Genomic DNA, 144179 nt, shown 5'->3' with positions numbered 1-144179 from the left:
TCTTTATAAATCTTCATTCTTTTATCGATTGATACATCTTCCACCTGTTGTCAAGTTAGTAACTTATTCTTTTTCTTGTACCTGTGCAACATATTGAGCATTTAATATATTGAAGGCATTGCTATGACCTCACAAATGCTAACATTAATATTTAACATCAGATAGTTAGCGGAAGAAATGCTAAGCACAGCATGATCACATGTATATATATATATATATAGCCATCAAATATATATGTATATACATATATACCCATCAAATTTAAATCAAGATCAAAATTATATATATATACACATATATATGTATATATGTATATGTATACACAATTAGACACATATATACACATATATGTATATATATATGGGGAAGAGGAGCTAGTCTCTGCATGATGAAAAATAATGCATATCAAAACAAATGCTCCTGTTTGCAAAGAATATTCAGGAACATAATTGTGTAGGCTCTAGAAAAAAATAAACCAAACTGCCAGTAAGTATGGTAGAAAGAAGAAAGGAAGAAATGAATTTGAAGAATACTACATCTAAAATTAAACTGCTAAGGGGTGCCTGAATGGCTCAGTTGGTTAAGTATCCCCCTTTGGCTCAGGTCATGATCTCACAGTTTGTGGGTTCGAGCCCCTCATCGGGCTCTGTGCTGACAGTTCGGAGCCTGGAGCCTGCTTCGGATTCTGTGTCTCCCTCTCTCTCTGCCCCTCTCCCCCCTCTCAAAAGTAAAAAAACATTAAAATTTTTTTTAATTAAACGGCTAAAACATCTTTAGTATTCTTTGTCGTAATGTTAAGAGAATTTGCTTCCTGCAGTCTAATACCTAATAGAACTTATAAGAAATTTGATAGGTAAGAATGATTTTAAAAACTAACTATGAAATTTAGGAATGATAGTAGTATGGTATCAGTGTAGACTAGTACAATCCCTCTGAAAAGGATTTTGGTACTCTGTATAAAAAACTCAAGACTCATTTTATTAGATGAGCCAGAAAGTTTGCTTCTTAGCATAAGGCTATAATTCAAAAGGAGGCAAAAACTGATGTATAAAGATGGTCATTTTAGCATTAGCAAGATATTCAATATCAGCATTATCTGTGCAGGCTGAAATTTGCAAACAATGCAGGTATCCATCCCCAAAACAGCAGATGGATAAAATGTGGGGGGTGCATGCCACGGAATATTATGTAACCATTAGAAACAGCACATGAGAAATACACCTGGCAATCATAATTGGCTCTCAGAAATATAGGGCTTCATGAAAAAGTTAGAAATAGATTGCGATGTAAATAAAAGGGCACTTACATAAATTAAAGGTCACGATAATATAAGAATAGATGGTAATACACGGCAATAGAAAGCCTATTCTACAAGAATGCATAAAACAGGGCGCCTGGGTGGCTCAGTCCGCTGGCCCCTACTTCGAGTTCAAGCCCCGCGTCAGGCTTTGTCTGACAGCTCAGAGCCTGGAGCCTGCTTCAGATTCTCTGTGTGTGTGTCTCTCTCTGCCCCTCCCCCACTTGCACTCTCTATCTGTCTCTCAAAAATGAATAAACGTTACAAAAAATAAAACAATGCGTAAAACAGACAAAAACAACGTTTTACACAGATTAAGAATAAATGCCAGTGGGTTGGGGAAAGTCCTGGAAGTGGGAGGTGGGGAAAGGAAATAACCAACCAGAAAACACAGCCAGGCATTGCCTGAACAATATAATGCACTAGAACTGGGGATTATGTTACCTCAAGTCTCTACTCTTGAGTAGAACATGTAGTTTTCTGAATGACTTGGGAAAAAGGCATAATACCAAATGGTTTACACAGTGAGATCAGCTATATGAAATGGCCAGTATCGAAAAAGGGCTCTGAACCGTGAACAGTGGTTGACAAAAAAATCGCAATTAATCTTTATTTGCCTTCCATATTGACAAATGCTCCTACCTACCAGCTCCAAAGAGCTCATTCACAGTGCTTATGATTTCAGCATCAGTTAAGACGGCTGTTTCAGTGGTAGCACAGTCATTGTGGCATGCGTTAACCAGGGCATCGGCAATGGCTTGGATGTCGTCCTGAGGGGTCAAACCTTAGCATGATTATTTATCTCCAACTACATTCCACATCACCCATGAAGGGTGATAGCACCACAGAACTTGAATGAACCTAATTAGCTTAGGAATATAAGGAATATAAGTACATCATTTTAAGCCTGCAACCAATTTTGCTGGTCAACGGTAGCACTCAATCTTGAGAGTATAAAATAGAAAAGTTACCAAACTCCATTTTCTCCTGGAAGCGTATTTCAGTCATTACAAAAAACAAAACAGGGGTGCCTGGGTGGCTCAGTCGGTTAGGCATCCGACTTCAGCTCAGGTCATGATCTCGCGGTGTGTGAGTTCGAGCCCAGCGTCGAGCTCTGTGCTGACAGCTCGGAGCCTGGAGCCTGCTTCAGATTCTGTGTCTCCCTCTCTCTCTGCCCCTCCCCCACTTGTGCTCTCTCTCTCTCTCTCAAAAATAAATAAAAACATTTAAAAAGTTTTTTAAAAAGTACTACGTTTGGAAGCACACTTATAAAAATTAGAGGTTAACTTACTTCAGAGAAATTGCTAGACAATGAATTATAATAAGAGATTTTCAAATCTATTTGTTGTAAGGAGTTAACTGTTATCACCATACAGAAAGACATGGGGCTAAAGCCTATTAGGGAATAAGAGAAAAATGTATGAACTTAAGAAATTCATTTACTTACTGTACCTGATCTAGAATTCCGGCTGGTACCTTGAAACAGATTGTTTTCTGGTTATTTCTTTTTTCTGTCTCTTCTTTTCACTGGAGGGGACTTTATTCTTCACACTTCTTCATTTACTCAATTATCTGCCTTTTCATGTTTTTTTTTTTCCCCTGATGCCCTCATCTTCGCAAATCGGACCCTGAGAACTAGGATTCTTTCTAATGCATATGTATTTTAAGAGATGTCTTACTCTTGTGTGGACCATCAGATTGGGCCAACAAAGATTTCACTGGCTCATAAGGAAGATCCACTTCTGCCTGTATTACAATCTCAAAATTTGTTTGTATACAGTCAGGGAACTCAAGTAGTGTTTAAGAGTAAATTGGAAGCTTCCTGTTGAATAATCTTTGTGACTATTTAAATCACCTTCTGAAATAATATGCTGATAACTTTATATCTGAGACCTCATAGTTTCAGATGTAAAATGGGAGAAACTAAATCATTAGTTCATTTCTCCAAGGAATTCATCTCCATTGTTGGTCATCATTTATCAGCCAATTATAGAGTCACAATTCAAGTCTCCGCCTTATACACCCAACTGGGAAAATTTTCTGAGTTCTCAAAGAATTCAGAGCTCTTCTTAGGGTCCCTACATGAGAACCAAGTAATACTCCCCTGTGATCTCACTGACCAAACCTCACATTTACTCCTAGTTTGGGTAAGGTTCACTTTAGAAAAATTATATCGGAAGAACCAAGGAAGAATACATACAACTTTCTGGGTACTCAGTGTATCTCACCATTATCATTTACTTTTCACCAAAACCCTCATCCTGGCATGAATTTAAATCCTTACATTATCATATGTAATAAGATGATCATGTGGCACAATAGACTGATTCAGGGCCTGATAAACCTCCTGAGGTGCATTTATAATTCATAGTGGAAGGTAATGGAAACGTACGAAACCAGCAGGATTAACTTCACTGCAGATCTTGAGTAAGTGATCGTTTTATCTATTCTAAGAAACTCCTCATCACATCACTGCTGTCACATCTCCTGCCAAAGCAAAGGGCACGGAGAACATTGGCCTCCGCACGTGTGATAACACTTCTGGGGGCAAAGCTGCCATTCTTGGAAGTCAACTCTGCAAAGACTTTTACCAGCTCAGAAACTTCTTGATGACCTGATCCTCGGATAAGCAAAGACAGTGGAGGACTTTTTTTTTTTTTCTGTTTTAGTAAAAGTTCAGAAAGCATTAGGGGCAACTTTCTAATAAAGCCTCCAACTCTCTCCATAATTGAAAATGAAAGACTCTGTCTTTCTGCCAGCAAAGAACATGCATGCATGTTGGGTTGGTCTGCAAAACACGGTCCAGCCTTGAGGTAGTGCTTGCCTCACCATTTTCATCCCATTCACTACCAGGACAGGCACCAGGCCAAGTCTGATGAGAAACACATCTCCATATTTCTTTCTCATTTCCATGAATGTAAAGTAAAGATAGTTTCCATACTGCAGAAGATTCCCTATGATGGGAAAGGACCATGATCCATGAGGAGACACCTGCTTTCTCCCCTTGCTCCCTGGTGCTCTTACAAAAACAAAACCATTGCCAAAGTTATGGTACAAGTAGCCACCTCCCCAGGAGTGATTGCCATGTCACTTGGATATCATTTTCAGAAAGAAAGCACTAAAGAGTTAAGAGCATAAACCTAAGTTTTTCTATCCTAAGCAAAGACTAAGTAGTCTTTCTTTCTTGAAACATTTAAAGGAAGAGTACAGACTCTTTGTAGTTCATTGAAAGACATTCTTAACTGATGCACTAAGAGAGCAAAATCAAATTCTTGTAAAATATGCTACGTCTTTGTCCCTCTTCTCACCACCAGCCTGAACCTTTCCATGTCAGTCACTGACATGATAGAAGAAGAGGACGATTCAATGTACAAGGCAGTGCGGTCATTGGGAACGGGATGGAGACTATAGAAGCTGACTCATTGACTGGGGGACCTTTGTGTTGGCACTTAACCTAAGGGTGTCTCAGTTTTCTCATCTAAGTATCCCGCAGAATTAGTCATACTTTCTTTGAACAACCATTTACTGAACCTCTCCCACTCCAGGTCAGGCACTAAAAATATAAAACCAAATTTCATTAGATCAACAAAAATAAAATGATAAAGTGGAAAGTGATATCGAGAATTTCATAAAGAGCGATCTGTCATCATTTGAGAACCAAATTAAATTATTATTAAAATGTACTTGGTGAATTATAAGCCATGTAGTGAATATCTAATTGGTTGTTAGATAGCCCATCCTTGGACTTCCCAGCCTGCTTGTAAAGGTACTTTTCTGAAGCTTTCTTTCTGCTCCGTGACCTGCCACATAGACAAGGGTGATTGATCCAAGGATGGGCTACTGACCCAAGATGAACTTTCCTTAGGAATTTGGAACTGAGACTGTGAATGATCACCCTCTCTTTGGGCAGCTAGATCTATAAACTTCAAGTCCAAAGATAAGATTTGGGGACCTTTCACCCACTGGGAGGCTTTGAGAAACTGGTGAAAGCAGGTCTGAAAAATTAAAAACACGAATGGCCTCATGACCTTGCATCCACTGCCTGCCTCTAGTACCTTCATAAGATCTTGTCCTTGGGTCCAATTCTTTCCTGCTTAAACAGCTAGGATTGATTTCTGTTATTTGCCACCAAGAGAGTCCTAACAAAAGAAAAGTTTCATACACATGCAGAATATTGTTTTAATGTTTATTTATTTTTGAGAGAGAGACAGAGAGAGGCACAGAGTGTGAGGAGGGGAAGGGCAGAGAGAGAGGGAAACACAGAAGCTGAAGCAGGCTCCAGGCTCTGAGCTGTCAGCACAGCACCGGAAGCGGGGCTCGAACCCACAAACCACCAAATCATGACCTGAGCCGAAGTTGGATGCTTAACTGACTGAGCCACTCAGGCGTCCCAACATGCAGAATATTTTTATTGGCTAATTAGCTATTGCATTTTATGGTAATTAGAGAATACAAACCCCCTTTCCCTGAAAAGAAAGCAGTGAAACTGTTCACACTTCTCAAATTACTGAGACAAGTAACACCGATGGGCAGTATACTCACTGACCAGTGTTAATATCCATTTCTCTTCGATTTTTGAATAAGCCAGCACTTGATTTCTTCTTTTTAAAAAAAAAATTTTTTAACATTTATCCATTTTTTGATAGTGAGAGAGACAGAGCATGAGTGGGGGAGGGGCAGAGAGAGAGGGAGACACAGAATCCGAAGCAGGCTCCAGGCTCTGAGCTGTCAGCACAGAGTCCAACGCGGGGCTCAAACTCACGGATTGTGAGATCATGACCTGAGCTGAAGACAGACGCTCAACCGATTGAGCAACCCAGGAGCGCTTCAACTTATTTTTTTTATTTTTTTAATAAGTTTTATGTATTTATTTTGAGAGAGAGAGAGAGCATGAGCAGGGCAGGGGCAGAGAAAGGGAGAGACAGACTCTCAAGCAGGCTCCATGCTGTCAGTGTGGAGCCCAGTGTGGGGCTCGAACTCACAAACTGTGAGATCGTGACCTGAGCTGAAATCAAGAATCCTATGCTTAACTGACTGAGCCATCCAGGCGTCACAAGATCAGCTTCTTTTTTAATGGGGGTGGAGGTGAGGGAACAAGAACCCAAATACGCGTTTAAACTAAGAAGAGAAAACTGAGTCCCTAATCAATGCAACAGCTACAATTTGCAAAACTCCCCTTTTGTCTCCATTCAGAAAGAATGCAGTGAGATCTTCATTGTGTTTCTGCTTTGCAACGGGCTGATTTTGCAAAACCTCTCCTGTTTCTACAACCATTTATTGTCCTTTTCCCTGTGACAGGTCCGGAACTAAGTACTAAACGCGCACTGTCTTTTCCAATTCGTACCTCTGGGAGGTAATGTATCATCTTGCTACAGAGAGGCTTGGAGAGGTAGAGTCACTTTTCCCATTTATTCCCCATTTTTTTTTAGTTTAACAGTGAATCACTGATTACCTCTAGCACTTGCTTTTTTTACGAATGCAATTTCTTACCTTGACAATTTTCAGCAGCATTTCCAAAGTAGACTCCTAAATGGTGAGAAGTGGTTGTGCCTGGAAGAATGTTGGACCCTCAGAAAGATGACTGTTTCTTCACTCTTTCTTCCCTTATGGATCTGTGAATCTCATGTTAAATTATGATCTCTCTTGGCCTCAGTTTTCTCATCTGTAAAATGGTCCCTTCGGACTGGAAGGCTTCCAAGGCCAGCTCCAACCTTCAGCAAGCAAAGCTAGAAGGGAAGAGGGAGCAGAAGTTCAGGTGTGATGCATGGGGTTAACTGCCCAGCAATGTTATGTTGCCGGTTTCCAGGGCAGTTAACAGTTCATTGAAAAATGTAAGTAACTGTTCCGTGATCACCCTGAATTCTTTTTCAGCTTGGGCCCTTCTAGTTTCTTTTATCAAGTCCTCTTTAGCAGTTTACCAAGCCCAGACACGTTGCCAACTTTCCCTGCAACTTTCTTGGAAAGCTCTGAAGGCACATTCTGTTCCTATTGTTTTGGGGTGAACTAGGGACGAGGACAGGGGATGTGAAGCCTCCTAAAGCTGGGCTACTGCACCATCAAACGTTCAAGGTGAACTCTACCTCCTTAGAGAAGAGCCCTCCCTCAGGAGCTGTTAAACCCTAGCAATGTCCACGTCCCATGCATCTTGGGGTGGATGCATTCCAAAAAGCTCTTCAAGATGACTAAAGGACATTCTAGGTTGAGGACCTCTTTTAGGGGAAAACAACCCGCTAAGGAGATCAACAAATCCATTCAGCCAAATTACAGTAGTTTCGAAGGCTCACCTATGCCCGGAAATCTTGCCCATCAGTGTGAGGAATCTGGCAGAGGAATCAAAAGACAGAGAAGGTTTTGAGGAAAACCCGGTGTATCCTAGGAAACAGGAACACTCTGGTCACAGCAGTAACACCAGGCCTTGGGAAAGGCTGGGGGAGAACATTCTAGGAAGAGAGAGTGAGGGGTGGACCTGTGTGGAGAGGGGTCCAGAGCTGGATTAGGGCATTTGAGAGCTGGAGGGAGGGAGGGTTGGGAAGGCCTCTGCAGGCAGACTTGGGCCTCGGAAGCCTGGAAAGTTCAGTGAGTGATGGGAGAGGGGCCACATCTGGAACAATGGGTTCTGGTAAGAGGGTAGGATAGAAATTAATCTCGGAAAAAAGTAGGGCAGGACAGGGAGAATGGAAAGACTAATAATCATTTTTAAGTTGCTGGTGACGAGCAGGGTAGGTTGAAAGACTTGTAGCAGAAAGGCAAGGGGCGGGGAGGAAGAAAGAGGAGGGAACAGAAGCATTGCTTTGCTGTGAGGTTCTGGAAATCAGGAGAATGTGCCATCGTGAGGGTGGGAAGATGAATGAAATAAAAAATCCAGGAAATGTAGGTTCTCTTTCTCAGGTGGGTTGGGAAGGCTCTTGGAAGTCTTTACCAACCAGACACATTTGTATTTCCACAACGAGAACGGTTAATTTATGAGTATGATATTCGTAAGTTTGGTTGGAGAAAATATTCCTGTGTTAAGGCATTTTTCCCGAACCTGGATAAAGACCAGTTTTTCTACCTAAAGGCTGCTTTTTCTACCTGTGACAAGGTAAACAATCTGTGGTTTAGGGACATCTTTCTGCCAAGATGTCTGCAACTTAATACATAATAGAGTTTTTTTTTTTTTTAAGCTTTGCAATTTTGGGCTAAGTAAATATTAGAAGTTTCAAGGTCACTTATTTTTGAGGTCAGTTTTTTAATGTTTATTTATTTTTGAGAAAGAGAGAGAGAAAGAGTGAGTGGGGGAGAGGCAGAAAGAGAGAAGGAGACACAGAATCCGAAGCAGGCTCCGAGCTCTGAGCTGTCAGCACAGAGCTCGACGTGGGGCTCGATATCACAAATCATGAGATCACGACCTGAGGCGAAGTCAGACGCTCAACCAACTGAGTCACCTCAGGTGACCCTCAAGGTCAGCTTTTAACAAAAAGTCCAAGAATGGTCATTGGTAGCCAGTACTTTCTCACATAGGGAAGAAAGCAAGCCCCCAAATTGAATGCTAAACCTGACATATTCCCTCAAGAGTATCTTTCAGGCTCTGAGTTACATATTGACATTCACAAAATATTAGAGATTTCTAAATATCTAAACTCTAAAAGTCATATACTAAATAACTGGACAAGGGCAAACAAACCATACGAATTTTCTGACCTTCCTGCAGAAGCTGTATTAATTGGATTTTAATCATCTCATACTTAGCTACTGAAAAAACAAAGCAAAATATTTTTGCTCCTAATGTTTCTCTGTGAAGTATCTTCTCTAATATAATTAACCCCACATTGGATTAATGTATAGATATTATGTAGTCGTATCAAATTCCTTGTGCAAGTACCCATATTATAGACAACTGAAAATAGTTGCTTGACAATGTGTTAATTGAAAGGTTTGCTAGGAGAAGATAATGACAATCACCTTATATTGCCATTAGTTGAGAGGGAAATCCATCCCAAAGCAATAATTGTGGCAGTTAATGTTCCTTGTGAGCTTCCAAAAAAAATAGATATTTTAAAGATCTTTTTGTATTATTTCAGTTATTTCTTATAACCAAGATCAGACGGAACTGCTATTTTTTCTCTGTTCGACAGATGATGAATGCTGAGGCACAGAGAAGCTACAAACTTTGCTCAAGGTAACAGCGTGCAAGTGGTGGAAAAGAGATTTGAACCCAACTAGTATAGCTCTAGCGTTTGTGCCCCTACCTCTGATTATACCACCTTATCCTGGAGAAATCTACAGCTGAAATCTGACGCTTCTACAGCTAACGACATCAACCTTTACCGATATGACTTCCTAATGCAAGAGGAAACCACTTAGGATACTAGGGCTTCTCCTCCAAATTAGGCTGTAGGATATCAGATCCACCCTTGCCCTAAATGGCCATGGGTTGTGTGTTAGTTTCCTGGGAATGCTGTCACAAATTTCCACACATGTGATGGTTTACAGCAACAGATATTTATTAACTCGTAGTCTGGAGGCCACGTGTCTGAAATCAATGTGTTAGTAGGACTTGGCTCCTCCTAAAGGCTGTAAGAGGGAATTTCACTTTGCCTCGTCCAGCTTCTGGTGGCTCCAGGTACTCCTTGGTTTATAGCTGCATCACTCCAATCTCTGCCTCTGTCTTTGCATGGCCCTGTTTTTCTCAGTTTCTCCTCTGTGTGTCTCTTACAAGGACACTTGTCATTGGATTTAGGGCTCAGGTGAATAACCAGAGTGATCTCAACCTGAGATCCTTAATGACATTTACAAAGATCGTTTTTCCAAATGACGTCACATTCACAAGTTCTAGGGTATGGACATATCTCTGTGAAGGCCACTAGTCAACCCACCACAGATGCGATATCACAATCATTACCGTTGCCCCACGATCAAAGAATTGTAATCAGGCCATTCAGATTCTATTTATTTTTATTATGTTCCCTATGAGAAGCAGCTTAGCAGAGTCTCTGAATCTGTATTTCTGGGGTTCAAATACAAGCTCTGTTATCTCATGGGCTCATAAATGTGAACACTTAAAAAATCTCTCTCTACCTCAGTAGCCCTTATCAGTAAAATGAGGACTTAAAACAGTACTTCCCTTAGAGGTTTGTCAAAAGAATAAAAAGTATTTAATAGCTGCAAAACACTTAATACTTGGGACGCAGTCATCATTCAGAAAACAGTAGCTTCTATTCACAGAAAAGGAATGCTATACCCTTAGGGATTACGAGGAGGGGGCGGGCGCTTCATGGAAATGGTGATATTTGACATAAATTTAAAGCATAAATGGGAAGAGATGCTAAGCAGAGAAAAACATTTGAAAAAGTAGAGATAATTAACAGAACTTGGCATGGTTAAGAAATGAAGTGAGATATAAAATGGTGGAAGGTAAGCCTAGAACCTGGCTTCCTAAGCCAGAACCTCCAAATGATTCCTAAATCTTTAATCTCTCATACCCCACAACTAGTGGCCTGGCCTTACAAATTTGGCCACCTATATATTTCTCACTGTCCTGGCATCTTTATTCCCAATTGCCATTAACTAGATCTGGTCCCTTTTAATCTTTTGTCAACTATTTTTTAATGTTTATTTATTTTTGAGAGACAGAGAGAGAGAGCACGAACCAGGGGAGGAGCAGCGAGAGAGGGAGACACAGAATCTGAAGCAGGCTCCAGGCTCCGAGTTGTCAGCATGGAGCCCGATGCAGGGCTCGAACTCAGGGACTGTGAGGTCATGACCGGAGCGAAAGTCGGATGCTCAACCGATCGAGCCACCCAGGTGCCCCAATCCTTGTCAACTATTATGACAGCTTTCTATATTAGCCAAGACCGCAGTTAGCAGCCAGTACAACAACAGGAACTTTAGAATGGCTTAAATAAAGAGGATTTATATTTCTGATATAACAAGTTGCCTCAAGGTAAGTGGCTGCTTCCACTGGTTCAACAACTCCATGAGAGTTGGGGTGATATCTCTACCACTCTGGTCTTTTTCTTTTGGTTGCTATAAGGCTACTGCAGCTGTAGCCATCACATCCATATCCAAAACGACAAGGAGAACCACCATGTCAGCCACACCTGTACAATTCTAACATTTAAGAAACAGTAAGTTTCCCAGAAACCACAAGCAGACATCTGCTTAAGTCTCATTACTATAAGAGAAGCTGAGACGGTAAATATTTGGCTCTCCATAATTTCACTGCGCAGAAAAGAAGGCTCAGCTGTAAAAAAGGAGAGCAGGCTGGATATCGGCTGGGATATCCAGCTGTAAAAAAGGAGAGCAGGCTGGGAGTATAATTCACATGGTCTGCCAGTCCTCACGAGGAGTGGTCTTGTCTCCAGTCTCTCCCCAGCCAGGTCCCACTCCAATGGTCCAATCAGCTTCCAGATAGATGAATGTGATCGTATTATTTCCTTAACTTCCAGTCGGCCTGCAGAGTGCGTGCCCTTCAATACCACCTGTGACTTCGTCTGTCTTTCCAGTGTCATCTTTTGCTGTTTACTCCCTTACGTTTCGTGTTACGTCTGCTTTCTCTTTGTCTGTTAGGATTTTGTCTAGAAGATAGGAGAGGCTCGACACCTGTGTGTGGTGTGAATGAGAGAATTCTTCACACATCCAAAGGTTTACCCCTGTCTCTCCAGTTTTTACCATTTCCTTGGCCTGGTACGTCCTTAAGCTCCACATTGTGGACCTGAAAAATGCCACTTTAATCTTCAGGGCTCACTTGATTCTGTGAGACCTGCTCTGGCTTGCTCTCTTTTCTCTTTCTTGGTTGTTGCAGTGGCTACCATATCACCCAGATCTGCTCTTCGGGGTCAACACACACATCTCAGCAGTCACTGGGGAATTTCTGCGGATGATAGCTCTCCAGACGATTTTGCCCTCGGTTTCAGGAAATCCCCTAACTCTGGGCTTCCCTCTCTTCCAGGAGGCTGCAGCTAGCGACTGACTGATGTCGAGAAACAGACACCCTACTGCTTTGACTCGCTCAGGACAGCTGCAAAGTCTCATTCCTACTCCATCACTCCCAGGAGGATCCACTGAGACGTTGATTCAGCTGCACATACATTATGATTCAAGTTCCTCTTCTGCCCGAATCTGTTTTTCCTCCCTTCCTTGCAAATGTACCTTCTGGCAATTCTCCTCAGCAAGACTTCTATGTAGAAATTTCCATTCAGAATCTTTCCAGGGAAGCCAATCGAAAGCCACTACGTGGGAATTTGTGACAAATAGCATATCATCTTTTGGTCAGTCCTGGCCATGTAGGGATATTTAGCAGTTTTATAAACTGACTGTTTCCTAAAGTCAGCTCTGCTGGGCAGGTCTGGACTCCTACCATCCCAGGAGGATTACGCATCTCGCATTCAAAGTTTAAAATAGGAAGATATTTTCTAGAGAAAGTGACGTTTAAAAACTTCCCTAAAAAACTAGAAACTTTATTTAAGGCTTCTTTTTTTGTCTTATCAAAATTACAATCATAAAAGCCACAATCCTACAGGCACAAATGTCTGTATCGATACAGAAGACTTACATTACTTTTTAACATTGTCCCTCTATCTGATCACACCTTCGTGCACCCAAGCCCACCCCATGGCCACCATGCACGTAAATACCCTCCTACATACACACAAGCAGTGTTCTTTTTTTTTTTTTAATTTTTTTTTTCAACGTTTTATTTATTTTTGGGACAGAGAGAGACAGAGCATGAACAGGGGAGGGGCAGAGAGAGAGGGAGACACAGAATCGGAAACAGGCTCCAGGCTCTGAGCCATCAGCCCAGAGCCTGACGCGGGGCTCGAACTCACGGACCGCGAGATCGTGACCTGGCTGAAGTCGGACGCTTAACCGACTGCGCCACCCAGGTGCCCCCACACAAGCAGTATTCTTGACAGTGAGTATGAGGTATCCAAGAAGTCTCAAATATAGGCCACCTACATTGGCACTTTCTCAGAAAAGTAGCTTAAATCTCTTTTCTAGGTGTGCATATAATATAGAATAAAATTGACTTGCTACCCATTTTGATAAATGCAATGGAATTTGGTGGATACACTAAAGGTAACCATCTGTGGATGAAATATAGCAGATGGTGCCTGCCTGAGTTTCTTTGCTCCTGCCACGATCCAACCGTTTCCTTGCTGGTAAGAAATAGCACAGGAAATGATGAAAAATTAACTTCATGATAACCATTTGAGGGTTACCAGATATAGGATAAAGAAGCAGTAAAATACGAGCTCTACACTTCTATTTTGATACCCAGTCCAGACTCCTTGGAATGACACCTTCTTAGAGAGACGGGCATGGGATATTAGTAGTGCCGAAACCTGGTATTTCAATCTGAGTCCGCGATCAGAAGCTAAGGATTCTGCAGATCATTTTATCAGCCAACAATCCCTCTTAGAGTCTGAGATGCCCTAGTTGAGCACGTATTTGCAGCCTGTTGGTAGATCACTGGACGCCTAGCGGGGACCTCTGAGGCCAGTTGATGGCTGTGGCTCACAAAGGCAGTTGTAGTTGGTGCCTGTGTTAGACAACCGAGTGTCATCAGCAAAAAAGAACCGTGTAGCCTTAGGAGAGCCTCGTTTTGTTCACTAAAACCCAATACCGATTCAATAAGATACCACAGGAAAATACAAAAGTGGGCTTATATATCACTTATTACAAGTATTTGAGTATAAAGTTTGGTGAAGCAGTCAAAGCAGCTAATAACGCATTTCTACTTTTCTAACAGAGTGACTTCTGGTTGCATACTGTGACATCGCGCTACAATCCTTGGACCCAGACAGCCAACTTCTTTGGATTTGTCATAAAGAGATAATCAGCCAAGGACTTAAAATGTGTGCACAAAGATGCTAATCACAACATGATGACAGGGAAAATTCTGAAATCACCTAAATTTCCTTCAGTATAACATTCCATATGAGGACTACTTTGCATCCCTAGAAGGTATAGTAGTAACTCAATATTTATAACCATGGAAGAGGTCTACGCCATATTGCTTAGTACAAAACTGGACACCACAACACATGCACTAGGAAGAAATTATCTCTATAAAATTATACATACACAACCAAGCACACACACATATTCACAAAGACATGGTATCTGGAAGCATATTCTTACCTGTTCCTAAAGGAATTGGAGAAAATATTTACTTCTTCATACTTCGCTGCATTGATCAAACTTGTTTACAGCGTGTGTATGTCATTCTGTTAATTTCAAAATGTCAAAATCTACTTTTGGTTTGTTAATAATGTTTTTACACGTCACCCTTTCTAATCTGTATGTCCATTTCTGTACTTACTCTACTTATTTACTTGTTTTTGCCTGTTATACTCCTATTTGCGTTATTCTGATTGCTAATGATACAATCCTCAACATTACTCGAAGATACCAAGTTGGTGGGTTGCAAACCTTCCCAGAAAACGGGGCTGATACACGTAGCATGAACCCTGACATGGCCAGCTAGCTACTCTGACATGACCTCCCAGCAGCAGGGAGGAAAGTGGATCCCTTGTCTTTGAGGGCATAAGGCCTGGCGGGGAACGCGCAAACGTAATCAAGGAGTTGTCCAGTTATGCACAGGTGGGAGACATGCTGACATCAAAAAGAAATAAAAGATTTCTAATGTCAAAGGCTAGAGAAGAGGGAATAGAGCATGGTCCTAGCTGAGTAACTCACCTGTCCTTTCTGAACCTACATTTCTTTTTTTTTTTTTTTAATTTTTTTAAACGTTTATTCGTTATTGAGAGATAGAGAGAGACAGAGCATGAGCAGGGGAGGGAGAGAGAGAGGGGGAGACATAGAATCCAAAGCAGGCTCCAGGCTCTGAGCTGTCAGCACAGAGCCTGACGCGGGGCTCAAATTCCCAAACCGTGAGATCATGACCTGAGCCGAAGTCGGACGCTCAGCCGACTGAGCCACCCAGGCGCCCATGAACCTACATTTCTTTTCTCATATACAGTTTGCTATGGTAATTAGAAGAGTGTGTGTCACGTGCCTGGTTTATAGTAAGCTTCTAACTGATGATAGCTGTGATTGCTATTATGAGTAATACTGTGACTACTCTCACAGTGTTGCCATGAAGAAATGCAGTATTGAAAATCACATGCTGAGGGGCAACTGGGTGGCTCAGTCAGTTAAGCGTCAGACTCTTATTGGCTCAGTTCATGACCTCACGGTTCCTGGGTTCGAGCCCCGCATCAGGCTCTGTGCTGACAGCATGGAGCCTGCTTGGGATTCTCTCTCTCCCAATCTCTCTTCCCCTTCCCCACTCATAATCTCTCTCCCTCTCTCTCTCTTTCTCTCTCTCTCTCTCTCACTCTCTCAAAATAAATAAATAACTTTTTAAAAAAGAAAGAAAATCATGTGTTGAATTTTATCATGCATCCATTTAAAACGGATAATTTATAGAAAGGAGAAAGGAGGGTTCTTATCCCACAACACAAGAAACTTTTCTTTTCTTAAAAACATCAAGTATTACCAAATTTCTACACTTCTTTACTCATAATGATTCACCCTGAAAGGAAGAACTTCTTCTTCTATATTTCACTAGAATGTAATAAAATATAAATTTTAATTTAACAGCACCTACTTCATTCCTAGAAAATCCAATTTTCTGTGCAGGAATTGAACAATTAATTTTGCCCTCAGATAGACAACGCTTGGTCTGTGGGATATTCTGCACCCACACTGTGGGATAAACTTTTTCCTTGGTCTCAATTTCCACAAAGCACAAGCAGTTGCCTTCAAACACTGCAGAATACTTTTCATTCTGATACATTTCATATTACCAGGGTAAGAAATTACATATAAAAATTGCACACGTTGAAAATGAAGGCTGCCCTAATGAGTTTCTTTTTAATTTCTCATTTCAGACTTGACAAATAAATTGCAATCACACATATTGGCCTGTGATGTTGTTTATTAGCCTAATATATCCTATATCTAACATGTGGTACCATGGCAAAGAAATAAAATCAATCAGCTAGTAAGTTTTCATCATCACAGCAATATCCAATATGAAGCTGTTCACATCAGATAAACTTTAGAATCTGATAGTCAAAACTCCAGAATACAGATATTAACATACAATGATCTCTCAGGTAGTTTAGAAATGTGACTTTCTGGTTAATTTAGTACTTTGATTAAATGTATGGGAGAAGCTAATTAACTATATGGGACTCACTAATGGGAGAAAATACTTGCAAATCACATGCCTGACAAGGAATTAATATCCAGAATATATTAAAAAAAGTCTACAACTCAACAAAAACAACAATCCAAGAGAAAAAGAAGGACAAAGGACTTGGATAGACCTTTCTCCAAAGAAGACACACAAATGGCCAAAAAGCACGAGAGACATCCTCAACAGCATTAATTGTCAGAGACATGAAAATCAAAACAACAATATGGTATCACTTCACACCCGTTAGGGCTGCTGTTACAAGAGCAGAACAAAAAATCCCAGGAAATGACACGTGTGGTCAAGGTTGTGGGGAAATTGGAACTTCCTGTGCATCACTGGTGGGAATATGAAACAGCGCCAGCAGCTGTGGAGGACAGAATAGCAGTTCCTAAAGAAATTGAGCATATGATTGAAAGACGTTCCTTGACCAAACAATAATTAGTCTCCTCTGAACCTTCTCTCTCTTTTTACTATTAAATTAAAAACATTAATTCTGGTGTTGTTGACATACAATGTTATGTTCGTTTCAGCAATATAGTGATTCAACAAGTCTGTACATTACACAGCACTCACAGTGATACCTGTGCTCTTGATCCCCTGCACCTGTTTCACCCATCCCCCCACACCCCCCTCTGGTAACTGTCAGCTTGTTCTCTGTATTAAGACTCTGTGTTCTGGTTTGTCTCCTTTTTCTTTTGTTCCTTTGTTTTGCTTCTCATGAAATTCGACTTTGAGTGAAATCATGGGATATTTGTCTCTGACTTACTTCGCTTAGCGTTACACCCTCTAGCTTTGCAACATGTTGTTGCAAATGGTAAGATTTCATTCTTTTTGTGGATGAATAATATTCCATCCACATTCTTTATCTAGTCATCCATCCATGGACACTTGGGTCGATTCCACAATTTGTCTGCGATAAATAGTACTGCAATGAAACATAGGGGTGCAGATATCATTCCGAATGATGTGTTTTCATACTCTTTGGGTAAATAAATCCCTCGTAGTGGAATTACTGGTTCGTATGATAGGTTTCTTTTTAGTTTTTGAAGAACCTCCACGCTGTTTTTGAAAGTAGCTGCACCAGTATGCATTTCCATAAACAGTGCACAAATGTTCTTCACATCTTCTCTGAACCTTCTTTTTGACCGGGCCTTGTCCTCAGCCCTGTCTTCATTTAGCATAGTACACTTGTAGCAAGAATCCTGCTAACTCAGCTAAGACAGAATCTTTTACCCTTGATATCTGTTAAAGTTCTTCATCCCACTCCGTTGGTAACTGGTCACCATGGTCAGTCTTCAACAAGAGTCCTAAGTCAATTTAGCATGAATTCCCCTACCCTTGATGTGTTTTTCCATCCACTGACCCTCTCAATCTGCTCAATGGCCATAAATCTCTATCTGTCCTTGATGTGTTCCGAGTTGAACCCTATCTCTCTCCCCTATTGTGACAGTCTTGACCCCTCCTGCAATAATCCTGAATAAAGTCTTTCTTACAGGCCTAACAAGTGCCAGGATAATTTTATCTTTAACATGATCCAAAAATTCACTTCTGGGTTTATACCCAAATAACCAAAAGTGGGTATTTGTACAGATATCTGTAACTCATGTTCATAGCAGTATTATTCTCACTATACACCAAAACATGGAAGCAACTCAAGTTTCCACTGGTGGGCAAATGGGTAAACAAGATATGATATATACATGTAATGGAATATTACTCCGCCTTGAAAAAGAAGAAAATTCTAATTTCTATGCCACAATATGAATGAATGTTGAAGACATTATACTAAGTGAAATAAGCCAGCCACAAAAAGACAAATAGTGCCTAGTTTCACTTATACGAGGTGACTGGAGACGTCAGATTTGTAGAGATGAAAAGTAGAATGATGGTTTCCAGGGGGCTGGGGGATGGGGAAAATGAGGAGTTATTATTTGCTGAATATGCATAGTTTATAAAAATTAGTTTCAGTTTGGCAAAATCAGAAAGTTCTGGAGAAGCATAGTTGTGAAGATTGAACAACAATGTGGAATGTACTTAATACCGCTGAAGTGTATGCTTGGAAATGGTTAAAGTGGTAAACTTTATGTTATATGTATTTTACCACAATAAAAAAAAGCACCGTGATTGACATTCTCAAGTGAAAAAAATAGTTCTTGACACACTGGGCTTCTTTTTCAGTTCATAGTATCATAATACAGTTTCCACTTGTTTATTATGTGTTTCTCATTCAGCTTATACCACGGTATGATTTTAAAAAAAAAAAACTTGTAAAAAACATAAACCAAAAAACCAAGAAAACCAAAACAGGCGCATAAATACAGAAAACAAAATGGCGGTTGCCGCAGGGAATGGGGGAGGGGGGATGGAGAAAATAGGTGAAGGGGATGAGAGGTACAAATTTCCAGTTAGAAAATAAATTAGGAATAAAAAGTGCAGCATAGGGAATATACTCAAGACTGTAACAAATGAAGAGTGACAGATGGTAGCTACATTGATCCTAGTGAGCATTTCGTAATACATAAAATTGTTGAATCACTATGTTGTATATCTGAAACTAATATAAGATTATACGTTATCTATACTTCAGTTAAGGAAAATGTGGTCTAGATTTTCTTCCAAGTATCCCCTCTTACTGATTAAAATTCTTTTTTTAGTTTAAGCCTTTATTTTTGTATTCTTGCTAAAACATTTCAGAACTAGTTAGCTGGCATTCTTTTTTTTTACCCTTTATTTTAAAATTGCAGTGATTGAATACTTGAAATTTTCTTAAATAAATATAAAAGCTGCTCTTTCTTTGTAAAGATAATTTTAAAGAGTACTTGACCCACCAGAGTAATTAGTATGACTGTATTAATAGGTCTGGATTTGACCTGAGACCTGATTTGACTGGATTTACTTCAGGGAACAAACCCATTTAAAGGGTTGAAAACAAACTCAAGAAGATATCTCAGCCGTTTGTTCTAAGAAGGACTCACCCATTCGCAGAAGGTGGCTCTTTATTATTCTATATTCACTTTTCTAAGACTTTGATTCAAAAGAATCTATTCTACTTCTTAATAATACTATTCCTGGCTCAAATTGCCTGTGTTTAACAATAGGCTCTTTATAAAATGTATTCCCTCTTTTTCTTCCTACTTAGGAAAGAATATAGTCTGTTTCTATAATGTGTGTGTCTGAAAGAGAAATGTGCCCCTATCTGTCAGGGGAATCGTGCCAGTTTAAAGAGGAAGACAGTTTATTCAATTTGTCATTTCCCCTGGTACATTAATGTCTTCAAGTAAGTGGGACAAAATGTCTCTCAAAGAGAGAAATTATCCCTAAGGGGGGAATAAACTTATATCTTACAAGAGCCTTTCTTGGTGGCTGTTTGAGTGGCCATGCTTTCTACACATTAAGCTATTTGGTGAACAGAGAAGAATCTCCAAAAAATATTTACTCTCATTGTTTAAAACTATACAGTGGCTTGCTTAAGACGTCTATGACCTAAATCAATTTCTTAAAAACATTTTGTTTAAACCCCTCTCTTTTAAAAATCGAGATTGTCTTCAGTTCACCTCCCTGGGGAGGAATCCTGAGCTGAAAGGACAAGGCTGCAAATGGTGGAATGACCAGTGAACATTTAATTGTGCGGACATCTTATTAGGATTTTAATTATTTTCATTTGTGCTCTGCTTACAAATATATTTTCGGTGATCTGTTTCTAACCCTGGTTTTTGAGTAATCCTGTAGTTATTTACTTTAGCTGTTAGAGTTCTTCCTTCCATTGGTGATGATTCTAATTCCTTTCCTACTTGATACAATTTGCCTAAACAAGATGTAGATTATCTAATTTACTCACCATTATATGCTGAGTTCCTACCCCATAGTATGAGCTCTATAAGCATCTGTTAAATACATAAATGGATGAGTGCAGACCCACTAGCAAGAGTGATCCTACCTTCCACTGTACGATGACCTTCCCAAATCATCCCTCCCTACCAAATTATTTACTCTGATCCTCACGGGACCAAAAGCATCCTTGACTGAGACTGTAAGAGATAAAGGAAACAGAAGAACCTCTTCTTGGTTGAGATTATAGTAGACCTGGGTGCCAATTATATCTGGCTAGGAAAAGTGTTTTGTTTGGTCCACACATTTCAATCAATGTCCTATATTTAGGTATTAGAAATTCTCACATAAAAGCTCAGCTTGTCTTAGAAGATCATAAGATCTGGCAACACTAGGTTCAGAGTTGGCTGGACCTGGAGTGGCTGACTGATTTGAGTGGGTCGTGTGTGTGTCTTTTCTTCTTGCTAGTCTTCCCTACCGGGTTGTGAGTCCCCCAGAGTCATCCTAGCATGTTTTCTTTATAGCTGGGACTCAGCAGCCATGTGCAGAAGAATGCATAAATTATCAATGGGCCACAGACAGTCCTTAAGGTCAATTTCGAGGAGGTTTGAAATAGTTATAAGGGTTAGTCCTCTGCTCTCTTCCTCACTGCATCCAAGCCCATGGCTTATCCAAGCCTATGGCTTAACTACCATGTCTACCTTAAAGCTGGGTTGAAAAGCTTAGCCTGCCTCCTGGACCGTAACTGGAAATCTCTAACTGTCCCTTAGCAACTCGGACTATGTCAAGAGCTTAACACATTGTCTAGTCAGAAAGTACTTTCCGGTTGACCACCCAGTTTTCTGTAACTCTTGCCATTAGCCTCCCATCCGCATAACCTTGACATCTCAGCAAGTGTAGGTTCCTCCTCTCCTGACAGGCACATTCCATGAGTTGCCAGGTCTCGTTCATTCCTCAAAATAGTGAATGTCTCTTTTCTCCTTCCTTCCTCTCTTGGAGGTCACGTTTTGTTATCTTGATAAACACTTAATTGCTCTTCTTGACTCAAGTCTCTTGACTTCCAATATAGATTTATTCATAATGCCAACAAATATTTGTCAAATGTTCACCACTCTCTTAGGAGTTAAGGGTTGAGCAGTGAGCAAAAGTGAGTCTCTACCCTTATGCAATGTGTAGCCAGCAAATGCACGAACACATACATAATCATACAATGCCAAAGGGTAATAAATTATGTAAAGAAAAGCAGAGTAAGAGAATCGGTAGTGATGCAACACAGAGGCACAACTTTTTAAAAACAATAATTCTTTTTTTTTTTTTCAACGTTTATTTATTTTTGGGACAGAGAGAGACAGAGCATGAACGGGCGAGGGGCAGAGAGAGAGGGAGACACAGAATCGGAAACAGGCTCCAGGCTCTGAGCCATCAACCCAGAGCCTGACGCGGGGCTCGAACTCACGGACCGCGAGATCGTGACCTGGCTGAAGTCGGACGCTTAACCGACTGCGCCACCCAGGCGCCCCTAAAAACAATAATTCTTTTAATGTTTACATTCCTATGCAATTAAAGGGAACTTATCGCATATAGCTGCCAGATTAAACTGCGTTTTTCTCTTGGTGACGCTGAGTCTATACCTGAGACAGAATCATCACTTGAAGAGTCCGCTTGAAATGTGCCTTTATGTTCGCCTGCAAAGCAGTATGTCACAGTAATCCAAGCCCATCCTGTAGCATTTTGTGTCTGGGATGAAATGCTTTGCTCCATCAGGAGGTAGCTTTCTACACCTACTACAAGGGGGAGCAAGTCTTCTCCGGGACTTAAGACCGTAATTCCATTCCACACTTGCCGCCCAAATAGTTTAGCTCCTCCATACTCGGTTCCCATGAATTTTTCTATTCTTGGTTTTTTGTTTTTGTTTTCTTTTAATCTCCTGCATGTCTTTCCCACAACAAAAGGGAAATTCCTTCTTCACCTTATGTATAGCACCTTAGAGTTTGCTTGACTCTATTCCTCTAGCCACTATTTCTACCGGATTCTTAATTCTCTGTTTTTAAAGATCTGGATATCTAAAATGGCACCAGCGCTTGTGGAGAATATTTATTGGTGCCAATAACAATTCAAGGGGAAACCGGAAATGGCCTTTCAGTCAGCAGCTTACGTGGACGGCAGGTAACATATTTTTGTCCCTCAGTTTACCTGAATTATCAAATGCAGTTAGGTGTTGGATACTTGCCAAATAGGAAAAGTTCTTTACTAAAACTGGGGTTTCCAATACTGTACGTATATACAGGCTGGCAGGAAGATTAGAAACAATCTGAACTCAAAATTTCCAGTTGGCCAATAAAGGCGTTAAATCACAGAGTGTCAGATGATGTTGGTGGTTCAGGAACTCGTTTATGTGCATTGTTCTTCCCATGAGGCCATGCCACCTCTCTTGGGATCAAGAGGCAAAATCTGAACTAAACTAGTTTTCTCACAAGTCTTGCAATATTCTGCTGATAATCATTATAAAAATGTTGCTTTGAGTTCTGAATACTTCAACACATCTTATACCCACACATAGTACTATCTATGTTAATTGAAGTAGGTCTATCTGTGCTGATATGAGATGCAGACTGAGTGAAGGAAGCAAGTCAAACAATAATAATGAAGACAATGGAAATAAGAGTAATACCCCACAAGGATGACTTCTGTTTATATAAAGAAAACCGTGTATGTCAACGCACGGATAGTATTCTGGAAGTATGTACAGTCAAAACTGCTCACCGTGATATTCTAGACAGGAAAGAAAAAGGAGGAGGTGAAATGCCTTCCAAGGAGGCTTTCAACTTACACTGTGCTTACTTCCATACTGTTTTGCATGCTTCCATGAGGTTTTGCAACAAACATGCATGACTTCTGAATTTATGACCCTTTAAGAGGCAAAAAATCAAAACCATAAAAGGAAACACCACAGGAACATTATTAGGGGAAGAAAATGGTACTTTTATGAAAGGCCCTTGAACTTGATGAAAAAACAAAGACATCTGTTATTTTCCCACTGAAAATACAGTCAGTGACTAACCAGCACAATAATAAGAACTCAAGATACAGGCCTAGTGGTGACTTATAGTGAATCGAATTATGACTAACAAAGAATGGACTTTTTTTGCAGAGGGGTTAAAAAATTCTCACGAGCTACGTCTGTGTACGTCCACTACACGGATTCTACTATTCACCACAGTGGATATCCAGAAGAGATAAAGACATCTAGGCTTTTTTACTGCTCAAAGTTCAGGCTCAGAGGTGTTTCACCCTCCAATACTTGGCCTAAAATAATGGCCAAACCCTGGGAAGTTACTACTAGGAAGCTTTCTATAAACTTCTGACTAGTGTCTTCTTATGTCCACTAATCCCCTGTTAGCTTTGCTTATAAAAATGTAATTATATTAATGAGTTTCTTTTATCTAAATTGAGCTCTATAGTTTCTCCTTTCCTAAAATTAGAACATAAGAAATACTTTTGAACCCTTTATATATTTCATGTCCTTTATGTAATATTCATATGTTTCATTAAAGGAACATTTATCCCACTCCTCTCCTGACTCCTCACATTGCCATAAGGAAAATGGTATTCAGTCTCAACCTCCAACTTAGAAAGGTATTAAAATAATACTTCTTGCTTTTAAAGAATGCACTCTTTTTTAATTTTTTTTTTTTTTTATTTTGGAAGAGAGAGAGAGAATGCATGAAAACAGGAGAGGGGCAGAGAGAGGGGGAGAGAGAGAATCCCATGCAAGCTCTGTGCTGTCAGTGGGGAGCCTGGTATGAGCCCAAGAACTACGAGATCGTCACCTGAGCTGAAATCAAGAGTTGGACACTTAACCGACTGAGCCACCCAGGCGCTCCTAAAATAAACATTTCTAATCCCTTTCTCTCCCTGGCCATTTCTCCCTTGGCTGAAGGAATGGCTTATCTCATTGGTGAGTTCAGTGAGAATCTGGCCTTCTTCAGTGCCAGGTTTCTCCACTGGCTGAGATGTTTCGTGTTGAAGTTCTTGTCCATGAATGGCCTTGCACCTCGTCTATTGTTCTTTTTCTCTTGGATCGTTCTGTTCTCGAGTGGAACATGCTTTCATTCTGCTGCCCTTCAGTGCCCACTTGTCTGCCATTCTCTACTTTCTCCACCTTAGATTGGGGGGGTCAAATCCTAACGAAAGGAAGACCCACAATGTACCCAAATCCAGTATTATCAGAATAATCCTGATTCTGGACTTTGATCCTCATTTATCTCCTTGGGTTATCTCTAAGTTGTTTATGACCCATAGGAAGAGATGTGTGTGTACTTGGTAAGCTCGAGAACTACATATCCAAGTGTCTAATGTGTATTTTCTCTTGGGGCATCTCAAAATAACCTAAAAAAGTTGGCACACTCAAAGCTAACTCATAATTTTCTCCCTTGGGTGAAAATAAATTAGGAAAATAGTAAGTCCCTTTTGGGTATCCTCTGTCATAGCAAATGACATTAGCTTATTTCTAGTTGTACAAGCCAGAAACCAGAAGTCTTCCCTAACCTCTTTCTTCTTTGTTTCACATATCCAATGCATTACACTTCTCTCCATCTCTGTCCCCTCCACCTTATTCTAAAACACCCTCATCCTTCACCTGAATTACTGCCATTGCCTCATAATTGGTCTGCCCATATGTTCTCTGGTCTCTGTTCAATGAGCTCACCATGTTATGGCCAGCAGCATCTTTTCCATGCCATCGATGGCATTTTATTTCTCTTTTCATAGACAAAACTCCTGGCATGGAAAGCAGTAGGAGTGAGCAAACTTTTCCCTCTAAGGGGCTAGATAATAATGTTTTAAGTTTTCTGGGCTATAATTTCTTTGTTATAACTTTTCAACAGTTATGGTAATGATCAAACAACTATGGACAATATGCAAACAGATAGGCGGCTGTAGTCCAATAAGAGTTTACATATAAATCCAAGTGATGGGCTGAGTTTGACTCATAGGCTATCGTTTGCCAACCCCTGCCCTAGAATATTCTGCATATCACAACCTTATTTACCTCTCTGCCACCACCAATGCCACTCCAATTCACTTCCTTCATGCTTTTATTTTATTATTTTTTTAAATGTTTATTTAAGAGAGAGAAAGAGAACGTGTGAACGCGTGAGCAGGGGAGGGGCAGAGAGAAAGGGAGAGACAGAATCTCAAGCAGGGATTGGTAGCACAGAGCCAGATGCGAGGCTTGAACTCACGAACTGTGACATCACGACCTGAGCCGTGATCAAGAGTCTGATGCTTAACCAACTGAGCCACCCAGGCACCCCAGGAATAGTGTCTTTCTTTTGTTTATCATCGCATCCCCTGGCCCTAATGCCTACTACATAGTTGGCACCGTCTGAATTCTTGTTGACTGACTGAACACATGAATGAATCATGGGTGAATTGTCCCCACTCCACCACTAGCAGCCTCCAACGTCCTGTTGTAACCCGTGCCTCTATTCTCTAGCCTTCTCTTCATAAAGTGTTTCTAGTGATGTTTCTCTCTCCCTCTTTCCATATCAATCTCCCTTTTCCTGCATCGTTGGAGGACTTTCTATTGCTGTGAATATACCTCCATGTCCTTCGCACACGTCTGTCTTCTCTGGTGAGTGTTCTACCTTTGGCTCCCAGATACTCATGCCACAGATTGGTCGAATCTCTCCAGCCTCCTGGAACACATTTGTAGTAGAACACGGTTGCTTTTATTCATGTGTTGCAATGCGAGAGAACGTGCACAATGAAAAGCCATAGGAACATCTCAGTAGAAGGGTGGTAAAGAAGGACGTAGAAGATTGGGGGAAATGTTTGGTAATTTGAAGGTAGAGCTCAAGGAAGCAGGGCTTTTGCTCTGGATTGGTTGCTGCTAGCAAGAAGTGAGAATAATTCTTTGATCGGCGGGCTTCTTACTTATTTTCTAGGAGGTAGGGAAGAATGCGGCACAGCTAATGCTGAGATTGGTGAAAAGACAGTGGCAGTGATATTAGCCAGATCAGGTATCTTGGGTCTTTTTAATCATTTGGACAACTGTTTCTCTTTTTATGTACTCAAGACATGATTACAAAAGGTCCTTGTTTTTGCTTTGATCCAGGAAGGTTACAGAATAGCCTTGTTTTGTTTTGTTATTCTCTGAACTTGTTTATGTTCAGTAGAATACCATGGCCTACCTGTGAGTGGCAGGCCTGATCCCTGTAGCACGAAGGTCTTAGCATAGTGGCAGCTCCTCATTTTCAGGGTTGCTGTTCTTTTCCTCAGAAGGGGTCCTCTCAGGGAAGAGTGGGTGCCCATGAAGGATGCCCAAACACACAAAGCTTCTCTGTGCTCAGTTCTGTGTCTGGTGGTCTGGATCCAGGCAGGCTAACCTTGGCCAACATGTAATAGAATTTCAAGGGTGAATACTTTTGTTTGTCGTTTTTCATTTTGTCCTAGTTAAAAAGTCACATTAAGTTATGAAGTTAGATAGATAAAATTCCCCACTTCTTGAAAACCGCATGGCATTCTTTGGCCTGTGCTCACTAGTATCACACAGATAAGATAAATACAACAGCCCTCAATAATCTCCCCCAGCATATAATTAAAAAAAAAATATCTTGGATTGCCTGCGTGACTCAGTCATTTGAGGGTCAGACTCTTGGTTCCAGCTCAGATCATGGTCCCAGGATCATGGGATCAAGCCCCGCATTGGCTCTGTGCTGAGTGTGGAGCCTGCTTAAGATTCTCTCTCTCTCCCTCTCTCTCTCTCTCTCTCTCTCTCTCTCTCTCTCTCTCTCTCTCTCTCTCTCTCTCTCATTCTTCCTCTGCCCCCTCCACACTCTCACTCTATATAAAAAAAAAATCTCTTGGGTAATTTTGCCAAGATCATCTGTACGTTATTGACTGAGAAGGCAAACAACTGAATTTTGGAAAAGTGCCAATCTGCTAGCACCGATTAATGACTGTAGCCGCTGCCCACAGGTATGGCATGTCCAAAGGATTTATGAGAGGTCACGTGTAAGGCAGAGCCTGAGGACTGTAGTAAGGAAGGGTCTGCATTCTGGAGGCAGAATCATATTACTATTAAATAGTCCATTGACACAAGAGTTACATAAACTTGAGGCACCTGGGTGCTCAGTCAGTTGAGCATCGGACTTTGGCTTGGGTCATGACCTCAGGGTTTGTGAGTTCAAGCCCCACATCTGGTTCACTGCTGTCAGCCTGTGAGCTCAGAGACTGCTTCAGCTCCTCTGTCCCCCTGTCTTTGCCCCTCCTTTGTTCACATTCTCCCAAACATAAATAAATATATTTGTAAAAAGTTACATAAACATGCATCGGGAGGTAGAAAGGAAAAGCACCTCATTTACCCAAATCCCCCTGGAATCAGTAAAGCATGAGTTCTGGAAGTCTCTGTTCAGTACGTATTTTTGAGAGGAGACTTGATCCTATTTGAGTCTATGCAAAGTAAGTCACTGGTCACCAGGACAATACTGAAGCCATTAGACTTCGCTTCTTGGCTGGAGGAGGTGGTGTTGAATGTGAAAAAAAAAAAAACTTTGTGACTTTCAAGTACCACACACATATAGTGAATGCATATTAACATTATTATTTATCATTTAGTTGCATAAAGTAACCTACAAGTGTGTAAATATTAGCATGTGCATGATTATCTGGAAGAAACATTGGAAATATGGTTCCTGGGGCACCTGGGTCTGGCTTCAACTCAAGTCATGATCTCATGGCTCGTGAGTTTGAGCCCCACATCGAGCTCTCTGCTGTCAGTGCGGAACTCACTTCGGTTTCTGTCTCCCCCTCTCCCTGCCCCTCCCCAGCCCTTGCTTTCTGTCTCAAAAAAAAAAAAAATACATTAAAAAACTAAAAAAACTACATGGGTCCTGAGAGAAAACTACTCAGAAATAAAAGGATTTAAAATGAGACCTCAGGAATATATGGCATCTCTAGCATTCACACTACTTTTAATTCTTTATCTGTCCTTAACAAGGTCCCTATCCCATCCCCCCCATATTCACCACTTTTCTTGAGTTCTAATATTTTCTTTTTTTTAGCAAATATGCTGACCCTGAATTTCACACACTAAAATCACCAGGGATGATTACTCAACTCACCTACAATAAACAGGTCTGCAACCAGAGATATACGCCCTCTCTTGGTGAGGAGTCCCTTCTGTCCACGGTAAATGCTTCTAGTGTGTTACAAATTCTTCATCTCCCCACCTCCTCAAGGGACCTTTTTCATAAATCCTCCCTCTCTCTCTTGCTGTCTCTCTCTCTCTCTCTCTCTCTCTCTCTCTCACACACACACACACACACACACACTTCACTGTTTCCTCCTGTCTATAAGCTGTTTTATTTCAACACACAATATGATCAAGTCTCTCTTATTACAAAGAAATGCCTTCCAAGAGCCATAGTTTTAAGAGCCATATTTTTATTACTTATTCTCCATTTGGGAAACAAGATGTAGAGATATCTTGTCTCCCTAACAAAAAAAAAATATTTTCAACAGTTACCTAAACTCATTGCCTCTCCCGTTTAAATACCCATTTACTCATCCACCCACTGGCATTTTTCTCCTCTACCAATTATTCCTTGGACGCCATTTTGACCCAGATCACCATTTATGTGTAGGTTACAATTGCATAGCAAATTACTCCAAAACTCAGTGGTTTAAAACAAGAATAACTTATTATCTCCTTTGGTTTCCGTTTGTCAGGAAGTTGGTCAGGACTGAATGGTCACAGCCTATCTCTGCTCCATGATGTTTGGAACGCTCAAGGCTGAGGGTTGGAATCATTGGAAGACTTGTTCATGCACATGTCTGGAGGTTGATGATGCCTGTGAGTGAGATTTTAGCTGGGACTCTTCACTGGAACCCTTACGTGTGGCCTTTCCCTTCTTCATAACATAGTGGCTGGGTTCCAAAGGCAAGCACCCTGAGAGAGAGAGAGCCCAGTGGAAACTTTATGACCAGGCTTTGGAAGTCACATAGCAACACTTGGTCCATTGGACAGACAGCCACAGATTCCCTCTCAGACTCACTTGTATCACCCTGTTTCTTGCATGTATCTCTGTCTTAACACAACATGGGAATAGGAACTTCCATTAAATTGAGTTCAAGGGGAAATACAAACAAATTTGCAACGTAGCTAAAAAACAATAATAATCAAATGAAAATAAGAATTAAATTAAAAATGATAACCAAGACATTCTATACCAGCATCTATGAGATGCAGTTAAGACAGTGCTTAGATGAAAATTTCATTGACCTTAAAGAAAAGCTAATTCCAATGGTATTAAACTGTGTCAGACCTTAGAAAAGTAAGGAAAATTTTCAAGTTTGTTTTGTGAAACAAGAATAACAATGATTTTCAAAATTTTATCTTTAATGGGTAAAAGAAGCCTATTTATATGTTATTATAATTGATATATTTAGTCTGAGTTCTATCCTTGTATATTACGTAGCCTGTGGACCTATCTATATATGATCTGTACTCTTTGCTCAGTTTTGAAAGTTCTTTAGATATTTTCTTATATTTTCTCATTTTCTTATATTTTCTAGTCTTCAGGTCTCACTTCAAACGTCACCTTCCCAGAAAGGGCTTGTCTAACTTGGCTGAGACCTTCCACGCCACCACTCTGTTTTCCACTCCTCTTTAAGTTTCTTCATATCATAATCAGTACTTGAAGTTAACTCACTGGTTTATTACCTTAATACTGGTAGTTAAAAATTATGCCTGAATGTTATTTGAAACTGTATGTTTTTTTTTTATTTTAACTTGTACTCTTTCTAGTAATGTCTCACTCATTTTAAGCATTTAGTAAGTTTGTTACCGCTGGATTGAACGAGTGAGAACTATAACCTTATGTAAAATGTGAAATATAAATGGTGATGCTGATGATGAGAGCTAATATTTGTGGAACATTTACTATAATGCCAGGCACTGTTCTAAGACTTGAATGTTTAACTCATTTATTCCTTACAATAATCCTCTGATAGGTACCATTGATACTCTCCCACTTTACAGATGAGAAAACTGAGGCACAGAGTGGGTATGTAACTTTCCCAAAGTCACAGAGCTCGTAAAGACTTGCTGAAGGTTAAGTAAGAAGTTACAAAGACTATAACTGTATTTCAGATGGGAACTATGTGTAAAATAATGTCATCCTAAAAGTGGAAGGATTGTACTCATAATATTTTATCTTGTCACTATTGTGTCCTATGTATAATTCTTTTTTTTTTTTTTTTTAATTTTTTTTTTCAACGTTTATTTATTTTTGGGACAGAGAGAGACAGAGCATGAACGGGGAAGGGGCAGAGAGAGAGGGAGACACAGAATCGGAAACAGGCTCCAGGCTCTGAGCCATCAGCCCAGAGCCCGACGCGGGGCTCGAACTCACGCACCGCGAGATCGTGACCTGGCTGAAGTCGGACGCTTAACCGACTGCGCCACCCAGGCGCCCCATCCTATGTATAATTCTTATCCTTTTACTGCCTTTTAAGTTTTGAAAGCAAGCACTTTAAAAGTACCCATAGATCATAGAAGGATGCTAAATTAACAGTGGCAAAAAAAGTGGCTTCTATTTACACAGCACTTTCTACGTGCCAAGCACTGTTCTTAGTGCTCTAAATATATTACTTCTTTTCATTCTTACGATAGTAGCTGATGCTGTTATTTGCATTTTATACATGAGACACTGAAGCACAAAGAAACTTAGTGACTTTCCTAAAGCCACTGGGTTTGTAAATGGCAAAGCCAGAATTTGAACACAGTCAGTCTGGTTCACAGTCAGTGCTTACAGGTATTATGTTCGATTACTCAGTAAATGCTTATGGGTGATTAAAGAATCTCAGAAGATATATATTTCATTACAGGATAATATAATTTAAGGCATGATTTATTCATATACTTATCTATCCAAGTTCCAGGTTTATACTCTTGGATAAAGAGAGAACACAATCTAGGTTTTAGTGAATCATACTGGGTGAATTAAGAAGTACATTTAAGAAATACTTGATTCTCAGAGTCTATAATTTCTCTTGGGAACACAATGATTATTAATTAAGGTAAATTTTTTGAGAATCACAGCCGTGTTTTATACTTCTTCAATAATGTTCTTTAAATGGTCTCCTCAAGATGCAATATATATTGCATATTAGTAAAAAATACCCATGGATTTATAGAAGCATTCCGATATTTAAAGGCATAGTTGCCCAAACAAACTTTCCAAACCAGGAATGACTATTTTATCAAAAAACAGGTGATGATGCCTCTTCAGACATAACCTTCTCTAGAAAAATATAATTTATTTTATTTTCTACAGAGTATTAATTCCATATCTCAAAAGAAAAGAAAACAAGATGTGATTAAGTGCAAATTTCAAGACGAAACTTGGAATCTTCCTCATATTCTTGACTACAACTTATCACGAAACAAAAGTAATTATTTTCCAAAGGAAAATAAACAAGTGTTAACAATAGCAACTACGATTATAAACCACTGTTGAACTGAGTATGTGCATGGAGCCTTAAGAGCTATCTTTAGATCCCGGTTTGTAGATGAATCCATTCACAACAAGATAAAATACATCACAGCCACCGGAATACATATTTCATTGTTTAAGACTTTCTGAATCATCAAGCGGACCTACTAATGAGGCATTGGTATAACATGAGGACACGAATTACTGCTTCTTTAAATTAAAAAAAAAAAAGACTAGTTTTTTTATCCAAAGAAATAAATTTGTACAGTATCTTATATACATTTCTGGCATAGAAATATACAGTAATCACAGAATATAAAAGAAAGGAGATATCAAAAACTGCCACTACAGGGGGGAAAAGGACATTTTGTAAGGATAAAAAGGGTTAGAGAGAGTTAAAAACTGGAAGGAAATTAACCATTGAATGATAAGCATGCAGAAGGATTTTTCCCTCTTCTTACGTGTTCTTTGTGTTTCCATATCACGTGTTCTTTGTGTTTCCGTATCTTCGAGAATCAGCTGCAATTACATTTAAATCTTTAAAGTGTTACAAACTTCTGCTACAAAAATAATAAAGGGAATAATGATTTATTTGAAGGATTAGCAACTGAAAATAGTAAATACATCTCCTGTATGGCCTGACAACTGTAACTTTTATAATTTCAAGGTTAGTAGTTAGTTTAGCATTAAATAGCAGTGATCAGCTTAGCACCTCAGGAACATTAATAATAAATTTATAGTGCCTTTATTGAAACATTTCTATAAAATTTAAAAAATATGTATCAACTCATATCTCCAACGGTACACTAAAGAATCACCAGAGTGTGGCGTCATCTATAATGTGACCTACCAATGAAAACTAAGAGTAACAGGTCATAAAAACTCACCTCATCTATATAAGCAATGTACATACCCCTGCTTATTATAACTATCCCAAATAACATAACTTATTCACGTTAACAGTTATAGATATTGTAACAAAAGAAAGATCATTAGCATCAGAGGGACCCACCTTCTCAAAGACTAAAACCCCCATGTATTGTCCACTCTAACCGAACTTAGCTAAATATTTTTGGTGAGTGACAGAGCTTCTCTAGCTGGGTTTAAATCCAATCACAGATTTCCAGGCCAGCAATTATAGGTTCTGTCATCTTCACGCAAGGACAGCTAGAAAATGTACATGCATCTCAGAAAAAAATATAAATCAATGCATATATGTAAATATCATTACCCATGCTGGGCTTCTCATTCTTGCCAGAGTTTTATGCCAGCGAAGAGAACTTTCTTCTAGGTCGTTTATCTTCACCAATCCTTCTTCTTAATCTCACAGGAAATCAAGGCTTACTTTTCTTTGGTCCTTAAATAAGCATAGCTCTTCATAGGTGAGGAAGAACCCCAACTAACAATTTTGAATCATTTCCTGAAAATGCTCGGAAGTTTCACTTGACCAAACTCACGCTATAGAAAATGACAAATCCTTATCTTCAACAAACTCCATTTCAAAGCAGTTTGAGGGAGAGGGGAGACAAACAAACAGCCAAAAACAAACAAAAAAAAAATTACAGGTGGAACCAATGGTGGGGCAGGAAGCAAAAGAGATCATTTGAATTTAAATGGAGCACTTCCAGGAACTAGAGCACGGTCATGCTTTTCCGTGTTCTTCTTGTCCTTCAGTCTGATAAGGAGATCCAGACAAGACTCCCACTTCCCAGCTAGTCAGCTGTAGTCATGCGCTTCTGTCCTCTGAATACGAGAATGGTTTCCTAGCCTCTGCATACAGAGGTGATCTGCTTTCATTGTGAAAACCTTCACAGGATGCCAGAGAGTAGATGTTAGATCCTTGATTGTATCTGATTTGGGGACCAGTGAATGGAGGCATAAAGGTTTGCATTGCAAGAGAAAGACAAAACCGCCTGAAAACAATTTCATCCTCACTGGGGACTTCTTTTGGGGGCTTCCTACAAACTCCTCCGGAAATAGCTGACGCTGATTCACTTGCTTTGGGGACACACTTTATCATGGCCAAATTTTTTATGGCACTTGATTGTGAGATCTAAGATAAGTGATGTTGCTTGGCAACACAACAGCCCCCACCTAGACCTTTTCATTTTGACTTACCTAAATTCAAATTTTAAACTTTCAGAAAGAGCACAGATGGTTTTAAGAGTTAGCATTTAATATTTGCAAGGAGAAAAGTGTTCAATTCTAATTTATTCTCCTAGCACAAGAAATTCTAAGTTTTTGTGCTAAGCAATTCCATTTATATCCATGTGAGATGTCTTGCCATTTCCCTCAGTCTCCACCCCAGCTGTTCTCATCACTACCCACACTCAAAAAAAATTTCTCTCTCTATGCGTTTGTGGTCTTAATTTCTTCTCTAGAAATGAATGTGCGGTAATCCAAGTAATGCCTCAGCCTAATATCATATCATGATTGGTAAAAAAGAAAGGGAGAGATGAAAGGAAAGAAGGAAGGAAGGGAGGGAGGGAGAGAGGAAGGAAGGAAGGGAGGAACGAAAGAAGGAAGGATGGATGGAAGGAAGGAAGTGAGTTTGCATTTGAACTGCCATTAAAGAAATTGCTTTACTACATGCGACAAATATGACTTTCTTTTTTTTAATACATTTTATTTTTAAGTAACCTGTACACCCAATATGGGGCTCGAACTCACAACCTTGAGACTAAGAGTTGCTCATGCCACCAACTGAGCCAGCCAGGCACCTTTCAAAGAGACTTATATACAGAGTAAATATTGTTAAGATTCAAACAAAATGTAAGAAGAGTGAGTGAACATTTCTCCAAAATTTAACTAGTCAATAAATATTTGTAAAGAATTTAAAAGATATTTATCAAAATATAACTTGGGGCACCTGGGTGGCTCAGTCAGTTAAGCATCTGACTTCGGCTCAGGTCATGATCTTACAGTTGGTGAGTTTGAGCCTCACATGGGGCTCTGTGCTGACAACTCAGACCCTGGAGCTTGCTTCTGATTCTGTGTCTCCCTCTCTGTCTGTCCCCACCTCCCCTTCCCCGCCTCTCTCTCTCTCTCTCTCTCTCAAAAAATACATAAACATCAAAATATAACTTATTAAAACAAATTATTTATACATCCAGACATGAGCAAATGATTTATAATAGCATATACAATAGAGAGATATACTCAATATCCTATGTGGATAATAACATTAATGTTGTGGATTATTTATTTATTTAAAGTTTACCTATTTATTTTGAGAGACAGAGAGACAGTGTGAGCAGGAGAGGGGCAGAGAGAGGGGGAGAGAAGGAGAATCCCAAGCAGGTTCCGCACTTGTCAGCACGGAGCCTGATGCAGGGCTCGAACCCACGAACCGGGAGATCATGACCTGAGCTGAAATCAAGTCAGATGCTTAACCGACGGAGACACCCAAGCGCCCCAATGTTGTGGCTGTTTTAACGAGAAAGATGGTAACAGCGTATTGGATTATTAAGTTAAAAGTTGGTTTCAAAATTTGCATGTGGTACATGATCCTATTGTTTTGCAAATATAAAGATGTGTGTACATGTGTAATAAGGGGAGTACCCTATTTTTTTTAATTTTTTTTTACGGTTTATTTATTTTTGAGACAGAGACAGAGCATGAATGGGGGAGGGTCAGAGAGAGGGAGACACAGAATCCTAAACAGGCTCCAGGCTCCAGGCTCCAAGCTGTCAGTACAGAGCCTGACACGGGGCTCGAACTCATGGACCGCGAGATCATGACCTGAGCCGAAGTCGGCCGCTCAACCGACTGAGCCACCCAGGCGCCCCAAGGAGTACCCTATTTTTTAAAATGGTACGATGATGGGTGATTTTTATGTTTCTCAAATTTTCTCCATAGATACCTAATACCTTTAAAAGGCACATAAGCCAACTCAAGTTGTTTATACTTGTGTGGTGGACAAAGTTGATGATCAATTTCATACTGTGTCATTACTGTGCTGGCCGCAAAGCTAGGGTATGTCATCTCCAATCACACTCTTCTATGTGCTGCTTTGTGATGCTGAGGCTGTGAGGCTGTAAATAATCTTTCTCTTTTCCAGCAGGTTTCTTGTTATATTTGGCCATTAAGGGCACGTGACTGGAAGGCAAGAACGAGAGGAAGAGACATGTTTTCCATTTCCTTGTTTCTGTGGATGTCATCCCATTGACGACCTGTCACTGCAGCAGCAGCAACAATTTATGTCACTCCCCAGCCTCTTCCTGCACACCCAGAACATCCCTTTGGTAGAGCCAGCATAAAGTGGTCATTGTCCTCTCCCAGTTCCTACCACCATTTACCAAGTCACCTCTAAACACGCCATGTTTGAGTGGAGACCGGAGAAAGTTCTGCAGCCAGTTCAGGCCTCAGGGCAAGCTGCTTCTCCGCTTGCAGACCCCCAGCTGTACGTTCAAAGAGTCTAAGTGTGGACAGAGCTGCCCCTTGGGAGTCTCCGGCAAGCCCCGACAGGAGGATCACAGTACAGAACTTTGGGGTGTGGGAGCAAGTCTAGGTTCCCCTTAACATACTCTTTTCTTCTTTTGAGGAACAGTCCTGGAGTGATTTTGGATTCTTGTGGAGACTGAACTCCTAACCACAGGACATCAAAATGACCACATGTCCTGAACTGTCCCTCACAAACTGTGTATTATATGACCCATCACGTGGGAAGATTGGGCAAGTGATTAATCATCAAGTGGATGTGCTTTGAAGAGATGTACCCACTACATCTACCCACACTCAAAAAAAATTCTCAAAAAATTTCTCAAAAAAATGAGAAGGTGTTGCGATGCCTTCATCTGTCCTTCAGTGTCCTTCTCTGACACCTATTCCTGCTTCATTTCTCTTAACTTACCCATGGTCACAAGAGAAATAACTGTCAAATCTGGATTCGAACCCAGATCGAACTGACCCAAACGTCCATTAACCAATGACTTGATAAAGTGTGATATACCCATACAATGGAATATTAGCTGGCAATAAAAAAGAATGAAGTATTCATACATGCTACAACATGGATGAACCTTGAAATCATTATGCGAAAGAAGCTAGACAAAAAAGGCAACATAGTGTATGATTCCCTTTATATGAAATGCCTACGGTTAATAGGTACATCTAGACAGACAGAAGATGGATTAGTGGTTGCCAAGGGCTTGGTGGGGCAGGGAATGGGGGCTGACCGCTAATGAGTATGGGATTTCTTTTTGGACTCTTGGAAATCTTCCAGTATCAGAGGGTAGCGATGCTGGAGCAAATGCAAATATGCTGAAAACCACTGAATCACATACTGTAAAAGGATGGATTTTATAGTATGTAAATTTTATCCCAAGAAAACGGTTCTGAAAACTGTAATTAAAACCAAATAATGAAACATGGAGATGAATAGCTTCATTAGTTTTTACTCTAGGAAAATGATGATTTTTATCTTTGTTCACCAGACTAAAATAATTTCAGAGAATGGTTTTCTGCATTTGGGGAGTAAACCGCTATTCTGTGTTACGTGTGTATATATTTTCCCCAAAAGGCTTTCAGGCAGAGAGCACTTTAATTTTCCAAGGTGTTGCTATATTGATCTTTGAGATCTTGCAAAGTATTTGTGATGCTGTGCTAAAAAATACAGCAGGAGGGCGAAAGTACGAATAGCTAATATAAAACAAATGCCCAGCTTCACTAAGAGTGAAGTTCATTCATAATGTAAATGAATTGAACACAAGGCCATCACCTCTCCCCCTCAGACTGGCCAACATTGGAGTGAGTGGTAACAAGTGAGGAAGAAAACTCTCCTGCATTACTGATGGAAGTATAGTCATAGCTTTGGAGGAGAACATTCTGACAGTATATACTAAAATTCGTAATCCGTATATCTTTTCATGCAGTAATCCCACTCATTACATTCTAGCCCATTGAAATAAAAGTATCAGGGGGCACCTGAGTGGCTCAGTCAGTTGAGCGTCTGACTTCGGCTCAGGTCATGATCTCAGCTTGTGGGTTCGAGCCCTGCATTGGGCTCTGTGCTGACAGCTTGGAGCCTGGAGTCTGCTTCGGATTCTCTGTCTCCTTCTCTGTCTGTCCCTCCCCGGCTTACACTCAGTCTCTCTCTCTCTCTCTCTCAAAAATAAATAAACACTAAAAATTTTTTTAAAACAGAAATCAAAGTATCAGTGCATACGGGTATAATAACAAAGATGTATTTGACACCTTTGGAAACAAGTGAATGTCTACCATTTGGGGAGTTTAATATACTGTATGGTGATAATTTCATATAATATTTCTTAACCATCAAAAAGAATGAGCTAGATCTCTATATATTTCCCTGGAGACATATTCATGATGAAAGGGACAAGAGCAAGATGCAGAGAAATCTGCACAACATTTCATTTGTGTCAAACAAAGTAGCAAAATGTGTTTTATGTGTGCCCTGTGTACATGTATCTATATATGATTCTATGTGCATGGAAAAGAGTGTAGAAAGACATATACCAGATAGGATAATTTTTTGTTATCTGTTGCTGCTTTGGTGAGTGATACTCATGACTGAGACTCCAGCCTTACAGTGGTTTCTCAAGATCTGGGGAAGGGAGGAAGGATGGCTTTCTTTCAGAGTTACATGCAGCTGAGGCTGTTGGAGCGTTGCAGGTATCGCCTGGATACAAGAGAAATTTTTACCTGCTATCATTTCCTTACCTGAGTGGTGAACACTGTGTCTGTCCTTGAGAAGTAACGAATTGGATTTTCTGGGTATGCGTTCTATTAGTTGATCTGCCCCTAACTATTAATAAGATTTTTCGGGGCGCCTGGGTGGCACAGTCGGTTAAGCGTCCGACTTCAGCCAGGTCACGATCTCGCGGTCCGTGAGTTCGAGCCCCGCGTCAGGCTCTGGGCTGATGGCTCAGAGCCTGGAGCCTGTTTCCGATTCTGTGTCTCCCTCTCTCTCTGCCCCTCCCCCGTTCACGCTCTGTCTCTCTCTGTCTCAAAAATAAATAAACGTTGAAAAAAAAAATTTTTTAAAAAAATAAGATTTTTCAACGTGCAAATAAAATGTAGATAACAAAAGGAGTGAAAATTTCCATTTTGTTATAGAAATTACATTCCAAAACTTATTCTAAGTCAAGTTAAACCACTTTTATTAAAGGTCTTCCAGCAAGATAAATTTAAAGATAAATATCCTATAAAGATAAAGTTCATTATGTATTTCCGATAGAGTGCTTTCTACTCTTCAATTTATTGTAGAATGTTCACATAAATACTCTCCTTTGCTACTTGCTAATTCTCATTGAGCGGAAAATATAATGTGATCAATTAAATATCCATGGCTGGCGATGAACCCATGAGAAAATCCACCTTTTCATATCTTTTATACATACATCACTAGTTTCAATGCGTGAAAAAAGAGAGCTGTGTTGTATGTTAAAAAAAAAAAATTAATTGCCCCAATTCTAAAACTGTATTGTTAAAACAGTGTGATATGTGTGAGGTCTTTTTTTCTATGCATTGACTATTTTAAATTAACAACGTATTTTGCCCCAAGTATTTTGCTAGCCACTGAAAATTCAAGGGCGAGCCAAGTATCTTTCCCATTTCCCTAGATCTTGGATTCAGTTGGAGCATTGCTCATATAAACAAAGAACAGTGGTAAAATGTGATGCAGTGGCCACAATACAAGCAAATAAAAATGTTCACTTCATTTATAACTTTCCATTTTTCCACTGCCTCTTAACATAATAAAGTGCAATGGTATGTATGCTTTGATATGCTGATGTGTCTTTAACCACCAAATAAAATGTTACTATTGATCATTTTGAGAAAAGGGAGTTTATAAACATGGTGTGAGCTAAATGAATTGCCTGCTAATTCTAAATATGAGGGTTTTAAAGTGGAGAAAAACATACATGGAATCACAGGTATATATTAGATCTAATAAGGTGATTAAAATTAGATATATTTCATAGTATGTTTAAGAATACATAAATGTTTTTCGATTAGAAAAGCTGTTTTAAAATACTGTCAGATTTTCCTCTCCTTTCCTCACTCCTCTTATTTCTCCATTTGCTCAGTGTCGGAAATACAGTGTTAAAGCGTGTCCGGTGTTAAAATAAAATTTAAAAAAAAGAAAGGAAGGAAGGAAGAACAACAACAATAACAAAAAGGGAAAGCGAAGAAAAGTCAGAAACACAACGTTCACAGAATGCATATTTAACCAAATCTGGGAGATCAAGTCAGACCGCGCTTGGTAAATACTCTTTGGAGACAGTAATACTCAAAGCTTGTGTTTGCTGCTGTGCTTGGAGTTTGCTTTGCGTGGGATCTAAGACACCAGATGACCAGTAATCTCACTTGCCCTTTCTTTTTCTCCTCTCTGCGGGCTCTGCACACACCTCATTTCCCCCGCAGCCTCGCCTGCCCCTGGCCATCTCCCAGCTCCCTTGCTCTCCTACAGATGTCTGAGATGGTTAGGATTCGGCTGGTCACACCTTAGCCTGTCAGGACCCGGCGCCTCCTATTCCAAGCATTGGTTCATCGCTTCATTTCCTCTCCAAAGGGCCCGGGGACAAGTCGGCCTTGTTAGAGGCCAGTCTCAGGGAGCCCAAGGCGGCGGCCGTTTCCCATTTGGTTACCTGTCATCTCCCCTTATGCTTTGGCAGTCTGAGACACCTACCTCGACCCCAGGGAGGGCCACGCCAGGGAGGGCCAGCCGTGGGCCACACCATTTCACGCAAGGCCTTTTGGATTTAACCTGCAAAGGTCAGCACTGATGGCCGCATACGGGTAGGCACAAAATCGTGGTAAATTATTCTTAAGTTTTAGTTTGGCTTAACTCAACTTCTGAGGGGAACTCCGAGGCGCCTGAGCTTTGGAAGTTTAACACACGTGACCGGTTTTCACAACAACCTTGGGAGACAGGCGGGTAAATAGGTCTTCCCGTTCCATGGCATTCCCTTCACAATCCATCCGTGTATTCACTCAACAAACTTCTTTGTCAAGACTCAGAGTACTCTGTATCTGGCACTGTTCTTGGAGTGGAGCTAGAGAGAGTAATAAAGTACTGTTTTATGGGAGAGCCATATAAATTAGGCAGATATGGCGCAGAGTAAATGTAACAGATCAGCAAAGAAGAACAAAGGAGAGCGTATCCGATAAAGTAAGATAAGTGGCTGCACGCAAGGCCCACGTGTTCCAAGAAGGTAGTGCCCGAGTGAAGCATGAAGAAGAGTTTACCAGGAAAACAAAACACCCTGACATATTCCGCCCCAATTCTGGCTACACTCCCCTAAAACCCTATGGGGTTCTCATTAATATTATTGCCTCTGCAGGGGTTTGAATCCAGGTTTAATGCAGTTAGGAATGAGGCAACGTTGGTTAGCAAATAACTGGAAAAAATGGGACAAGGCAAACTCATGCTGTCTGACTCATATTTAATGATTTTTTTTTCATGAAACAATATTATTTCCTCAGGAGGGGCTACTTCTGATTTGAAGAAAGCATTGATAGTAGAGAAGAAGTGAATTATAAAATGGAGATAATTTAATGTCCTTAAGAAGCCAGAGAACAAAAATAAGTATGAGAATTTTTCTGAAATATTCCCAATATTCTAACTCCACCATACAAAATAAGTGGACAAGAGTCCATTTATTTGTTAAACTAGGCTTATTATGCAGTAAATGTTTTGTAGTTTTTGCAAAGTATAGGCTACCACTCAAACTTCACTAAACAAGAAGAGAGTTTAATTTATAGTTAAATTCCATACTGAAGAACTTTCCTTTCTTTTTGGGGGGCGGGGGGGGGGGATCATCAGAGACCTTAAAAACATACTCCTACCCAGCCAAAGAGGATGTTTTAAAATCAACAATTAGGGGAAGTAAAACAAGTAAAAGAATACAAATGCATTCCTCTTGTAGACTTTCCTGGAAAGACAGCAGGAGCTACCTCACAAAAGATCACTAAGAAAAATTACCAAATGGAAAACCGGGAGACTAGAAATGTCTGCTCTGACAAAGTTTGTGGTGTAGTCCCGGACACTTTGAGTCATCAGGGTGAGGCCTTCTCTTTCCTTTTGTATAATGGAGAAACAGTCATGATGGTGTTCCAATATATAAGGTTTTGGTAGACAAATAATACATGGGAAATAAATTGAAACATAAAATACTATGCATAAGGTACTAAAAAAGAATGCTTTTATTTATTATTACAAATCAAGTATTTTGTGTATATTAATAAAGAAGAATATTTATAAGAGCAGCTATTCCAGAGAACGAGTTGATATAGATAAACACCTTAGGAAAACCCTAGGTCTTCTCATGGGCAGATTATAACAATTCCTGTTGTGTTGCCTATAGTTTATTTTACTTTATTTTATTTAAAAAAAATTTTTTTAATGTTTATTTATTTTTGAGAGAGAGAGAGACAGAGACAGAGCGCAAGAGGGAGAAGGAACAAAGAAAGAGAGGCACAGAATCTGAAGCAGGCTCCAGGCTCTGAGCTGTCAGCACAGAACCCGACGTGGGGCTCGAACCCACGGACCGTGAGATCATGACCTGAACTGAAGTCGGACGCTTAACCGACAGAGACACCCAGGCACCCCGCCTGTAGTTTATTTTAAATACTTCAACACAGATAGTATGAGAGATAGGTAGGCTAACTCAACTATAGTCTTCATACTAGAGTAGATTATTAGCACTTGAAGTATTCTAGTTAGGATAACTAGAAATCATTTCAAAGTTGCTAATCATGGTTGTATTGTTTCCAATAATAATGGCCTCTAATATCCCCATCTCCACCTGCAACAGGACAGAAGAGATGCCTGAAACACTTTTTTCCATGGTAAAAATGATATGAGAACCTGGTGAGCCAGGCCCGTCATGTTCTTCAAAGCAGTGCTCTAGTCCTAGGAGTCCTATTCCTTCCCATGGCACATGGGCACGACAGAAACCACACCTCATCCCCGCTAGATGACTAGATGGTTCTCAAGATTTGCCAGATGGGCCTCCCTCCAGAGAAGCATTCATGCAAGTCCTGGTGGACAACTGAGGACAACTGAGGATAATCCACATAGTCTGGGGGATAGGTTGTTGGAACTTTTTGTCCCTTGTTGGTGATAAATCTGTGGTGTGGACTCGTACCTGAGACTTGCTTCTGTAATAACATCCCACTTGGTACCTGGGAGAGGGAACCACAACTAATCACCACCTCAAGTGTGAGGAGACAGGGAGAGAAGGACAGGAACTAGAAGCCAATAAAAAGAGCGGAACAATTGAGAATGGGCAAATTGGCTTAAGCCACTTTACCAAAACTCTCTTTTTAGTATTATTTAGAATATCAATCCAAACTTTTCTTACAAATGTAGCAAACACCTACCTACTATAAATAGCAGACTTATGGAAGAGACTATTACTTTGTATGCCGCCATGTAAGTTCTTCTTTGAAAGTCTTCCAGGAATATATTTCTTGAAAATAGTGTTTCTTCTGAGAAACTAGTGTGACTCCATCTTTTTTTAATGTTTATTTAATTTTGAGAGAGAGACAGAGCATGAGAGAGGGAGGGCCAGAGAGAGAGGGAGACACAGAATCCGAAGCAGGCTCCAGGCTCTGAACAGTCAGCACAGATCCCGATGCGGGGCTCAAACACACAAACCATGAGATCATGACCCGACCTGAGCTGAAGTTGGACGCTTAACTGACTGAGCCACCCAGGTGCCCCTGATTCTATCTTTTTAAAATAATGATAGTCATATAGCCTATTTTATCTCCCTTTTTTCTCTAGTTTACTGAAAATTTTAAGTCTGATACTTCATTATATGTCCTTTGGGTTTAATTTTAGTCTTCCCCCTTGATATGGTTTTGCTTTTTTAAATTTGAGTCAAATTGTTCTGTATTTTATTATTACACTGGGGTGTTATTTTATTTTTTATCTTACATTCTTCCTATTGCATGGATTTGAATTACAAACATATACTTACAAGTGAACTTATCATACGATATGGATTTCAAACAACATGACTTATATAGGAGAGTCTTGCAGCATGAAAAAGATGACCTTTCTCTACAAGCCTATTTTCTCTCTCTCTCTCTCTCTCTCTCTCTCTCTCTCTCTCTCTTTCTCTTTTTAATTCCAGTTGGTCAAAATATAATATCGTATTATTTTCAGGTGTGTAATATAGTCATTCAAGGATTCCATACGTCACCCGGTGCTCATCACTCCTTAATCCCCATCACCTCCGCTCTGGTAACCATCAGTTTGTTCTCTATAGAGAAGAGTCTGCTTCTTGGTTTCTCTCTCTCTCTCTCTCTCTCTCTCTCTCTATCTCTTTCTCTCTCCCTCTTTTTTCCCCTTTGTTCATTTGTTTTGTTTTCTAAATTGCACATATGAATGAAATCAGATGGTATTTGTCTTTCTTTGACTTATTTCACTCAGCATAAAATTCTCTAGCTCCATCCATGTCATTGGAAATGGCAAGATTTCATTCTTTTTTATGGCTGAATAGTATTCCATTGTGGATATACACCACATCTTCTTTATCGGTTCATCTATAATTAGACATTGGGCTGCTCCATATCTTGACTATTGGAAGTAATGCTACTATAAACATCCCTTTGAATTAGTGTTTTCATATTCTTTGGGTAAACACCCAGTAATGTAATTGTTGGATCATAGGGTAGTTCTATTTTTTAGCTTTTTGAGAAAACCCCATACTGTTTTCCACAGTGGCTGTACCAGTTTGCATTCCCAACCACAGTGCAGGGGGGTTCCTTTTTCTCCACCTCCTTGCCAAAACCTGTTGGTCTTACATTATTGATTTTAGCTAATGTTAATACGTGTGAGGTGATATCTTGTAGCTTAGATTTGTAAGTGATAATGAACATCTTTTCCTGTGTTGGTTAGTGACCTATTTGTCTTCCAACCCTATTTTTTCGGAGTAAACAATTGAGAATTCAGAGAAATTAATGAGCATTAGAAGCAACAGTATGAAAGTAAATTTTCAGAGTTGTAAACCATGAAAAAATAGAAAGTGTGTGCATTTTCAATAAGAAATTTCATCAATGTGTATCTATAATTAATAAATGGTTTCCTCAAACAATATTAGAATAAATGTTCTCAGTGTACGTCTTTTACAAATGTCTTTAATGTATGCTGTCATACCCAGTCTTTCTAATTTGAAAGTTTGCTTAAGCAAGTTTTTAAATCAATAATATTTTTTTAAATCATTAGAGGGTTTTTCTATCACCATCACTTCCACCCTTCCCACCCCCCAAGCTAATGAAAAATATGGAATCAAGTCCAAGAAGTGCAAAAGAAGGTTTAATGCCATTTTGAAATATGGGCTATTCTCCTTCAAGTGCTGAAATCTCTCCTTGCAGAAAGTCAGGAACTTGCATTCAAATGGGTTGAAGCCACTGCTCAGGTTAGCACTCACCTCTAACATCTTTGAAGTAGTTAGTGGCCCAATTTGTCCCCTTAACGTTTATTTCCTTTGTACCCAATGTCTTTGAGGTTTACCATTAGGATTAATTTCCTAATCTTCATGTTGTAGTAGTAATCTCTCTCATCAGTCTAATTTGAGTTAATTAGAATCTGTAGTTAGTTCTCAACCTGTGTTATAGTCGAACAACTGAAAAGACAGGCACAGACATAATTATTCTGTTTTATTGTCTGGAGGAGACAGAAAGCCAGTGGGGCTTCCTTATTAGGTTAATATCTACCTGACATCAAAATGTTTCAGTGATACAAATAGCAATGGAGACACTGGGCATTCCACACCCTGTCTCTTGTGGCCTTGCCCTACCCCTTACAATCCAATTAATGCAAAGGTGATGGGAGAAGAGAAATGTTGTACATGTCAAAATGACAACGATCATTACATGATTCACAGAATGATGGATGGTGATGGCTTTGGGTAAATTCATGCTTTTACTTTTAAAATAAATTTTATTTTTGTCATGTTTTATCAACACCCCCCCCCTTCAATTCATTATGAAAAAAAAAAAAAAAGTCTATGTTGGAATAATCTCTCTTGATGATCACAGTGACCTGATAGACATGGGAGTTAAACAAATATACAATGTTGTGGGTCCATCACCTCCAACTGGTAGTCAGTCTGGTGGTTGTGGTGTGGTTTGATACCCCAAAAGGGAACTTTGATTTCGAGCGTAGGTTGCAAGGCCAACTTTTGCTGTAAAGGTTATATACATTGCATTCTTCAAAATCTGCGTGGTTTCATCCTAATCTGAATTTCAATGAATGAATAGGCTATTAAAACATCAAAAGAGAGCATAATATTTGGTATTATTATATATACATAGCATTTATTGTATTCAAGTGAACTCTAAACCTCCAGTTCAATGGTTAAAAAATAGTAACTGTTAAGAATATAATCAGTCTGAATGGGTTATTAATGTTTACCAAACTGAGGTTTTTAAAAAAACCCTAAGTTCCAACAACATTTGTTGTATATGTAGAAAAATCTAAAACCCACTCCTTAAGAAAATTCTAGTTGAAAATCACTGGGAGCCATTAGAACATGAATAAATGTAAAACAAATGAAAAACAGGTTTTAAGGTACCAAGATCAGGTGGTAGGGAAACAAAATAAATGTCAGCTACTTAAGAAATCTACATTGAATAAGAAACTACTTAATACTCTTTCAAAAGGGATATTAAGGAATTATCTTACAGATATTCTCCTCAGAGTCCTGTAGATTCATAAAAGTATTAGCTAACTTGTGTTGTTCTCATCTTTAAATAAAATATATAGCATGAAAACAGTAGTTCCTATTCACTAAAAATAGATTTTAATTGACTGTAATGTAAACTTGTTTCTCAAAGGTAGCTGTTATAGTCAGAATATTTTCAAGGGAGAACTTTTGTCGTGGGCTCACTTAGATAAATTGTACAAAACCAAAATTGTAGTAAGTAATGCAGTAAATAAATTAGATTTGCAGGGGGGGGGGGCCCACAACATTGCCATTTACATTTTAATACAAGTTAAATGACAAAATATGATTAAATATTTTTATGAGAAATCAAAATTCTGATTGAATTTTGCAAACAAAATGGTGATTGAGTTGTGTCCTTTTATTACAATATGTTCTTAATCTATAAATGTTACATTCATTTTGGCTGCAACGTTTATATCTATGGGGCTGCCTCATGAGTTATAGAGGTTGCAATTTTATTTGCAAGGGGAAAATGAGGAAATTCAGTTCCATGTCTTTGTTGGGAAATGAGCACAATGCATACTTATCTTTATGTGTCTCCTTCAAGAATACTGATAAAATATGTGTGAAAGTTGGGAAAATAATAAAACCTTTGGCAAATGTAAGGTGATAACAGAATTCTTACTGCATCTACCTAGATGATTTGAGCAGAAAACAATTCTCTGAGAATGCATTTTGTAATATTACACGTTGCATCTTGATGTAAATACAGAGTTAGCTTGCCCAGATGCTGTCTTTGTGCCATTTAGAAAGGAGCCCCGTTTTCCAGACAAATGCAGGTCATTGCCAGCGCCATCGCTTGGTGGGTGATTGTGGGCTGGATCTTGTCCTTAGGAGACCTTGTTTTGTGAACAACCTTTATGACTATACATGTGACTCAGCAGATGTGCTTTACAAATTCAAGTTTTCACTAAAAATATTAACCTTAGGGACACCTGACTGGCTGAGTGGCTAAAGCATGGGACTCTTGATCCTGGGGTCGTGAGTTCAAGCCCCAAGTTGGGCATAGAGCCTACTAAAACAAAAACAAAAAAGCCTTACATAGGCTCTGAACACTTACTAACAGTTGAAATCATCTCACATGGAGAAACTCATGCCCCATGTGGTTAGATTCGTTGTAACTATATGAAATGCATATAATAAAAAATACATGCATAATAATTAGTGACAGGTTTATCGGATATGCCACAAATTCTGTAAACTGCAAAGATTGTTAAGTTTTAATTGCTATTGACAATGTAGATCAGCGTTGTTCCATTGAAAATGTAATGTGAGCCATGTTTGTACTTCAGAAATTTCTAGCAGCCACATAAAAATATTAAAACTGGTAAATTTAAAAAATTTCAGTAATGTATTTTATTTAATGCACTATATCCTAAATATTATTAATCTAACACGTGAACAATATAAAAAATTACTGCTTTGTTTTTTTTTCGTTTTTTTCCATGCTGTTTTTGAAACCCAGTGTATATTTTGCACTTAAATCACTTCAAAGGATTTGATTTTCATCAGAAATACTTCATCTGTACTTAGATTTCATAAAATTTATGGTTGACAAAGTTGTCCCAAGTATAGTTAACGTGTTTCTTTATTAAGAGAGAGAGAGCACGAGTGAGGGAGAGGGGCAGAGGGAGACAGAGAGAGAATCTTAAGCAGGCTCCACTCTTAGCTTAGAGCCTGGCAAGGGGCTGGGTCCCACGACCCTGAGACATGACCTGAACCGAAATCAAGAGTCAGATGCTCAACCAAGTGAGCCACCCAGGTGCCCCAACATTTTTTAAAAGTAAAATTAAAAAGCCAATTCTTCAGTCAAACTACCCATATTTCAAGTGCTCAATAGCCACATGTGACCTGTGCATGGTTAGACTGTATAGCTACAATAAAAATGTTCAAGTATATGTTTCTCAATCAGCAGATACACTTTTGGATATGTTTCAAGTATGGCTCCTGAATATGTAACAACTTTAAAAAAACAATATTCAAATAAAGACGTAAATCATTAATCAAATCCGAGAAATAGTATTTTAACAAAAGACATAGGCTTATAGAAAAGATTTTGTAGAGTAATAGATGTTTACTTTGTTCAAGTACTAGTTTCCTATATTTGCTTATTAATTTACTCTGCTGTCATCTTTTTCTTTCATAAAATGACTTAAATCCGTAATAAGCACATTCACAATTTCCTACTTTAAAAAAAAGTATCTTTTCCTACATATCTTTTAACTTGGGACGTTGCACGTTTTTACTTTCAAGGAATAAAGGAGAAAATTCAGTACATTTTTTGTTCAGGACAGTGGCCCTTCCACAGATGAAGAATTTGGAGAAGACAGGTTTGATTTGTCACACTAACTTTTATTTCTTTTTAAGTTGCAAATTGGAAAATGAAATTATGAACACAATTCTGAATAGTCACACTCAACCATTCTCTTTCCTAGTCTCTAGAACAATGCAAGAATTGCAAAGATTTCCCAAGCATTAAAAAAAACAATGTTTACTGCAAGTTTTAGTGTGCTATTTTTCTCTACTTTTATATCCTTCCCATATGTTCTGAAGAATGTTCACTTTTTAGTGATAAGATTTATTATTTTGATGGAAAAATTCTTGAGAATCTGTTCCATTACATTATTTTGTACTACCTTTGTCACCAGTAAGTTAACAGGATGAAAAACTTGAATATATGTTCTCTAGAGGAAAACAAAATCCAATATGATACAATAATCTTCCTTCTTCAAGAATATGGGTACATATCATTCAGATTCCTGATTTTTCTTTTGCTTAATGGACCTTAACAATGCATTAATGTCGGGGTACCTGGGTGGCTCAGTCGGTTAAGCGTCCGACTTCAGCTCAGGTCACGGTCCCACGGTCCCTGAGTTCGAGCCCCGCGTCGGGCTCTGGGCTGATGGCCCAGAGCCTGGAGCCTGCTTCCGATTCTGTGTCTCCCTCTCTCTCTGCTCCTGCCCCGTTCATGCTCTGTCTCTCTCTGTCTCAAAAATAAATAAATTAAAAAAATTTTTTTTAAATGCATTAATATCATATGTAAAAGCATATGCTAAATCTGTGCACCTAATACATATTTTAGAAATTGAATATTTTCACTTTTCTTGATTTTATTCATTGAAAATATGTGTACCTGTTTTCCTTCAAAAAATCTGTAAATAACTTCCTTTTGTTTCACACTTCAATGGGATGAAAAAGATAAAATTTTTATAGTGGAAACTCATATAAATTATTTTCCTTATAAATTATTGTGCTGTTTCAAAATTATATGCTGAAAAAAATAATACTACAAGCCTTTTATATGAATTTTGCAACCCACGACCAGTCAGTGAGAGGATCCAAAACACAGGGAGCGAATTAATCGTTAAAGTTTCAGGTCTTACTTTCCTGAACCTTTTCAGTTTGCAAAATATATTCAGCGATATGGGCAGCTTTGTATCTGGACAGTTTTGTGTCTGGACTTGACTCGGTGTGAATTTGAATGACTTTTATGGTAAATGACACAGACTGGCCCTATGTTCACAGATTGTTCTTTCTCCCATTGAAAATTACAGAGTGCTCGTGTAATTCTCTCCAGAGAGAGCAGATGTCTCGTTACGTTCCTGTTCATGATGTCCTGTGATTACAGAAGCATTGTGATATTTATTCCAGCAGTGTAATTCATGCCACCATAAATATGCCAAACTGTCTGGTAACTCCATGAAGAGGCAATGAATTGTAGCGACAAAGGCGTGTTCTAGGCAGAGAATGATGTGCAAATAAGAAAGCATGCCGGCTCATCTCTTTAAAAGAAAATAGCTTTTACAAGACAAATCTTATTGCAGCAAGTTTGTTAGTACACCTGGCAATTTTTATACCGGCATTTTATTGTATGTAGTGCTGCACGTAATAAGGAGTACACCAGTTACAGTGTAGAAAAACATTCTTTTCACATATTTTTATTTTATGGCAATAGTTGCAATGGGATTTGAGCTCCAGAAAAGACAAAGGAAGCTCTATCTTGCTATTCATTGCAAGCTTAGGTGCTAAATAAATCTTGTTTTGTATTTTGGTGTTCCTACTGGAAAACGTTTTTCATCAATGTGTCATGCCATATTTAGCCATACAAATGTATTTATCCATATGTTTCACAAAGAACATCTACTCATGTTTAAATTTAAAAATACTCTAGTTAAAGCATAATGATTTTTCATAGTCTTTATTTAAAAAAATATATCCAACCTTGTTCTTTTCTAATACAAAGCTGTTGAGAGTTGTCACTTTTTATGCAGAAAAAGAGTATATTCCTACCAGTAGGATAACTTCAGGTCAGCTTTGCCCCTTCACATTTCTGTATAATTTTGGATTTTTTTTTTTTGAGAGAGAGAGCATGCAAGCAGGGGGAGAGAGAGAGAAAAAGAGAGAGAGAAAGAGAGAGAGAGAGAGAGAGAGAGAGGGAGAGAGAGAGAGAGAATCTCAAGCAGGCTCCATGCTCAGCACGGAGCCCGATGCGGGGCTTGATCCCACAACCCTGGGACCATGACCTGAGCTGAAATCAAGAGTCAGATGCTCAACTGACTGAGCCACCCAGGCACCCCTAATTTTGGATTTGGGATTTTTGATGCCAAGGCTAGAGAGCTAGAGAGCTAGAGCTAGAGAATCCACTTGGGATTTTCTGGTACTTTCTTCACTCTTCCCCTAGAGTACTCTGGGTTTTTTGCCTGCAAGTGCTAGGCTCATCTTCTTGTTAATGAAACTTAAAAAGATAAATAAATGCGTGCTTCTTCCTCCCTCCATTCCCATAAAAGCACACTCCTCCCACAGCATCATCTAAAGACCATAACGCGTTCTGCCAGGCAGACTTCCCTTGTCACCCCTCTGCTTCCCTCCTCGGTAAAGAGGAACAGAGTGAGAGATGTGTGCATTGGTGTGGTTCTCAAAACCTGTCCCATACCGGAAGCATTAGAAACACCTAGGGACTTGGTAGGAGCTGCAGATTCTTGGGACCCCCCCCAACCTACTAAATTAGAGCACTAATTTGTGTTTTAACAAGTCCCCCTGGTGATTCTGAGTTTGAGAGCTGTTGGCATACAAAAAGGCAGCACAGAATTGCCCCAAATCACGTAGTCAGCGGTAAAACCAGTAGAGAAATCATGTGCCCTGACTCCCAGCTTGCCCAAGACTCCACATAAGTGAACCTCATGTTCTTCTTGAGCCTTCTTGGGGTAATTTGGGAAACAGAACTTCTCCAGGACTTCACTTAAGTTGAAGAAATTTATGACGGCATTGATTGTCATATTTTAATAATGCAAACAACAAATGAGAGTATAATGAATAACGAACACCTCTTATTAAATATTTCTGGACTTTGAAGATCATATGAGAGATAATGGCTCCGATTAGACTCTGTTGTTTCTGTTTCTAGGAACATGCTCCTACCAACGGGAAAACCTAAAAGGTTTAAAAGCGCTCACTAAAATCTTTGTGAAGTCCACCGCAGTGTTTCTGAGAAGTAAGAAGTCTCTTGCAGGATCACACCGATGTACTCAAATACCGTTCTTACTTTTCTTTATCTTGGTATCAGAGAATTCATTGAAAGCACATCGGGGAAATGGTCTTCAGTTCTCTTGGCACCTTCAGACGTTCCAATGCTTTAGTACTACGTCGTTTTATTGGCCTCAAACTTGTAAATGAACTATGGGCACCATCATAATTGTTTTACTGTTTGCAGCTAAGATTTACTCTGTGTCTTTCTACTCATAAAATAGTTCTCTCTCAATTTGTTACTGGTGATATCTATGTATTTTCATTTTGTATATTGTTAAACGTTAACACGGTGGCCTGTCTTACCCTTCAAAGTGTTTAGGGATCTGACACAGTCCATAATTTGGGAGGAAAAATGAGCCGCTTTGAAGTTAACGTTTCAAAAAATGATCCCGGGAGTATCCTACTATGGCACGACCTTGACGTTTTCAAAGGGGGCCGGCCCCAGAGCCATTTTATCACAAAACAGTTTTAAACACCCTGTATGGCAATGCATTTCTCAAGTCACAAGTTGTGGAAAGAAGACAGGTTTTCAAGGGTGGTTATACTTAACAGGCTTGATTTCCCTTATACCTCAGGTATCTCCCCCCTGCCCCCCAACCCTGCCACTGTCTTTGGAACACTTTGTGTTAAATACAATGAAATTATCATCACCTGGGGGTTTGCTCTGACAGACATAATCCAGGTGAAACACATTTGTACGAGGCAGCCAAGTGTACGATGTGGTGTGCCAGTGATGGGATTCCTTTTGGTCCGTAAATTGATAGGCACAGCCAGAGGGATTATGTAAATAACAAGGGAATGAAATGCAGTACAGAGGACGTAACTCTATCCCAGGCTGCAAAGCAAGAGGCAGCATGTACCTGGCACACGCTGGACCGGAGTGCCTAAAAATGGAAGCAGTTACTTTTTATAGTCGTGTTTCTCCAGGGGACCTATTCTACACAGTTCTGTTAGACAATCTCGGTCTTCCAATGCTGCTGCGGGAAGGTCTAAATCATTCTGTAGATGGCTGCTTGCAGCTCTCTTGGAACAAAGTTTCGGCTTTTGAAGTCAGTGTACCCTGTTTTCATATTTTAAAAAAGTCTGTGATGTGCCTCATGCTCGAAAGCAATGGTTTCTTGCATCATCCCCTAGGATCATGGTAAATGCTTCTTCATCTCATTTATAGTTATTTATCGAGTTCACCTCTTTAAGACACAAGTGATCCTATTTTCTGAGAATATAATGCTAACAAAACCCAGTTCTGTAATAACCCAGTGGATGTGACAGATTCATAGACACCCGGGTGTGGTAAGAGCCCAGACAGTCTTAAAGGGTCTGAGAAGGTTTCCTAGATATAAGTCCTAGTAATGCTAAAACCTGAAGTTGTAAATAACCCAGTGAAGAGAAGAGGGAATGTGGGGAGTGGGGGGGCAGTAAAAAAAAACAAAGAAAGGGAAAAAGAAATGGAGAGATTTACAGATAGAGAAAAATAGCATAATAGTATGTTCCGATCCTCAGAAGCAAGAAAGCTAACTCTGTTCAGAGAAATGACATCATATGATGAAGTTTAACATTTATGGGCAGGGAAGTGAACGGTTGGCTCGAAGGTAAGCAAGATGTACAGCATGAAGCAAATTTAACCCTCCTTGCTAAAAAGCTTGAATTTTAGCATCCAGATCACAATGGGAAGCCACTTACCAGGTTTTAGCAGGAAAGTGACAGCCAGATTTGGATTTCAGAAGGATTTGTCTGGCTCTGTGGAAAAAAGATTAGAAAGACCCAGGTACAGGCAAGATACATCAGAGTGACCAATCTTGACGCAGTCCGTCTGCCTGCATTTCTTGTTTTTTTCCAATAAGGAAATGTTTCGAGTGCTCATTCAACCATTTTTACCTGCAATGGGGACTTTTCTTCAAATAATTATCATAGAAACACAACTTGGAAAACTATCTCATAATTATATGGAAACAAACAGCTAAGGTCATTAGGTCTAATCCCTGCCTTCAGTACAAACCAAAGTCTTAAAAGTCAAGAACATTTACCTAACCATTATTTCTCTGATATGTTGCAATTGCCCCGATGGGCTATTCTGGTATTTTCTTGCCCTTATAAACAACTCTATAGCATAGTGCCTGGAAAACTATAGAAGCTCAATAAATATCTGATGAAGTATTATTTAAAATAGTCTCTTCTGTGATCATATAGTCTAGTTTGGGTATAGAAAAATATTTGGATCTTTTTTCTACCAAATTTCTGCATATATCTCTTCCTTAAGGAAAAGCTTTCCTTAACATAGCCAGATCAATAATATCCTTTCTCTGAGCATTCAGTCTGGGGGCAGGGAGGGGAAGTGTGCTTGATGGAGGGGGTCTTTTAAAGAATAAACTTTTAACTGTGAACTTCGACATCAAACTAATTTAACTCGAACCATTCTATAGTGGCAAAACACTTTGGACATGGCCTTTCCCAATGCAATGGAGGAGAAAATGTTTCACCTCTAAGCAGTCATTCCTGTTGTCATATATCACTACATCTATGGTTCTCCTTTCTACCTGCTTCAAAATGAAGGCCATTAAATGTGATGCTTAATTGCAAAAATATTTATCTACAGATTTACTGCCCACATATCAGGCATGTAAAAATCAAAAGGCTGCCTTAATCTTGGCTTTGAAACCAAGATTGCTCCAGGGAAAGTTGAAAGCTGCTTAACCCCAAATGCTTTTCAGTACGAGCTGATTGCTTAAGGACTGTCTGCAATCTGGTGTGGGATGGGGATCTATTAGTCTACTCATATCATATTTGATGCAGAAAAATTTATCAGCCATCCTTTAAACATTCGCGTGGAAGTAATTTTTTCTTTTTTTTTTTTAAGTAGGAAAAACTCATGTTAATGTTTAATTTGCCCTCTTTAGATATGTCATTTGAGTCAGATTGTTATCATCCATGGCAAATAAGTATCTTAATAAGCAGCTTGGGAGTATAAAGTTCACATGGAACCACCCATGACAAAGATTGAAAGGCAGGTCCATCTAGTCCAAAGCATCGTTTCTCAGCTGGGGACACAGAGGACTTGAAACCCCAAATGCCTCCACCTGTCAGGCTCACACTGCTGAGTTTTGGACGGATGAATCTGGAGCCCTAGACTCCTAACATAAATCTGGGCTCTCTTCAGTCGATCCTGAGTCTCAGTTGTTATGTTGGGATTTTCAAATTGGAGCTATTAGTAGACTGTGAACTACTGAAAACAAAAACAAAAACACACCAGTCATTTGTAAGGAATAGTTTTATATTTTGATCACCAATTATAGTCGTTGACCTTTCTGGAGGATATTTTAGTTTACTGAGCTGTTTTTTACTTCCCACTGCCAATAATTACCTAAAATTTCACAAACGCATACAAATTACATATATAATATAATATATATTATGTGTTATATTATGTAACACATTATAATTGTGTAGTATATTAGATATAATATGCCATATTATATATATTATATAATATATATACAATTTTGTGTTTCCTATTAGCTACATGTATCCAAATTAACCCTTTTGGGGAAAGATTTTGAGGATAATTCTTAACATAATCATTGACTAGCTTTCACAGATTGTTTGACTAATTGGTAACTCCTATGATATATTAACCCGTGTTATCTATTCACTGATTCCCTAAGCCACGGAAGTTATCTAAATAAGAAACGAATTATTTTTTCTCTCAAAGCCTTGTTCTTTTAATAGGATGACTTGGTTCAGAACAGGCACAGACAGTATAATTTAGGCACAGTCTCCTAAAAGAGCAAAAGGTACTCTAACAAGTCTTCCAACATCATTCAGGATCCTGGGGAAAGGTATATAGAGATCCACTATGACATGCAGAGGGGTTAAAGAATTGCAAGAGCTTGTGATTTTGAACCTAACGCTTCTTAGGAAATTGTAGTTTTAATGAGAATTCTGTTCAGGAAGCACTCTCAACATCAGACCTTTGAACCCAATGACTCATTGTCCAACCATGGCCACCATGACAGCCGGATTCAGAGAGATACCCGAAAAGAGCACCTAGCTGATAACAGAGCCCTGACATTTCTCTTTAAAAGTTTGTTCCTTGAGTTGCACCGCTTCTCTTTCACAATCTACTATCAGGGTACCTATCCCCAACACAGTTATTTCTCGGGGATTATTACTTTCATCAGCTTTTATTTATTTTCCAGGAAATACTAACACATGATGTGATATGGACTATTTCATGTGTTGTATTTAATATTGTCTATAATATAATCTCATATATAAGCATAACTGAAAAAATTCTTGAGCTAACACTACGTTCAGTTCATTCTAATCTATTCGATTTTAGTCTATTGTATTTAATTATTTTAAATGCTGATCTCAACCCACTAAATTCATACCATTTCATTTTCAGTTTGAAAATTAATTTGACTGATTATTTGATTTGTCATTTGAAAATAATGTTTTAACCAAATTAAAATTTTTTAAAGACATGGTAAAAATAATTTGTAAACCTTGTTAATGATTTTTGGTTTTACCTTACAGGTCACAAGAAGCTGTTGAAGAATTTTAAGCAAAAAAAAAAAATGGGGTGGTCCTGTTGGTATTTTATTTTGTACCCAATTAATCTTTTAATTAGGGGTAACAGGGAACGCCTGAGTGGCTCAGTCAGCTAAGCATCTGACTTCTGCTCAGGTCATGATCTCGTGCTTCGTGGGTTCAAGCCCCGCATCGGGCTCTGTGCTGACAGTTCAGAGACTGGAATCTGCTTCAGATTCTGCGCCTCCCTCTCTCTCTGTCCCTCTCCGACTCACCTTCGATCTCTCTCTGTCTCTTAAAAATAAATAAACATTAAAAAAATTTTTTTTAAACGGTAACAGAAACTAATGAAACATGACATTTCAATTATTTTTCCCAACTATAAATAAACTGATAGAAATTATTATTAAGTCTGATTTAAATATTTCTTTGCAGGGTGCCTGGGTGGCTCAGTCGGTTAAGCGTCCGACTTCAGCTCAGGTCACTATCTCGCGGTCCGTGAGTTCGAGCCCCGCGTCAGGCTCTGGGCTGATGGCTCAGAGCCTGGAGCCTGCTTCCGATTCTGTGTCTCCCTCTCTCTCTCTGCCCCTCCCCCGTTCATGCTCTGTCTCTCTCTGTCTCAAAAATAAAAATAAACGTTAAAAAACAATTTAAATATTTCTTTGCAAAAACAGTGACCTCAAATTACCTGTGATCAAAAACATTCCCTGGGGCTCCTGGGTGACTCAGTTGGTTAAGCTTCTGACTTCGGCTCAGGTCATGATCTCATGGCTTGTGAGTTCGAGCCCTGCGTCTGGCCCTGTGCTGACAGCTTGGAGCCCAGAGCCTGCTTCATACTCTGTGTCTCCATCTTTCTCTGTCTCTCCCCTCCCCACACTGTCTTGCTCTCTCTCAAAAATAAATAAAAACATTAAAAAATTTTTAAAAAACCATTCCCCACTTTTTTTCCGGTTTTATGAAATATAGCTGACATATAACATTTTGTAAGTTTAAGGTATACAACATATTGATTTTTTGCACATAGATGTCACAAAATGGTGACCACCATAGTTTTAGCCAACACCTCCATTACGTCACATAATTACCATTTCTCTTATGTGGTAAGAACATTTATGATCTGCTCGCGTAGCAAATTTTAAGGTTATAGTACAGCATCATGAACTCTAGTCACTATGCTGTACAATAAATCCCAGAACTTACTTCCAGACTTATAACTGGAAGTCTGTACCCTTCCTCCCAACCCCCAGCTCCTGGTAACCACCATCTTAGTCTCTGTTTCTCTTTTTGGTATTTTAAGTGTTTACATATGTATTTATTTGGAGAGAGTGAGAGAGAGCACGCACGGGCGCGCACACACAAGTGGGGCAGGGGCAGAGAGAGAGGGAGAGCAAGAATCCCAAGCAGGCCCCATGCTGTCAGCATTGAGAGCCTGACTTGGGGCTCAAACTCACAAACAGTGAGATCCTGACCTGAGCCGAAACCAAGAGTCGGACTCTTAACCGACTAAGCCACCCAGGGGCCCCTCTCCTTTTGGTATTTTAAAACACAGTTCTGGCTGTGCCATGGAGCGTGCCTTGGGGGAGATGGAGACATCTGTAAAAGAACCTGGAGCTTCACTGAGCGACAGAGGGGGATCTGCTTCTTATCACAGCTTAGCCCCCTGTGTCCAGGAAGCAATTGGAAGGCCAGGGTTTTAAGGTGGTGATTTTTCACGTGGCAACAGTCAGATCAAGGAAACAAAGAAAGTACTGCAAGGGGGTTATGAAATTAGTCTAGTCTTTTGGAGCTGAAGTTTAGAAACTTCAAACTATAGAGCCCACTGGCGTGTTAACCCTGTGTATTTTATTATCCAAAGCGTTTAGGTATTTTAATCGCTCAAGTATTCATTCATTCAAGTGTATCGAACAATTACCACATGCCAAGACTGTGCTAAGTGTCAGGGTTTCAGAGGAATAAGGCAAATCCCTGGCCCTGAAAATGATTCACACATCTTCACATGAAAGAAAACAAATCTCGTGTTTTCAGTATTTATTTCCCTTTTGCACTTCCTATGTACTTACTAAAAGTCAGAAACTCTAGCCCGGCTTTGCTTTACTGACAGGCACCTCTAGTATCAGGGAAAAAAAAAAAAAAAAAAACAGCACCATGGGAAAAAGCGAAACGTGAGAGAACATATCCAGAGCCACTTGGTTCCAAATGGACCTTCTGAAGGAGGTTGTGTACAGTGAAAACATCTTTTGAGGTTCTGTATTTTGTTTTAAGAGTTAGCGTGCCCTTAGTCCCACGACGTAATCTTAGTGTATGTCTTTTTAAAACACATTGGGTTAACTATTAAGAAAATCTGTGGTTCATCACCAAGAACTGAAAGATGAATGAAAGACACTCTCCATTATTCATACACACATCGCTCGGAATGTATTTAAGCCATCAGCAAGTAATGTTGGCAACAGCTGAAACAGGTTTACGAAATACTAAAGGACATATGATAAAGATCTGAGCAGTAACACAGAACCGAAATAAGGGTTATTCAAAGCACACTTTCCCCCCAAACTCTAGCCCACAATAACTCCCTCTGTGAGTAGCAGGCTTGGGGGGAAGATCAAAGAACTAACACTTGAGACTATATCAAGAAATCTGGTCGTTAAAGGCCCAAAAATGTAGATCTGAATCTTCTTTCAGATTAACTCAGGATATGAAGCAGAAGAAAATGGGCAAAAGAACTTTCCAGCGAAGTGAAGAAGAAAACAAAAGTAAAAGGGAAGAAAGCCTTAATCTATATAGCTCACAGCGGTCCCCTAAAATATGGGCACTCAAATATTGTATCTGTTACCTGTAGCCTGTCACATCCCCCACTAAACTGCTGATTATTTGTCCTACATTCCTGAAAATTATAAAACCACTATAGAAAGTTTAAAATGCTAACTGACAAACAAGGAAGTTCTGGAAACTGTTCAACACTCCTGGTGGTTATCACTGCAGGGGGGCTGCATTAAATGGCAAGCCATTCTTGGGTATTCACTATTTCTATCTGTAGTTTGTCATACCTAATGAATATTTCTTTATTAATTCTTAAACTTGCAAAATAAAACAGTAAAACTAAATGATCTCTAAGGCACTTTAACCTTAGGATCTTATATATTCAACCCTTTTGGAAGGATATACCAGTTGGTTAGATTATATATAACATAATACACACACACACACACACACACACACATACACGGACACACACCTGAAGTGTAACATTTCTGATAAAGTCATCATGAGATGGGTCTCGTGGAGCTCTGAATGCTACCACCAACTTGATCGATAATTAATATGTTAAATAAAAGTGCCAGGGTGCCTGGGTGGCTCAGTCGGTTAAGCGTCAGACCCTTGATTTGGCTCAGGTCATGATCTCATGGTTTGGGAGTTCAAGCCCTACATCAGCCTCTATGCTGACAGCACAGAACTTGCTTGGAATTCTGTCTCCCTCTCTCTCTGCCCCTCCCCCGCTTGCTCTCTCCCTCTCTCTGTCTCAAAGTAAATAAAAATAGACTTTAAAAAGAAAGAAACATTTTTCAACAATAAAGAAAGCTCCAAATGGGCATTTGACTTCATACAGCATCTGTTGACAAAGACTATGTCTTTAACCCGATGAAAATGCAGTTTTCCCTGGATTTAATCTGGATGTTAGGACTTAACCTTTAATTTCTTGCACAGTGAGTCAGCATTATTTGGTGCTGGTAAAGCAATAAACTAATCTGCACACTAGCTGTTATATAACCCATAAAAATAAAATCTATGCCCTCCTCTTTTCCCATGGCATTCTCATAACCTTGTACCTCCTTACAAACCCCAAAGACCATTATGTTTGGTCTTTCGCAATCATGCGTGCACCTTGTGTATACACCTGAGGTCTTGTTTGTATTTGGTTGCTGCAGTGGTACCCACAAGAGCATTTTTGTGGTAGGTGTTGCTGTTTGCACCAAAACTCTAATTCAGACTCGACTTGTAGACACCAGAACTTAGGAGACGCAAGTGAACTCCATGTGACTGCATTGTTCTGTATGTCAATACTGCTTCCCATAATTCTGCGACTTCTGTCTTCTGGTCTTAGTAGAGATAATTACCTCTTTGGTAGAGACTTGAGGAGACCAGTGAAGACCTTGCTCTGAGAAAGAGGCTACGTGGCAAAAAAATGTTGAATGTGCTTGATCCTAATAGTTCAAGTCTTGTTAAAATGGTTGCCTTTTGTTATCCAGCAGTCATTTTGTGGCGGTTCATGGGAGGGAAACATCATAGAAGAGATTAGAACATTACCTCAAGCATATTAGTTCATGAACATATAATACTTTAGTTTATCTAAAATGTGTGAGTCTTAGGGGTGCCTGGGTGGTTCAGTCAGTTAAATGTCAACTTCGGCTCAGGGCATGATCTCACGGTTCGTGGGTTGGAGCCCCGCGTCAGGCTCTGTGCTGACAGCTCAGAGCCTGGAACCTGCTTCGGATTCTGTGTCTCCCTCTCTCTGTGCCCCTCCCCCACTCATTCTCTCTCTCTCTCTCTCTCTCTCTCTCTCTCTCTCTTTCTCAAAAAAATAAACATTGAAAATTTTTTTTTAAAAAATGTATGTGAGTCTTAAAGCACCTGTTCACCTCTCAGTAAGTAGAAACATAGACTATTGGATGGTAGCCAGTAGATCCCAGTCCCAGAAGGAAATACTTTTAACGAACTCCATTACTCAGGCCTATAATCTCTTGGATTGTTATATAACATTTCACTTCACTATTTGAAAATACTTGCAAACCACAGAATGTCTTTAGCATCACAAATAAGTTACTGTGCCAACATGCCTCTGCCGTCCTGCTGAGCTGCATTATTCGATGCGTTCTCTTAGCACAAAGTACTTTCTGAGGGACTAGATTCACTTGGTTGGAAATATCATACTTCCGACAACTTTTTCACACAAAAATCGGGGGTCCTATTTCATGCATGCATTCAGTCAATCAGCACGTGTCTGTTCAGGTATTTGTCGGGAGCTATAGTGTAGAGAAGAAAGCGAAGAGAATTGAGAGATGGTTCACGTCTTCTAGCTGCTCAAAGGCAAGTGAAGGAAACAGGCGCATCACCCTAATTATGAAACAGTATGATTAAGATTATAAGCAAGATCAGTGCAACAACAATAGAGAGGTTAGCAACTGACGGAACAGGTAGAACTGAAGCTGAGAGAGTAACTCTTGAGCTGTTTGGAGAAGAGGAACGAAGGTCTGTATGATGGAGGGCACGTCATAAATTACAGAAACTTAAAAGGTTATATTAGGAACATTAAGATGACGGCGATTTATATGGTAGTGACGTTTTCCAACCTGAAGTATGGTAGGGAGTACATGGCAGATGACAGGGAACGCAGAATGAGTCTGGTGTACCTATGTGCCAGGCAAGAGGACTGTTCTTACCCCATGCGAAACTGAAAGGCTTTGAAGGATTTTTGAGCAGGAAACTGGAGATACACTGCAACTTTATTTTAAAGTGATCATTCTTGGGGGGGGGAACCGGGGCGGCTCAGTTAATTAAGCATCCGACTCTCGATTTCGGCTCAGGTCATGATCTCACGGTTCGTCAGAGGGAGCCCTGTGTTGGGCTCTGCGCTGTCAGGATTCTCTGGAATTCTCTGGAATTCTCTCTCTCTGCCTCTCCCTGCCCCTCCCCCACTCGTGCATTTGTAGGCACACTCTTTCTCTTTCTCTGTCAACAGAAAATAAACTTTAAAAAGTAAATAAGTAAATTTAAAAATAAAGTGAGAATTCGGGTGCTCTTATTTAGTCAACATCTGTTAATTTTCAGCCGTAGCCCCACCCCCAGCCTTTGTTTTGCATATTGTCCCTTCCTCCCCGTGCTCTTTGTGATTCTGGTGGGGCTGTCTTACCACAATTAGTTCAGGCACGTGGTACAAGCTCGCTAATCAGTGTGGTCCAGGAGTGCACCCTGACCCTAGAGAGCTTAATACGGGCCTTTGAAGGTAGGGAGGGCAGATAGCATCCATGCAATGGGGCATCAAGCTGTTTTCTCTGGAATGTCTACCTACGAGGCTCATGGAAGCCTATGCTCCTCGACCATCTTCATCACTATGTGGCCAGAACCTGCCCTAAGGAGGCTGATTTCGAAGAGAGGTGAGCTGCGGGATGGAAAGAGAGAATTCTGATGCCATCTTTTGAACGTTTGTATCTAGCTAAGTTAAAATCAACTCTGCTCTTCGATAAATTATTTTTGTCGTTGTTGTTTATTTCATAAGCATAGTTTGATCTCGGTATCTGTGTTTGTAGTTGAAAATGTTCTCACTAATGTAGAGTGAAAGTCAGATAAGCGTGAAAGCAGACAGACGTACTGAGAGGAATTAAAGTCATCTAGATGAGTGAAGATAAGGGCCTGAACTAAGACAATGGAGCTAAAGAAGAGAGTACACATCCAAATGTATGAACCCTGAATGAGCAAGAGATTTGGTGAGTTATTAGATGTGAGAGAGGATGAGGAGTGACAGATGTTATCTATAAAACACTCTCCACCATAACACTGAGGCAAGTGAAAGGGTGCATTCTTAACTAAAATGAATGAATGAAAAAGCGGGTTATGATTTAGTTCTCCTTGGGGCTCCGTCCAAGGAAATCCATATGGTTTACTGAACCCTGGTGAAGAGCCAAGATGAAGAAACAGAGGCTGTGTGTCCAGTTTTTCCCTGGTGCTACGGGAGTCAGGTTCCAAGCCCAGTGTAATCAGTTAGCATGGCACTTGACGTTCCTTCATCTAAAAGCTGGGCACTGTCAGATGTGACATGCCAGCTAAGCCGGGTGCCCACAAAAGGATGATGCTGGCTCACGGTGCTCTGCTTCTATGTTTGCCACTGCTTTGAATGGGATAGAAACTTAAACCCTCATCTTTGAAGCTGATCTTTGTGGGTAACTCCAAGCAGAGCAGCAATTCGATCTCCAGTTCCCAGAGGTATTAGTGATAGTGATTTCAGAGCGATGATGCCACATCTGTGCCAAAATGCAGCTGGAAAAGAAGTCCTTTGCCTCTATTCAAGAGCTCAAGATTAATCTTGTGTGATTTGTCCAATATGATGGAACGAAAAAAAGCAGACTGAACAGGGGCTTAAAATAGATGTTAGCTGTTGAGAAAAAAAAAAAAAGTCAAGTTATGCAGTAGGTGGTACAAATCTGTAACCTCTAAAGAGCCCATTCAAATTTTCATGTAAAGCACCAAACTTCAACATAAAGAGAGTGACCAGGAGACCCACTGGTGAAAGGCCGTGGACAATAATGACTCAAGGTACCCTGTTTAGCGTCATGGACAATCAAATAAGTGCTTATTAAAAACCAAGCCAAAGCAAATCATAATGTTTAAGTGAAATCATCATTTTTGAATTAAGTACGATGATATTTAATTTATGGTATTTAATGCCATGAAATATCATTACTCTTAGTCAATATGCCTATTCCTGAGACTATGTACTCAGGATATTATTCAGCATACGAGAAAGGTATATGGGGGTGCCTCGGTGGCTCAGTCAGTTGGGTGCCTGACTTGATTTTTGACTCGGGTCATGGTCTCACTGTTTGTGAGTTCGAGCCCCGCGTCAGGCTCTGCGCTGACAGTGTGGAGCCTGCTTGGGATTCTCTGTGTCCCTCTCTCTCGGCCCCTCCTCTGCTCTCTCTGTCTCCAAAATAAATAAATAAACATTAAAAAAAAAGAAAAAGAAAAAGGTATATGCATAAAATGTCCATTATCGCACTCTCTATAATATAAAAAAAAAATAGAAAAAGTTTGACAAAGAACAGGGAACGAATAGACAAAAATGCTCCAAAAAATGTCATAGTTATAAATATCATAGTTATAAAATCAGTTGGAAATACGGAAAGTGAGATGATTTTTGAAATAGAGAAACAATATACAAAATCATATATATATTATGTGGACAAAAAGTATACATTTAGACAAAGACTAAGTTGACCCAAATAAAGAAAACAGAAACAAATAATACATGTATTAAAACTTAATTTACGACTGAAATTAAATGAAAGACAAACTATTCAATAAATAATGCTGGATAACACAAAGGCAAAATCAATTCCAGGTAGATTAAAAAAAAACTTTAATGTGTTGGGGCGCCTGGGTGGCGCAGTCGGTTAAGCGTCCGACTTCAGCCAGGTCACGATCTCGCGGTCCGTGAGTTCGAGCCCCGCGTCGGGCTCTGGGCTGATGGCTCAGAGCTTGGAGCCTGTTTCCAATTCTGTGTCTCCCTCTCTCTCTGCCCCTCCCCCGTTCATGCTCTGTCTCTCTCTGTCCCAAAAATAAATAAACGTTGAAAAAAAATTAAAAAAAGAAAAAAAAAAAAAAAACTTTAATGTGAATCGTAAAACTGAAAACTTTTAGAAGATAACGGAGAAGAAAATTTTTCTGGCTTCAGGGCAAGGAATAACTCATCAAACCATACAGTAAAAGCATTTACCATGGAAGAAAATTAATACCCAATTAACCTCATGAAAATAAGAAACCTATGTCTATCCAAAGACACCCTGCAAAGGGTAAAAATACACAAATTGAGAGGAGATATTTGTAACATATGATTGACAAAGGTCCGGTATGCAGACTGTAGCAAGAATTGAAAACTGGGTGAAAGGCACGAATGTATACTTCATAAATGAAGAAATGTAAGTAGCCATTAAACAAGTGAAAATTAAAAAAATAAATAAATAGAGAAACAAGTGAAAAGATTCTCAAGCCCATTAATAATCAAAGGTTAGAAGTTCAAACCACACTGAGATATGTTTCATACCAAGGTTGCTTTACACAATCGCATGGATCGCGCCCTGCTCAACTCCTGGGAGCCTCATCCTTATCCACTCGAATATGATACCATCTCCTCCCCCTCAAACTGTGGAATGCATTGGCCCTGTTTTACAACCACCAAACTGGCAGAAATTCAAAAGCCTGCACTATGGGCAAGGATGTGAAGCAGTAAGAACCTCGGCCACTGCTTACTGAAGTGTAAATGAGCTCAACCACTTTGAAGAACAGTTTGTCTCCAGTCAGGATGATTAATGGAAGGTTTAGAAGAGGAGTGGGAAAGAGTATTGAGTAGTGATGAACACAAAAATAAGCAGATATTCAAAATAAAATGTGAAATAGCACTGAAAGGCATAAAAGTTTCCAGATGTACTTAGAAGCTTGGCAACAAAAGTGAGGAAAGTAGATCAAGATGAGATAAAAAAAAAAATCTGTCAGGATATATTACATTTTTTTTTAATGTTTATGTTTTGGAGAGAGAGACACAGCACGAGTAGGGGAGGGGCACAGAGGATCCGAAGCCGGCTCCGCAGTGACAGCAGAGAGCCCGACACAGGCTTCGAAGTCTTGAACAGAGAGATCATGACCTGAGCCACGCAGGCTCCCCTACACTGGATGTTAACTAACTGGAATTTGGATAAGACCTTTAAAAAACAAATTTAAAAAAAAGGATTTAAAAAAAAAAAAAAAACAAAAACAAAAAACCTTCCAGGATGGATGGCGTTCAAGTTCCGAAGACCTCAGTAGAAGTGAAGTTGAAATAATTTTCCAAGCTTCCAAGACATGGGCCAGCAAACTATGACCTGTGGATCAAATCCAACGTATTTATGTTTTATATCCTATTTATGTAGACCTTGGACCAAATCCAGCCACTACCCATTTTTGTAAATTACTGGAATAGAGTCACATCCATTCATTTACGTAGACTCCATGATTGCTTTAGGTCTGTAACAGTGAAAATTCATTGTTGTGACAGAGATCATAGGGCCTGCTAAGGCTAAAATATTTATGATCTCACACATAGAGACAGTTTGCTAACCCTTAGACCAGACCATTAGGTAAACAAACAAACAAAACAATTAGCATGCTTGGTGCAATTAAAAATATGTATTTTAATGAAATGATGAGACGATTCTTGATCACTATTCTGCAGAGGAATTACAGAGTTCACGTAATAGTAAGTTGAAGAGAAACTGGACGATAACAAGGGCCAGAGCGTGTTCATGCCAAACTGATATCAAGTTGTGACTAAATATAACAACTTTGTGATATCTAGTAAGCATAGTGGAAAATCTTGGACAGATTGCCAAATATGTCCTATGAATTGGAAAAGTCTTCTGTCATGTGCAAGATAGATATAACCGACCCAACTTAAAAGATGAAAAAAATAAATGGTGAGAGGTTCAGTTTTGCCACTAGATTTTCTGGATATTCTGTTGGCTTTTTGACTCTTCTAGTTATGGTGATACAAGAGCAGATTATTTGTCAGAGTGAGACTAAACCACCTTAACTGATTTCCAAGAATCCAGTGATCTAAGAATAAAAGCTGTCCATGTCTCTCTCCCATAAGTGTGCCTATGAGTTCACTCTAGGTTTTCAGAGATCCCTGCTACTTGAGGTCATTCATAGATCAGATTCCTTCTGTCATTGCAATGGCATCCCTGAGAACTGAATCCTCACCTCATCTAACTTCTTGCTGGTGGAAAAGGGAAAGAGAAGACGGAGGGGGTAGCCTCCATGTTTGAAGTCCTGGACCAAGAAATGGACACATAACTTCTGGAACTGTGCTGTGTAGGCATGTATCAGTCTCAATTCTATTGATTTGGAAGATGAGGATAATGGATTCTGGTGGACAAGTAGCAGTCTCTTTCTTACAAGAGATAATAGTCTTCTATCTAGAAGAATTCATGCTAAACAGAGATTAAAGAATATGATTCAAAATGTGAAGATCATAAGGTAATTTATAAATGGTGTTTGCTTGAAAGGAAAGCCGAGAAAAATTCTCCAGGGTTTCCTACTCTTTTTTTTTAAGTTTATTCACTTATTTTGAGAGAGAGAGAGAGAGAGAGAGAGCACAAGCAGAGGGGGAACAGAGAGGGAGGGAGACAGAATCCTAAGCAGGCTCCACGTTATCAGCACAGAGCCTGATGCGGGGCTCGAACTCATGATCCGTGAGACCATGACCTGAGCCGAAATCAAGAGTCAGATGCCCAACTGACTGAGCAACCCAGGCTCCCCAGGGTTTTCCACTTTTAAACTGAATTATGAGAAACATGCAGAGATCTTCTCACCCTTCCACTAGGGGATGAGAGGAGGAAATGTAATATCTTTCCAGTTACTGAAGCTTTGATATATTTAGCTTTTTGGATTATGAGAAGAAAGTTGGCAGAATGACAATGTGGTCACAGAACAAATTAACCTCAACCTAAGATAACAAAACCTGGCAGTTCAAAGCTGCCACAAAGAAGAATTCTGGCCAAGTGACATGCTCATGGTCTCCTTGCCTCTCAAGGCAAATAAACATAAAGTTTTGTGAGAAATATCCTTGTATGTTAACCAGTGAGGAACACCATGTATCTTGTTTTACTAACCAGATTAATCACAGTTCTGTGGATGGAAAACTGTGGTGCTAACAACTTTCCAAGAATGCTTTGGACCAGGTATGCTGGCTGGGGATCCTGGCTCTTAACCGTAATATGAGTATTTCTATCTATGGCCAATCAAGTTGAACCATCACGAGGAAATGTGGAACAATAAACCATTAGTTATTCAGAAGATAGACACCGGGTGGTCTATACCCAAGTCTAAGTACTTTTCTAACATCAATGCCAGTAACTTACAAAACTTAAAAATAATTATGTTAGATCCTGTTAATATGCAAGGCACTTCCCTCTGTACTGCATTTGGTACGAGGCTGAGTGAGGTGGGCCATTCCCTCAATTTCTAAGCCTCTGCAAGAATGACCCAGGGTATGTATGGGTGCTAGATTTAAAAATATAGCAAGATAGAGTTAATGCATTTTTATAAAATGTAGCAAGGCAAAGAAGGTAGGGAGTAAACTGATTTGGAATGGTCGGTCAGGAAGGGTCAGGAAGACATGAAACTGAGGCTATAACTGACCTCACCAAACTCAGTTTTCTTGCCTGCACAAATGGGAAGAATATTTTCACTTTTCATCTGTACCTTTATAAAAACAGAGAGCAGAATTGGGTTCATAATAATGCTAAAAACCCATCAGTTGTCATCATAGCTATTTTTGCTATGGTTAATGTCATTCTTTGAAACTTTGATTTTGAATAATGAACAGGATTCCAGTAGCTACAGTTTTTGGAGTGTACAAAGTCAGGCAGATGGGATGGAAGCATCAGCTGCTGGATACTTCATTGGTATGAACCCAGAATGCAATAGGATTTAGTATGGATTTACTAAGCAAAATGCCTTTCTAATCCAGAGGCCTAAAAGGGACTCTGAAGCACCGTGGTTTTTCTGTCCTTGGTTCTATATTTACAAAGACTGATTTTATTTGCTCAATTTTATGAATGTCCCGTTTTACACTCTTCAGGGAGAATACCACCAGCCTCTTTCTATACGTTCCCCAGGGTAAAAGAATTTGTCCATGCACACACAGTGCTAGCCCAGATTTAGAAGCACATAAAAGTTTTTTGCTATGGGGTCAGCCCCCACTCAAATGGTAGTTGAGATAAGAATAGGTATACAAGGTCAATTTCAGTACCCTGGAATGGTCTACTTGGGTAAGGCATGAGTGACTCACAATTTCATGAAACAGACTCGAATCTCTATACACAGGTGATTCCTAAAGTCCAAAGAAGCCATTTTTTTGGCGTTAGCTGTGTATTTCTTGACATTTCACAGCTTGGGAATTGAATTGGAAGCCTAAATTTGTACTGGGGGATAAAATTCTCATGGAAAATCAACTAGTTAATGCACAATGAACTTTCCAGAGCTCTTCCAGGACTCTACTGTTGAAGTTCATTTTCTTGAGGAACAGTTTGGATAGCCTACAGATAGTGTTAGATTATATGTGTTTATGGAGTTCATGATCCACTTATTTAAGAAATCAGTCTTTATATAGGAACTTAAGGGAGATAAATGTGCCATTGCTTTTTGGTCTCGGAAAGTTCCATCCTGGGAGAGCCACCTCCCAATGGTTTAGAGGGAGGCTTTGAAATGTGGGCCCAGGACAATCATGATACTATCGCCTGAGGGCAGCCATTTCCTATGTTCACACACCATTTGTTTTCAAAATGTTTAAACTCCACATTCTAAATTGCTGTTCCGTGCTTTAAAGCTATACTCGCCTGGCTTCAGACAGAAATAAATTCCCAATTCTCAGGATGTTGTACAAACCCTTTCCAAAACTAATCAGGATGACTTACGAAAAATTTTGGATTAGTACCTAGTTTTGTTTTATTCTTTGAGGGAGGGGGAGATGTGAGAGAAACCATCCTTTATCCTCTAGAAAATGATCAGAAACAACAAGAAAAGTATACAAAAGTTACCCTTTTGGAATATTCTTGAAGTGTTACCCGATACATGCTAATCATTATTTATGTTGTCACAATATCTAAGGATTGAGAATGAAACAATAGGACATGGGAGCAAAATATTTTAAACGGCATGAAACTCATATTTCCCCAGGGCAACCATTCCTGGATCAGTTTGAAAGGAATAAAAACTGTTTCTCAGGGTTTTTATATCCATGTTGTTGTAAGGTCCAGAGCCCCATGGAAGAATCACCCATTATTTGGGGTGTTTCTTGGGTTGTCATCTGTGGTCAAGAATAAGCTTCTATTTTCTTCCCCTTTATATGTTTCAAGTAATTCATCGAGGTGAAATTTTCATACCATAAAATTAACCATTTGAAAATCAACAGTTCAGTGGTGTTTAATCCATTCACAGTATGGTTCAACTACAACCCCTCTCTGGTTCCAAAATATTTCTGTCACTCCAAAGTAAAACTCCTTACCCATTCATCAGTTTCTCACCAGGCCCTGGCTACCACCAGTCAGCATTATGACTCATCTGCTTCCCCTTTTGTGACCCATTCCTTTGAGTGAGGGCTCTTTCCAGCCTTTTATTGTCCACAGAATCACCTGAGAGCACCTTGTTGCTGCCATTTACAGCTGAATAAAGCTGATTCTAGAGCCATAGGTACAACCTGTCTCTTGGTGGTCACTAAGCTTCCAGTACCTATCCTAGCTGCCGGAATACTATCCTATCTCCCTGGCTACCTTATCTTTTGGCCATTGCTCTGGGTCCTACATCTTTGCTGCCACAGTTGATATAGTAGAGTCTCCAAAAATGCCAGTGAAAATGTATTTTCTGGGTTTGTTAATGCCTTTAAGCCAATATCTAAGGAATATATCTGTCTCTTCCCTTTTACATGTCTCTTTATCATGTAGGTAATAGAGATAAATTGAATACCCCTGGGATTACTTCATGTATATGTAAGATTGACTTTGCGTTAGTAAATGACTTTTTCGTTGATTAATTTCAGCCGATTCTTTCCCTATCGTTATGATGTGACACCACGTTTAAGAAAGGGAGTGCCGAATCAGGAGTAAATCTCCCCAGAAAATAACAAGTTGTGATCAGTTTCAACCCTCATCTCTGATAACCAAGGCATTATATAAACCGAGATTTATTTGTTCAATGCTATCTTCACTTAGAGAATTATTCCCAGGAACATCGTAGCCCCTCCTTTAAGAATACTTCTAATGAATTAATATGGTCAGTTCTCAAGACAAATCCAAAAATATCTGAATACTAGTGAACTTTGAGGTTAGACTCCATCTAGAACTCTAAGTACAAATTTAACTTAGTCTTGGAGCAGTAATAACCTGGTATGACTTTGTAACTTATTAGCATAAATCAGCCAAGAGTTTCTGTAAAGGGACAAAAGCTGAAATTTCTGGAATAGCTCCAAATCAAGGAAGCTGTTCTAAACAGATACACCTTGATGCATATAAGTAATAATGAAGCAAAAAAAAAAAAACAAAAACTATAACAGACTAAGAACATTTTCTGATATTGATTGCCATTTATAAGAAAAAGCTTCCCCAAAGTATGTGCAAACTAAAAATAAACAAGTCGTAAGCCTAGAAGTTTAATAAGCCAACTAGGTTTACTTTAAGAAAAAAATTTTTTTAACATTTATTCATTTCTGAAAGGCAGAGAGACAGATTACAAGAGGGTGAAGGGCAGAGAGGGAGATAGAGATCAGAAGCAGGCTCCAGGCTCTGAGCTGTCAGCTCAGAGCCAGCCACGGGCTTGAACCCACAAACTGTGAGATCATGACCTGAGCTGAGGTCGGACGCTTAACTGGCTGAGCCACCCAGGTGCCCCAGGTTTACTGTTTGTTAATGACCGTGTTCTTTTGGAAAAGTAATTTCTATTTCACTCACTTTAGCGGACTAGATCATGTGGAAATTCTCCTGAAAAAACACAACTAAAAATGCAAGATAAAAATATAACAAATAGCTATCAAAAGAATATTTGGCCCAAAAAGAAAGCAAGAGAAATCCCCAGAAGCAAAAAGAAGAGAGGAAACTAAAAATGGGGACAAACAAACTATTCCTGCCCTTGAGAATGTGTTGCCTTGATAGCCAAGTAAGGAGAGCAGTCAAGGTTGCATGAAGAGGAGATAGAAACCAAGAAACTCGACTTCCTGGAATGGTTGACGCTCATTAAAGAAAGTAATAGAAAAATATGCCCTCTTAATCACTGGGTGACTAGGCAACGGCATGGCCAGAGCTCCTTAGCCTAGGCTGTGGGTGTAAAAAAATTCTTTCTTCTTTGAGATTTCATAAACAAAGGCTTATACTCCCTGTCTGTGTCCTATCACTTAGCCTTGAAGCTACGGTCCCTCCCAAATGCTAATGAAAGAAATATCAGAAGGCTAACAATCCAATGTTCCTTCTTCCCCCTTCCAGTACAGAGTAGCAGAAATAATTTCACATCTTAAATGTAGTTCTGATAAAGTGGTGAATTAAGAACACTCACTGAAACGTCTCATTGTGATTCTCCTTTCTGCTATGGAGATTTGTATAAAAATGAATAACCCTGCTCTATTTCATAACACATTCTTGGAAGTGTTATTTCTACACACGAGCCTTCAATGACATTGAGACTTTGGAGATTGGTGCTGTGTTTTGTGAAATATAACCTTAGTGGACTTATATGTGTTTTACCCAAGTAATTCTATTTGCACTGACAAATATTCTGAGGTTTCACTATTAGCCCAGAAGTACATTAGGCTTTTGTTTTGTTATCATTTCTGTGTAAAGATATAATACATCTGTGATTCTGTTGAATTCTTTAGTTAAATGATGATTTCAGACTCTTCATCCTGTTTAAATCAACACAAGACAACACCAAAAAGAATATGATGATTTTTAAAATAATCAAATGAAATTCCAGAAAGAAAAAACAAAACAAAACATAGTCACTGAAATGAAAAGCTTAACGGATGCCCTAAATAGCAGATTAAAAACAGCTGAATAGAGATTAAGTAAACTCGAGTATAGATTTGAGGAAAAGGTTTAATACACCACACAGATAAAGCAAGATGTGGGAAACAGAAAACAGATACTCAATAATACAGAAGTTAAAATCAGAAGATACAACATACGCGTAACAGGAAGAAAGACTGAGAAATCGCCAAAACTAACGGAGGCCATAAAACTCAGATTTAGTATCAAAATAAACCCTAAAAAGGATAAAAATAAAACACACATTTAGACGTATCATAGTAAAAATGAGAATACCATGAAAAAAACAGTACTGATAAATGACTGACAGAAAAACAAAGCTGCCAACCTAGAATTATCATTTAACCTAACTTTCATTTTAAAAATTGAGAAAATTTTCTCAATAACTGACTCTGATAATGGCAGAACAAATAATTTGGACTGAACCCTCCACTGAAGAGCAATGAGAATCTCGGGACAGAATATTTATTTAAACAAGTGTCTTGTAACAAAACTTGCTAACCAGATAGTGAAATGCTCTCAGGCCAGATTCCAGGGCAGGATGGAAGTCCTGAAAAGGAAGCCCACTGTTTGGACAATCTTCACATTGGGGGCATTTCCTCATTGCGGATATATAACATCTGTGTAAGGCTGTGCTGCCCATTTGTCAATCTGGTGGTGCTTAGCCCAGAGCATGCACAGACGGGAAGGGTAGCCTTGATGAAACCCTTCTACTTTGATTCTAGAATACTAAGGCCCAGAGTTGTTTGGAGAGACCTAGAGATACCAGGAGTCTAGCAGTAGCAAATACACACATTCTTTGGGAGAAGATAACATCATTGTAGTTCTCTGATTATTTCTAGAAACAAATTTTTCAATCAAATGCTTCATGCCAAAGAGTGAGCAGAGCCAGAAGAGGGGAAGACAACATGAAAAAAAGCCATAAAGAATAAAGAACAAGATGTATTTCTCAGTGCAGAGGCTTAGGATATTGGGATTATCAGACATAGACTTCAAAAGATCTGGATTTAAAAGACAAAATTGAAAATTTCATGAGACCTGGAAACTAAAAAAAAAAAGGATAATGAAGGAAGATGTCTTGAACTAAAAATGGCCATTATCAAAAGCTGCCTGGGTGAATTATTTAATAAAAATTGGACGCAGATTGTGGCACCTGGGTGGCTCAGTCGGTTAAATGTCTGACTCTTGATTTTGGCTCAAGGCGTGGTCACGTGGTTCATGAGATTGAGCCCTGCATCGGGCTCTGCCCTGAAAGCATGGAGCCTGCTTGGGATTCTCTGTCTCTGCCCCTCCTCTGCTCGTGTTCTACCCTCCTCTCTCTCAAAATAAATGAATGAACATTAAAAAATATTGGATATAGATAAAGGAAGAATTAGTAAATCCATTTGGATAGGAGAAATTTTCCATAATGAAGCCTGGACAGACAAAATAAGGAAAAATGGAGAAGAGAAGGTACATGAGTAAAGGATACGGTGATATGATCTATAAAATGTGGCTGGAGTCCCAGGAGAAGGGAGAAGTTTCAATGGAATCCCAATTGAAATCCCAGAAGCCTTTTAGGGAAATTGACAGACTGATTGTAAGATTTATAAAGAAATAAATAGGATCAAAAAAAAACACAAACAACTTTGCAAAAGAACAATGTTGGAGGGACAACACTGCCCGATTTCAAGACTCACGATGAAGTGATAGTTATTACAACAGTGTGGTACTGGTCTAAAGACAGAGAAAGAGATTAATGGAACGCAACAGAGAATCCATAAATAAACCTACATATAGGTGGACAGTTGATTTTCTACAGAGGTACAAAGGTAACCTCATGGAAAAGAAATAGTTTTTTCAATAAATGGTGCAGGAACAATTGCCTAATTCATATGCAGTTGTTGATACTATTTTCCTTTTTTTAAAAAAAATCATTATTTTATCTGCAAGCATGTCCCATTTTAATCAAAATATTTTTGTACCTTTTTTCTCTTCTATTGGTCAGTCTTGCAAAGGATTCCATCTTATTATTTTGTCCAAAATGTCAACCCTTTGGCTTTGTTGACTTTCTCTATTTTCTCTCTCTTTTTTTTACCCCCCATTTAATTAATGCCTGTCTTTACTTTTATTATCTCCTTCTTTCTACTTCCTTTAGGTACATACTGCTATGGATTTCTTAGCTATTTAAAATGAATATTCAATTTGAAAAATTCTTCTTTAACCTAAGTTTTCAGGAACAAAAATTTCCTTTGAAGTGTTTCTCTTTTTTGCTGGGCCTCGCAGATTTTAATACATGGCAATTTTATTATTGTACATTTCTAGATATACTGATATTTTCATTCCAGGGTAAGTCATCAAATGTAAATCCAATTTAGCTTTATCTCCTGCATGCAGGGATTTTTTAATATTAGCAAAATCCATAAATGTAACTGACAACATACAGAATTTAAAAAGAAAAAAGAAACATGAAAAGCTAAGGTGATATGAAAGAAAATAAGTTTACAACATTCAACATATTCATAATAAAACAAAAGCTGTGACTAAAGTAAAAATAAAACAGAACCTTCTTTAAACTAACAGTGGGTTTTTACATATAAACAAACAAAACCCATTATAAAAATCTATCCAAATGAGAAAACACTAGCAAATGCCAGAGAATATAGATCCCCAGGGTCCTTTTTCCATTGAAGGCGGAAGCCTAAATTGATAGAGACGTTATATCCCAAAGTGTAACACTCATGTTCCTTAAGAACCAGAAAATTTGATTTCAGATATATACAGTCAAGAGAAATATACACAAAAAAATTTTTTATAGAAGCACTATTCACAATAGCAATCCCCAAAAACCCATTATCAAAAGACTGGATGAATAAACTATTATCAGAAAGGTATAATATCCAGCAGTCAAAATAAAGAACCTCCAGTGATATTCAATAATATGGATGACTTTTATTGGTATAATATTTAAGGAAAAAATAAATTCATTTTTATAAAGTTGGAAATAACTTTGTGGAGCACCTAGAAACACAATGGAAGTCAGTCAAGAGAATAATGAATACAGGTTTCATAATTCTCCCATTTGGGTGAGAATGAGGGGACAGAGCAATCAGATGAAGGACCACAAGTATACGTGTAGGTTATCTTCCCAGTATTTTGTTTTGCATAATGGCTTGTTGGTACTTATTGTTATTATACATAACCAATTATAGAACCTTCCTCCCACCCAACCCCACCCTCAAAAAAAGAGGCCTCTGAAGTTCTAAAAATCCTTTCAGGGTCACTGCAAAAAAACAGAAGGCACACCTGGCTGGAGTTTTGAAGATGATTTAATGAAGGGACTCTTTACAGAACATGGGCAGTCCACGAAGGGTACTGAAGACCTCAGAACCCGAAGATATAGACGTGGAAATGGTGTTCTCAGAGCCCAGTAAATAAGGGAGTTGTAGAAGCCAACGCTCCACAGGGAGGGACACTCAGCAGGGCCTCGGTCTTGGGAGGAAGATGCCGCCCTGCCAGAACATGCCAGAACATGCCAGAATGTGCCAGAAAGCACCAGAGTGTCGCTCAGACAAAAAAGAAGCAAGGGAGGAAGCACTCGGGCTTTCCTCTCCTCCTACACATCATTCTCCCGTCGGCACCTCCTCCCCCACCCCCACCCCCACCCCACATTTCTACTGGTTAAACTAAATCAGAAACCAGGGGGCAAGAGAGGTAAGATTTGAGGCAGTGATGAAATGGAAGTGGAGTGGAAAAAAGTAAGATTGCCATGCACACAAACATGTAAATAAACATCTATCAGCAATCACATGGATATTGGGAGGGATGTAAATAAAGTGTTTCAAGTATTTGGATGAACCGAAGAAAAAAGTAAAAGCACCAATTAATTTTAGACTTTGATAAATGACAAAATACCCTTAGTATCTCAAAGAGCCATTAAAATAACAATAAAGACAATATGTAATCCCTAAGCTGATAGAGCGAATGAGGAATTAATTTTTAAATTAATTAAAATGAATGTACACTGAATGTAAAATTAAAATTAGTTTGGTTTAATTTAAAAAAATTTCAATTTTTTGAGAGAGAGAGAGAGAGAGAGACAGAGTGCGAGCAGGTGAGATGCAGAAAGAGAGGGAGAGACAGAGAACCCGAAGCAGGCTCCAGGCTTCAAGCTGTCAGCACAGAGCCTGACGCGGGGCTCGAACTCCAGAACTGTGAGATCATGACCTGAGCCAAAGTCCGACACTCAACCCACTGAGCCACCATGGCGCCCCTAATTTTAAGACTAACATCTTAAGTTAATTTAAAATAATTTTTAGAAAAAAGGTAAGAAAAGAGAGAAAAAGAACGTAGAGTAAGGAAGACCAAAGTATTTCATAAGATGGTAGAATTTTTAAACGTAAATTTGTCTGTATATTGTATTACATATCAATAAAGGAAATGAGGGGCGCCTGGGTGGCGCAGTCGGTTAAGCGTCCGACTTCAGCCAGGTCACGATGTCGCGGTCCGCGAGTTCGAGCCCCGCGTCAGGCTCTGGGCTGACGGCTCGGAGCCTGGAGCCTGTTTCCGATTCTGTGTCTCCCTCTCTCTCTGCCCCTCCCCCGTTCATGCTCTGTCTCTCTCGGTCCCAAAAATAAATAAACGTTGAAAAAAAAAATTAAAAAAAAAAAAAATTAAAAAAAAAAATAAAGGAAATGATCCAATTAAAAAAGAATGTTTATAAAATTGCATAGGTAAATAAAACCCAACTATGGGCCATTTAAAGAACCATATGCAAGACATAAAGATACAGACTTTTTTTTTTTTTGCTTTATTTATTTATTTATTTATTTATTTTTAATTTTGTTTAAATCCAAGTTAGTTAACATGCAGTGTAATAATGGTTTCAGGAGTAGGATCCAGCAATTCATCACCTACACACGAAACCCACTGCTCATCCCAACAAGTGCCCTCCGTAAAGCCCATCACCCACTCACCCCATCCCCCCACCCTCCACCCCTCCAGCCACCCTCGGTTTGTTCTCTGTATTTACAAGTCTCATATGGCTTGCCTCCCTCTCTGTTTGTATCTTATTTTTCCTTCTCTTCCCCTAGGCTCCTCTGTTTTGTTTCTTAAAGTCCACATATGCATGAAATCATATGGTATTTGTCTTTCTCCGACTTATTTTGCTTAGCACGGTACACTCCAGTTCCATCCACGTTGTTGCAAATGGCAAGATTTCATTCTTTTTGATTGCCGAGTAATACTCCATTGCATATATAAACCACATCTTCTTTATCCATTTGTCAGTCGATGGACACTTGGGCTCTTGCCTTAATTTGGCTGCTGTTGGTAATGCTGCTATGAACACTGGGAATATGCAGAGATTAAGTAAGGAGATGGAAGACGACATATTATGCAAACCCTAACTGAAGGAAAAGCTACTATAGGGATAATCTCTCCAAGGAAACTCTAGGGCAAAATCATAAAGAGGAGCAGAGAGAGCTTATAATGATAAAAAAAGTTCAATTTCCTAGGAAGACGTAGGAATGCTAACTTTATAAGCAGATAAAAATATAGCCTTACTAATGTGAACTGCAATGACTGAGGGGTTGTTTATTGCCAGCCAACAGAGAAACGAAGAAATGCACTTCCAAATAAATCATGAGTCAGGGAAGAAATCACAATGGAAATTTGAAAGTATCTTTAATTGAGCAAAAATGAAAATACTATATTCAACTTGTAGATGTCACTAAAGACACTCATAGAGGGAAATTTAGAACTTTAGAGGGAAGAAGGATGAAAATAAAATGATGTAAGTATCAACAAGTTAGAACAAAAGGGACACCCGGGTGGCTCAGTCAGTTAAACGTCTGACTTCCGTTCAGGTCAAGGTCTCACAGTTCATGAGTTCGAGCCCCACATGGGGCTCTGTGCCTATAACTCAGAGCCTGGAGCCTGCTTCAGATTCCGGGTCTCCCTCTCTCTCTGCCCCTCCCCTGCTCATGCTCTCTCTCTCAAAAATAAAACATTAAACATTAAAAAAAGAAGAAGTTAGAAAAGGGACAACAAAAACAAATGTCGAGAGAAGAGAATGAAAGAAAGTGAGGTTATGAACAGAAATTAGTCAAACAAGTGAACATACAGTAGAGAAAACCAACAGAGCCAAAAGTTCTTTGAAATACTACCAACATTGACAATCTCCTGACAAGAAGACAAGAATGTGAGCCTCTACGAGACTCTCAAAGAAGAAAACCATAGCAGAAGAAAGGGCTAAGGTAAAAGAATGAGCAATGGCCAAAGAAATTTTTATATAATTAAGTAAAATAGGAATTGATTGAATAGGGCAATAATTATATAATTATGATTCCTTTGGGGCAGTGGAACAAAGATTTATAACAGGCATATAACATGTAGAACAGGAATAGAGAATCAATAGGTAAAATTTTCAGAGTCCTTAAATTTTGTGTGAGATGGTGATTAAGTGTATACATATGCTTCTAAGTGTGTTAAAATTTTTAGGTTAACCAATAAAATAGATGCCTGAAGTTTGGTCGTACCGTTTTTGCATGATCAGAAACAGGAAATTCAAGAAAGAGATTCGATTTTGGGAAATGATACCAGGTTCAGTTAGGGTTCTTAACATATAAACGAAAGGACTAGGTTAACTTAATTGAGTGCAACAGCCTGTTTATAACAGAGATAGGTCGGGTCTATGTCAGAGCGCAGCAGTTCTCAAACCTAAGCTTGACTCAGAATCACCTGAAGCGTTCATTAAAGTACAGACTGCTGGGCTCTGTGTCCGAAGATTCTGATTCAGTAGGTCTGAGATGAGGTCTGAGACTTTGCATTTTGTAGAAGTCTTCCGTGAGAAGTGGATGTTGCTGCAACTTTGGACCTTGACAAAGCGGAGCCAGAACTGCGTCAGTGGTTCTGACAGCTGACTACGCTTCAGAACTATCACAGGACCTTTGCATGCATACAGATATCTGGGCTCAAGCCACTCCCAGGGAATGGAATCTCTGCCTTGTTTTATTTTGCCTTGTTTTGTGTTGTTTTGAATTCCCTGGGTGATTTCAGTGGGCCAGCAGGCTAACACCGCTCCTTGGGTCTTCTCCTTTAGGAAGTTAAAATCTAGGTTTTAATTGTTTAAACTAAAAGAAGAAACATTTCAAATGTTTCTAGTTTTCTTGTTGTTATACACTGCATGGGTTCACATGAAACAAATATGTAGGCTCTTGAGTTTGGAAACCCAGGTATGTGACTATGTGACATGCAGCTCAGGTGCCCAACAGGCAGCCGACATGTAAAGCCAGGAAAGTTCAGGAAAAAAGAAAAAAAGAATGCATGGCATTATAAGTTAGGCTATTGGTGATATCCTAATGTAGGGTGAGAGAAAAGGGGATAAAGATGGGAGGATATACAAGGTGGGCTTTGAGGTACTGATATTGCTCTGTTCCCTGACTTAAATAGCGATTTTGTTTTGTTCATTTTATGAGGATTTATTGAAACGTACGCTTATCATTTTTACAGTTTTCTATATATGTATGGTATGTTTGACTCTAAATGTTTTTTTTTAAAGTGTTGAAAAAGCTGGGGCGCTTGGGTGGCTCAGTTGGTTAAGCATCTGGCTCTTGATTTCGGCTCCGGTCATGATCTCATGGTTTGTGAGTTCAAGCCCCTCATTCGGCTCTACCTTGACGGTGTGGAGCCTTGGTTGGGATTCTGTCTCTCTCTCCCTCTCTCTGCCCCTCCCCAGCTCACGGGCATGCGTGTGCATGTATGTGCATGCTCTCTCTCTCTCTCTGTGTCTCAAAATAAATAAGGTTTTCTGATATATGTTGAAAAAGTAAAAAGCAAAACCACAGCATTGACACTCGTGTTTGTATTCACCCAGTTTAAGGCACAGTTTCCTCTGCTTATCAATAGTCACATCTCTGCTCCAAAACCTGATCATTCACATGAGCCCTAGTGTTTCAACTGCATGATTGAATTAAATGTAATTTAAATTGGAGATTTATCTGGAGGAAAAGGAGTGTTGCACTTATGAAAACTATGTGTAAAACTGAGTGTTATACAAACACCTAACCTTGTCAGGTTGTTCAGCATGTTCCTGTGTAATCTACGCACAAGACCATGGTAAAACAATATGGGAAATGTCATAAAAATCTCAAAGTAGTCTACAGTCACATTGCCTCAAAAATGCCGTTAGTGTCTTTAATTTCTCTCTCCACTTGGAGGAAACAAGTGCACTGTGAAGGCCATGCAAGATTATTTCAAACTCTGGCAGCTGACCCAGTTCTAAGAAATGTCTTTGGCCCGTAAAATTTAGCAAACACCTATATAAGCTAAACTCAGGATCTGAGGGAGGCTTTAGCCTACTGTTTGTTTCGGTGACTCTACTAGTTGATCAGTGTCCTGATTGTGTCAGATAAGAGGGGCATCTGCCAAAACAAAGAGAGAACAATGGAAGGGTGTGTGAAGGGCAGGAGAAATCGGAGGTGAGGAGACATTGCTAATTGGAGAAGAATGGCGGAGGAACAGAAGTTAGCCCTCAAATACTAGGCTCCTGTACTCAAATGCTGCCTTCCACCTCCATTTTTAACACCAGCACGCCAACCAAGCACAGATCCTGTCGCCACATACAAGACCCACTTTTTCCAAATTATTAAAGCCCCAATAGGCATAAGAACAATGTCGTGTCTGCAGAAATTGCAGCGATCCAAAGCAGAGGGATATATCCATTTCTGGATTAACCAACCGGCAGACTCATCCAGCCATGCTTAGGGCAGCACTGAGGAGCCAGGGAGGGAGATGTCACCCAGCATAAAAATTTAGCTCCGGCAAATGGACCCTGGATTTTGAGAGCAGAAAATGTAAAAAGAAGCTATTTTTTATTTGACCAAATAATTATGTTTGTTTCACAAATTTGAGTGGTTTCTATTTCAACCACTCATGTGGGTGGGAGAAGGTAAGGTTCCATTATCTTTCCAGCGACTAAGTCTTGAATGGAGCTCTGGAGGGATTCCTTATAAAATAAGACAGTAGTTTCAGCAGTAGCTGGAGTCATAGTTTATATGTTTCTTGGTATAATGACAGCTTTCACAAAGGGCTGGAAGAAGTTATTAGATTCAAGAAAAGAATAAATTATGTTTCTCTTTCTGCCCCATCCCTCTGCCCCATCTGTGTGTGTGTGTGTGTGTGTGTGTAATTTAGCTTGTCCATACGAAGGTAAGGAAGATTAAACATCTTTTGTTTATTACTCCCAACTTCAAGTCCCATACATATAAAAATGCAACAGGGGTGCCTGGATGGCTCAGTCGGTTGAGCGTTCAACTTCGACTCAGGTCATGATCTCACAGTTCCTGAGTTCGAGCCCCACATCGGGCTCTGTGCTGACAGCCTGGAAGCTGTTTCGGATTCTGTCAACCTCTCTCTGTCCCTCCCCTGCTTGCGCTCTGTCTGTCTGTCTCTCTCAGAAATAAATGTTTAAAAAAGCAATAAAAATAAAATAAAAATGCACACCCCCTGAGTTCAGTCTTAAAGTGGGTCTCCCCTGTGCTCTCACCAAAGCCGTGTGCGGTGTGTGAAGGAGGGAAGTGGTCTGATAAAGCCTTCCATCCGTGCAACCATTCCCAGGAATACACTATTCCACAAGGCAAGCTCTCGGGACAGGACGATGCTTCCTTCAACAGTAGAGATCGCAGGCCCTGTGGTTTCTGGGCAGAAAAACAAAATTTGCCCTTCAAGTAAGATTAAAGTTGGAGAGTTCCTGATACTATAATCATGGTGCTTCACCCATGAAAAGATACTTGGTAAATATTTGTTGAAATTAAATGGGCAGGTGTGGTAACCTGTTTCCAAAGCTGTTCTTTTTACCTACCTTCAGTAATGTCTGCTGTGAAGGGAAATCTTCTTATGTAATTATTCAGTGAAATAAAATCAAGGATGAGCATGGAACTAGTGAGCTGACACGACCCGTGTGTTGGACAGCAGGTGAACCAGTGTTTGCATCCACAGACCACTGCAAAGCTGGAAACAGAAAGACAGCAGCAAAACACAGCTGTCTGGGCATGGCCGGAGCACCGCTCTGCAAGTTATATAATAGCTGTTGTATAATTGTGCATTTAACTCAAAACACATTTTTAAAAGACAAAACCATTAGATTTTCCAAAAAGAGAGCAAGAGAAAGAGGCAGGGACAGAGACAAAGAGAAAAATAGTGAAATAACACAGAAGTTTCTATCTGGCCTTCAAGCACGTGGTGCGACAGGCATGGTCCTTGGAGATGGTGGTTTTAGAAATTGAGGGCTGGCCCATGAGCCCCATCTGGCCTGCCTCCTGTTTTTGTAAATAAAATTTTATTGGAAAACACCTATACCCATTAATGTATCTATTGTCTACAGTTTCTTGCATGTAGAGTCGAGTAAGTTACAACAGAAACCATCTGGGCCAGAGAAGCAGAAAACATTTTCTGTCTCTTTAAGAGAAAATGTTTGCTGACCCTATCTTAGATGAGTGAAAGGGCTAATAACTGTAAGTGTGCGTGAGGGTGACTATTCACTTAGGGAACCCAACTGGGAAATGAAATTCTGGTCTTGCACTTGTTGGATCTGTGATCTTAAGCAAGCTACTTGCTCTCTCCCTATCTGTAAAATGGGGAACCAAGCAAGAACGGAAAGAGAAAGTAAGGCTCCTGTGCCTGATTTGGAGCAACTATTTAATAAGCCTACGTTTCCCTACCTAAATCCCATATTTGGGAGAGCTGGCAATTTTTCCTGGAAAAAGAAATTGTCATTCTCAACTCTCAATAATCAGAATTAAGAGTATCCGTGGTTTTCCATCATGTTCCTATTGTAACTTTTGCTTGAGCTTCAATACAATAAAGTCTTGTGTTTAAAATGGGACGAGTGCAGTTAATTTTTTTTTTTTTAATGTTCCCAGACTGAAACGTTCATTCTAAGAAATTGAACGACTTAGGCTCCTGTTTGAGTCCACTTTTTTTGTACAACTGCCTGTATCAATCACTGATAAACACAGCCAACTTCCAAAACCAAGGGTTACTTTCATTTTAGATGGTTGTAACAGATGCTATTGCCATCTTGCTATACGGGTGACTGTGTGTGACAGTGTACTCGGAGATCTGTAAAAATCCTGCTGACCTTTCTGTTCTCCTATATAACAAAGATAACTCGGAGCTCCTGCAATCACAGTAGGTCTGCTTACCCAGCACCAAGAATACACTCGATTGGTAGGATCTTTCAAACCTGACTCGAGGTAGGGTCTGTATGGAGGGACTTTCTTCCCACTCTGCTTTTCTGGCGCATGGACTGATTGGCTGACAGCATTGTCCTGAGGCCACCTGGCCAGGGACCTCCCCTCACCAGCTTCTTCTGAGAACAAGCTCTTTTTCTCTGAGACTCTTTTTCAATCCTCAAATTCTCTGATTCCAAGTCTGTCAGAGAACGGAAAGTTTCACAGTAGCATAAAAAAGCATGAAAAGCCAAAAAAATAATAACTGGCCTCAGTGGCCAGAGCAGCTGCACCGCATATCCTTATCACAGGTTTCGGCTTTGTCAATTAATTCGTCTGCAAATAGTGCCCTGTCTCCAGATGTAGTTTCAATGCTGGAGCACTGGTTTCTTAAGGATTTAAGTTTAAAGTCAAGGGCTTCCTGCCCTAGGTGTTACAAATAAGTAGTGTCGTTTTCTTTTTGCTCCGAGTTTGTTCATCCAATCATATTCCAGTATGCAAATAAACCTTAGCCCGTGCAGATAAAAAGGAACAAATAAAGCCAAGGGCTCTATCAGAACCAAATCGCTGAGCCTGTCACCTGTGTTCCAGCAGCCGAACCAGAAATGTCGTCTTCAGGCACGCCAGACTTACCTGTCCCACTCACCAATTTGACATATAAATATACTAAGGTTAGTACAATTTATATTTGCTGCTTTGCTTCAGGTTGCTAAAAACTACATGTGTGGAAAGCATAAAAGGTCAATGTAAGTAAACCTTGTGTAAAGAGCCCTTTGCAAATACAAAAATAAAAGGCTTGCAAAACGCAGGTTTGGGTTTGGTATCTTGATCAAATAATGACTTCTAGATCGTACCAGGCAACTTTTCCTAAATTTATTTCTTAAAATATTTCTCAGTGAAAGGAATTCTCTTCTGTGTGAAAGGTTCTTGCACCAGGGTTCAGTAGACTTTACTAAGCAGTTCTATTAACTTCAGTGTAACCCAGCATGCATGATAAGAGAGGCCAATACTTACTAGAGAAACTTACTGGAAAGAGCCAAACAAATAGGAAATGATCTTTTTTTTTTTTTTTAGGAAATGATCCTTTTTTTTTAAAGGAGAAACCGCACGCTGAAGTAAATGGTTTTTCTATATGTTTAATGAGTGCCAAAATCAAAGGAGCCACGTCTGATAATTGGAGGAAAGCTCCTGTTTCAAAAACTCCAAATAGACTTGCATTACTTAGCATATCTAGGGAAAGAAAGCATTCTTATTTCTTTCTTCGGCCAAGTTTGTTGCCATTGGAGCAGATGCATGATTGTTAACTGATAAATATTTAGAGACACCAGAGCAGGTGCCAGACCTGGACTTAAAAATCCACAGCTAGGAAGAACGAGGAAATGGATCCTGTCTGAGTTGTTCAAAAGTATCTCTGAACTTTGCCTGTTTCACCCTGTTATATGCCTGCTTTCCTGTGAGAGTCTAGAACTCCCAAGCGAACAGATAAAACGGGCAAACAAACCAATCTGAACAAAATCACTTAAAATTGGCTCTATGGTACACTACGCACAGCAAGCAAAGAGAGGCACCGCTCCAACTTAGGGAGAGCCATTTTGCTTTCTGAAGTAGCCAACGAAAAATCAAGAGCCATATAACTTAATGATAAAGCAAAAGCCCCACTATTATTCATTTCTCCCCTTACTTGTAACCAGGGATGGTTTTGAAATCCTAAGGTCGGTTACATTTTCATTTTCGTAAGCACAACAAATGAGGAAGTTTTGCTCAGCTGACTGATTCTTTTCCTTAGGAGAGTATCTGCCGAGATCAGATTGTGCCTTTAACATGGTGATCAGCAGCTAGAAAATGTGTTGAGGTGTTATTTCTTATGATGTTTTATTCCAAAGGAAAACGTGTTTTGAATTTAATTTTCTTCCAAATGCGAACATGGAAAAAGGGGGTGAGTCCATACCCTCTAACAATTTGCACTTGGGAAAGGTGTGCCCAAACGATGACAAGACTTCAGTCTTCCGAGCTTCCTTACTCCAAATTGGTCATTCACGAAACATCCAATCTAAAGCAGGCACATTAAGAAATGCATTTCATAAATGTCAAAGTCATTGGCAATGACTAAAAATTATCTTACTACTATTATTACAGGGTCTTTTTCCCCCCTATGATATACTTGGGAAGATATTTTCATAGTTCCAGAATGTCACATTTTAAAAAAATGGTGGAGCGCCTGGGTGGCTCAGTCGGTCGGGCATCCAACTTCAGCTCAGGTCATGATCTCACAGTCTGTGAGTTCGAGCCCCGGGTCGGGCTCTGTGCTGGCAGCTCGGAGCCTGGAGCCTGCTTCGGATTCTGTGTCTCCTTCTCTCTCTGCCCCTCCCCCTGCTCGTGCTCTGTCTCTCTCTCTCTCTCTCAAAAATAAATAAACATTTAAAAAAAATTAAAAAACTGCTTTGCAGAAGTTTGCGATCTTCTTTGTTATGTGTATCTTGAGGAAGCTCTAAAGTGAAATATTCTTTCCACTGCATTAAGCTTCATTTAGTAGCTGTGAACTGAGCATGTAAAAAAACAGTAGTGGATAAATGAAATGGACCTTAAAAATCTAGCATGCAAACACAGATCTGGCGATCCTTTAACACAGAGAGATGTTTTTTAAGATTGGAATCTCCTGTTCACTTCAAAGCCGGTAGAGGAGAACACCCCTCCAAGGAAAATGAGAGCCCTGAGTGTTCAAAAGAAGGTACAATTCAAAGAGCAGCCATTTGTTCTTGTTTTTAAGAACTTTTCTGGGTAGAAATACCCAATGCAAGGGAGTGAATTTTGATTGCTCACACATCTTCTCTATAAATCTGTTCTGCTCAGATAGCATTTTATTGTCTGATTTATTAGTTACAGCGTTTTTACACTTGGGAGGACACCAGTTATGTATGTAATTAAATCTAAATGGGTGAGCTTTTCAAATGCCTTTGCATTCGCTTTTTACTGTGCCCCACTGAAGAATCATATTGAATTTGCACTTGCAGGAGGAGTTGGAAAAATGATGGTTATTCACTAAGTTGGCTGATTGCAAAGCATGGAAGGAGGCATTTTATAGTGTGTGTGGAATTACCTTCAATGGCCAGCCCTTAAACTCTGTTATCTGTCTCTTACTATGTTAATGTCTTTCTCTATTGTCACCAGAAATATCTCGATCACTGGGGCAAGGTGGAGAGGAGGGACAGACAGCAGGGTTGAGTAACAAAAAAGTGATCGCAGCTCCCCATTCTCAAGTTTGAGACTGCTTTTCACCCAAACCAAAGAAGTCAGTGTTGCATATCTTTTATGACTTATTCTCTAGTACAGTCTGATTATGTTTTTATTGTTGTCGGGGTGGGTAAAACAGAGGTCAGCGTTAAGAAGTTGTTTTAAAAAGATACAAACATTTTTAGAATTTAAAACCTCGATAACATCATTATGAATCCACATAAACTCGGATTCCATTCTTAACCTGATTTTTTCCCTTTGCAATTGTAAATGGATCCCATATCTACCAGCTCATCCGTTTTACTGAGGCTTTAAATGAAGATCTTCTTCGACACTTATGTGATTGTTGGGCAAACTACATTGCCTCCCTCTGCCTTGGTTTCCTTCTGTGTAAAATGGTAATAATAAAGGTCCCAATTTCCTAAGGGGGATAAAAGCATTAAATGAGTTGAAAGCATATAAAGCGTTTGAAATAGTGCCTGGCACATGGGAAGTGATTGATTAACATTGGCTATCCCAGTCCTATTTATTTTTCTGCATTCTTTCCAATTTTCCAGAATCTTCTTTTACTCAGCCTTTCCAAGACCTCAGCCTTTCCAAGCCTTTCCAAGACCTATCACATTGGTGCGAAGTTCCCAGGGTTTATCCACTATTTCAGGGATCAAAACTTTTCTCTTACAGGATTCAGTACCTTTGTTTTCCATTCTCACTTTGCAACATTGTTGTTTTACCTTAAAAAAAAAAGAGAGAGAGGGAGAGAGAGACAGAGAGACAGAGAGAAATAGAAAATTCAAGAAGATAAGCTTTCTCAGATGGGATTCAAACCCCAAAATGTTTACCTTAACTCACTGAACAATAAGATGTTCATACCAGAAAAGATGTTCATCTGCTAATGACATTTCATACACTTACAGACACAGGCACTTACACGCAGAAAATAGTTGTAGCTAAAATTCATTGTGTTTACTCTGTACTAATGACTGACTAAGTTATTTGCATTGATTCTATTTACTTCTTAGGATAACCCTAGGAGGAGGTTCTTTTTCTTGTTTTTTAGATGAGGAGACTGAGGACCAGAGTGGCCAAGAAACTTGCCTTAAATCATACAGCTAGAGGGGCGCCTGGGTGGGTCGGTCAGTTAAGCGTCCAACTCTTGATTTTCACTCAGGTCATGATCTCATGGTCCTGCGATGGAGCCTCATGTCGGGCTCTGCTGACAGAGAGGAGCCTGCTTGGGATTCTCTCTCTCTGTCTTTCTCTGCCCCTCCCCCGCTCATTCTCTCTCTCTCTCTCTCTCTCTCTCTCTCTATCTTTCTTTCACAAAATAAATAAACAAAAAAAAAACATACAGCTGGAAAGTGACACAGCTCGACTTTGAATGGGACAAGCCCTCACACCAAGTGTCTTGTCTAAGATCCAGACCATTACTTGGGAACATGGAGTTGCTGGATTATTCTGCCCTTTATTCTGACTCTCATTTGTCCATTCCTGATTACTGGAGGGGACTTGACCATGAGCCTTTCCAGCTGCTGCTCAGCTGTTCCCAGGCCAACAGGAGGAAGTTGGCGGCCAACTGAGGGAAAAAAAAAAAAAAAGGAGAACAATAGGGAAGCTTGGAAGCAAACAGACATTCTGCTTTGATTGAAAAGGTGGGGTTTGGGCTGGGAGAGGCTGTGATGCAGAGGATTTAGAAATAGGTGTGCAACGTCCATGGGAACTATGTGTCTTCAACTCCTATGGAATCACTTTTGTTTGGAGTAAGAGATGACCTTCCTAGATTTCTGGTATCATCGCATAACACATCGGAGTTAAAGATACTTTTTGGTAGAGAAGAGTTGTGAATCACTGCACACTAGGGGCCACGGGCCAGTATCTCCTCTTTACATTCTTACAGCAAACAAATTCAGGCTGCGTGCATTTCCAGCTACCCCACTCTCTTCCCTCCTCCCATTTTCCCTTCCGTTTATTTAACAAGTCACTGAATTACCACTCTGTGCTTGGTCGGATGTATAAGGAGGCTAATAGGGTTCTTGCCTTAGGGAGCTTATGTTCTTGGAGGGTGTGGGGAAGAAAACAAGCCAGTCAGTGAATAGTTTCATCATAAATTTTGATAAATGCTAAAGAGGACAACTGACGGGAAGAGCTTGCTTTTGATGAGCTGTTCGGGAAGGTCTCTTTAAGAAAGGGACATTTAAGGTGAGCCTGATTGATGCAGAGCATAAAGTGTCCTTGGAGACCCCGGGATGGGGGTGGGGGTAAGGGGTGGGGGGGAGAACAAGGAACCGGAGGTGAGGGCAGGTGCAAAGTCCTTTCTGCCGTGTTCAAAGATCTATCAAAAAGCTAACAGGGCTGTAGTAAAGGGAGGCAGAGAATAGAGCAGATGAGGCTGGAGGAGGAGGCCATGGCCAGACCGCCTGACGGATTTTGTAGGAGGGAGACCACGGAGGGCTGCTTCAAACAGAACGGGACTCAAGTTCAAGACAAAGCTGATTGTGCGGCGGCACTGCTTTCACTTGGGAAATGTTGCTAACTCCCTTCCGATTGAGGCAATATTCCGTTTGCTTTTGGCTTGCAAGCAGTTGAACAAATAGCTGGGTGGCTGCAAGGGACGGTGGCTTAACAAGATAAACGCGGCTTCGATTTCCAGCTCTTCTACTTATTTCATGCTATGACCTTGGCCAGGCTTCTAATCTCCTTGAGTTTCAGTTACCCTGTCTGTAAATTGGGAATAATAATAACTACCTTGGAAAGTGGCCGTGAGAATTAAGTGAGGGAATTTGTGGAAAACGCCTGGCACTTATTAGCTGCTTGGTCCAGGCTCTCTTTAACCCTCTCCTTTCCAAGATGACTCTTGCAATTCTCTAGGGATTCTATTCCTGATGGACATGGAATGAATTCTTGCAACGCCTGCCATAGTTTAAAAATGCTTACATCTACTGCTCTCATTTGAGGCCCCTAAGTAACCCGTGGGAGGGAGTTAGAACATGTTACTAGTGTCCCATTTTAAAGCTGAGGGAACCGGAGTGCAGACATCTTCAGTGATTTGTTCAAGGTCACACGGCCCTCAGGAGGCACGGACGGAATGAACTGGATTTCGAAGCTTCTCATTTCAGATCTGATACTTTTCCACACGATACCATTTCCCCCTACATGCTAGCCGCGGTCCCACTCGCATCCTCCTGGATGGTCTCTAACAAGTGCTTTCAGACCCATTGCTTCATTTGTATTGTGCCTTCCTCACTCTGATTGAGAGAGTGGACATTTGGATGATGAAAGAAGAGGTATGATTTGGGCACTAGATCCCCAGATAGGTGGACCAACAAGAGAGAAGGCACTCTGGGGTAGTGCTTCTCGAATTTGACTATGCAGGTGATTCAGGGAGGATTCTTGCTGAAATGTAACTTCTGATTCTGCAGTGAGGTCTGAGATTCTGCATTTCTTTTTTTTTTAATTTATTTTTGAGAAAAAGAGAGACAGAGCACGAGTGGGGGAGGGTCTGAGACAGAGGCAGACACAGAATCCGAAGCAGGCTCCAGGCTCTACACTATCAAAATGGAGCCCGACGCGGGACTCAAACTCACAAACCGTGAGATGGTGACCTGAGCCAAAGTCAGATGCTTAACCAACCGAGCCCCCCAGACGCCCTTCAGATTCTGCATGTCTAACAGACTTCCACGTTTTGCTGATGCCACTCAAAGTGTGGCCACTTGACCAACAGTAATGGCCTAATAGTTTTGGGTTAATCTCATAATTTTACCCGTAATGACCGTCACCTAGTTGCTTAGGGACCTGACTTTCTCTTTCTCTCAGACACTTACATGCAGCCAGCTCAGAATCACTGACCTTCCCCCTTCAGAAAGTGCCTGAGTCCAACAGGAGCCAGGTGGTGGCCACGAGCCCATGGTGGAACCAACATTGATTTTGCTCCCGGGAGGTAACCATTCAGTACAAATGCAATGTTTTAGCTCATCTCTGAGGACTACTGTCTTGGCAAACCATTTCATTCTCTGGCACCTGCCTGCTTCAAGAAACCTAATCAGCAGCAATCCTAAAGTGAATAACGCATGCTCTAAGGGATAGTTTGAGCCCAGTTTCACGAGGAGTCTCGCTACTTCCAGTGTTCACGTGGTTTCTTTAAACTGGACTTCACCTACTGGATTTGTCAATACCTTCTTGCCAGAATGAGAGGGCTGTGTGAGAAGACTTTTAGGGATTATGGGAAAAAGCTCCTTTGCAGAGGAATCCAAAGTTAAGGTCATGCCTCCGATGTGGCATGAGTAATCTGTGGGCTGATGCAATACAGATACATATCTGAAACCTCATGGGAAAACAGGCATTGATTAAATGGTGATACCTTTCTCTCAAAGCAGCAGTCACCTGGCTTGTGGTGGTGTTACTGATGGTGGCAGTTTGGGTTTTCATGATGCTGGTATAATTATGGCCAAATCCCTCACCCATTTACCAGGTTTAAGTAGCAACATAGAGCCATGTTCAAAAGAACACGGGCAATGGTTGCTTCATAACTCAAGCCACTGCTAAAATATCAGAGGAGCAGATATTTGTGTGAACCCTGATGCCATAAACCGATATATTTTGAGCACGTCTGTGTATCAAAATCTCCCCCACACAGACACTGTTTGCAAGGGATGTAAATTGTTGCTAATATTTGGTTTTCTGATCACATGCTGTAATATGTCTACCTGATGACTGTATTGTAATGCTGAAATCGTTAACGAAAATTTGTTTCCTGGGAATCTATCTGCACAAATATCACAGATGTCAAAACTTTGCCTGAACAACTACCAACGTCCCCCTCCATCCAGGTCCTATCATGGGACTATTTCCACTGCTCTCCTGATCCTTACTACGAAATTGAAACAAGGCAAACAACACATAACTGAACTGCGCTCTGTATCTGGCACTCTCTTTGGAAGGGAGAAGGCTCCCATGCAAGCAATTGTATTGTTGGACCTTAATATCGTGAAATATACAGGGAAAAAAAGGACGAACTTTCTGGTGCTTCTGCATCTTACCTCTTTGATACGGTGTATGCGTGATGTGCAGAGGTCATTGATGAGTACTTTTGTCACCTGTGGGACGTAGGGAAGTTGTGGTTCGAAACAGACATGCCTTCTCATCTTTTCCTTTCCTGAGTTGAAAACGCTGAAGGGCTTTTTCAAACAAGAGTAAAAGAGTATACATTCTTGTTACTGAAGTCAGACTATAATATAAAGCAGAAACGAAAGGAAAATTTTCTTTCTCCTACAATTGTTTTGGTCACTCCCATTGTTTTCATTCCTCTGACTACAGTTAAATATTTTCCTCCCTTCTGTTATTTCCTCCTTAATTTCCTTTTAGATTTTTTTTCTTTTTCTTTTTTCTTATTTTTTTTTTTTTTTTTTTTTTTTTTTCAGTCTCAACATTTTGCTTTGCTGCCTCAGGGTTTGGGGTGAAAGTAGTTGCCAGAGATGTAGCTTTGATTCTTTTAAATGTTTAGCACCTCCGCCTGACTTTTGTTCAGCCTCTCCTATTATTCATGCCCCATCTTAGTATCCCCCCCTCCCCCTCCAAAGTCTTTGGTACTTTTGTAGGTGCCTAATGCTGAGAAGAGTTTGCACATTTACAGCATATACCCCTTCCTGTACATTTACCCATCGCTCCACATGCTGTGACCCAGGTTCTCAGTTTTGGAAATGCACACAGGGGACATAAGATGGGGAATTCCGTTACCCTCCCTCACCCTTGGTGTATCGCAAAAGAAATTCTCTGTGCATTGAAAATGTGAGCTATTAACATTCCCCTGCCACTGAGAAAGCGCTGGCTTCCCTTAGAGGATCTAAAGCCACTGCTGTAGCCCCAAAGAGGTGATGTGACCTTAGGGCACCTTGGATATCTATTGGAGGGAGTCAGGGCCTCTCTCCCCTTTAAGCCAACAGGTTCCAAAATGTTCTCTCAACAGGAAAGGCTAGTAGGTTTTATTTTGCCTATTAGTCAAATTCGGCTCGATCCAAGCCAGAAATATTTTGAGGAAAGGGCTTATTTATTTAGAATTGTAACTTTATGCCAAACACATTAAGACATAATTTTTACCCTGGAAAGCCCTTTTTTTTTTCCTCAAAATTATGATGTATTCTTGGGCACTAAACTGCATTCAGGAAACGGCCACTTCTTTTTAAAATCAAAGGTCATGAGGCATCCCTTAAAGGCTGACATATCTAAAATTTAAAAAGTAAAAATCAATTTTTAAGTTTCCTCCACATTCCCATTGATTGTTTCCCCAAATGAGAAGCACTTGATGTCTAACAGCATGCATAGGAGTCTCTAATTCCCAATCAATATTGTGAGCTTTAAGCTGAGGTCTAGTTACATATATTATTCACAAGTATCCTGCGTCCCAAACTCATAATTAGCATGTAGTTAATGCAACAGTTAAATAGAACCCAGGATTTTTTTTCTTTTATATGACGATCCCTTTCCCCCTAAAACTTGCTGGAGGCAAACAGCAAATGGAAAATGAGGTGGTCACCATGATAGATCATTTCCACGGGCCTGAAATAGGTTTCATGATTATTATACCAAACATCCGTTAGCCTACACGGCTTCACATAACCATTTTATACAACAGAAAAGATGATTATTCACAAACATTTGGTCACACAGTTAGCTGGAAGGCAGATGTCAAATGTAAAACCCACAAAAGTAAAGCAGAAAGAAAAAGGTCATTAAGGTAGTTCTTGCCCAAAAACTTCTCCACGGCTGAGGAGAAGAAAAGGAAGGGAGGGTACCTGGCCTTTACAGCCACCTTGGTCATCTCACTATGTATGCTGGGCTCTGTTTGTTTGCCGAAAGGCCCCTGTTTGGGGGAGAACGTGTATATCTCGTGATCCGAAGACTGTATTGCTATCTCAGTATACTCTCCAGCCTTATGGACGCATGCCTGGAATGTTAAAAATTGTCTCCCAGCTAATCTCCTGGGACCCTGGCTGCTCTGCTTCAAATCCATGTTGGGTACATCAACATGAGCATTCCTAAAACACCCATTTGATCCCGTCATGCCCTTATTACATCCGGAACAGAGTCCAACCTTCTCACTCTACAGACCAGATCAAGATTCACTACAATCTGGCGTCCTTTTCGTCATCGAAATTTATCTATGACTTGTTTCCACAAATTCTCTGCCTGTGTCCCGTGACCTCTTCCCTGTGTTACACGTGTCCGGAGGCTGGTTCCTTCCTTTGCTCTTGTTCCCCTTCTTCCCACCAATCCGATCCTATCCTTCAGGGATGCATTCTTCTGGCCCATTTCCTACCCTTTCGTGAGTTCCACTCTGCAATTTACTGACTAAGGCACTGCTCTGGTCTTTACCCTACAACCTTCCATTTTTTACTGGCTGATCCTGATGTGAATACATGCTCTTCTTTGATGACAAGCCCCTTGAAGGCAGCGGCTCACTCTCTCTCATGCTTTCCCATGGTACCTTCCAGGTGCCTCAGGTATTGACTCACTATTTGGAAGAACATAAGTAATTTAATAGCAGGATATGAAAGGCTAGTTGAGGAAAGAGGGGAAAAGAATGTTAAGTCCAATTGGACCAACTAGTGAAATCATCACGAGGAGATGATACTTTAAGTGAGGCTTGAAGTATGAGTAGAAGAAAACAGTGAAACTCCAGCCTGAGGAACAGCATGAATAAATAAAGGAACAGCATGCAGCAGAAGGGCATGGTGTTTGAGACAGTAGAATGAAACTAAAATACAGGGTAAACTGAGGAAAAAAAAGTTGGAAAAGCATATTGGGGCTATTTATGGTTAGGAGAAGCATATCTGGAAAACCTAGAAGAACCACCTAAGTGTCCCAAGGAGTGGCCAAAATGTGAATTGGGTTGGTTTAGGAAAATTATGATAAGGGGGGGGGGGAGATTATATTTTAATGAGGCAGAGGTGGGGGGCAGGAAGAACAAGCCATCTTTTTATGACAGTATAAGACAAAGTGATACCAAAGGATGACTAGGAATTGTGTGTGTCATTAACAGGAGAGGGAAAATGTGTGTGTGTGTGTGTGTGTGTGTGTGTGTGTGTGTACGCGCGCCTGTGAGAGAGAGAGAGAGAAGGAGAGAGAGAGAGAGAGAGAGAGAGAGAATGTGTAAGCAGCATAAAGCTAGGGATGACAGTGAGACGAATTTGGGACACATTGTTTAAGATGTTTCCCAGCCATCCCTTGGGAAGAAAAATACAAGAAAGTAAGAACTAGGGATGCATAAAGGAAAATACTCTTTAAAAGTAATTACAAGATTCTCTAAAATGTGTTCATGAGGGCTAGAATGCTGATGCACTCGTTGGGCAAGTCAGTAACTTTTTAATTCTTTTTTTAAATGTTTATTTATATTTGAGAGAGAGATAGCACGTGTGTATGAGCAGGGGAGGGGCAGAGAGGGGGAGGGGACAGAGGATCCCACGGGGGCTCTGCGCTGACAACAGAGAACCAGATGCAGGGCTTGAACTCACGAGGGGCTCAAACTCACAAACCGGGAGATCATGACTTGAGACAAAGTCAGAGGCTTAACTGATTGAGCCACCCAGGTGCCCCAGGGCAAGTCAGTATTGAATTTTTCCTTCTTCGAGGTGAACTCAGATGACATCATGTTTTTCATGAAGGACATTATCTGCGTGCCATTACCCTTTCCCATACCTCCACGGCTCTGTCCTTGAATCTCTAGTCTCATCAGAACTGCTGTGCACCCCCTCCCTCTTTATTTATTCATGCACTTTTTTTCCCTGTCATTTCCAGGCTAGCACTACAGTTTTTCGAGCTCCTCTAAACACCTGGGCTGATGCTGTTTTGACATACAAATAATTGTGTTGGTGTGAATAGGCAGATAAGAAAGATCATCCTTCCCTTTGTTTTTTTTTTCCAGCAAATCACAAATATCATAGTGTGCTCATGTGCAGAATATTATTGGTCCTACCCATGTGTAGCTACTGGATTGTTGGTCTTTTGATTCAATTTTAAGTTATTTATTCAAGAATCTTTGATGGACCTTAAAAATCACCTGAAGGCTGAGATTGTATTGGACTGTGTGGATAAACCAGAAAACCAGACCAACATAGTTCTCGACCTTATCTTACAAAGCTTACAGCCTAGGAGAGAGGGGAGACATTTAAAATGACTTTTCAAAAAAGTGACAAGTTTTACGATGGAAGTTTAGGAGACCAGGGAAACAGTTTTGAGATCAGGCTGTCTAAGTAATCTTGTCAATTACAGAATATAGAATTAATTGTACTTAAGCATTTAGGGATACATGATAATATACATTTTACTAATTTGACAGAATATTAAGCTATGGTATAGACATGACTTCATAGAATAGCTAAGTTAGTGCAAATTCACAGGTCATTTGAAATATATACAATATGAGTAACTAAACTAAAAATGTATAATCTTGATAGCTACCACTGGGGAATTTTTAATAGCCAACTGATTTGTATTTAGTATAGCAACAAATTTAAACCTCGGTTTGGGGGAGGGGGGCAGTGTTTCAATACTTTCTTCCTCTGGGTTGCACTGTTAATAACTTATCTTTAAATATAATATCTTTAAATATCTTTAAAAAAATAAATATAAAGTAAGGGGTGGTGTCTGAATTAAGATATATGTTAAAAATACAGTGCATATGTCACCCTTCATTTAAAACTGCATGTATCACAGTGATTCTGTGATTCACAATTAGATACAATAATTCACGTTGTAATAATAAGTCTAATGGAAGGTTGTAATACATAATGTTCAATAGCATGCTTTTGGTGACTTTTATGTTTCAAAACTAAATAAGAAAAAGGAGAATAAACAAGAAATAATGAAATGAGAGAAGGGACAAGAAATTCTAGCTTTTTCCAGAAACAAAACATAACTTTATTTACCACAAAAGGAGGACTTCTTAATTAGGCTTTGCAAAATATTTTTACTCTGTAAAATGACACATCAAGACCCTATTAGGCTCCATAATGAAGCAAAGGTTGAAACTCATACTTTTTAAATGACATACTAACATTTTTAAATATTACTATTCTTTCATACGCAGAACAAAATCCCATGTTTTCTAGACCCCTCTGTCTATTTAGGTGCAAGTCTCTTAGATATCACTAAGAAATCTAGTGCCTGATTTTATCTGAGGGCAAATAAATAATTAGATAATCTCTTTAAAAGAATACAACCCTTATGCCTTGAAAAAGTCAGTGAAAACATGTCACTCACCAATTTTTTTTTTCTACGCAAACTTCTTTTAAAACCTACCTTTAAAACAGTAAAATAAAGGATCAGAAAATTGTCACTTATGATACCAAATCTCCAGCAGCCCAACATGAGAAACTTCAGAATCTGAAGTGAAGAATTGAGATGATTAATCGAAATTAAAGCCACCAAAGCCTCTGCCCTTACCTCAAACTCAGATACAAGCACTATTTCTAGATTTTTTTCTCTGGTCTGTATTTTCTAGGGTTCAAACGACCTCATACCTCAGTGTAATTTCAAAGTATTGCTTTCTTTTAATAAGTGTGTGTACACACGCATGCACACGCGTGTGTGTCCGTGTATATACATGTCTTGAACGGCCCAAAATGCCTTGTAGGGTGGGGCAGGTGAGGTAGGTGAAGGAGGTAAGGTTTTAACATTGGCCTCACTTAGGCCTATTGAAATGCTGTAAGTCTGTAAAAGAACTTCTGAAGTTTGCTGCATATTTAAACGCTCCTTTCTTTTCCTCTCTATAGATTTTCATAAACAATGAGTGGCATAATTCAGTGAGTGGCAAGAAATTTCCTGTCTTTAATCCTGCAACCGAAGAGAAACTCTGTGAAGTAGAAGAAGGAGATAAGGTGGGTTTCGCAGCACATAGGCCGGGTTTCTTTGTTGGTCAACATCCTGAGCTCCCAAACAGGCCACAACTTGTAACATGTCATGAAAATACCATTTCTGGGGCCCTGTGGGAAAATTTTCTTGGTACATAAAGGGCACCCAGTAGCCTTGTGATAATGTTGAGCCTAGGTTTCTGGGTGTTGCGCTGGGTTTTTTTACACTATTTCTCCTTGCTCGCTCTTCAATTTAAATAATATTGGGGTTTATTGTACAAACAGACTATATGTAAAGTGATTGGTCATAGACGGATAGAGTAGAGAAATCCCTTATTCTTATAAAATTGTTGTTTTTTTTGGGGGGGGGGGAGCGCCTGAGTGCCTCAGTCGGTTAAGCGTCCGACTCTTGATTTTGGCTGAGGTCACGACCTCATGGTTTGTGGGTTCAAGCCCTGCATCGGGCTCTGTGCTGACAACGCGAAGCCTGTTTGGGATTCTGTCTCCTTCTCTCTCTGCCCCTCCCTCACTTGCTCTCTATCTCTCTCTCAAAATAAATACAAATAAACTTAAAAGAAAAAAGATTTAAAATTGTTCTTTTTTAAGTTGCAAAATGAAACTAAGGAAACAATGTAGGACGTTTGAAATGGTATATTGCCAAGTTAGTTGATTAAAAATCATAGAAAGAACATTGATTAGTACCTTTAAAAATTGAACTTTTAAATCACTGAAACTGAACCATTAAAGGTATTGTTGCTTTCTAGCTAATCACGCTAACAACAACAAAATCCAACTTTTATCATTTTTTAAAAAATTCTAAATATTAATTTAATCCTCAAGCATCCCAGTGGGAAACCTATCATTTGCGACCACTTTCACAAATGATAATGAAATAGCAGAACGGACAAGTTGGCTAATTTACTTTAGGTGATGTTGCTAATAAATAACAAAATCAGTATTCAAATGCTGTCCTTCTGACCCCAGAGCCTGAGACTGGCAGGGCAACCTTACTTTGTGATTATTATCAATTAAGATAGGGTAATATTAAATAGCCTGGGGCATGAGGAGAATAAAAGCCTTCAAAATTTTTATATGAATATATACCTTAAAATGTATATGTGTTTCTCAGTCTTTTTTTAAATTTTAATTTAATAATTTAATTTAATTTAATTTTATAGAAAGAGAGAAAGAGTGTGAGCGGAGGAGAGGCAGAGAAAGGGAGAGAGAATCCCAAAAAGGCTTTGCACTCAGCATGCAGACTGTTACGGGGCTCTCTCCCAAGACCCTGGTATCATGACCTGAGCTGAAATGAAGTCAGATGCTCAACTGAATGAGCCACCCAGGCGCCCCTGTTTCTCAGTCTTTAGTAGTCCAAATGTTATCAAGCTTTAAATCTCTGTCTCGTCAGGTATCAAAAGGTAAATTATTTCGCTACGTAAAAAGACCATTGAAAGATGAAGTCAGGATAACAATCCAAAGTGCATACCATTTGTGGCACAATGTTCGGTTCGCTGGGTCAGTGCCATGTTCCTACCCAGCTCCCACTCTTTCATTACCTTCTACCCACTTGGTGAGATCACCGAGGTGAGATTAAGCCTTGCAGATCTATTTTAAGATAGCCATAGACCTGAGAGGCTCGTTTGGGTTTAGAGAAGCGCCTGGATTCAGGTGGCAGTATTATCAGAAGACATAAGATCCGTGCCTCAAGGGGCAAGAATGCAGAGTTTAGCCAGAAGGGTCGACAGCTTGAGAAGTAGAAGCCTAATAGAAGGGAGACAAATGTCACCTGCTTTCAGATTTCACTTTGTGTATACACCAGAGTTTATCCGTACATAAATTCTTCACGGGCTTCTTACCAGCTCTGGGGAAACAAACAAACAAACAAACCACAACTCTCTTGGTTTTGGCTTTTTCTCAGGCCTCCCCCAAGACGTAGGAGTCCCACCTTCACCACACCCAGAATCAGCCTCCGTGACTGCCAAGGTCACGGTGCAGCCCTTGGAACCCAGTTCAGATCATTATCTGCAGCGAGACCACAGCTGTTCCATACTTTATTTACCCTCTTTGAGTTTCTGTTGCTTTTTGGGTAAAATGGGGAGATAGGGAAAACTTGGGGGAGGTTAAATAAGAAAAGATGTAAAATGTTTTAACAGTGCCAGGCACATAAAAAAGCCTCACTCTTTTTTAAAAAGTTTTTTACTGTCTTTTTTTTTGTTTGAGAAAGAGAGAGACAGAGTGCGATGGGGGAGGGGCAGAGAAAGAGGGAGACACAGAATCGGAAGCAGGCTCCAGGCTCTGAGCTGTTAGAACAGAGCCCGACATGGGGCTCGAACCCATGAACTCTGAGATCATGACCTGAGCAGACGTCGGACGCTTAACTGACTGAGCCACCCAGGCACCCCCAAAAACCTCAGTCTTTATAGGGTTTTACACTTCTTTAAAACACCCCAAACTTCCCAGGTAGCATTGCCCTCTTCCTGTGTCATTAGAGGACATCATATGCACCTATATTATCACCCTTGTGTTGTATAGGTTTGGGTTAATTTGTCTGAGACCCCATGCTTCTTGTAGAGACCAACACTGCATCTCACCTTTATATTTTCAGGGTCTAACACTCTACAGGTAACGGATGAATGAGCTAATCTCCTCCGTCAAGCTCTGAGCTTCCATATACCCCACACACCTCATCTTAAAAATCTAGTACTAAATTAACTGTTGACTAAGGCAGTGGCTCTCACAATTTTGCGTGCAACAGAATTCCCTGGAAGGCTTGTTGAAACACAGATGGCCGGGCCCCACCCACCCCTAGAGTTTGTTTCCATAATGCTAGGGTGGGGCCTGAGAATTTGCATTTCTGACAGATTCTCAGGTGACTCTGATGTTGCCAGTTTGTTGGGTTGGAGGTGGAGGCATATACTTGGAGAACCACTGAACTAGGTATTAATAAGTTGTATCCCCTCTGTTAGCATTTAATGGAGGGCATGGACTTAATAAGTAAAATGTTAGAGTTGGAACCTGCGCTGTGATCATCACTCTGCACCTCTATGAAATGTGACAAGACCAAACTTGAGCAGAGACATACTGATGGTCCCTGGTCACATGCTCCAGGAGACCCGGAAGTCTGTGTCCTTTGGGCTATTCCTAGAAATAAGAGGAAAATGTGTTCTTCACATTCAACAAAGAGGAATGACGTTTTATCAGAGACTTCCAGAGATCTACGCAGCACTGCATTAAAGCACCATATTACATCAAGTGTCCTTCTTGTTGCTTGAGTAGCTCTGGAGACCCTGGGGTGGTGGGGAAAACAATAAAGGGCAAGGTAAGGTACATTTGAGCCCCCTGACAGCTGCCTCCTCTTTCTCTCCAGAGGTATAAATGCTACTCAGGAGTAAGACCGCAGAACTGGTTGCAGTTTGCAATTAACAACAGAACAAGTATTCCGGATGCTTTGGCTCTGGTGCCTTGGACATCTCTCTTTGCCACGGGCTTCCAACTTTAGTTTCATCAGTGAAACAAATCTGTGCCAGGAGTTCCAGCTGAATCTCCTCAGGCAGTCTGAGGACTTTTCTTGGCATCGTGGTGGCATTTACCTTCTTCCTAAACCGTAGTGAGGGAGAGCTGATGATCAAACCTGAAGCTTTAGAAACGTTGGTCATTTGTTTGCTGTGTGCTTTTTGGCAGTTTTACTCCTGCTCATAGCAGAGCAGCATTGTCTGTGCAAATGTAGATCAGGGACACTCATTAACATCCAGCAAAGCTTCAAATCAGGTCACAATGCTAATCGAGTTGCTGGATACTTGATCATTTGAGTTCAGTTGTTTATGATATAAACTGTTCGGCGTAAGCAACAGCTTGCTTAATATTTAGCACTCTTGTCATCGTGTTCTCTTTCAGGGGTAATCTACTAACGTTTCTTTCTAAGTAATTATTGCTGGTCTCACAGTTTTGCCGACAAATGTGTACTAACTTCTAACGTTGCTTAGCGAAAGGTACAAATCTAGTAAATTACACAGTCACCGTAAACCTAATATTCTGGAACTGACTCTTTAGATAATGAGCCAAGAGGTTTGGGGGATTTAATTTATGAGCAGAATGGAGCTAACAATGGGCTATATACCGCCTTTCAATGGTGTTATAAAGAAAGGAGGAGGGGCAAGAACAAATGGAACTTACAAAGCAAAGCACTGATGTGGGTGGGAACTGTTTTCTTTTCACTTCACTGGCTCTTTTAGGCTATATTGACTAATCCTGAAAACTGCTTTTAATACTAAGCATGACCCAACAAATAATTGGTGGGGATAAAAGTAAATGTCCATTAAAGTAAGTGCTTATGACAAGTGTAAAAGTAAAACTGGTCTGAGAACTATTTTCTCCAAATTGGAATGGATTTACTATGGAAATGCACATCCTGGGAGTGATAGAAAAGTTTGTCTTTCCTTAACCATGTTTAAGAGGACTTTCATATTTTATCTTCATTCAATCCGCTTTCATCCATTCAGCTTTAGTCCCTTACTTCAAAAAAAGGAACATTTTAAACACTCTAAGGCAAAAGCGTTGTTGATGGTGGCAAATCTGAATGTACCAAATTGTTTACTGGTTGATTAAAAAGCTAATGTCCTTGCAGATGCTATAGTCCCAGAACAAAAAGCCAAGAGATACTAGTCGTAAAACTTTTATTATGTTTGTAACAACAAGCTTCATGCCTAATACGGTTAATGTAAAGGCTCTGTTACATAATGGAATTGATTAAAGTACGATTTATGATGTGAATGTCAATATCAGCAAATTATTTATATCAGGAGCACTCTTCTATAAAATCAATGTAATATGATGAGTTTAAAAGATAGGTCATTAAATTATTAAATATTTATTAACTGCCTATTGTAGGCCCAGAATAGTAAGGAATAGCACAGCTTTTAATACGGATAGCAATAAATATTCATTGCAAAGATCACTATCAGGATATTCTTGCAAAGCTATGAAATTGGATTTTGGAGCCAGATGTGAGATCTAATTTTGGTTGCTAGGTTTCCTGCTGGATTTCATGTCCTGTAAAACAAGGTGCGTGGTGCTTAACCGTGGTAGAAACTGCGGGGTTATGGAGGGTGTCACTTAGTGCATAGAGCTTGGTAAACTCTTAACTAGTAGCTACTATCAAGCTGGATTAGCCTGGCAAGAGTTTAGGTAGATTCTGATCTTTGACCTGGGTCTTTTTTTTTTTTTTTACTGTTTATTTTTGAGAAAGAGAGAAACAGAGTGTGAATGGGGGAAGGGCAGAGAGAGAGAGGAAGACCCAGAATTGGAAGCAGGCTCCAGGCTCTGAGCTGTCAGCACAGAGCCCGATGTGAGCCTCAAACTCATGAACCGTGAGATCATGACCTGAGCCGAAGTTGGGTCAGGCGCTCAACCGACTGAGACACCCAGCTGCCCCTGAGCTGGGTCTTAAAGAGCATGTAGAATTTTCAAAGTAAAGGAGTGTGCTGGTAGAACATTCTAGGGAAGGAGAATGGCAGGAGCAAAGATGAGAAGCAGTTGGGCTAGACAGAGGAGAAAAAAATGTAAACACAAGTTTGGGTAGGTGAGGTGGTGCCCCATAATGTTGGGTCTTGAAAATCAGGAAGAGGAGTCTGGCCTTAGGACCGTAGGGCAAGGGGAGACATTGCAAATATTTGAAAGGGAAAGGGATCACGTAAAATTGTTTGAGGAAAATTAGCCTGATAGCAGTAGAAAAGACAGTTTGGTGAGAGAAGATAATGGACATGGGAAGATTAGCAGCAGGATGAGATAATAAAGCCCTAAAATGATACAGGGTAGTGAAAACTGAAAGGAAAAAATTAAAATATACTAGAACTGAGAGTTGTTTTAAGGTTGTTTTGCCGCAAATATGATAGCACTTGCTACCACTTAGTGAACACTCAATGTAATGTCTGTCACATAGAAAATGTGTTTCCAGTGTTACCTTATTTAATTTTCAAAAGGACAGTCTCCCATCTTCGCTATTTTATCGTTAGCAACCTGATGCCGAGACTTACAGAATAGTGTTTGACATATTTTTGGATGGGCGGAAGGATGGATGGATGGAAGGAAGGATGGATATCCCAAAACTCACACAGATAATAGATGAGGAAACAGAATTCAAACTTGAGTTGTTTTCTTCCAAAGCTATGTATTAACCACCATTACTCTATTTCTATGCCTGCAAGATAAAATAGAAGGTAGGAGAAAAGGAGGATTATAACCCAAAGGACACAACCACAAAAAGGTCTTTATTTCAGGAATGTATTTTCCGTATGACAGAGTTAATTGTCTTGAAGGCATTTTTTCCCATATCCCTTCGAGAGGCCAGGACGCCTATGATAAACCATATTTGGTTAAGGCCAATAGCAGAACACTGACAGAAGAATCCAAGAGAAAGCTGGGGCACACAGGTCTGTTTAAACACAGAGCAGCATATATTTTATAAGCTGTGGTATCCACAGATCCTGCTGGCAATTTCAGACTCTTGTGTTTTTGTTTTTTTTTTCCCAAACACTGCTGTCTGAAAATACCTTGGAAAAGGTTAGAGCCCATGGCCTAAAACAACGTCCAAATATAAACGATCAGTGTGATTAGCTGAATACCCAAAATATGACTATATACATATTTAACCTCAAAGGTTAGGCAGTGAGATAAACAAGTGTGTGATGTATTACAGTGAAAGGATGTTTACTTGTGCTCGGTGAATATTATCACTGCATCACACCAGATTACACTTCTTTTAATTTTGAAAAAATTTTTATGTATTTTTATAGAGAGAGAGAGCACAAGCAGGGGAGAGGGGAAGGGGGAGAGACAGAAAGAATCCCAAGCAGGCTCCAAGCCGCCAGCACAGAGCCCGACGCGGGGCTCGAACTCACGAATCATGAGATCATGACCTGAGCTGAAACCAGATGTAGACAGATCCTTCTCTATACCAGTTTCACTCTGCTATGCTTTTTTCTCTCTACACAAGAGGAATGAACACACGATTATGATTTTTACCCTTCAACAGCAAAACCCAGTTCCTATACACCTGCAGTAGGTTCCAGATGAAAGTGTATAGGCTATAGGGTCACCGGCCATCCAAGATGATACACACCATTTTAGTCGATCTTGAGCTTTCCCTGGAACTCTTGGTAACGCAGTCACCAAAGCAGTATCACGTAGTGGTGAAAAGCAGTCTCTACAGTTAGAGGCGCTCCGTGTAAAATTCCCTTCTGCCACTTCCTGCCACTGACCTTGAGCAAACTTCCTCTCTCTCTTTGCTTCACTTTCTTCATCGGTAAAATGGGGAACGTGTTTGTCTCACAAAATTCTTAAGAATCAAATGAATTGGGGCGCCTAGGGGGCTCAGTCCGTTAAGTATCCCACTTCGGCTCAGGTCATAGTCTCACGATTTGGGAGTTTGAGCCCAGCGTTGAGGCTCTTGTGCCGTCAGTGTGGAGCCCACTTCAGATCCTCTGTCCCCTGCTCCCTCTGCCCCTCCTCTGCTTGTGCCTTCTCTCTCTCTCTCTCTCTCAGAAATAAATAAACACTTAAGAAAAGAATCAAATAAGTTAATATGTGTAAAGTAATTAAAACATGATTTGCTATATGTATGGGAAGCCTTTCAGTGATAGCAATACTTAAGTATTATGATATTTCTATTCTAGGAAATCAAGCCTGAGTTCTGTGTGTGGAATTCATCATTCCAAAGATTAGGCAGCAGGTGTATAATTCTAGTACACGATACTTGAGTTTGTACAATGTGCTAGACGTTGGGCTAATGAGGACACAGCATCTACTTATGAGGACCTTTAGTCTGTTCTATAGGGTTCCTGCCATTGGATTCGCTAACGCGTTTAGGCTACTGAATTGAATTCCCTTTGACTTACAGGAGGATATTGACAAAGCAGTGAAGGCCGCAAGACAGGCTTTTCAGATCGGCTCTCCATGGCGCACCATGAATGCTTCAGAGAGAGGGCGGCTAATATACAAGTTGGCTGACTTAATTGAAAGAGATCGTCTTCTCCTGGCAGTGAGTATTAATCAAACTGGGCAGGTAGCGAGATCTCTAGAAAGTACTCGTTGTTTGGATTGGCATGTCGGTTATGTTTTAGTCATCACTACATGCTCACTACAAACAAAACGAAAAGACCTCGACCAGCTCCAGTACAGAAAATCTTATCAGTGAGCTTATTCTCGAGTAGTAATCTGCACTCTAGTTCCAGACGATGTTAATTTCTACTCGTGTAGATTCTACAGTCTAAACCTTGGCAATCCAAGTTAAACCAACCTACACAAATTTCTTTTCTCTATTCTAGAATTCCTTAGAGCCTTCAACGAGGTCACATGCAGTGAATAGCCTAGAATAGTACACTGGGTTTCTCCAACTTACTTGAACACGGGACCCTTTTATGGAAAATCTCATACAATTTGTCAAAGGTGCCCAGAATATTTCTCTAAAATAAATCTATTTCTCTTTAATCTAGCCCACCAAGACACTTAATAAATAAATGGCTGCTTTTTCCCCTCCTGAGATGTATGCATCCGCAATGGTCTCGATTAAATGATATTCTCTTTACAGTTGAAAAAGGTGAAGAAGAAGGAAAGAAATCCAATCGTGCATGGCTTATAATAATTATATTTTATTGTATACTGATAAAAAAAACATTTTGGCAGTTAGATGAGTCAGTTAAGTAAAATGGGCGGGGTGTTTCCTTATTTTCTTCTTAGTTAGGTATTATAGTGAAGCCAATTGAACCCAAACCAATACCAACCAAGATCAAGTTTCAGAGCAAATTTTTATTACCTTTAGAATCTTTTACTGGCAGTAACAAAGAAGCCTCTATACTTATTTTTAAATCAACAGGAGCAATTATAGTTAATCAAAGAACTATTTATTATTTAAAGGTTCAGCGTAATTCAAAGTATGCAAAAGTGTGGACTTAGGAGTTACACACAATAATATTACATTAACCAAAATGTCCTGGAGGAAGAAAGCAGAATTTGCCAAAACTTGACTTTTCTTATTTAGCTGCTCTGTGGGGTGTAGAGGGCTTGCTCCCTCTGTCTGATAAGCTCCTAAGGGGGAAAGAAAATCAGGACACGACAATCACGTTTGATCTAAGTTTTGAGATGGCTCACAACATAATGCAGAGACAGAAGATTGTCTGATAAACGAGGAGCTGTTTTAACAGTTTGTCACCTGGACATTCCTGCCCTGGCCGGACATGAGGTCCCAAAGAGCTCTTAAGAGTTCCTGCTTAAGGAAAGGGGGAAAGGAAGACAGGTCATCTGATACCAATAGACGGTTAGAGCACTAGACCAGAAAATGTTGCGCTTTACAGCCTGACCACTCAAACAAGAATTATGATAATAGTGGCAAAACTGGGAGTTTCACAATTAAAACTTCTACTGAAGAGAACTCATGAACTAAAAGATGCAGGGGTCACTGAAGTTTGTGTAACTTGATTGGTTATATCCAAATGGCATGCAAAAATTAAAAATCATCGAGGCACTATTTTTTTTAATTTTTTTTAATGTTTTTTTTATTTTTGAGAGAGAGAGAGAGTGAGTAGGGAAGGGGCAGAGAGAGAGAGAGAGGGAGACACAGAATCTGAAGCAGGCTCCAGGCTCCAAGCTGTCAACACAGAGCCCGACCCAGGACTCGAACCCACAAACGGCGAGATCATGACCCGAGCCGAAGTCAGACGCTCAACTGACTGAGCCACCCAGGCGCCCCAATCATTGAGGCACTATTAATAGTCCCCGACATTTAACTGTCCCACAGTTGTATTTATGCGCTAAGTGAAATTTTGTTGGAGCTCTGATCTAACGAAACTAGGTGCACTCACTCTCACCAACTTCATGTCTATCAAATTGGAACCGATTCCTAGAAAGCTGGTCAGCTGGAGGACAGTCAGAATGAGATAGAAGAAAGGAACACTAGGGATTAGTAACCAGAATCTCACTGCCCTTTCTATCTGGATCTTGGTATGTGACCTTAAGCAAGTCTAAGTAAGTCATTTTAGCCCTTTTCTGTTTTACCCCCTTTGTTAGAAAGGGAAGGTGATATAAGACGGCTTACAGGATTTCTTTCTATTTCCAAAATTCTCTAACACATGATCATTGAAAATAATAACGCTGTATTTTTTAATCTAAAATGTTTATGGAAGTTTATGTTTGAGGTTTGATTTCTTTTTCAGACAATGGAGTCAATGAATGGTGGAAAACTATTCTCCAACGCGTATCAGATGGATTTAGGGGGCTGCATAACGACATTACGCTACTGTGCAGGGTGGGCTGACAAGATCCAGGGTCGCACCATACCCATCGGTAAGGAGCTTTGAGAAACCACCAGGGATGGGGGGTAGGTGCAAGAAGATAACTGTAGAGCTGAATTATTCCAAACCCTCCTTTTTAAAGATGTCACCCAAAAAGGCAGTCTTATTTTCACCTTGACTTTGAGACGATGCAGCTCTGAACTTCTGCTAAGATTTATCACATATTTAACATTGTTTCTGCATAGTCACACAGAAAGTACCACTACAGATGTGTTAGACAATTTTAAAGCAAGAGCAGTCTTGTGCCCACAATCACTGAATTAGGGCAATTGTCTCTCTCATGGCACAAACTTTTCAAAGCTGGCCTCAAATTATTTATTGTGTATTCCAGTAGTGGCATTTATACCCCTCCTATAATGTAATTATTTAAGTGTCTTTGCATGTTCCAGAGTGAGCCAGTTATGGTCATCTGTGCCTGGTCTAACTCAGTAGTTACAGCAGATTAATTAAACAAACCAATTCACATTGATTTATTTCAAGTAGCTTCAAAGCAAGAGGAGACTGTGTTTACAGCCCAATTTAAGAATTTGTGTGAGTAGATGTGTATGCACGTGTTTTATTATTTCAGTAGAGAATGCACATAATGAGATATGAATATAAAGAAGCATCAGTTTGGAAAACATGATGGGTAGAATTTAATTCCTATAAATGCACTTACTGGCTGTAGAAGTACAACACCCTCTGGGCTGGCCCTCCTGGGTATTTTCAATCTCATGACAGCCTCCAGCAGGTTAAAAGTGATAGCCAGGAATTAAAAGGGGGGGGGGGGAGTGAGACCATGGTAAAAAACAAGAAATGTGGCTATGTTAGAAATTCTTGCTTTACCCTTTGACGAGGGAGAAACCATTTTAAGTACAAATAGACTTGATAAGGAGCTTTCTTGCTATGATAGCCAGGAAGTTTTTGTGAGAACTAGAATAGAACAGAACAAAATGTGCCATGTAACCTCAGAATGACCACATCAAACTTTGAGGTATATCAATCAATGAAATCCAGATTGCAAAGCAATGTCTTTTACTTCTGACACTTTTTTTAGCAATGTGTTTTACTTCTGGCATTTTTTTTTCATGGATTAATAGAGTCTGCTTTTATTTTTTGGTAGGAAAAAAAAAGCCTTTAGAATAAGCAATAGGCTTGTAGGGAGATAGTTTTTTTTTTTTAATTCTACTCTCTTCTAATTTTATTAGTTTTACTTCAAAAAAATTCTGCCATTACTGATAGAAGTTAGAACTGTCAGAAATAGCACTCTAACAGGTATTTTCTTAGTCATACACCTTTTACCTTTTTTCTTTTTCTTTTTTTTTTAAGTTTATTTATATATTTTGAGAAAGAGAAAAAGAGAGAGAGAGAGCACATGTGCATGTGCGTGTGCATGTGCATGAGTGGGGTTGGGGCAGAGAAAGAGGGAGAGAAACAGAGAATCCCAAGGAGGCTCTGCACTGTCTGCACAGAGCCCAGCACAGGGCTGGAACTCACAAACCATGATCATGACCTGAGCTGAAACCAAGAGTGTGATGCTCAACTGACAGGGGCACCTAGGTGCCCCCCTTTTACCTTTTTTCTTAAGAAAGAAAGTAAACTTTGAGAATGAGGATAATTTAGAAAATAGCCCTTCTACATGGGTGAGAGATAGAACTAAATATCTTTCAGATATTTTCTGGTTTCACATCTTTTCCTTGACCTATATCAGTTTTATGGTTCCTCTCATTTCAAATTACTATTTCAGAACACAATTTTTCATTTTGTAAGTGGTTGGAGATATGTTTTCTTGGTTTCCTAAATTTTTGGTTTTGTTTTTATTATTATTTTTTTCAACGTTTGTTTATTTGGAGAGAGATAGAGATAGAGTGTGAGTTGGGGAGAGGCAGAGAGAGAAGGAGACACAATCCAAAGCAGGCTCCAGGCTCTGAATTGTCAGCACAGAGCCAGATGTGGGGCTCGAACTCATGCGCTATGAGATCGTGACCTGAGCTGAAGTCAGATGCTTAACTGACTGAGCCACCCAGGCACCCTTGTTTTTGTTTTTAGTTATTGTGTATACCTTTCTGTAAGTATCAACCCAAACCACCATCCCATGTATGTCAAATATACTTGTCCATAAATGATTGTGTTTTATTTTCCAGATGGAAACTTTTTTACTTATACAAAACATGAGCCTATTGGTGTATGTGGCCAAATCATTCCTGTAAGTTGGTTTTCTATATCATTTTCCATTTTAAAAAAGAAAAAAAAAGAATTCTATTTCATTTGGTAAAGAAGCTTTATCCAACATAAATACGTTCTCGGAGATTTGCTAAATGTGGACCAAATGTAGTAACTGATGAGCTTAGGTCTCCCTGTGACTGAACTCTTTAGGTACAAATGAGTTAGTCCAGAATCGTGTCTATATTGTGGTGTATCTCTTGAGTGTTTCAGTACTTGAATGTGTTTCAGCATTGACATTGACATTTACTGTATGGTTTGTTTTTAAAATGCTGTGTTATATACTCTTTTTAAGACCCGTGTTTCACATGTAACCAAAGTGGTCATCACCAACTTCTCTGCTTCTATTCTTCACTTTTTATCTCCTCATTGAGACTTATCATGGAGAATAGTAGCAACCAGTGTTCATGTCCTAAATGCCTGTTTTCAATTAAAATGGAAGGAACTGTTGGACCACTGTATGGAATGTATCCTACCTTTAGTAGTATTTTTAAGCAGAATCATGAAGATTTTCTTTTAAACCCCCAAAAGAGGAGGCTACCTAACAGATTTCGCCAACATATTCAAAGAGGCCAAATAAAAAGTTGGCAGAGTATTCTGAAGTTTTTGATTATTTTTTAAAAATGTTTATTTATTTTGAGAGAGAGAGAGAGAGCAGGTGCGAGTAGGGAATGAGCAGAGAGAGAGGAAGAGAGAGAACCCCAAGCTGGTTCCAGGTTGTCAGCAAAGAGCCCAATACGAGTCTCCATCTCTGAATCATGAGATCATGACCTGAGCTGAAATCAGGGGTTGGTTGCTTAACTGATGGAACCACACAGCCACCCGTGAAGTTTTTAAATGAGGAAGTCACAATGAATTAGCTTCTGCTCCAATGAGACTGAAATGCATACATACAATTTTTTGAATGAAATTGCTCATTACTTCACAAATCTCAATAAAATTAATAAAAACTACAAAACCCTGGGCACTAATAATGGCTAATAGTTATTGCATGACTATGATGAATCAGTCAGTCTGTTAAGTCTTTGGCCTACTTTCTTGAAGAATCCTCAGGATGACCTTCCAAAGTAGAGAGGATTTTTATCAGTACTTACAGATGAAGAAATCATCCAAGGAGAGCATGTAACTTGTCTGAGTTCACTGGGCTAGTCAGTGACTGAGCTGAGATTTGAACCAAGTTCTTAGCCACCAGATGCTAAACTTTAATGTCTTTAGCGAGATATTTGTCTTAGAAATAAACACATACCCACATACCCCCATACCCACACACACACTCACATACATATAATTTTTATTATTGAAGTATAGCTGACATACAGTGTTACATTTGTTTCAGGTCACTGTTAAGTCTCACTATTGGGTGTGTAGTTACAATAAATGATCTATAAGGAGGGAGGAATAATCACACTTTCAAACACGTACAGATAACTTCTAGTGTGTTTAATAGCAAGGTTTGATTTTTAAACCATGCAGTGATTTTTTTTTTTCCCCTCCAGTAGATGAAGAACTCATAATAACAGCCCTTGATAAAATTGTATGGCTCTCTTCCACTCCCGTCCCACAGCTAGCTTATTTGGAGCTTTTTAGCATTTATGAGTTTGCTTTTAGCAGTTAACTGAATTCGAATACACCAGTTGACCACACAAAACTACTACAATTATTATTTCACATCGATGGGTAGTGGCTAATGTAGAAGTTAGATTGGCAAATGTAGCTTTCAGTGATACAAAGAATCTATTGTTATATATTGCTTTCTAGTGGAATTTCCCGTTGGTCATGCTCATTTGGAAGATAGGGCCTGCCCTTAGCTGCGGAAATACAGTGGTCGTCAAACCTGCAGAGCAAACTCCTCTCACTGCTCTTCACGTGGCATCTTTAATAAAAGAGGTGAGTTTCCCCCATCAAAATATGCACAAGAACTCGGGAGCCTTCATTTACAATAAGAAGACCTCACTTCGTGCTCCCCTAAACTACCTCCCAATGGCTCCTGGCCAGTGACGAAGACAAATTTAATATGGCTGCCAGTTGAGATTTTTTGCAATCAGCCCAAATGCACCTCTGCCCAAATGGAGATAAGATGCCAGATTCAAAGGCTTCATGTCAAACAGTCACCTTATGATCACTTTTGTTTGTTTGTTTCTTTTTAAAATTTTTTTAATGTTTATTCATTTTTGGGAGACCGCGCCCCTTGTTTATTTGTTTCTTTGGCCTAACTCTCATGAATGTGACTTCATGTTGAAACTGAAGTATCCTTCTTTCGAATATTGAAATGAAAATTGGTTTATAACCGGTACCGATGGCCTGGAGGTTCTGCGATTTAAAATTAAAAAAAAAAAACTAGTCCATTCGAAGGTTGGAGGCCTCTCTGCTCACTTGTAATATTGTGCCACATAATTTTTGAACACATCTACCCACAAGGGGACATGTTTATATTCTGTTTTCTATTCTAGTTTCCTCTGCATTTGCCTTCTTGCTTAACAAGTGGCAAAAAAAAAATTGCACGTGAAATTTATTTCCATCCACTGTCTGGATTGTGTTAATACCTTTTTTCTTGCAAACAATTTATTGCCCATTGTCCTTCATGTCTTTCCAGAACTTAGAAAACAAGCTTTAGTTACTAGACACTTACATTTTAAAGACCTGAGTGTAAGTCTTAAAACTATTCTTCACTTAAAAAAAAAGGCAAAGATATATCAAAATGGGGCACGTTGGTGCCTACAACATGAAAGGTGACTGTGCCCATCTCAGGTACACACTGTTTTCTACCTCATCATTTTTTTAACCAGGAATGAAATCAGTCTGTGCCACTTAATCATGCATGGGATGACAATTCTTATTTAATGTTTTACTGATTAAATATTGCCAGTAGGCTTTTGCCACCCAGTTGGTATGCCCTGCACAATCAATAGCTAGAAACTAAAAGTGTAAGATCCTTTTAGATTTGCCGATAGGTTAATAAACGCATTGCTTTCCTTCTATGTGAGTAATTTACCAAGTTCTTTTACCCATACTATCTTTCTGAGACAGCCATCACTGGGGCAATGACCCATAAAAGTCAAACACGGTCTTACCCCGAGGAGAAATGCTTCCCCAGCAATGCAACTCTTGAGGTTATTTTAAGTGGGCTGAGAAATGAAATAATAATAATAAAACCACATAAACGAATCTTTCCTGATAGAGAAACTCATAAGCTCGGCATAAAGAGGCAACTTTGATCCCATACACGCCTCTTTTTTGTCGTAGAATGAGATTCTCAGTTCTGTTGTAAATATTTTACTTTGTATCCTCAGGCAGGTTTCCCTCCAGGAGTAGTGAACATTGTGCCTGGTTATGGACCTACCGCAGGGGCGGCCATTTCTTCCCACATGGACATAGACAAAGTGGCCTTCACAGGATCTACAGAGGTAATCAGTTACTCGGGCCAGTAGTGAGGAATGTCTGTATCTCCGGTGTCAGAAGCGTGTGTTTTATGTAACTGTTTTTAAGCCGACGTTTCTTTAAAACAAAAGTTCTTTTTAATGATTTGTTCCTTATTCAAGCCTTCAGACGTGTTTATAGAACATAAGCAGATGTAGTTGAGATGAAACGGAATACCTGTGACAAACTCGGACTACAGTGAACTGCTTTTAGAATGTTCATTCCTTTCCCTGATGAGAACTAGAGCCGATTGGATCCTGTCATGTGATTAGTATGGTTTATGATAGAAATTCTAAATAGAGCCACAGTGATTTGTATGAATGAATGTAATTTTACCCTGTAGATTACGAAAATTAAATTGCAGAACATCACCCTTAGCTCCTTATTTGGGGTTCTCTGTTTCTTGATCGTTCTGAAAGGGAGCCAGCAACCCAGCTTCCTGAATGTTACTGCTGGTTTAGCCTAACTTTTATGCCTTTTTGGCTCCAGTGCGACCTTCTGGAAGGCTAAAGAACAGGGTCTCAGCCATGGGCACTGCAAGAAGAGGCAGGAAGGAGAGAGAGAGAGAGCGCTTCCTGGAAAGTGGAGTTTGGGAGAATAGATTCCCACCTATTGAGATGATTTCCTATTGCAAGCAAAAGACAGTGGTAAAATCATACTGTACCAAGTAAAACACAATTTGAGTCCTCTTATTGGATCATGTGACATTGTTAGAAGATCAGTGCAAACCTTTTACTGGTATTCAGTAGAAAGTTTGAAGAATGAGAATGCTTTCCTATAAAGTGGCTGTTACAAATAAGATACACAGCAAGACGTGATAAGATACTGTGATATGTGTCGACTGCTCTGAGGGCATTCACAGGAAGGAATAAGGAATGGTGATGTCTACGTAGGTGTTAGGACTTGCTCTGAATTTTGAAGAGGGGTTACTTTTTTAACTCCCTTGGAGATTGAGAAGCAAGAAGAACATTCTAGATAATGAGGAGAAGCTAATTGGATTATTTTATACTCCTACTTAGCCACTCCAGTATAAAGAAACATCTACATAGAGAATTAAAATGGTGGACGGGCACCTGGGGGGGGCTCAGTCGGTTAAGCGTCTGACTTCGACTCAGGTCATGGTCTCGCGGTCTATGGGTTTGAGCCTCGCGTCGGGCTCTGTGCTGACAGCTCGGAGCCTGGAGCCTGCTTCAGCTATTCTCTCTCTCTCTGCCCCTGCCCTGCTCACACTCTGTCTCTCTGTTTCTCAAAAATAAATAAAACATTAAAAATTTTTTTAAATGGTGGAAAATCAAAAGTTACTCTTCTTGATTTTTTTTAAAAATTAAATACTTATGTACTTTTTCTTACATTTCATAGACATAGAATAGAAAAAGTTTACATTCTGCAAACCCCTAGTTGATGTGAGGGAAAGCAAATCCTGCATTCGGTGGGACAAAATAATTGGAAATGAGACATGGCAATAAGTTAGAAAGTGGTAAAGTCACAGATCAGAATCATAGCAGAGGAGATAAGGGCAGGAAGGTACAAACTCCTCAGCTGAGCATTCTAGACCTTCCCCCAAAGGACTCCATGCATATTTCCTCCTCTAGATCCCATGCCCACTCATTCTCTAGTTCATCTGGGCTGTTGCCTGACCGCCTCTCTGGAACCACTGCCTATTTGTCTTGGCCCATCCCCAGGCCCCTGCAGCATTTTGGGGGACTTTGCCTGCCAAAAATAGAAAAAAATTGAGGTTAACAGACTAGGCAGGCAACATCTGGGCTCAAATTCTGACTCTATCCCTTTATGCAGTGTGTCTTCCAAAAGTTAAGTATCATTGCTAAACTTGCATTTCTAATTTGTGAATGGGAATAATAATGTCTACCTTAGTGTACAGAATAAAATTGACAGAGCTAATGAGTAGTAAACACCTTACTAGCGAGCACCCTATAGAGGACTCAGATGTATCGTTTCCTTCCTCCAGGCTTGTGCCCACTGGTGGCCACACCTACTAAGATAAGGCTGCTGCCACATGTTACCTCTATGGCTGTCTCTGCAGTTCCGGGGGCATGCTGAATTTTTAAAATGCTTATTTATTTGTTATTGAGAGAGAGAGAGACAGAGAGAGGCTGAGAGAGAGGGAGAGAGAGAATCCCAAGCAGGCTCTGTGTTATCAGTGCAGAGCCTGACACGAGGCTCCATCCCACAAACTGTGAGCTCATGACCCAAGCCGAAATCAGGAGTTGGATGTTTAACCGACTGAGCCACCCAGGTGCCCCCATCCTGAATTTGAACCTCCCCTCCTGTGTCCCCATTAACCATGGTACATGATTATAATAGCTCGTGCTCTTTGCTTGATCGTGGATCTCTCTCCTTTGCTGACCATCCTCAAAGACTATTTTATGCATTGTTATCTGCAGAAACCAGTACAGTAACTACTTCTGAATAAGCATTAAATAATCAAGTGTAACCAAGATGATTTTAGAGGCCACGCAGAAAACTCGGTCTTCCTGGGCTCTCTTTTAGCTTCAGGTTTGTGTTTAGCAGATAGACTTGCCAAGGGCCGTGAAAGAGGCAAACAGGGGATTCCATCTTGTGTGGTCCTTATAGCAATGACACTCTTTCTAAAAATCCTTCTGGTAAGAGAAGAATGTTCATGCCTCATTCGATTCGTTTAAAACAGAATCCAACATACACTGTGCATGGTGAGATAAGCTCGGCTATTTTCACGAGCACCTGCTGTTTCTGCCCCACATGGCAATGCCACGTTATCATGCCACATATTGTTGACCATGGTCTTGAAGGTTCTTATCCTTCTCATTGCAGAGCCTTTTTAAGAAAAAATGATAAACCTTTACTTTTTTCCAAGTAAAGGAACAAAATCACAAGACAAAAATTGATGTTTCCTTCTTTTAGCATTAGCTAGACCTTTGAGAAAACTCAAACCTTTTGTTTGCCATCTAAACTTGTCCTAAGCAGATGTGTAACCTTCCTCTCTTACTCATACTTCTAGCCATTCTTCATTCTCATTCTTCTGACATATGTGGCTTTAAGAAAAATATCTCCAATCTTATTCCCTTCCCCAAGACAAAACTTACCTACTTTAATCAAGTTTCCCCAATAAATGTTTCTAAGTTAAAAAATTAAGAAAAAAAAAGATGCAGAAAGAATTAAATTCAAAGGAGGAAAAGAAAAGAATATTATGTAGGAAATACAGAATTCTTAATCATCTTAAATGAAAATTGAATAAGAAGTACATTACAGAAAGAAAATGGTATATAAGAAAAATTTCAGACAGGATTTCCCCACTGCAAGCATGTTAGTTTCTCTTTATTCACCCATATTAAAGGGTTTGTGCACAACATCTTGAAATAAGATAAAAACATTGACAGATTAATTAATGCTTTACTCTGTAATGCACAGTAGCATTCGGCTCAGTAACCACGTAAAAATCAAACACACACTCAGCAAGCAACTACTTATCTTTTGTTCCATTGGGATAGAAACTTTTTATTTAACTCTGATGTGTCAAATAGGAAAAGAAACCCAGAAGCAAGATAAAATGAATCATCTCTCAAAAAAGAAAAGCAAAGATCATTTAAGTACATTCGGACTTCAGTAAAACTAATGAAGAGGAAATAGTTGTAAAGCAGGCCAGGTTTTAGAGATGGAAAAATAAAACAACTACAGAAAATAATCTTGATGGGATGTGATCCACAAAGAAAAAAAATGAAAACAATGTCTTTCTCTGAAGAGAGGCAGCAAGCATTAAAGAAGAAACCAGAACAGTAGGATTCCAGCTAGCTGAAGTAGCAGCAGAGAGCACAGATCCAATTTCTTTTTTCTAGCTCTACTGTTCAAAGGTGTGGAGGGAGAGGGGAAGGGAAGAATGCAGGGGGGGAGACAGAGAGAGGAAGAGAGAGAGAGAGAGAGAGAGAGAGAGATACCTGTCAGTCAGTTCATAGTTAAACAAACCCCCACCGCAACAGATAGTGCTAACAAGAAATACGCAATGATAGGACTTTATCACTGCTACCAAGGAGGTGATACCTGTTTGGGAAATTGATATGGACACAAATAATACAATCCGAGGTAGACACTGAAGCAATCCTCATGAGCGTTGTATGGGGCAAAAGAAGAAGAAAAGGTCATGTCTACCCAGAGTCAACAGAGCAGGCTTCAAAGAAGTGTTCAGATATCAGCTGGACCCCAAGGAAGGGCAGGACTGGAGTCAACCCAGGTCACAAGGAGCACGTGATGAGAAACAGAGATGAGATTTGGGGGGTTAGTGAATATGACCGTTCGGACAGAGTTCTCTGGATTGCTGTAGAGGGATAAAATTAAAGTAGGTAAGTTTTGGCTGGACCGTGACATCTCAAGTCCATCAGTAGAAAGGGGAAGTTCTGATTAAAATGAAAACTACCTCCTGGCCAGTGGTGTTCATCAAGGTCAGCGGTGGATCTTTTCTCATGAGCGTTTTTCGGATTCATCGCATGTGTGCTCGGTTGGAGGAGCCTTTGATATCTGAAAGTGCCAGTCTCGAAAAATGCCACTAATGTCTCTCCCTAATGAAACTTAACTATGGCACAAACATTGTCTAAATTTAGAATGCCAAATAAACCCACCTTCACGGGAGCAGACTAAGCCTCCTCCTTTGTAATGCTCCATTACAGGTTGGCAAAATGATCAAAGAAGCTGCCGGGAAAAGCAATCTGAAGAGGGTGACGCTGGAGCTTGGTGGAAAGAGCCCCTGCATTGTGTTTGCCGACGCCGACTGTGAGTGAAAGCCACTCTTAACTTTTCACCCCTCACCTTGGTGTCCCGTAATGCCGTACGGAGAACCTGAAGTTTACAAAAGGGTTTGCCCCTAATGTCAAAATGTAAGGCATTAATGAGAATCTAGAATTACTCGTGAAAGTCTCTCAAACTGTCCTAAAGCACAACACCTAGATAAGTCTAACACAGACACTCTTTCCTCGTGATTTGGAAGAGTTTGCTATTTCCTCAGCTGAACTCCAGGCAAACAAACTGTTTTGCACTTAGGAGCCATGGTGTATTCTTAATGAAGTCTATGCCTTTAAATATTAGCATTGGGTTAGGCATGGTGAAATTGTACTGGGACCAGCTAGGGAGACAGTAAATTTCACATTTGTCCTTTCCCTTCGCTCTGGGTCATACACACATTAAATGAAATGGCCAGGGGAAAATGACGCCTATTATTCGAGGAATTTCTCCCTCTCTTTCTCTTCCTAGCAAGTGTAGTCAAATTTACATATATTCAATCTCCAATCATGATCTGACTCCACTATACAATATCCCAGGTTCATTCTCAGTATATTACCGAGTAAAATCCCATAGTTATTTTCTAAATGGATGTCAACTAGCAGAAATAGGTTGTCAAGCATTCATCTAGCTCTTTCTTTAGCAGTTGAGGTATGTGGCAATGAACAAAAATGGCTGAATGTGGTCATAACTGAAGCTTTTCAGACCACGCTACCTTATTATATAGTCTACAAACGAGATTCCTGATTTTTACCAAACCTTCCTGTGAACTGTTTCCACTACAACGTAAGTAGGTGTGGTTAGTTCACAAAAGAAATACAACAGCACTCGACTGACATATGTTCAATTAAGTTTTCAGCATTTAAAAAATTAAAATGCAGAGAAAACTTTCTTCAGGTTGTTTAGGACTTAATAATGACGCAACCTTTTCCTCCCTTTCAAGACCCATTCTACCATCTCAAATACATAGGGAAGAAGAGCTTATAGGCATATATGAAATAATACAGTATATTTTAAATAAAGTTGGAGAATGTTTTTTCTGGACCAGGGTTGTAAAGCTTGGTGAATGATTCTGAATATTAATTTTTTTTCAGAAATAACACTTTTCTTATTGATCAGGGTGTCTAAAAATATTTTTAAGTTATTTAATGCAATTGATAGTTCATATTTTCTTTGTCATGTAGTTAAAACTTGGAGCCTGAAATATTCATAGTCACCTAACTAAGTATAAATGGAGATATTTATAAAAATCGTTTGCAGGGGGATTGGATCTGGTGACACTTTCTATATTCTTGGTAATACCTACATCCAAATTGTAATAATAACCACAATTCTTTTTAGATTCAATGTTCTTTGCTATCATTTCCATATCACAGAGAGGATTAGAAAGGGTAATTTGTCACCTGGATGATAAGAGGTGGGATGTATTGAATTTATGTCTGATTCTGCAACTCATAAGTTTTCCACAGCACCATATTGCCTCTGACACATATGTACAAAAATATGTAACCTTTAGAAAATAACTCTTCTTCAATGTGAGTGTCTTCTTTGCAGTGGATAATGCCATTGAATTTTCCCACCATGGATTATTCTACCACCAAGGCCAGTGTTGCATAGCTGCATCTAGACTCTTTGTGGAAGAATCAATTTATGATGAGTTTGTTCGAAGGAGTGTTGAACGGGCTAAAAAATACGTTCTTGGAAATCCTCTGACCCCAGGAGTCAGTCAAGGCCCTCAAGTGAGTATAAAATGGAAGGAATAGCTTTCACAGAGGACAAGAATAAAGTGCCCTCTTTAGGCTTACTTATTACTGAATAAGATTATTTCCTTGCCACAGATCTTCCTAGGTGACAATACTGTATCAGTTTGGTATTTAACAAAAATAAATAAATAAATAAATACAGCGCCCGATTTAAAGAAAGCATCCTTTCTTGTGTGTTGCCCACTCTTCATGTCTTGAAACAGTTTAGAAGCATGTTGGAAATGAAAGATGTGAGGAGAAACAACAAATGCTGTAGGCTTCTTGTTTTTCTCCACCCGCACACCTCTTGATTCCTGTATGTGGTCTCCGTCCACTTTGGAAGTTTGTATACAGTCCTATCATTTATATCTTCCTCTGAGTCAGTCCTTTTTCTCAGTTTACATCTCACAGATGTGGGCAGGAAGCATACCTCTAAACTCTCTTCAGTCTTCAGTTACTCTGATTGGCCTTCTAATGGTGGCCTGGGTGTCCTAGAAGGTCCTGAGTTCCTGGCTCTGTGACAAACTTCTCATTTTAGGTGGAGAACCCTAGTTCTCCAACAACCCTAGGCTTCCCAGTTTTTTCTGTCTTCTTAGACCCATTATCAACATGAGAGTCTTGTTCTTGCCCAAAAGCTATCTTTGCCCTTTCCTTCCTTCCTGTTCATTGTCTGTTATGCAAGCTCCTGGATCTTTGGTTCTAAATTTACTCCAACCCTCTGGGACCTTGATGTAGAGCAGTGGTTCTCAGTTGGGAAAGGGGGTGTTTCTACTGGTATCTAGTAGAGGGTAGAGGCCAGAGATGTTATAAAACATCTTACAATGCAACAGGCGAGCCCCACAACTAAGAGTTCTCTGCCATAAAATGCCAATAAGGCTGCTGTTTAGAAATCCTTCTCTAGACTGTAGACATTAAGCTTAGAGTCTCTATTCTTTCACACTAAAAATTATACACTGTTCCATGCTGTTGATTTGAAGCAAACACTAATCTTAACTTACTAAACCAAAAATAAATGTGGTTTACCAAAATAGTGAATTTACTGGGATAAGTACCTGGCAAAGCCAAAAGGAACAAGGAGGATATGATACCTGACCTCATGGAGTTTACAGTCTGGAAAGGTTAAAAGGATGTTTTGGGTTCTTCTGCTCATGCAAGATAGCCAAGTAGGAAAATCTTAGGATTTAGACAATGCCAGGTATTGAAACCTAAAAGCCCTAAAATAACTCAGCTGGCAAATGAAGTAATACATTGATTTATCTCAGTCACATGTGTTTTGTTTTTATCTTTGAGTTAATGAGTACATAGAAGTAATTGATGATTTTGCTCATATTAGGTAAGTTTTCAAATGGATGCCAAGACATATAATAAATTTGATTTTGATTTGGTCCCCAATTCTAAAAGAAGGATGGGATTCTAAGTTTTCAGTTTGATTATTTCTCTCTATAAATGACTACCTATCTATGTAAAAGTAAAGCATTTTTCCCATTTGATGTATTGATAGATAGATGATAGATAGATAGATCCAAAGAGGAACAGGGAAGGAAAGAAAGGGGAAATGAAGAGAACAGAATATGTAAGATACTTAATATTAAACATTGTTGGGCAATACACTCTCCCATTGGGGGATCCGTGCAATTCAACCAGAGGCTCAAAAATTGATCTAGAATACCTCATTCTTCCTAAGAGAAGGGAGTTAAAATAGACTTTAAGAAAATTCCTATTCATAGAATCTTAAGTAAACAGTGATCTAACTGCTTAATATGAGGCCTTAATCTCTATAAGCAAATAGATTTTCATCGCAAGTTTTACTGAGTAAATAGCATAAGTAGATTTTTGAGAAGACTGAAAAGGCCTTGAAACTTCTTCACCCTTAAAAATATCTGTTGTTATAAGACAAAACTTACAGAAAGAGACATTTGTGCACTAAGTACATTTATAGATACAAGTATATGTAAATACATATTACATATACACACACACATATATATATATGTGTACATATATATGTGTGTATTATATATACATATATATAAATTTCTTAATGGGTAAAGTGATTTTCCAGTCTGATTTCACAGACCAAAATGTGCCTTTTTCAACACCTGGAAATATCTATGTTTTCATTTGAGAAAGAAGTAATGATACCAATATTAAATGTTGTCACATTATCAGCACAGTTGCATTTGTCTTAATGCGGAGAGATGGGCTTTGGAAATAGAGGTTGGATTTAAAATCTAACCCCCCTGAGGCTCTGTTTTCTCATCTGTAAAATGGAAGTAGTAACACCAATCTTGTGGGGTCATTGTGCAGTGAAATGCAATAATCTATATAAAGCATCTATCTAAGTGCCTGGTTCACAGTACATGCTCAATGTCTGTTAAATAAGTGAGAATTGCAGTCTCCCATTTACAACTGTGGTGACAATTATTATCACAGATCAATAACTCCATATATCTGCTCTCATTGCTTTTGTTGATCTATGGTTTCCAAATAAGTTGAAGGATGTGTCCGTGTCATTTCCCCCTTTTTCTTCTTTCTCAGCCCACGAACCCTAAGGAATGAAAGAATTTGCGCATTCAAACACATCAAAATGTATACTTTGAGGCTATTACAACGCCATGCCCTATTACATTTCAGACTAGCCCATGAGCTAACGGCCCATCGCACAGTAGAGAGCCCCTGCTACATCCTAGCATTATTGAGAAGTTCCTGAGGGCCAAAAGGAGAGCCAAATTCAGATATGGCCAGTCTGAAACCTTCTGAGGAAGATTAGTATGTATGGTGAATCAAAATCAGCGGGACTCAACTGAGTATGTTCCTAAGTATAACTGAAAACTTCCCTCATTAGGCCTAGCTCTAATGCAACATGCCCAATCTTTCCTGTGCATTTGAATTACCAGAGGATCTCGTTAAAAAGGCCAATTCTGACGCAGTAGGTCTTGGGTGAGGCCTGAGAAATGCATTTTCGCCACCAAGTAATGCTAAAGTTGCTGGTTAGAGAACCACATTGTCAGTAGCCAGACAGTAAAAGATGAATTCCTATATTTTTAGAGGTTATTGACCATCGAAGTCTTCCAATAGTCAAATCCTTTCAGTCTTTACCTCCCAGTGCATAAGCTAGACTAGCACGGTCACCAAGTACCCACTGTGGTCATAGGCAGGGAAAGGTTATGGCTTAGGGCCATAACAATCACGATTGTTTTGAGGCCACAGTCAAGTGAATATTTTGGAATAGGCCAGGGAAGCTTTGCACGGAGACACAAGGATGCTTGGTTATTTGCTGACAAACCAGAATATTTTCACCAGGCAGAACTAACAGCACCACTTAGTCTGGCTGTAGAAGGTATTATGCAGCAATTTAAATATCAAACCAACATTTCTTAAACCAACCCTACGACTTCCTTAATTTGCTGGAAATGAAGGAACATTTTCTTTGGAGACTATTCAATTAAATATCGTGCACTACGGAGGATTGAGCAACGTCGTACCGAATATCGTGCCAGATTTTAGAAAACCGTTTCTGGTTTCAGATAGCACGTAATCTAATTGGACATAGGAGCTGGTTTGTGTGGTCAGAGGTCTTTGAAACCTTTTTCTGGGATTTAGAAGATGGGGGAGATTGCAGGGTAAAAGATGATGAAGAGCAACACTTTTTAAGTAGTGAGAAAAGACAAGTTGAGCTAGCAAGAGGGTCCCCCCCCACTTGACTCCTGGATCTTCAATCGTTTTCCTTTAAAAATTTATAATAGGGGCGCCTGGGTGGCGCAGTCGGTTAAGCGTCCGACTTCAGCCAGGTCACGATCTCACGGTCCGTGAGTTCGAGCCCCTCGTCAGGCTCTGGGCTGATGGCTCGGAGCCTGGAGCCTGTTTCCGATTCTGTGTCTCCCTCTCTCTCTGCCCCTCCCCCGTTCATGCTCTGTCTCTCTCTGTCCCAAAAATAAATTAAAAAAAAAATTTATAATAATGCTTGCTTATTTTTGAGAGAGAGAGAAGGGAAGGGGCAGAGAGAGAGGAAGACACAGAATCCGAAGCAGGCTCCAGGCTCCGAGCTGTCAGCACAGATACGGGGGGCTCTAACTCACGAACCGTGAGATCATGACCTGAGCCGAAGTCATGACCTGAGCTGAAGTCGTGACCTGAGCTGAAATCGGATGCTTAACCGACTGAGCCAGGCAGGCGCCCTTAATCTTTTTCCTTTAAAACTAAACCTTAACCTGCTGAGAGGGACCTGAACTGAAGAGGATGACCAGACTGTGGTCAGCATGGATCTGGCCAGAGGAGATAGGAATGAGGAGAACCAAAGAGAGGTCTAGGGATCGGCAAAGTCCCAAAACATCTGCTTGCCAATTGCCATATTTAATTAAACGCATTCCCAAAGTTCTTTTTTCCTTTTACTCTTTATTTCACTTTGGACTACAGTAGTCAAGTAAGTATGTTTGACTATGAACAGGCATTTTTCCAGGGTAAATACGTAAATAATGTAAATAAATAACACTTGTTTGCAGTGATCATGTGCTTTTCTTATGTAACTATAAAACAGATACTAAATACAAATATTTATCTTTAAGTGTGCTTTCCAGAAAAGTCAGGAGAATAGACACAGAATTAATCTGAGCCTCTGTCAGCTATTTTGATAGGATATTTGACTTCATAACAATATTCGAGCATTTTGAAGCCCTCATTAACAGGCTGGGTGATGTATTACTTCCATAAACTTGCTTTCTTAATTCATTCACTTATTTTCCGCTCCGTATGATATTTTTCAAATAGATTGACAAGGAACAATATGAAAAAATACTTGACCTCATTGAGAGTGGGAAGAAAGAAGGGGCCAAACTGGAATGCGGTGGAGGCCCCTGGGGGAATAAAGGCTACTTCATCCAGCCCACGGTTTTCTCTAATGTTACAGACGAGATGCGCATCGCCAAAGAGGAGGTAAATGCTTTCATCCTGCTCGAACAGATGAATAGGCCGGGACTCAACTGGCAACCTTTGTTGCCAGGTTTTCTCTACGTGTGTGGGTACAAAGTGTCCCTTTAAAATTCTCGGTTCTTTGAACATCGTTATTGGTTTGCATGTAACTATCCATTTCTGTTACCGATAAACGTTTATTTGTGATCAAGACTCAAAATAGTAAGGGAGTCATGAGCCTGGCCAAGAGTTTCCAGCCAAGGGCAGATCAGGATGCTTAATAACTTCTAGGTGATTCTTCCACAGCCTGAGAGATGAAGAAAACTTCATCTTCATTGTTCCTTTTTCTCCTCTGGAAATAATATATTTGAAGATTATTGGATTGATTATTAATGATTATTATTACATGATATGAAGGATTTTTTAGATTTTTTTAAGTTTATTTATTTATTTAGAGAGAGAAAGAGTGAGAGAGTTTGGAGGGGCAGAAAGAGAGAATCTCAAGCAGGCTTTGCACTGCCACCACAGACCCAGACACGGGGTTCGAACTCACGAACCATGAGATCATGACCTGAGTCAAAAGTTGGACACTTAACCGACTGAGCCACCCAGGTGCCCCAGATAGGCAGGATTTTTTTTTTTTTTTTAATGAAGGCACTTAATTGTGATATGCACTGGGTGTTATAGGTAAGTGATGAACATTAAATTCTACTCCTGAAACTAATATACAGTATACTTTAGCTAGAATTAAAAAAAAAAAATACTTGAAACAAAATTAAGCCTCTTATTTTGAGGTAATTGTAGATTCAACTGCTGTTATGAGAAATGATGCAGACGGGTCCCATGTGCTTTTTACCCTGTCTCCTTCAAATGGGAACATCTTGCACAACTATAGCATAACATTACAGCAGGTATGTTGACGTGGAAACAGGCAAAACACCGAATGTCTCCTCACCACATAAATCCTTCATGTTTCCTTTCGAGTCAAATCCATGTGCCTCCTACACCACACTATCCTTCACCCTAGGTGTTCCCTTAACCACTTATCTGTTCTCCATTTCTATTACTTTGTTGTTTCAAGAATTTTACATAAATAGATTCATTCTCCATGCAACCTTTCAGGGTTGGCTTTTTTGGTTTTTTTCTCACTCCGCTTAACTTTCTACAGATTCAACTACGTCATTGCATGTAAGGATAGTTTGTTCTTTTTTACTGCAGAGTGGTACTCTGTTGTATGGATGTACCACCATTTAACCATTCACCTACAGAAGAACGTGTGGATTGTTTTCCATTTGGGGCTACTATGAATAACGCTGCTATAAACATGGGTGTGCATGTTTTTGTAAGAACCTAAGTCTTCCTTTCTCTGGGATGAATGCCCAGGAGTACAATTACTGGGCCGTATGGTAGACGGAAGTTTTAAAGAAACTGGCAAACTGGTTTCCAGAGTGGCTGAACACTTTCACGTTCCCATTAGCAATGTATGAGCGACTCAGTTTCCCTGCACCTTCGCTCACATTAATGTTGCGATTGTTTTTGATTTTAGCTGTTTAGCACTATGTTGAATAAGAGTAGCAAGAGCGGACACCTTTGCTTTGTTCTCTATCAAGGGGGAAAAGCATTCAGTCTTTGCCATTGAATGTGATGTTAGCTGTGAGATTTTCGTAAATGCCCTTAATCAGGTTTGGGAAGTGCCTTTCTTCTAATTTGTTGAGAGCAAAAGGAGAATGGTTTTGTCAAATGCTTTTTCTGTGTTAACTGAGATGATTATGCGGTATTTTTTTTCTTCATTCTACCAATGTGGTGTATTATATTAATTGATTTTTGAATAATGAACCAGCCGTACATCTCTGGAATGAATCTCACTTGGTAATGGTGTGTAATTCTTTGTATGTATTGCTGAATACTATTTGTTAATACTTTTTAAGAACCTTTGCTGTGGTTGATATTTGTCTTTAGTCTGAGGGATATTGGTCTATAGTTTTGTTTGTTTTAATAATAAGAACCATTTAGTGATTACTTATTATATGCCAGATATAGTGCTAAGTGACTTATCAGCACCAATATAAAACATAAATATGTTCCTATGAAATATATTAAATATAAATATTTTATTTATATCATCAATACATATTTATATTTATGACATTTGTATTCATTTTTTATAAAGTTTAGTGTATATAAATATATTTTTATAAATAAATATAAAATATTTACTAGAATATAAAATATTCTCATTTCATTCTCACATCAACCTTTTAAGAGGAGTATTATTATATTCTTTTCTTTAGTCTTTTCTTCCCAGAAACAAATGCTCTCTTTTATTATTTTCACCTATTTAGAGTGGTAGTATTTTTCTAATAAAAACCTCAGGGCATTTATAAGGTGTAAATTCCTATGTTACATTTTTATGACTGGTTATTAAATAAAATTAAACATAATGTTTCAGTCCAAGAATTTTCCTAAGTAATGACATGGTAGTTGTTTTCAGCATCTACACATTATACCTATTTTATTACCCCTATGAATATAACATGTCAAACTTTTTTGAACCTTTTTGTATTGTTATGTGTTCTGTGTCTTGAGTTCGCCTTTGATCCACAGACTCAACTATGATTTGGGATTCTTGTCCTAAATAGTAAATGAAAAACCTAAGTTCTGGAGCAGAAAGGGGTAGGTCACATGGCTAGCTAAAGGCAGCTTAGGAGTACAGCCGATTCTCATGACCCCCGTTCCCCGCTCTTTCTACTGTGACCTACTTTTGCTCATACCAACTTCATTATCCATCCAATTCCACTTAACCAGACATTGTAGAACCCCATGGAGCATGTGGGAAACTTCCTGCTAAAAGGTGATAGAATGTTAATGTTACAAGGAACATTATGAATGATTTAAGCCAAAAGTCAAATTTATAAATGACGTAATTAAGATGCAAAGAGCTTAGGTGACTTCTTACTGTTACAGAATTGTAGATAGCTTCCTCAAACTAGAAGGATCTCTTAAGCCCACCTCTCCAAACTCCACTATGTCCATCCGTTTGCTCCTGACTAATGGCCAGCCAGTGTCTCTTTAAACAAATCCATCCATGGGTAACTCATTATTTCTTAGGCTTTTCCATGTTTAGACAATGCTAAGCATTAGAAAGTTCTGCTTCTGGCGGCCTACGAATCCCTCCTCTTATGTTCTATCTATTGGCCTCATATCTGCATCCTGCCCTTTTCCACATAAAAGCCATCCGTGTAATCGAAAACAATGTTCGTCCCCTACATTACTCCTTACCTTCCCTATGTTCTTGGCCCTGTTTTCAGCTCTTACACTTCGTAATTTTCCTAGACAAATATATTTCAGCTAAATATTTTGTGAGCACAAACCAATTGACATCAAGAAGATATTATCCAGAGATATGATATGTAACTAGGAAAGGCTAATTTGCACTTGGGAATTATGAATAATCTACCTCATGGAGAGAGGGGTTTTAGCAGATCCAGAGATAGATTCATTGACCTTGGGCTACGAAGGTGTTACACAATATGCACTACAGCAGCAAGGCCCTGCCAACTCAAACACACTGAATCAGAATCTTTTCATTCAATGAACTTGTATTTCATGTTTGTTATACAATAGAGAATCTGGGAGAGTTATTTTCTCTACCCCCCAAAATGCTATCAAGGAAGAGGGGAAGTGCAGAATCAGATTTGCAAACGGTAAATAAATAGGAAAAATAAACCATAACAAAACAGATGGATACGGATAACCAAACAGTTTCTCCACGTCAATTCAGCCCTCCACTGATTTTTTGCATTTATTTGCATATAATTTTTGCGTGTGTTGACAAATATTTGTCTTATTAGAGCTGCCGTTCTTGCATACCATGGGAAAGAACAAAGAAAAACACCATTCAATCCAGGATGCATTTATTGTGTCCCTATAATATACATAGTAGAGTAGCTTTGCTTGTTTCAAAGAAGACTTGAGCCACGTGCTGTACTCAATTAAAATTATGTAAGATATTAACATACTTATTACAGTCGCTGCTATATATCTGGTTCCCAGGTTACGGTATTATAATTAGATTCACAGCCTTAGGATTTGCACTCAGCCTCTGTGGAATGGTAGCCCCCAACTCCCAATACTTAGGTCAGTGATGAACACTGATTTTTGCCTCCCCTGATTTCCATTTCCCAGAAAATTCTCATAATACTCCGAAGGACCCCTCTTCCTTTAGTTTTAATATATGCTTTATAGAAACATAATACAGGAGCTTAAGTTTTAAGAGAAAACTCAGTCGCTTTTCTCCCATCTGGGGAGGAGACAAAGAATAAGTTGACTTTGGGCTGAGCTAACTAGAGAATCCAGCAAAAGTGAAAGAGTAGTTTAGGCTTGAATGAGCAAACTGTGATTTTTGTTTCCTATCCTGTGATTATGGTCATCGTTAATGAAACCATGTTTTGGTTAGTGGTTGAAGGTTTAAGCTCTTTCAGTAATAGACTTTTGGTTTGGTATATGTGAGTTGCATAAGATTTGGCCGAAGAGTAGGAACTGAACAAAAATTCATGTTGTTTCACCTAATTTGACTGATTGTGAAAAGATTTAAGTCCAATAGATTTCAGTTGACGGTACACTGATAGCTAAGACAAATAATTATAATTATCATCCATTGTTGCTTTACTCATTTATCCAGTAGAACAAGTATTGGTTTCTTGGGTTTACTGTTTAGGTAGTGATTTGGATGATGAAGAAAACAAGAGAGAGAATATAACACATTCCTAAAGGTAAAAGAAACTCAAAGTTAATAACTTTCTACACAATGGTAAGTCTTGGAAGTCTAATTCCAACACCAAGAAAATAAATATTGCCTTATTTATCTGTGCTCCATTTTGTTCCAAAGGGAATTTAACCCATGACCATTGCCTGTCCTAACCTGCCAACCCAGGACCTACCATTTTGATTCCTAAATTTTAAAATACAAAATAAAATCTTGATCTGGGATAGTTTGTAGGGGAATAAAACTACAATACCATGTAAAACATTTAGTTTTAACCTGCCACTCTGATTTATTTCATTCATTTTCTTTTTACGGTATAGATATTTGGACCAGTGCAGCAAATCATGAAATTTAAATCTTTAGATGAAGTGATCAAGAGAGCAAACAATACCCTTTATGGCTTATCAGCAGGGATCTTTACCAAAGATGTGGATAAAGCCATAACAGTCTCCTCCGCTCTGCAGGCTGGGACAGTGTGGTAAGTCAAATCTACATCATCTTGCCTTTTCACTGGTAAGTGCGCTAACATGTTACTTTGAAAGTTTTGTTTCTTTATTTACTTGTTTATTTTTGAGGTATTCACATTATATTAGTTTCAGGCATACGACACAATAATTTGATATTTGTATCCACTGCAAAGTGATCACCACAATAACCTAGTTATCATCAGTCACTATACAAAATTAAATTTTTTGTGTGTGGTGAGAACTTTTAAGATTTACTGTGTTGACAACTTTATCAAATATACAATACAAAGTTATGAACTAGAGTTGCCATGTTGTATATCATATCCCCATGAATTATTTATTTTATGCCTGGAAGTTTGTACATCTTGACCCCCCTTCACATATATCTTCCACGCCCCAAACCCCTCCCCTTCTGGCAACCACCAGTATCTATAAGTCTTCTTTTGTTTGGATTTTTTAAAATTCCAAATGTAAGTGAAGTCTTACATTTGTTTTTTCTCAGATTTATTTTACTTAGTATAATACCTTCAAGGTCCATCCGTGTTGTCACCAATGGCACGATCCCCTTTTTTATGGCTAAGTAGTACTCCATTTTATATACGTATGCATCTTTATCCAGTCACCTGTTGACAGGGACTTAGGTTGTTTCTATATCTTAGCTATTGCAAATAATGTTGCAATGAACATAGGGGCACATACATCTTTTCAAACTAGTATTTTTATTTTCTTTAGATAAATACCCGGAAGTAGAGTTGCTGGATCATATGGTAGTTCTATTTTCAATCTTTTGAGGAATCTCTATGCTGTTTTCCATAGTGGCTCCACCAATTCATATCCCCACCAAAAGCGCAAGAGAGTTCCCTTTTCTTCACATCCTCACCAATACTGTTATTTCTTATCGTTTTTGAAACTAGTCATTCTAACAGGTGTGAGGCGATATCTCCAGTGGTTTTGATTTGCATTTCCCTGATAATTAGTGATGTTGAGCCTCTTTTCATGTGTCTGTTGTCCATCTACATACCTTCTTTGGAAAAATGTCTATTTAGATCATCTCCCCATTTTTTTTACTGGACTGTTTGGTTTTTGATTGTTTGTTGTATGAGTTCTTTATGTGTTTTGGATGTCAATCTCTTATTAGATAGATGATTTCAAAATACTTTCTCCCATTCAGTGGCCTGTCTTTCATTTTGTTTCCTTTCATTTGGTTTCCTTTGCGACGCTTGAGTCTTTTATGTTGCTGTAGTCCCCACTTGTTTACTTTCACTTTTGTTGACTTCGCTTGTAGAGTCAGATTCAAAAATTTATTGCCTAGACTGAAGTAGCTTACTGATTATGTTTTTTTTCTAATATTTTATGGTTTCAAGTCTTAATTTAAGTCTTTAATTTATTTTGAGTTATTTTTTGTGTATGGTGCCCAACAGTGGCCTAGAGCCAGTATTTTGCATGTATTTCTCAACAACACTGATTGAAGAGACTGTCCTTTTCCCATTGTCCGTTCTTGCCTCATTTGCGATAAATCAATTCAGTATACATGCATGGGCTTATTTGGGGGTTTTCTATTCTGTTCCATTGATCTGTGTGTCTGTTTTTACGCCAATACCATACTGGTTTTTTTTTTTTTTCAATGTTTATTCATTTTTGAGACAGAGAGAGACAGAGCATGAACGGGGGAGGGGCAGAGAGAGAGGGAGACACAGAATCAGAAGCAGGCTCCAGGCTCTGAGCCATCAGCCCAGAGCCCGACGCGGGGCTCGAACTCACGGACCGCGAGATTGTGACCTGAGCTGAAGTCAGATGCCCAACCGACTGAGCCACTCAGGCGCCCCAATACCATACTGTTTTAATTATTATTGCTTTGTAGTATAGTTTGAAATTGAGGAGACTAATGTCTCCAGATTTGTTTTTCTTTTTCAAGATTGCTTTGGCTTTTAAGGATCTTTTGTGGTTCCACACAAATTTTAGAATTGTTTGTTCTGTATCTGTGAAAAATGTCATGGACATGTTGACAGGAATTGTATTAAATCTGTAGATCGCTTATGGGAGTATGGACATTTTAACAATAGTAATTCTTACAATTCATGAGCACAAAATATCTTTCCATTTATTTATGTCTTCTATTTCTTTCATCAGGGTTTTATAGTTTTCAGTACACAGGTCTTTTACTTCTTTAGTTAAATTTCTTCCTAGGTATTTTTCTTTATCATACAATTATAAATGGTATTTTTTCTTAATTTCTCTTTTTGATACTTCATTTTTAATGTATAGAAACGCAACTGATTTTTGTAGAGTCTTTTCTTGAAGTCTATAAGGTTTTCGATGTATAAAATCATGTCATCTGCAAGTAGTGACAGTTTTACTTCTTCCTTTCCTATTTGGATAGCTTTTCTTTCCTTTTCTTCCTAATCACTCTGGTAAGGGCTTCCAATATTATGTTGAAGAAAAGTGATAAGAGTGGATATCCTTGTCTTGTTCTTGATCTTAAAGGAAAAACTTTCAGCTTTTCACCGTTGAGTATGATGTTAGCTGTGGGTTTGTCATATATGGCTTTTATCACATTGAGCTATATTCCCTCTATCCTCACTTTTTGAGAGTTTTTATCATTAATGGATGTTGAATTTTGTCAAAATTTTTATGCATCTATTGAGCTTATCATATGATTTTTACCCTACATTTTGTTAATGTGGTGTATCATGATGATTGATTGGCAGATATTGAACCATCCTTGCATCCCTGGAATAAATCCCACTTGATCATGGTGTATGATTCTTTTAATGCTAATGCAAACGTTGAATTTGGTTTGCTAATAGTTTGTTGGAGATTTTGCATCTATGTTCATCAGGGATATTGGCCTATAATTTTCTATTCGTTTTTTTTGTTTGTTTGTTTGTTTTTTTTGGTGGTGTCCTTGTCTGGGTTTGGTGTCAGGGTAGTGGTGGCCTAATGAAATAGTTTGTCTTTAAGTTTTTGAAAGAGTTTGAGAATGATAGATATTAAATCTTTGAAAGTATTGTAGAATTCACCAGTAAAGTCGTCTGGTCCTGAAATACGTTTATTGGGAATTTTTTAAAAACTGATTTAATTTCCTCATTAATAATTGGTCTATTCAGATTTTCTATTCTTCATGATTCAATCCTGAAAAACTCTGATGTATATTTTTTGGAATTTATGTATTTCTTCTAAGTAGTCCAATTTATTGGTGTATAATTCATGGTATTTTCTTACGATCTTTTTTATTTCTGTGGTACTGGATGTAACTTTTCTTCTTTCATTTCTGATTTTATTTTTTAAATCTCTCTCTTTTGCTCTTGGTGAGTCTAGGTAAAATTTATCAATTGGTTTATCTTTTTTTTTTTTAATTTTTTTTTAATGTTTATTTATTTTTGAGACAGAGAGAGACAGAGCATGAACGGGGGAGGGTCAGAGAGAGGGAGACACAGAATCCGAAACAGGCTCCAGGCTCTGAGCTGTCAGCACAGAGCCGGACGCGGGGCTCGAACTCACAGACCGTGAGATCGTGACCTGAGCCGAAGTCGGCCACTTAACCGACTGAGCCACCCAGGCGCCCCAGTCAATTGGTTTATCTTTTTAAAGAACATGCTCTTGGGGCACCTGCATGGCTCAGTCAGTTAAGCATCTGACTCTTAATTTTGGCTCAGGTCAAGATCTCACAGTCCTGATTTCAAGCCCAACTTGGGGCTCTGCACTAAGGGTGGAGCCTGTTTGGGATTCCGCACCCCATCCTCCCTCATCCCCTTCCCCACTCTCACACACAGACTCTCTCTCTCTCTCTCTCAAAATAAATAAATAAACGTTTTTAAAAAAATAACATGCTCTTAATTTTATAGATCTTTTCTACCATTTTTCCAGTCTCTATTTCATTTATTTCCACTATGATCTTTATTATTTCCTTCCTTCTACCAACTTTAGGCTTCATTTTTCCTTTTTTTTTTTTTTTTTTTGGTTTCTTTAAGTGTAAAGTTAGGTTATTTATGTATGCATCCATGGAAAAAGGTAAGTTCAGGATGCTCTTATACTACTGTTTTGAGTTGCCCCTAACTTGAATTTTTTCAGACTTTGATTTTTTTTCCTAGACTCACATGTCCTATTAGACAAGCAATTGCTGCCTTAAAAACCAACCAAACCAAAACAAACAAAACAATACAAAACAAAATAATAACAAAAATCAAATTTGTTTAAAAAATTTTTAAAAAATTTTTAAAAACCTGCTATATTAGAAGAACTTTGGAAGGGTATTTTCTGTCTGGCCTCCTAAATAGCTCCCCTAAAATATTTCATTGTCTGGCTAATATCGTATAAGTGTTACTAATTTCTAGGTAGTTGGCACTATGCTATACACAAAGGAGATGAAAGTTCTGCTTTCATCAAGTTAATTAAGTGCTAGGACAATATTTATTCAATGTCCCTATGTCAGAAAACATTTAATTCTTATTTCAGTTTCTTTTTCTAAGATTATTAGAAATGTCTGAAGGTCTTAATTTGGGAAAATATAGTGAGTTTTGAGGAACGTGTCTATTCCTTTTTAACTGATTTATACCCATTTTGAGAGAAAAAGAGAGAGAGAGCTGCACAAGCGGGAGAGGGAAAGAGAGAGAGAGAGAGGGAGAGAGAGAGAGAGAAACACAGAATCCGAAGCAGGCTCCAGGCTCTGAGCTGTCAGCACAGAGCCAGACGCAGGGCTCAAACCCGTGGACCGTGAGATCATGACCTGAGCTGAAGTCGGATGCTTACCCAACTAACCCACCCAGGCGCCCTGTGATTTATATTATATCTTTATTTATATCTCCGAATTTTACACTTTAAGCCTATGCCTCACAAACTGTTACACTTCTTTCCAGCCCCCAATCTCTGGACGGCTTTGTTGGTAATTCCCCCCTCCCCAAACCTCACTTTGTTCCCTCAGTCTTGTCAACATTCAAAGTTTATTTTCTTTCCTGATGATAAGTCACATCTACTCAGGTTAAAAATCCACTGGACATTGAAAGGTATTTATCTTTAAGAGACAGCCAAGCAGTCCTTGCCTCTCTCTGTAGCTCTGAAATCTTTTTTCCTAATCAAAGAGAATCACCATTAATTAATACACTCTATGCTAGGCATTATTCTGCATTCCTTATGTTCATTATCTCGTTTCACCTTATAATAACTGTGCAATTGTTAATCTGTGTAATTTGTGTAATTTGTCAATGAAAAAACTGAAGTTTAGTGAAGTTCAGTCATTGATCAAAGCTAACACAATAAATGGCAGCCGAGATGCAGACCTATTTCAAGACTCTAAAGTAGTGATTCTCAACCCAGCTGTACATTAGTCATCTGGGGAGCTTTAAAAATAATAAACTGATTCGGCATAGGGTGGTGCGCATAAAATCCATCAGTTATATCAATCTCTGCGATTCAATATGGATTTTTATTTAAAGAGTATTTTTCAAAGCTCCCATGTGATTCTAGGACTGGGACTAGGACTGAGAAATTGCTCAAAAAGCCTGATTCTTTTTATAATGGGATGTTTTCTTTCAGAGGCTTAAAGTCAAGCAATAATCAGTCAGGATAGTGATTAAAGTGGGATTTTCCTACGATAAAATTATTTGTAGGATTCAGCATTCCTAATGCATGTATGTATATTATCTCCAGTCACTAAAACCTTACTCAGTACCAACCATTCTAAGAAGCATATTTGATCCATCATCTAACTTATACCTTGAAATAACCCAATTAAATATTGTCACTTCCGTTGTACAGAGAGAAAGCCAGACACCTTTCCCAGTGCCAACTAGGTACTAAGGGGCAAAGCCAGGATTCGTGGGCTTGGAACCTCCCTTCTTTATAACAAGAAAGGACTGTGGAAGGAGAACCAATTGGCCAGGCTGATTGTTTTGAACTTGCAGTGTTCTCCAACTGGATATTTCTTAGTTCTCCATTTACTTAAACTAAAATAGTTTCATTTCCAGTATAGGGTCAAAAGACTAAACTCATTTTCGGCACCTTTCAACAAAGACAAGTTTCAGGTTTTTGACTTCGGAATGCTATACGCCTGCTGGATCAAGAAGCTTAGGACATCATTCTGCCCAGTGGCATGGAAATCCCCAGTCGGGAATTCCTCTGCTATTAAAACAGAGGCATATTCTTACCGCTAGTTATTCTAGAGCATAATTCAAGTTCTGGCATTGTCCCAGACATAGTTTCCACATGGTGTATTCAAGATAACTACTGAATCCCAGGATTGCTGGGATTTTACCCATAATTTCAGAGTAGGGATCTTATTTTGCAGTTTAAAGGGCAATTAAACAAAACTGAGACAAGTTGTCTTTTGAAAGCATACATTTTTTTAAGGAACTATGCTCCAGAAGGAGAGACCTGGATAAGAATCTGTAGTCCAGTGAGAATATGGAGCTCTGGGAATCGGGATTGTAAATGCTTTACTGAGGAAATTTGTGGATATTATTTCAGGATCAAATTAATAACCAAACTTCATGCGTAATACAATGTATTTAGAAGTCACGTTGTTTGCCTATTATAATAACATCAAAGGAGAGGAAATACTTTAAAAATATTGTTTCTCCTTTAAATAATATATTTTTCCTCTTATATATAATGAGAATCATATAGGTAATTAAATTTTGCTGTTGACTTTGGCCACCAGGAAATTTAAACAAATTGTTCATGTCCTGCGAGACTACATTCTAACCTTTCCTCCTTGTCTTGACTTTCTACTGTAACTTTTTTTTTAATTCTAATAATTCATGTTTTTGTAACTATATTTGTTCATACAAACATCTTTAAACATTTTATGAAATACGGCAAGGAAAAGACAAATTAATAGTGAAATCCAACTCCTGCCAAGGCCTATTGTATGAAAGCAATTAATGAAAAAAGGAAACTGAAGAATGTGATACATGTTACAATTGCAAAAGATAACTGATTCTAGCCTGTTAAGTACACAGTCCTCAAGAGAATTATAAAGGTTATGAATATAGGCAGTAAAGAATATCCACCCACCAAACTCCATTCTCTGGCAAACCATATCCTTTCTCCTATGCTATGTTGGCTATCCTATTATCATTCAAAATGGCTCTCTACACACAGAGCTGTACCATTCTATTTCTTTCTAGGCAGTACTTATCTATATACTTATACTTCTGCATCCTAATTTATAGTACTGCTTTTTTGTTAAATAACAATGAGTATGTAACATTGAAATTAACAAGGTTGTTAAAGAGCTTTCTGAATTTCTAAAATTCCAAATTTAGGAGTTATTTCGTAGGTTATGTATGATCTACATATACTTCTTTTTTTCCTCAGGGTGAATTGCTATAGCGTGGTATCTGCCCAGTGCCCCTTTGGTGGTTTCAAGATGTCTGGAAATGGAAGAGAACTGTAAGAACCACTTTCTATTAAGACAAATGTTTACCTTGATAAAAATGGTTGTCACTCAATGGAATTAATCCATAGTTGCTATTTGAATTAAAACCTACCTCTGTTCTTCCCTGGAAATTCCTACTGTCAAATAGCTTTTAAAAGCTGGATTTAGCCCATGAGTGCAAAAAAGTGATGGTATAGGGGAAATATAACATATTAAGCTCCTACTATTCATAAGGGACCATGCTAAGCACTTTACCTTAGTTATTGAAATAATGCCAAGTTTTACGATTTCTTCCTGTATATAAGAATGTAATCCATCTGGGAAACATTTCCACAAAGGAGGCAAAAACTACAAATTGGTGACTGTAAGAAGTGTGATTATAAGAACACTCCAGTCATTTAAATATGCCTCTTAAACAAGTAAATCATGTGACTTTATCTCAAAAAGCTTTTCAGCGTAAGAAGAGTGATTCTCACGTGTTGAAATATTTTTGATGTGGAATCTAAAATTTTAAATTACCTCAATTAATTATCTTTTTGTACTAAAATATAAGCTGAAAGGGAAATTTAACTAAGGAAAACATGTTTTATAGTCATGACTATGCTCAGAATATATATACAAAATCATTTACAAGCCTTTAGTTGCTTTAGAAACCTGGGTGTATAGACTTTTTATAATGTGCATATACACGTGTATACACAGAAAGGGGTGACAAAATGTTGGGTTGATTTTATTCAAACAATTCTAACCATTTTATTTCTTAAACACTTCTGGTATTTATCAACACATTTTAAAAGTCATGAGGCAAAAAGACACATCATATACAAACCCTATGGAATCAAACATAGTTAAAGCTGTTCATTCTGTAAATAGCAAGAGCAAATGAGTCTCAGTTTCTAAAGGTCATGAATGCATTAGGTAGCCATCTACTTTGTCATTTGAATAAATCAGTGAAATTGAAATGACGCAATCTCCTTGGAGAACCAATAAAAAAGAAGGATGATAAAATGATCCATCCTTCTCCTCAATACACATTTGTTAAGTACTTGCCCAGGAGCCCCAGAAACATGATACCACATCCCATCCTCCACATAATTGTGGTGGCAGGAGGAATATGTCAAAAGATAAGTAGTGCAAAATAACCTATACACAACATGAAGTAAATAGTCATAAACTGTGAGTTCATAAGTCATGAGGTAGAAAAGTAGATAAAATGCAGAGCACACAGCACTGAAGGACAGAAAACCTGGGCACCACCAGAATATAACATCCGTGGCATGGCTCTATCTTCCACAATTTTCATCCATCAGGTAAAATCAACAATTGTGGGTGGGGATAGGAGTGTGAGAATGATGTAGAAGGTCTACGAGCTCCTTTCCATACTTAAGATTCTATAGTATTAACCCCTGTGATAACTCAGTGGATAAGAACTTACTGGCAGTTGACCCTACAGAAAATACAGGACTCGATCTAGGGCAGGAAACAAATGTAGGATGTCAGTAAGCAGAGAAGAGAGCATTCTTGAACACAACGTTACATGTGACACGTGGAGGGGTTTGTGAATTTGGATGGCTGGCGAGGATTTGTGGAGTTGGGGAGTATGATACCAGAGTTAAGTAGGATACAGATTAAGAAGTCTTGGCTTACATTTCATTAGTAGAGCAGTGAAAAGCCATGGCTATCTGTAGAATGGCGTTGGGGAGGTGGAATGACAAAGGATCAACATATAAAGGGAGCATGGCCCAGTAGAGGAAGCTTAATTGGACACTAAGCGACCTGCACTTGTATCCCAACCCCACCTTTTGCTGGCCATGCAGCCTGTTTCACGTTGTCCAACTTTGGAGCCTCCATTTCCTCTTATTCAAAATGGCGATGTTAGCAAGCCTCTTGAGATAGTCGTTTGAGAGTGAAATGACACACCCTGTGCCTGTTCGCCAGCATTCTGTCACAAGGTGAGGACTTGGCAAATGGTTCCTTCCTTCCCTGGTTTCTTTTCTTTACAGTATTCATTATTAGAGAGTGCCTTGGCAGAACTACTTTGTACAAAAAGCTGTAACAAAGGTTAGATTATTTTGAAGGGCGGAGTTCGTGGCTGGCCCAGCTACCTAAGACATTTCCCTAGGAATATTGAAGATAAAATGATCAAAGGGGACAAAATAACTAAGAAGGACCAAATAGGTCAATTTTGTTGATTATAGTTTGGTCCAACTTTATGGTTGAGGCATACAGAAATCAAATAAGGGAGGGCATGGAATGTCAGAATTAAACTTCAGTAATTTCTTAAAATTCTGGGAAATGAATACAGATAATTCCTTTTTACATCTGTATAAATATAAAGAAAAGAGTCAGTCTATAATTTTTTCCTTCAAAAATTCCAGTTGAGGATGCTGTTAATTTCTACTTGAAACCAAATTTGGTGAACTTAATAAACAAGTCATTTGCTACAAGATGTTTAAAGAGAATTACTGAAGCAATAACCTCACATGACTCCTAAGGGCTCAGTTACAATTTATCCTCAAAGATAGGAAGGTATAATTGATCAGTTGGGAACAAATTCCTTAGAGAGCCAGAAATAGTGGTACACAGACCTCAGTGTGGTGGTAATACAAAGCGCCCAAACCAGGGTTTGGGTCTCAGATCATGGTGCTGGCCCTGCAATGAGTCAAATGGTAGAAATTCCTTCCTGTGTGTAATTGTACTAATTTTCACTTCAGTTAACATAAGTCACTTGAGACTTTACTAGTATATCATTGCAAACTCCATTGGTTCTCAACACCTCACAAGCTCTTTCTTTCCTCCTGTCCCTTGGAGAAAAGGGGAGCATGAAATTGTTGTGAACTACTGAACTTACAAACCAAGCTCGCAGGAATATTTTTTGTTTGATTATGTTCACCAAGTCAGTCTAACAAACATTACCTCTGTGCTTACTTAAGTAGTGCCAGGCTCAGTTCTGGGTACAGAGTGAAAAAAACAAACAAACAAACAAAAAAAAACAGATGTAGCTTATTTACTAGTACCTTATTACTACAGTGTGGACCTTGGGTGAGAAGCAAGGTTATCATGTGTAAGTTTGTTGGAAATACTACTACTGAAACAGAATCAGCATTTTAATAAGGTCCCAGGTGATTGGTACATTGAGGAATTTAGCACAAAACTAGTAGCTCATAGACTGGCAAGATAATGAGAAATGCAAACAGATATAAAAACATAATTTTTAGATATTAAGACAGGAATGTCTATGCATTGGAATACTCCGGAGTGGGACTTAGTTCAACCTGCGTATGACAGTAATGACACTTAGTACTCTCCTGAGAGTTTCAAGTGTCTCTGTAACAAAATACAATGGAAAGCCTATTGGCAGAAATCATGGGTTAATTTATCTAACTTTGTGAGATAAAATACTTACTAAAATATTATCCCTTAATGGGTTTCAGACAACTGAGGCTAAGCCCTTTAATTACTTTGAAGAACATGTTCATTGAAGCTTTTAGAAGGTATTTTCAGAAGCTTAATTGCCCAGGAAAATAATCAGTGTAAGAAGATTAGGTTACCCAAGAGAAAAAGATGTCTTCTACATACCTGTCTACCTCACCAGAAGGGAGGGGTAGAAAAGGATCAAGATCATTTTCTTCTGCAAGCCTGCATGTGCCTGAGTGTTCTAATTTTAAGAGTGTTCCTATGTACATGCGATGTAGTCCTATCATCAAAATAATCCAGAGAATAAGGAAGCTCAATGCTTTTCGTTATTTCTTCAACAGAGGGTAAATCACAGTTTCCAAAATGGGTAGGAACTCTCAATGAACCCAATAATAGGATACCAGGGTCCTAATTGATTAACTCAGGTTAATTCTTGGTCATTTGGTTTGGATTTAAGAGTTATAGAAGCAAATGGCAGTGGTTGTCTGAATAGAAAAACCCCAAACCCACAAGCAGCCCAAAGGTCTGAAATTGGGCCAATGAACCCTGTCTTCTCTCCCTTCAAAACAAAACAGAAAGAAAGAAGAAAGAAAGAAAGAAAGAAAGAAAGAAAGAAAGAAAGAAGAGAGGGAGGAAGGGAGGAAGGGAGGAAGGAAGGAAGGAAGGAAGGAAGGAAGGGAGGGAGGAAGAAAAACTGTAACAATAAAAGTCAGGATTTGTTTTGTTTTCCCAAAAGTCAAGAGATACTGTTAATACTACTGCTAGAAAATATTTTGTGTCAAACCGTATCAGGGCACTTTAGAATGAAAATAGAAGTCTGGCCATTTTTTGGCCCCTCATCACTTCCAGGCCAATCACACACAGTAAAAACACTAAGCTAAGCTGTACTTGAATTTACAGTTTTACTCCACTACTCAAGTGATTGTATATTACTACTTCTCCTCTTGTACTAATATGTCTTGTTTATTTGAACCTAAACTAGAAATGATACAATTCTTCTTGGACTGAACCGTCTTTTTTCGTGTGGTGACTATTTGTTTATAGTCAAATAGAACAATGTCAAAGCTGGACAATTTCTGTGCAAATCAACAGAATGTACATGGTCATTTAAAATACAAAAAAAAAAAAAAATTGAAAATTTGCCCCACAAGGGGATTTATGTGAGACCAGATATCTTATGGGTGGCTGGCTGGCTACTATTTGAAATGCTTCTGTACACAGAAAATATTTTCCATTGTCCCTAACCAGATAGGCAAGAACAAATTTGTACCAAATCATGGACTAGTACAATTGTACTGCTGTGCTAAATTCTGTGGGTTTTCCCCCTGTCTAGGGGAGAATATGGTCTCCACGAATACACAGAGGTCAAGACGGTCACAATGAAAATTTCTCAGAAGAACTCATAAAGAAACTACAAGCGTGGAGCAAAGAATCCTCGGTGGATAAGCATCTCCTCCAGTCGCTAATATATCGTAGTGGGTTTTAAATATAAAACTGTTCTTTTCTTGATTTTGTTTTAAAACGTAAGCTAAACATATTAGCATTAAGATTATACATAGAACACTTGACATGTAGCTTATTCTGAAAGAATCCTTTTTCTTCTGATATGTGACCCCCCAAGTCCTATTGGTAATAAAAAGGATGGATTTGAGGCAAGATCTCTCTAAGCTCTGTGATAGTTACGTGCTTCTCTTTGTAGCTACTTGTCCGGAATAATCATGTTATAGAAGAGGACCAGTTGCCATGTAGCTTCTTTCTCTAATGACCCCTTAAAGTCCTCAACACACCCTTGAACTGCAGAGTAGATGTGTTCTGTTCCCAATAGTTTTGACGTCACTGGAGTTTGTTGAAATGTTTCCTAGAATGTCATGTCTGCTTGTCAAATGAAGTCCTGCTTGAAATACTTAGCTGTAATCTAAACGTAAAGCTTAATAAAAACAACCTTGCATGATTTTTGTCAAGTTTGGATTTTTTAAGTAGAAGTTTTGGTTATGGGGATTTACTACTCTCCCTGTCATTCAAAAGCAATGTTAAATTGGGCACAAATATGTATTTAAGAAGAAAAGTCAAAACCACTCATTCTCAAATAGGTAAAGAAAGAGATTTTCTTTTCCAGAGGAATTCTTGAAATCAATAGTAAACATTTAAAGTAGGTGGCTTCCGTCTTTCAGCAAGTATTTATTCAGTTTGTAGATAGTTCTGTGCACTACATTAGGTATTATTGAAAAAAAAAAACAGGTGAATTGTGGATGTTTCATTACCTCAAAATGCTTTGATTTAATGGGAACAAAAACGCCATACAGCAAAAAAATTTTTTTAGTGATGGGGCATAGAAAGGGAATGAGAATTGAAGGAAACTAAAGAGCGTGATAATAATGTACCAATGGGGTAGAGATGACCTTTAACTGAGGGAATTGGGAAGAACCTCATGGAAGAAATTTAACAGGATATGAACCTGAATAATGAGCAGATTTGCAGTGAATAAAGAGGAAAGAGGCTCCATATCATACTTTCTCTCAGGGCATATTCCATTGGAAAAAATGGAAAAATTCTATATCACATTTTCCTCTCCTGGAGTTTCAAATTGCACGT

The 144179-nt window shown here is 39.3% G+C and overlaps 1 protein-coding gene across 1 annotated transcript; it reads left to right on the top strand.

The window, feature by feature from the left end:
- The first annotated feature begins 84668 nt into the window (after positions 1–84668).
- Positions 84669–143539, top strand: ALDH1A1 (aldehyde dehydrogenase 1 family member A1). The gene is made up of 13 exons (XM_030293935.1): positions 84669–84786; positions 98110–98214; positions 106082–106222; positions 108393–108522; positions 110654–110715; positions 112491–112619; positions 114023–114136; positions 118805–118907; positions 120468–120652; positions 125423–125587; positions 130649–130806; positions 138110–138184; positions 142921–143539. The coding sequence occupies exons 1-13, from the start codon at positions 84721–84723 to the stop codon at positions 142991–142993; spliced, it is 1506 nt and encodes a 501-aa protein (XP_030149795.1). The 5' UTR covers positions 84669–84720; the 3' UTR covers positions 142994–143539.
- The last annotated feature ends 640 nt before the right edge of the window (positions 143540–144179 follow it).

Source organism: Lynx canadensis, chromosome D4 (genome assembly GCF_007474595.2).
Source record: "Lynx canadensis isolate LIC74 chromosome D4, mLynCan4.pri.v2, whole genome shotgun sequence".
Lineage (NCBI taxonomy): Eukaryota > Metazoa > Chordata > Mammalia > Carnivora > Felidae > Lynx > Lynx canadensis.
Note: the sequence above shows the minus strand (reverse complement) of the source record. Positions and strands in the feature narration are given on the sequence as shown.

Bases quoted from the DNA above. Each gene is read 5' to 3' on its own strand.
- ALDH1A1 (XM_030293935.1), top strand. From the start codon at position 84,721: ATGTCGTCTTCAGGCACGCCAGACTTACCTGTCCCACTCACCAATTTG. The intron at 106,223-108,392 runs GTGAGTATTAAT...TTTCTTTTTCAG, and splicing joins GAGATCGTCTTCTCCTGGCA to ACAATGGAGTCAATGAATGG. The intron at 118,908-120,467 runs GTGAGTGAAAGC...TCTTCTTTGCAG, and splicing joins TGTGTTTGCCGACGCCGACT to TGGATAATGCCATTGAATTT.